General features: G+C 48.7%; 4 protein-coding genes across 6 annotated transcripts; 2 read left to right on the top strand and 2 right to left on the bottom strand.

The window, feature by feature from the left end:
• Positions 1 to 7598: 7598 nt before the first annotated feature.
• Positions 7599 to 24392, bottom strand: GMEB2 (glucocorticoid modulatory element binding protein 2). Of its 3 annotated transcripts, none has more exons than XM_084296490.1 (10): positions 24270 to 24392; positions 21578 to 21758; positions 17282 to 17379; positions 16431 to 16561; positions 15381 to 15484; positions 12993 to 13150; positions 11322 to 11393; positions 10446 to 10583; positions 9649 to 9771; positions 7599 to 9499 (listed from the first exon to the last, which is right to left on the bottom strand). In XM_084296490.1, exons 2-10 carry the CDS (start codon positions 21706 to 21708, stop codon positions 8865 to 8867), a joined length of 1590 nt encoding a protein of 529 aa, XP_084152616.1. In that variant the 5' UTR covers positions 21709 to 21758; positions 24270 to 24392; the 3' UTR covers positions 7599 to 8864. The 3 variants fall into 3 exon arrangements, with proteins under 3 accessions (XP_084152616.1, XP_084152617.1, XP_084152618.1); XM_084296491.1 differs by having other exon boundaries at positions 16431 to 16558; XM_084296492.1 differs by lacking the exon at positions 24270 to 24392 and having other exon boundaries at positions 16431 to 16553; positions 21578 to 21607.
• Positions 24393 to 33365: 8973 nt separating this feature from the next.
• On the bottom strand, positions 33366 to 35581 carry STMN3 (stathmin 3; the record flags this gene model as incomplete). The annotated part of the gene is made up of 4 exons (XM_084296452.1): positions 35473 to 35581; positions 34920 to 35095; positions 33786 to 33977; positions 33366 to 33425 (listed from the first exon to the last, which is right to left on the bottom strand). Exons 1-4 carry the CDS (start codon positions 35552 to 35554, stop codon positions 33366 to 33368), a joined length of 510 nt encoding a protein of 169 aa, XP_084152578.1. The 5' UTR covers positions 35555 to 35581.
• Positions 35582 to 48059: 12478 nt separating this feature from the next.
• On the top strand, positions 48060 to 92842 carry RTEL1 (regulator of telomere elongation helicase 1; the record flags this gene model as incomplete). The annotated part of the gene is made up of 35 exons (XM_084296489.1): positions 48060 to 48161; positions 49072 to 49270; positions 49649 to 49742; positions 50627 to 50708; positions 51377 to 51437; positions 51847 to 51922; positions 52642 to 52726; positions 53080 to 53145; positions 53931 to 54084; positions 54400 to 54438; positions 55150 to 55228; positions 55726 to 55823; positions 56275 to 56330; positions 60202 to 60276; positions 61263 to 61341; positions 64797 to 64929; positions 65089 to 65202; positions 67494 to 67534; positions 67974 to 68059; positions 68815 to 68892; positions 70224 to 70301; positions 72052 to 72195; positions 72919 to 73034; positions 73796 to 73919; positions 75046 to 75199; positions 76164 to 76318; positions 79153 to 79248; positions 80889 to 81099; positions 83369 to 83506; positions 83983 to 84099; positions 86000 to 86242; positions 87185 to 87361; positions 87889 to 88077; positions 88612 to 88715; positions 92456 to 92842. 35 exons carry the CDS (start codon positions 48060 to 48062, stop codon positions 92525 to 92527), a joined length of 3915 nt encoding a protein of 1304 aa, XP_084152615.1. The 3' UTR covers positions 92528 to 92842.
• Positions 92843 to 99470: 6628 nt separating this feature from the next.
• On the top strand, positions 99471 to 105309 carry TNFRSF6B (TNF receptor superfamily member 6b). Its single transcript, XM_084296859.1, has 4 exons — positions 99471 to 99609; positions 100089 to 100467; positions 102550 to 102747; positions 104564 to 105309. The coding sequence occupies exons 1-4, from the start codon at positions 99568 to 99570 to the stop codon at positions 104842 to 104844; spliced, it is 900 nt and encodes a 299-aa protein (XP_084152985.1). The 5' UTR covers positions 99471 to 99567; the 3' UTR covers positions 104845 to 105309.
• The last annotated feature ends 3829 nt before the right edge of the window (positions 105310 to 109138 follow it).

Raw genomic sequence — 109138 nt, 5'->3', positions numbered from 1 at the left:
AAATCCAAAAGCTGGTGGAGGAGAGATGTGTGGCACAAGGAAGTTCAAGGAAGCTGCCCCACAAACCAGCCTTCCTGCTGACAATAAAACTCTGATGTCAACAGGGCAAAATCCACGTGGCCTCGAGGATGGTGGCAGCTGATCAGGGGGAACAGATACCTGCGAGCCACAGACCGCAATTTGCAAGTCGGATTTTGTACATTTTCCAAACACCCCTTCCTTGCACGAGCCCCGAAAAGCACAAACTGGGGTTTAAAGCCACTTGCGACCCGCTGATGGGCGAAACGAGTCGCTCGAATGGCATGGACTGGTACACACCTGCTCTGGAGCCCAGTTCCACCAGGACCATCTGCCTCTCTCCCAGTTCCTCGCACCCTCAGCTCCACGAGCACCCTCTGCCCAGCACCGCTCTGACCTCTGAAAACCAAAGCGAAGCACGCCACCGCCTCGCCAAAAACATTTCCTCCATGCTCAGGAAGACAAACACTTTGGGTCAGGGCTAGGGCTCGCTGCATCCGAGCATCATCTCCTGCCCTCGGCGGCCGCCTCTCAGGGCTGTGCTGACGCGCGGGGTAATCACATTTCCCTGGGCATGGCGAGCAGAAGCGCGGCCGCCTGCCTGGCTGCAGCAGAGGAACGCTCAGCGTGCCCGCGCCGCTGGTCCTGCTCGCAGCCGGAGCAGAGCTGGGGGAGGAGGGCGGCTTTTTTGTCAGATCTCGCCTCAATTAATTATTGACAGGAAATTAGGCAACCCATCACACTGGCGTGAGCCAAGTGCCCCTCGGTCGCAGCAAGCAGGGTGGCTCAGAGTGCCAGGACTGCCCCCTGCATCTCCCCACTGCCAGTGGACATGCGCGCCTCGGGGGACTCAGGTCCTGCACCCCGGTCATCTGTCCCAGCCAAGGTTTGGGCACCCCAGGACTTTGTCTTCTCACAGCTGAGGATGCTCCAAGGAGCAGGGCAAGATCCGTGCAGCATCCCTGAGCACCCCACAAGTGGGTGGCACAGCCAGGCTGCCAGGAAGGGTTTGCACCGGTGCTGCCCCACGGGTGCTGCTCCGTGCTGCTCGCTTCCCCATCCACCTGCGCTTATCCTCGCAGCGACAGCGGGCTGCCCCCTCCCCTGCATTTCCCTCCTGAGCAAATCCAACTTTTGGAGCTGCAAATCTCCTTTTCCCGGCCGCTTTCACCACGCCAATTCCCTCCGCGTCCCAAAGAGCCGGCGGGGATGGAGGGCCGGCACGCTTCTCCCAGGGGGGAGCCCCCGGGGTGCGCACAGCCCCTCGCACGCCGGGGCACGGTTGCACGGAGCCCTCGGGCACCTGCAGCTGCAGCCACCGCGTTTGCCTTACCCAAACAGGAAAAGTTCACCACGAGCTGCAGATCACATCCCCGAAGCTCAGAAGCTCCAGCGGAGAGGAACCGGGGGGCTGCTGCCGGGGGTGGGGGCACGCAGCGCGCCCCTGCCAGCCCGGCTGCTCCCTGCCACCCGGCCAAGACTTTGCACTCCAAAAACCCCACCTTGACCACCATCCCCTCCTCTCCCCCGGGGCTCCGGCACGGGCAGGGAGATGCTGCGAGCTCGGGGAGCCGGAGTGGGGGGGCTGCGCACCCTGCATCGCCCCCACGAGCACCCCCGGAGCACCCCAGGGCCCCCCTGCACCCGGCATCTCCCCAGCGCGCACCCAGCCCCGCGCTGCGTGCCAAAGGGATCCCGCAGCACCAAGCGCACCCCGTGCCCCCCCCCGGCACCCCCAGCACCTCGGGGTGCCCCCCAGCACCCCGGGGCACCCCGCAGAGCCCCCGCTCCCCCCAACCCAGCGTCGCTCTCACCGCTGCCGCGGCCGGGGATGGTGGGGGGGAGCCCGGGGCGGCCGCCCTGCGCTCGGGGCTCCCCGCCGCCGGCGGTGGTTTCGTTTCTGGGGCCTCCCCGCATTCAAAGAGGGGCCGGACTTCGCGGAAATTGCATCACGGCCGCCCCGCCCCGCCCCTCCCGCCGGCACCGGGGGGGAGCCGGCACCGGCACCGGAGCGGGGGGAGCCGGCGGCGCCCGGAGGCAGCGGGGCGCGGGGAGCCGGCGGCACCCGGGGGGGATGCGCCGGCACCGGGGAAGGATGTATCGGCACCGGGGGTGCATGCACAAGCACCGGGGGGGGATGCACCGGCACCGGGGAGCATGCACAAGTACCGGGGGTTACGCACAAGCACCGGGGGGGCATGCACCGGCACCGGGGTTCATGCACAAGCACCAGGGGGGGATGCACAAGCACCGGGGGGGGATGCACCGGCACCGGGGGTTACGCACAAGCACCGGGGGGGCATGCACAGGCACCGGGGTTCATGCACAAGCACTGGAGGGGGATGCACAGGCACGAGGGGTCATGCACAAGCACCGGGGGTCATGCACAGGCACCGGGGGGGGATGCACAGGCACCGGGGGGGGTACCGCAGGGCGCTGCCTGCACGGGACACCGAACAGGAGGGGAGCGCCCGGCCCGGCCCCGCTCCCTCTGCACCCCCGGGAACCGGGCTGCTGTGTCTGTCTGTCTGTGTGTCTGTCCGTCTGTCTGTCTGTGTGTCCCGCTCCCGGTCCCCGTCCCCTTGTCAAAGCCCCCCGTCCCTCCTCCTGCACCCCGGGGGCTGCTCCCGGCCGCCAGCCCCCCCCCCCCCCCTCGGTTGCCCCGGCCGCTGCTCACCGGGTCCAGCAGCCGCTCCGCGCCCCGCAAACAGCGAGGGACAGGCGGGGGTCGTGCAGGGGTGGCCCCGGTCCCCAGCCCGGCGAAGGTTTGCCAGGAGGGAACCCGACGGCCTCTGTTTTTAAAGGGCTTCCGGGAGGGGCAGGGCTCGTTGGTTTCCTTTCTGTTCATCATCCCGGCAGTTTCATTTTCCATTCCTTTCCCTGCCTGGAGAGGTGCACCCAGCTACAGGAAGTTCAGCCTCGAGCCAAAAAAAAGAATCCAGCCCCAGAAGTGAGCGCGCTCGGAGCTGAGGATGGGATCGTTGGCTCTGTGCAACGCGGTGGCTGCGCCAGCACCCGGGGCAGCAAGAGCCCAGGGCACCATCACCTGGACCTCAGCACCCGCAGTGCAAGGGCTGCTTGGCTTCTCAGCCTTCCCCATCCCAGTTTTGCCCCTTCCCAATTCCCTCGCAGCTCTCCCAGCTGAGCCAAAGCAGTTCAGGACGTCCCCAACCCAGCTGGGGTTTCATCCTCCCGTTGCACCATTGGGTGCTGCCAAAAGTCATCAGCAGCCTGCACGGGTAACCGGCGAGTACAGCCTGCCCTGCTGACCCTGCTGACCCCCCAAAACCACACAGACCCCATGGAAAGGCCAAGGGGGGTCCCCAGGAGGCTGCCCCAGAGACAGCCCCCCTCCAGCCTCACCAGCCTGGGCAAGGGGCTTCAGGGAGCACCGGCACGCACAGCGGCTGTTGCGTGCAGGACAACGTGGCCGAGCCCCAGCCCCAGCTTCCCCAGCTAATGAAATGAGCTCTGTGCCAACACCCAGCACGTTCTGGAAAGCAGCTGGGCAGAACGAGCACGCCCCAGATGTGAGGGGCTGTAAAAGATTGCAGGCACGGGAGGGCGAGGCTTAGAGGTGGCAGTGGTGGTGTTAAAACCGGCCGTCACGGGCTGTGCATCGTGCCCGGTGCCTGCACTGCAGCTGGTGCCACGCAGGTGCCCAGATGCAAGCTCTCATGGTGAGGGGAAGAGGGGAGATTCCTCAAACGAGCAGGAGCTGGAAATGCAAAGGAGCCCACAGCCAGCCCGCTGCACTGGCGGCAGAGCAGATGGAGAAGGAGGGGCAGAGGCTGTTTTGTGGAGTGTTTGTCAACACGGGAAGGAGAAGGAGGAGGTGGAGGAGGAGGAGGAGCTGTGCTTTCTGCTTTCTGCTTTCTGGCCTTGTGTGGTCGCACCCTGGGTGCCTTGGAGGGAACCCCAGCCTGGCCAGGAGTCCCAAACCCACAGCACTGGAGGGAAAGAGGCTCTCACACTGGGGATGGGGGCAGTGGAGAGATCCTTACCCAAGCAGCGGGTCCTGGGGTCAGCTGGCCACCCGTGGGCAGCGGAGATGCCTCGTCCGTGTGCCAAAACCCAGTCACCACCAGACCCACGGCGCGACTGCTGCTGGCAGTGGGGCCACAGCTACGGGGCCAGGCTCTGCTCTGCGCATCCCCAGCAAAGAGCAGGGCTCAGGTGGCAGCAGGAGAGAGCCCTGGGAGCCGAGAAAGGCATCAGTCCCCATCCCAGGGGGGCTGCACTGCCTGTGGGCACAACTCCTCTGCCTCCCCGCAGCACTTGGCTCTCACTGCCCGGCACGTGGCGAGCTCCGGGCACTCCCCCAGGCGTTATCGCCAGCGAGGAAACAGCAAAACCCCAACAACTCCCCTGCAAGATGCCACAGCCTGGGCAGACCGTGGCAGGCTCAGCCAGGCAGGGCTGGCTGCGCTCTGAGCTCTCTTTCTGTTCCAGGTGGGCTCTTTGGAGGTTTGGCTTGAGCTGATTTTACAGGTGAGATCCACAGAGCCGCAGCCCCGGGAGCCACGGCAAGGAGAAAGTGGCTTTCACTGCCTTACAAAGCTTCTGGTCCTGCTTGGCGTGCATAAAGAGGGGACGGAAAAGCAGCAGAACCCCAGAGGAGCAGCCGGCGTTTGGCTGTTACCTAACATCAGCCCGGTGGAGGGGAGGGAGCGCGAAGCTGCGTCACCGCATCAGCAGGGAGAGGGCGGGGGGAGAGCGAAACCAAGCGTTTGCTGATTTTAGACAAACAAACCCAGCCGTAAGACCCGACTTTCGCTTTCCGTTCCTCTCAGCAGCTCCGCAGCACTTCCAGGGGAAGCTGCTTGGGGGGGGGAATTGGCTCATCCACAGCCCCCACCACAGCCAGGAGCCTCCCTCCTGCCCCGGGCTCGCTGCTTTTGTGCTCATTGCAGCTGCTGGGGGCCAAGCTCCAGCCTTGGGGGGCCTCAGAGGGGCTGGAGCATCTCCTGAGCCGGCAGCTCCTGCGGCAGCACGGAGGTGCCCGGGGACTGCGGAGGGGCTCGGGGGTCCCCCAGGAGCTGGACAGGAGGGGACTCAGCTCTGCGTGCTCACACCAGGAGGAGAAAAAGACCCAGGGATCGTGCGTGGGTCACCCGCAGCCCTTGGGGAGGTCGGCCCCGGAGGCGAACCCTGAGCTCCTGCAGCAGCGCAGCCCCCAGGGTGGCTCCCCCCAAAACACCCAGGCAGGGAAGGGGACGTGACCGAGCACCCAGCGGGGACGGGGAGCGCAGCACCGGCAGTGTGGAGCTGGCAGAACGGGTGGCTCTGCCCAGCTGGTGGGGGGGGCTGCCCCCATGGATTCACCCCCATGCTGTGCTTTTGGGGCACAGGAACCCTGGAGCAGCCCCAGAAACCCCCCCCCAGCCGTGATGAAGAGCCCAAAGGCGAGGGCAGGAGGCAGGGACTGCAGCGGAGGAGGTGACCTCGGTGCCACCCGTGGTGCAGCGGCAGGAGCTTGCCCCCAAGACACGCTCCCACGGGGGACAGTTTGCTCCTGCTGCTGCAAACGGGGCTGAAGAACCAGGAGAGGAACAAGCCCCCCGTGTGTTCCCCACTGCCAGGGTGCATTGCTCCAGTCCCAGCGGCTGCATCCTCACTGCAGCCAGCCCACGGCCGGCGACCCGCACGCCGTAACCACTTGTTTTAACGCCTTTATGTGCATTGCTATAGACAGCTCGCCCTTGCTTCTACTTCTCAAGTCCCAAAGCCAGCCCTATCGCAGCTCACCAGGGCCCTGCCCAGGCCATGTTCCAAGCCTCAGCTGCGCAAAGCTCCTGGATGCCTGCGACCACTCTTGGCAGGGAGGGGAGACACCAAGGGGCTCCCGGCAGCGAGAGCTTTTGGGGATGGGGCTCTGCTGCTGCGAGAAAGGCATCAGTCCCCATCCCAGGGGGGCTGTGCTGCCTGTGGGCACGACTCCTCTGCCTCCCTGCAGCACTTGGCCGTCACTGCCCGGCACGTGGCGAGCTCCAGGCACTCCCCCAGGCGTTATCGCCAGCGAGGAAACAGCAAAACCCCAACAACTCCCCTGCAAGATGCTACAGCCCGGATGGACCATGGAAGGCTCAGCCAGGCAGGGCTGGCTGCGCTCTGAGCTCTCTTTCTGTTCCAGGTGGGCTCTTTGGAGGTTTGGCTTGAGCTGATTTTACAGGTGAGATCCACAGAGCCGCAGCTCTGGGAGCCACGGCAAGGAGAAAGCGGCTTTCACGGCCTTACAAAGCTTCTGGTCCCGCTCGGCGTGCATAAAGAGGGGACGGAAAAGCAGCAGAACCCCAGAGGAGCAGCCAGCCCCTTTCGGGGATGGGGCTCTGCTGCTGCAGGATGGGCACACACCTCGCTGAGAACAGGGTCGTGGACTGTTCTCCTGGGGATGATGTCCAAGGCTTGCTGCCTCCCCAGGTTCTCCCTTTCCAACACCCCGAGCTGACCCCTTCAAACCACGTCCCCAAGCCCATGGGATCACACGAGGCAGCGGCGGCTGCAGGACCCTCATCCTGCTGCACCCTGGCCCCGTGCCACAGGGGCAGGAGGAGCCGAGGGTTATTGCACCTCTCCGTTCCTCTCTGGTGTGACACGCTGAGGCTGTCCCAAGTACAAAGATAGCCAGAAAGCAATTAGTGCCCTACCTTAATGACAGGCAGCCCTGGAAGAGAAAAGCCTCTGATTAGGAGGGACGTGGCAGCTCCTGGAGCTGCGGCCCCGGGTTCAGGCTCAGCTGAAAGTGAACAGAAGCTGATGCCATGGAGGGATGAGCAACTCCTCCTCACGGTCGCCTGCCCTAACTCCTGCAAACAGCTCAGTGAGCTCGCTGCTATCAGGCAGAGCACACGGGGCGCCGAGCAGAGCTGGAGCCGTGCCACACACAGGGCGGCACGTGGCCTGTCCCAGCGTAACGCCCCAAGAGCAACAAAAGCAGAAAGGGCTCGGCACAACTAACCAGCTGCCCGCTGTGTTATCACCTGAAAATTAAGGCTGGTGCTTCAGGTGGGACACCGCTGGTGCAGGAGCATGGCCTGTGTCAGGGCAGCAGGCACCCGGGGTCAGATTTGCTGCTGGAATCAGAGGTGGCAGCAGGAAATGTCGGATTGGGGACTCAGGAGGTGCAAACAAAGCCCAGGAAAACACCCGGCAGCAACTGCTTGGGTGCCTGCACCAGTGGCTTCTCCCCCCAGCACCAGGAGCCCCTCTCCCACTCCACACCGCTGTTCATGCCTTCCTTTAACGAACCTGTGAGGTTTTTCCTCGAGCTTCACACCTCTCGGTGTTTTACCACACCAAGACACCCCGATAGAGCCAGACCCACAGCGCACAGCCCTTATCTGTCCCAGGATCACAGCCCCCAGCCTCTCAGAGGAAAACCACTGCACAACCCCAATCAGCTCCTTCAACACCCAGACATCACCCTGTGCCCACACTGCTCAAAGGATCCGGAGCAGCTCTTTGCCCCGGCGAGCACACAGCAAACACACGTGGCTATTTGGTTTCACTTCATTCAGCGTGTGCCTGCCCTGGTTTGCAACCCTCGCCGTGACAGCCAGACGCAATAAACCAAGCGAGACTCTTTCAAAAAAATATTTATTAGCTCCTTGAAGTGACCTGTCATTGCTGCTGCCAGATCGAGTTCATAGAAAACCCACACTTCAAGCCCCCAGCTCCTCCCAGCCGGAGACGGTGTAAACACGGCCGCGCGCAGCCGGCGCGCGCCTGCACACGGGAACAGCGGGGAGACTCGCAGCAAGTTGAACCCTCAAAAGGCAGAGCTGAGCTGAACACCCCCTTCCCGCAGCCCCCAGAGCATCTTCTCCCAGCAGGGGGGGGGAAAACGACAGCAGGGCCTGCAGCAGAGACACCCGGTGGCATAATGCTGGGCTCTGGGCACCGGGCTGCAGGCTGCTCAGCGCCGTCGCTGAACTCCTCTGCTGCACCCAACCCCTCCTCCTGCCTGAACGTGGTGCCGTGGTCACAGCCAGGAGGGCTGTGCTTAAAAAAAAAAAATCCCCTTTTGAGTAAAAAAAAAAATAATAATAATCCCAAACAATGTTTTTTTTCTCTTTTCTTGAAGAAAAATAGAAAGAGACCCCTAAGTCCTCAGAAGCTACAGCTCTTCCCAGCCCTCTGCGTTCCTCGGTTCCTTGGGGGATCACAACCTGGGACAGGTCCCTCCCCTCTCCTTCCCTGCTCAGGCCCTTGCTGTGGCCGCAGGGTTGTTCGCAGCGCCCGCACCCTGTGCAGAAACCAGGCTCTGGCTTGGGCTCACGGCCACACACTGATGGTGGCCCCAAATTCACGGCTGCAGGTGGCCCACGGACAAAGCCACCCCTGCTCCCCGCCCACAGAGGAGGGAGAGGGAAAGCAGCCGGCTCCCTGCTCATCCCATCACTTCCCGCCGGGCCCTCAGCAGCCAGGTTTGTGCCTGCTCAGCACTTTTGTGTTTCCTTAATCTCCCTCCTGCCGCCTTCGCCTCCTTGCCCTGAGCCCCTGCTCCTCCGACACAGCTGCTCCAGCCGCGGCCGGGCTGAGAGGCGTGGAATAACTCTTCCAAGAGAGCAGGGAGGAAAGCTTTATAAAAACTTCAGCCTTTTTTTTTCCTTTTCTCCTTCCTCCAAACGGGGCAGAGCGTTTTGCCTCCCTTCTCCGGGCATCCTTCCTCCCCCCCCTGCCTGACCTGCACCTCCTCGTTCCCAGCTCCAGCCGCTCTGAGTCTCGTTAACCCGTGCCGCTCGTTACACCGCTCCTCTCCCTGCAGCGCAGACAGAGAAAAAAAAAAGGCAGTTCCACCCAGAGCGCCGCCACGAACGTCCCTCCAGGCAGGTCCCCCCCCTTTTTCACTTCTGCTCCGCCTCGTCGGCCAGCGCCGTCACCTCGATGGTGGCAGCGGCGTGCTCGGCCACGGGGCCCTCGGGGGGCACGGTCAGCACCGCGCTGCCGCCGGCGGCGGCCACGTGCGTCACGTTCTGGATGGCGGTGCCGAGCCCCGGCAGCGTGAGCAGCTGGAAAGGGCTGACCACCTTCACCACCGTGCTGCCGTCCTGAGCCGCCGCCGTGCTCAGCACCGTCAGGTTGGGAGCGTCCGGGTGGATTTCCACCGCGCCGGGGAAGGAGGTGCCGGAGGAGGCCAGCACCGTGTAGCCACCCAGCAAGGGGGACGCCGGGGAGCTGGCGGCGGGAGGCTGGGACGGGCTTTTCCCCAGCACCGAGGGCGTGAGGGTGGAGACCACTTTGCCGAGAGGGAGGCTGGCGAGCTGGGACACGGCTGGGGCGACGGCGATCTGCGCCGGCTGGGAGAGGACCTGAGAGGTGATGGCAGCTGGTCCGGAGGTGGCCCTGGTGAGCCGGGGGCGTTTTAAAGGCGCGGGGACGGAGACGGGAGTGAGAGTCATCAGCACGTTGTTGAGGTGCTGCGATTTGTGCTTCAGCTCCTTCGCCCGCTTGCGGTGCTCATCGCACTGCTGCTCCAAAGCTGCAAGGAGATGAGGATCAGTGGCACGCCCTCGGCGAGCTGCCCCAGGGCTCTGCCACCAGCCTCAGCTTTAACACAAAGCCCACTTCCTTAGACAAAAAGGAAACACCAACAAGTGCAGGAGCACCAGCACATCCCCTGGGCTGTACCTGCCAAATCCCGCGTGTACTGCTCCCTCGAGCGATCCATCTGGCACTTGTGGCTGGCCAGGACCTTCTTGACCAGATCCAGCATGCCGAAGTTCTGCACGACGTTGTTGAGTAGGACGGCGTCTTGAAAAGAACACACAGGTCTTTGAGGAACGCAAGATTCCCACTGCCAAGTATTTATGGTTTTGTAAGAAGCCAAATGAAAGCAAACACATTCAGCCGAGACAGCCAAAGTCTGCACGAGGGTAATGCAAGAGGCTGGGCAGGAGATGACAGAAGGCATAAGAAAGGTCGCTAGCAGATAAGCAGCCCTCTCCTACTTAGCAGGGATTGATAAGAAATCTGGCACGGTAGCTGCCTGCTGCGTTATTATTCCAATGGCCTCAATTCCCACTTCAGTTCCTCAGCCAAAGATTTGTCTGGAGACCTGAAGCCAGCGGATAGGAAACCCCAGAGCGCCGGGGGAATTCTGACCACGAGGCTCGGAGCCTGCCCGCAGCCACCAGAAGCGAGCAGCTGTGGCAGGAGCCATGCAGCTGGCAGCCTCGCTCTCCCCTCCCACACCTGCAGTGAGCTGAGGGGGTCATTCCAGCGTGCATTTATGAGAGTGATGGGCTAGAATGAAATGAAATGCATTCCCTTTTTATTTCACTTTTGATTTCTCTGCAATCTGATTAAATTATGACAAACTGCCTCCCTCTAGTGTCATCCACGTGTCTCTAAGGAGAAAACCCACCAGCCCCTCTGCTCAGATGTCTCTTCCCAGCACAGCCAAGAGCCCAAGACCTGCTCCTTACCACCGAGCTGCAGCGGGGGATCCTGCGCTCGCTGCTGCAAGCCCTTCATGGTCTCCACTAGCTCCTGGTGGAACTCATGGATGATGTCGTCCAGAAGACCCACGTCCTTCAGGCCTTGCCAGAAAGCAAACGTGTCATCTGCAGAAAGACAAAGCAAGGGAGACCCACAAAACCCTCAGAGATGGGAACGGGGGTTTTATGGCTCTCTCAGAAAAAGGGGCTGCACGTCACAAGCCCCCAAGTGATAGCGATTTTCTCTCTGGCTTCTGCCCCCTACAAGGGTGAAGTCTTCCTGCTCTGCAGGTACAGTGCTGGGACAAAGCCCAGCTGGAGCATGTACCCGAAGGGCAGCTGGAAGGAGAAAAGCCTGTGGCATGTCTAAAGGACATTTCCCATCCTCTGCAGCACACAGAGCCAACTCTGCCAAGCAGGACAGGGGTGCTGTGAAGCCCAGCTCCTTCTCCAGCTCAGGATTCAAGCTGGGTGTAGGGGCAAGCGAGAGACGAAGGCAGCCCTCCTTCAGGAGCCCTGCCTCAATGCAGCAGGAGCCCCTCCTGCCTGGGTGCCACATCTGCTTCCTCAGCTCAGATTACACCAGAGGAGCACAAGAAGCATTTTACAGCCACTCTGACTCTTCCTTCCCTAGGGCCACACCACGGCTGGACATTTTAGTGCTCAGAAACAATTTCATCTCAAGCCGACGCCGCGGTCAGACCGCTGGGCACTGGTGAGCAGCAAACAAATAACCCCAGGGGAGGTTCGAGCAGGGCTGCTCCTGCCAGAGGCTTCCTGCTCCTGGTCCCTGCTGTTCCCCTCTTCTCCCAGCATCACCTCCAACCTCTGCCCCGGATGCGTTGCGCCGAGCCGAGCCGTTACCTCCGATGCTGGTGGTCCAATCGCTGGCATCCTCGCACGTTTCTATGGTAATCGTGGCTGGGGACCCGTTGACTGCAACCAATAGCAAGAAAAGAGAAGAAGAAAAAAAAAAAAAGTCCTGATTTTTCTCTGCGTTTCTCAGGGGCTGGTTGAGGGATGCGCTCCCTCGCTGCGCTGCTGCGACTGCTCTGTTGTTATTGCAGCAGGGACGCTTTCATCTGATCCTTGCTCTCCAAGCCGAGCAGAGAGGGACGCCCAAGGGGCTTGCTGTGCCTGCAGGACTTATTTTTCCACCCTGAGCGTAATGCCACAGAGATTACTTCTGCAATCCTTGTGCAAGACGCTCTCCTCCCAGTCCCCTCTGCACACACGCTATTATTGCTAAGAGTGAAAGTCAGATTTTGAGCCCGATTTCCTTGCATCCCTTCTGGGCAGCTCACTGCTTGCCAGACCCGCGTGCCCGTGGGGTTTCCAGAGCCTTGCAGGGACCGACTCCCCCCTCGCTGCCCACCAGACCTCGGGGATTTGTGTCCCCAGAGCCTGGCAGCCGGCATCGGTCCATGCACAGGAGCAGGAGATGGGGAATCTGGGCCAGAGACGTGGCCGTGAGCGCCCTGGCAGCGCTCAGCTGCTGACACCAAATCCAATTACTCTCCCTTTCCTCCGCAGCCTGCAGGGCTCTGTTTATTCCAGCACACCCAAGCACAGGAAGCACCCCCTCGTTAGCCAGCTGTTAATCATGGTGCTGGATTTTAGGAGGGCTCGGAGCAAGCTGCAGCTCTGGAGCCCAGGCAGGCTGTGCCGTGCACTGAAATCAGCATCAGCTTCCCCAGCTGCCGCCACCAAAGCGCCAGGCTCGGCTGCCAGCACTCTGCCCCACGGGCACCATCAGGAGCCCTTGGGGGGCATTTCTTAACTCTCAGTAGCCAAAAGAGCTAAGGAAAAAAAAGAAAAAAACCTACATTGAAATTAAAAAACTTTCCAATGTAACAGTTACCTGTAACTATAGGTCAAATTAAATTTAGGGCTAAAGCTACGCAGCAGCAAAACCGTTTACGTCCAGTTTTATGAACTACATGCACGAGGGCAGATGAAAATCTGTTGTATTCCCCGATTCTCTTTAATCTTTCAGCAGACAAAACCAATAAATAATTCAGGCAGGGAGCGTTAAATGAAAGCCCATGAATTATTCAGGCCAAAGTCAGTTTACAGCTGGGAGAGGCGCAGGAGGACTCCTGCCCCAGCAACACTGCGCAGCCGGGGGCCGCGCAGACCCCAGCTCCTGCGAGGAGCAGGACACAGCTCCGACCAGCAGCTGGGACGGGGGTGACTTCATCAAGCAACGACTATTGTGCTCTTACAGATTAATTGCAGTCTTCTGCTTCAGCTACACAGTTTGGGGCAAGCCAGGATGGCAGAAGGGCGGCTCTTCAGGTCATGCAGTGTTACAGAGCAACTAGGTGAGTTATTACATCTCTGCCAGGGTGCACTAACAACGACTCTGCCTAGCTCTGCTATGGGGAATCCTGCAACAGAGCAGGGAGAAAAAAAAAAAAAAGCAGAGAATAAAAACAACCCACAAAGCATAAACTGGCGGTCGGTACGCGGCATTAGTTACGCTTTAATTCTTCAAAGCCCCTGCTGCAAGGGTGCTCGGATCGCTGCACCTACCATCTGCAGAAGCGGGAGTGAGAGGAATGTACTCTGTTGAGGTCTGGCTGGTCAAAGACACCCTGGCTCCAGTCAGGTCGATTTTGGTGCTCCGGCAGGTGTTGGAGCAGACCTTAGTGTGCTGGTAGAAATCCAGCTCCCCCGAGTCCATGATCTTCCTGCAAGAGAGGAGCAAGAAGGGGAACACACTCACGTCAGGAGCTGGAGGAGCAGCTCCTGACGGGGACAACCCGTGGAGCATCCCCCCAGACATCTCAGCACCCCGGGGCAGAGCAGCTGCCAGGCTCTAACGCTCAGCTTCTGCCTTCCTTTAACACGATGCCTGCCAGCAGGACGGAGAAGGAGGGAGGAGCATTACCCTGGGGACAGCCAGCTCGATGAATGAGCTCCGGGGCTTTGCTCAGCACACCAGCACGAGCTGGAGAAGGCAGAGGCAACGGGCTGGGGCCCCTTGCCAAGTTCCCCTGTCCTTACAGGCAGCGTTAACAGTCCCTTACAACAGCATCCACAGCCTGTGCCATACTGGCCACATGCACAAATCCAACCGCTTCTCGGTGCTCCAGGGGTGGGGAAGCCTTCAGGAGGCCAGGGTGGTGAGGAGAAGCCCCACCGAACACATCGTGCTGCAGCTGAGGTGCAGAGATAACACCAATTTGATTTCCAACCCCTCCTCTGCCACATCTCAGAGCCTCCTGCCCAACTGAACTGCCATCAGAGCTTCTTTGACACAAACAGATCCGAGGAGTGACGAGCACATGGCTGCTCCTCCCAAAGACCGCAGCAACAGCAAGACCAGGGCATGGGCAAAAAGGTCATTAACCACTTCAGCAAAACACTGCCTCATGAAAGCGAAGGGAACTTGCTTGCTGGCAGGCTGACGGCTTTCAAAGAAAATTTTACTCAACAGCTAGAGTGAGGAAAGAGGAAGAAGGACCAAAAAAGTAATCACTCCTCCCAGAACACCACTTGACCTTCCTCTTTTTCATAGCTGCACACAGAGATTCATGTGCAGAAGGGGAAGACAGAGCCGGGTGAATTTCTGGTGACCTCCAAGGAAACATCTTCTTCACCAATAAAGCACTCAGCTTGGGCTGGGAGCCTGAAGATGCACACGAGCTCTTTCCTAAGGATATATTCCTGTCCCACTGCTCCTCCACGTGCCAGGAGCAGGGCAGCACTTGGCCTCCAGACAAGCTTGCCTGGGAGCTGGTCCCACCTCCTGAGCAGATTTTTCAGCACGGGGTTTGTGGTTTTAGCCAGGGACCCTCACTGGTCTGATAGACGCCTGGTTCACGCAGGGAGGACAGAGAAGAGAGGTCCCAGCCTGGTCCCGTGAGCACCCAGCCCATGCACGCCCGCAGACTGCAGCAGAAAGGAAGTCTCAGCTCGGAGCAGAGATAGCAGGAAGCCTGCTCCTTCCCCTTTTTCACTCGAGAGCACATAAAAAGAGATGGGACGTAAACTGAGGCTTCTAATTTTAGTTTATAAGTAGGGTTAAGCAAAGGATGTGGCGCCACTGGTGTACATCATCTCCCCTTAGACTGCCCTGAGTCGAAGCAAGCTGCTGGCCAAGCACAACCTGAGCTTCCTAAGACTTGTCTCCATGGGCTGCCTGGCTTGCCTTCAGACATTCCTCGTGAAGATTGTTTTTTGTCCCTTGAAAGACCTGCCTTGCTGAGGCATAAGCCTATTATGCAAAAACCTACGTGGAGCAAAAGCTGCTTAGAAGGAGTGTGAGGGATGCCTGCACTGAAGCAGAAGAAACCAGGCAAATGCAGCGTCACCCCGTGACAAGGCCAGGAAAACACTGACAATTCCTAGGGAAAGAGGTGATGCCTACAGGCAGAGAGATGGATTTTAATTGAACCAACATCAGGCTGGTGTTAAAGACAACCACAGAAGAATTCAGTAGCTGTAGAACTGCAGAGAAGATAAATGCATAAATAAGCTTTAAATAAGCCCTTGGGGGGAAAAAAATTGATATAAAGCAGACATAATGCAGTAGGAGTGTTGGTTCATGACCAGAGTGACAGTGAGCAGCTCACACCGAGAATCTGTACGCAGCACAGCTGGACCACCAGGGGCCCCTAAAATTTTCACTGACCTTATGGCAGCTGGGAACCCAGCTTGGTTTGACTTCTAAGAACCCAAGAAACACGTGCTGCCCCAAATTATTCCCTATGCACAAGGATACTCAAATTCTTTGGATGGGTAACACCAGGGCCAGGCTGTTACTGAGACAAGTGTTCAGGAGCACACTTGTGCTCTCCACAGCAAAACAAAAAAAAAAAGCAAAAAAAAAAAAGTGTTGAAGGCTCTGTCCCACCCCACCGTTCTCCCCCAGAAAACAGAAATTGCTGCTGTTGCTGCATACAAACAGAGACTGACCGGAGCATGATCCCATTCATCCGGATTGCCCGCTTCCAGTCCTTCAGGGTCGACTTGCCCGCCAAGTGGACAAACTCCTTGGGACTAATGAGGCGATCGTTGAACTGCAGGAGGGAGAAACTCAGCGTCAGTGGGAATTGGCCCCCTTTTTTTTTTTTTTTTTTATTGCCCTACACACCCAGCTCAAACTGAACCCGTGAGCTAAACTAAAAGCAACCCTCCAGAATGAGGAAGCTCTCTAAAGAATTGTTTTATGACCAGTCTTAGAAAGCGTTTCCCAAGTTCAGGTCTCTTCTCCATGCCCACGTTAATCGATATTATCGTGAGCACTCTCATTCACAATTACTGCACAAGAAACTGCTTCTCTTTAGCAAGCACATGGGTTTCAGCACAAAGGTTGGTTTCAGGTAGCAGCAGAAGCAATCACCTGCACCAGCAGCCGTTCTCCTCTTCGGAGATAGAAGAGACCATCTCTCCTATGAAGGAGGAGGAACATCTTGTGGAAATCCCTCGTGCAGCCCAGCCCAGCACAGATGCTACCCCAGCAGGGTGCTGTGTAGTCAGCGTGTAAATGCCACGGATGCCTTACTACAGCATCACACACAGCACGTTCCTGGAAATGAAAGTTTGGCCCTCCTCCCCAGATCCATGCAGGTTTTAACCATGAATCCTCCAAGAGAGAGGAGCGACCATTCAATGTTTTATTAATTTCTCAACAAATCCTCGGTTTCTCTCAAACTGAACGGACAGGGAAGTTCCCAAACTCTCCAGTAATGCAGTTAAATTGGGACAGCATCTCTCCAGCCAGGTCTGCTTAGTTTGGTCAAGCCAACACGTACGAGATATTAACGTCCCAGTAATTTCTCCCTCTCCCACCATGACATGGTTGTGATGCAAAAAAAACTTGCCAAAGCTTACTGAGAGGGACCAAACCGAGAAAAAGGCATGCAAGGCTGCGATGCTGTCACGGGAGGGCTCAAGTCCTTCATTTGGGAGCACATCAGGGACGCTCCCCGCTCGTGTCACAGTGTCACAGCCCATCACCCTCACCTGCACACACTTCACATTGATCCCAGGGCAGACAAATTTCCTCCAGATGAGGTTGGCTTTGCTGTCTCCGCAGGTGATGGGGTACACAATCTCTGCCTCCAAAGTGTCCTCATCTTCAGCCATCTTCACTTCTCACAGGGAACAGAGGAAGGGACAGATCAAAAAGAAACGTGAGCCACAGCCCCCAGCTGGCAGCACACGCAGTGCTAAAGCTCAGCATCAAAAAACATTGATAATGCACATGGGGCAGGGGTGGGAATGGGGTTGTGTGGCCACAACTCACTTGCAAGCTTCTACTAAAGCATCCAGCTACCCTGGGAATTAGTGCAGAAAAATTTACAGCAATCCAGCCCCAGCCGAATGCACAGAAATCAGTGGCCAGGGCTGAAAATCCAGTTCTTGGTAACAATGAAAGGAATGGTGTTGGTAGGGCAATTACACATTCACCCGTGTTTTCAGAACGTAGCTGATTTTAAGGCACCTCCAGCCCCACCTTGCTCACTGAATTCATTTTTGCTTGTAGCCAAAGCAGGTGGAAAAAACAAAATCCCTGCTTGTGCTGGGTGGGAAAGCAAGAGCTGGAGGGCAGACACCAGGCACACGGGTCTCAGCCTGCACCAGGAGAGGGCAGCAACGCTCCAGCAAGCATCACCCAGCCCCAGGCTCCTTCCCAAGCCCAGCACAGAATCCCTGCTGGGGGGCAAGCCCAGAGAACACCCCTGGCACAGGGCAGCGATGCAGGTGTGCCCACAGGATCCCCCTGCTCTCAGCAGTCCCCTCCCCGAGCCCCACGCTGCAGCGAGCAGGGCTGGCTCCTGCTGCCAGGGGGCTGCAGCTCGGGCTGAACCTACCTAAGACCGCTTCCTTCAGGTGTGTAGATGCTGTGAAGGCAGCGGCGGCCGCAGCAGCCGCGTTTTCCGTCTCCAGAGTGTCTTCATTTATGTCACCGCTGGTAAGAAAGAGAGAAATACGCAAAATTAAGCGACGTGGAACTGCGACCTCCATTCTGATGTTTCGAGGAGATGCGGCTCCAGAAGTCATCCCTGCTATGTCATCCCTGCTATGTTCTCCCACAAAACTTGGTGCTGGTTTTGAGAGGCTCGGCTGTTTTCCTTTACAAGGACAAGAAGCTGCCACCAGTCCGGGAGCAGCACCGCCAGGACCCAGCTGCCTGTCTCAGCTCTGTGATCCCAGCCCCACAGCCCTGACACCGACACAGCCCACAGCACAAGGTCCTGTGGGTGCAAAGGAAGGAGACACAGAGAGCTGCTACCACAACCGGGGTTCAGGTCAGGCCCTCCCTTACCAGTCTCTGCCAGTTTTGCCTAAGAAAACTCCCCAGAAAAACCTGTGTGAGGTGCTCGGGCTGCCTCCCTGGAGCAGGACCTCAGGGAGCGACACAAGCACCGTGCCAGAGCTCATCAAGCCTCAACAGCAGATCCATGAACAGAGATAACCCAACGCAAGCTACAGACCCACCGCTGCACTCTCTTCTCCTCTTACAACCCCATATAGGTATAATATTAATTAAACCAGATCTGCTTCCAGCAGTGAAGACCGCTTTCATCTTCCCTACACCAGAGCCCTCAAATTCACTCAGAGCTCTGCTGATGGACTCAGAGCCGGTTCCTCACCACACCATATCCTTCCTATGTGCCTGACTCAGCTGCAGAGCACAGCCAAAAGCCCTGGACCCGCCACGGGACACGCTCCTCGCCACCAAGGCTTCCCAAGTGGTCACATCTGCAGGCACGGTGCGCGTTGGAGCTTTCCTGGAGGGGTTTAATGGGGACATTTGTTAGTGGAGATGTCTGATGGCTGCAGGAAGCTTGCTGGGCCTCTGGGGTCCTGCAGGAGGGAGAAGGGTGGAAAAAAAATCTCTTGCCACATGCTTCCATGTGTTAACTTCCCAAGAAAAGCTGTCTGGAGAACCTAAGACTGAAATCTGTCCTCTTTGGGGTGAATTAAAACAATAGCCCCAGTGACTCACCGGCAGCTGCGCTTCCCACCCGCGGTGCCACAGGGACCAGTTCAAGAGCAACTGGTTTTTCAGTCCTGGCCTCCCAGTGCAGGGCTTCGGGGCGGGACTGGGGCTTCAAAGCATCGCTCCCTGCTCCAGCCTGGGGGCGAGCAGGGCACAGGAGATAAGGAGCCCACGTGGGCGGCATCTCCAGCACCCGGTGAGTAAGCTGGGAGATCCAAAGATCGGACTGCAGCGGGGTGAGAGCACAAGGAGTGGGAGATGGAGCTGGTTTGGGGAAGGGAGGCACCACGGGGATGGTCCTGCTGCCTCTGCGGCACACGAGGACCTGTTCTGAGTGCTGGGAAGTGATGGATAATGCAAAAGGGCGCTGAAGGGTAAATCCTGAGCTAATGTGCCTGCACACAGGTTAGTATTACAGAAGCAGCAGTTTGGCACGGGAAAGAGAAGAGTTTTAACCTGTTTTTTTCATCGTTTTGCTACTTGGTTTTTGCGTTTCTCCGGGTTCCTTCAGGGAAAAGCCAGAAACGCCACTTCTACAGCACCCTGGGGCAGCAAGAAGGGCAGCAGCCACTCCAGACACACAAAAACCAGCGCTGCCCAGTCCTGATCCTGACCTTCCTCTGCCTGCAATCAGGTAAAAAACTGCCTTATCCACCGACTGATCTACCAGAGTCAGCCTGGCAGAAAGTCAGCTTCTGAAACACAGAGCCTCCCGCAGGGCTTCGCTGCACTCACACCACTCCTAAAATGACCAAAAATTGTTATTTGGTTGGGAGAAATAACCCAGCCCACATTCGCAGTCCCATCCTTCAGAGACAAAACAACCAACTTCAGCAGCTTAGAAGAAAAAAAACAAGCAACTACGAAAGTCTGTCAGCTCAGGAGACATAACCAGAGGAAAAAAAGGAGAAAAGCAACACAAAACAGGGCAGTTTCTCCCCCCTGCCTCCCCCCATCCTGTTCTGGAGAGCCTCAGGCAGATGCAGGAGGAGCAGGAGACCCGAGGCACCCCCACGGTGCATCCCACCACTCCGGTCACCATGACAAAGCCGTGGGATGCAGAGCCCTGCTCACGTGCCATGGGGAGGCTCCGCTCCTCAGCTCCCGGGGAGAATCCACAAACCAGAGGGGAGAAGGCAGAAAAAGTGCAGGGAAAGCCATGGCCTTGACTCCCCTTTCTCCTCCGCTCCTGCCTCCCCTGGAAACTTGGGAAAAAAAAAAAAAAAAAAAAAAAAAAAAAAAGAGAGGTCTCCACCAAAACACTGCAGCAGGAGCGCTCACCAGAAACACAAGCAACACATCGGGGCACGGGAGCCCAGCCCTTTTCCAAGCAGCTCTGAAAGCAAAGCTTCCCGCTGATTATTAGTTTCTCCATTTCCCCCCTCTGCCTTTTCCAGTCAATACTAAAACGCTGGAGCTAATTAAGCTCCCAAACCTTGCCCGTGTTACTTTTCCAAGCAGCGAAAGCAGACCCAGAAGAGCACTGGAGAAGTGCACCAAGCCCAAGCTCTGTCGGGCTGGGCTCGGCCTCTCCTGCAGCCTCGGGGCTTCCCAGCACCACATAAGAGGAGCGAGGAGCTCAAAGCCCAGCTCAAAGCTTCCCTCGTGCTCCAGCCACGACCGAGAGGCGCAGAGGAACCCCAGCTGCTCTCCCTGTACCAGCTGGAGAGGGAAAATAAGAGGGTGAGGAAGCCAAAGCCAGCTGCAGAGACACCCCAGGAGGAGCAGCAGCCCAGCAAAGGCAATCCTCTGACTTGAGGAGCCCAGGGGTGGCTCTTTCTGCAACACAGCCTGGTCACCAGCATGGTGGGAGCCTCATGGGTCAGGCTGTGTGAGCCTGAGGTCCAAGCCTGTCCCACAGCCCTGCAGCGATGCCCCAGTACGCCAGAGCCAGGGTTTGGGATGCTTCAAAAAGCCCCCGAGGAATCTCCCGGTGCCTGCAGAGATTTGCTGTGCTCGTAGGCACAGCTACAGGAGACATCACCTCCTGCTGTACAGCGCTGCTCCAGCCACACGGGGAACACTGCGGGGTGAGGAGAGGTTTCCAAAGAAAAATAGGAGGAAAAAAAAAAAAAAGAATTAAAAAAAAAAAAAACACACACAAAAAAAAACAAACCAACCAAGCCAGTCCCTGCCACGGCTCGCGTTGCAGACAGCGTGGTGCTGCGAAGACTCATAGCCACATGACAAACAGCAGCCGTGCTGCCTCCGAAGAGAGCCACAGCCCCAATTTCATGTCTGGCTGCTGCTCTGCCAGGGAAGCTGAGAGTCGCTGCTGGCAGAAGTGTCCGGGAAGCAGGAGGGGCTGAGCTGCCCTTCCCCAGGGCCCCAGCGGGGAGGGAAGGGGCTCTTGGAGGGCAGCAGAGCAGGGATGTGGCGGAGAGGGGCCGCGCGTGGCATCGGCCCCGCTGCCAGCAGAGCTGAGCCTGCTCAAGTTTGACAGGCGCCGCAGCACAGCGGCCGTTTTGTGTTCTAAAAGCTGAAACATGATGCCCCTCCCCAGCGCCGTGACACAGAAATAGCAGGGCATATTTGAGCAAAGGACACAAACGTGCTTTGTGGAGAGAGCAAAACAGAGCCGCTCGCTGCCCGCTGATTTCAAGCCTGGCAACACCTGAACAAGGCAAACCTGCCCAGAGCCAGCTCCGAGGGTGAGCGAGGGTTTTGTACCTGCTCAAAGAGCTCTCGGAGCACTGAGGAGTGCCTGGGTACAGACCAGAGAAGGACAGGAGACAAAGTAAACAGCTCACTGCTACGTGGGCATTCCTGGGACCCCAAACGTGACCAAGCTGCTCTGAACGGAGCAAGATGAAACAAGGGGCAGGCCCCAAACACCAGCAAGCAGGGTAGGAACTGGGCACGGGCACACTTTTAAAAATCACAGAGGCTCGCTGCTTTTGGAGAGGTGTCACCCATCCAACACCACGGCGTTCGAGGGGAATCTCTGCCGTTTATGTACACACGAGCCCGACCCCAAAGCCCAAACCTCACTGCACTGAGAGCGCTCGGAGCTCAGCGAATCGGCCGTGAAAGAAATAATAGAAAAAAAAAAAAAAAAAACACAAAAACCATTGGTTTAGTTCCTGGTGTCCTACTGGGACCCCAGTCGGGGCTGTTCCAACAGGTTGGCTCCTCCACACGCGTGCTGGAAGCTGTCTCTTACCCGTGCTGGGACAGGTTGGTGGTCACCAGCACCGTCTTCACCTCTTCCACCCCGCTGCCATCCACGGCGTTGTCCGGCGTCGTCACCACCACCACCTCCTCCATGTGCACGCTGACGTCCGGCGTTGCCATCGCTGGGACGGGGCCGGCCGGAGGCGCGGGGACCCTCGGGGACCGGTGGTCTGCGGAGGAAGGGCAGGGAAGGAGAGGTGAGGAACAATTCCCACTAGGAGCAGAGGGGCTGCAGGAAATCCTGCTCCAAGGGGAGGAGGAGCACCCCCCGAGAACCCCAAATGAACTTTGCAAAGCCACCGAGGGCGCAGGAGGAGGTGGGGTGGGATGGGGGTACGGGCAGCGAGAGCAGCGTGTCCAGATGGGAAGAAAATAATTAAAAAAAAAAAAGAAAATTGGCCCACTGTTCACCAAAAAGCTACGTGAAGAGACACAACACGAAGCTGTGCTTCCCAACGCATTTCACATCATCTGCTAGAAGGCCACGAGCTCCTGAAGCTCCCCCAAGCTTCACCCACATCGTTTTAGGGCCGTCCCTGCAGGAACAGGGGCAGCGGGACGAGGGCTGCTCCCCCAGAGCCACGCACAAGCACGACACCGACCCAAACCCAGACTTCGAGCCGGCAAAAACACAGCAACACCTGAAAGCTATCTGAGGAGCACGTTTCTGAGAAGTCAGCAGTAGATTTAAGACCGTGTTTACAACTGGCTTCAGCGCTGGCACCTCTCCACGGAGCTGCTGTCCCCATCGGGACACGGGCAGGGACCTCCCGAGGAGTTCCTATCACCCAGCCTTGCTCGAGGCATCACTGGGAACATCCCCAACCCCAATGCAGTGCTGCACGTTGCAAGAAGCGGCCTGGAGACAACCCCCAGATGACCAGAAAAGCCGTGGAGGTGCCGGTCACAGCACCGAGCCACTGGTGTGAGAGGAGAGGAGAGGTAAGAAACAGAATTAAAGGCGGCCTTCAGCAACGCCCAAGCACCCTCCGTTGGCGTTATCACCAGCGACAGCACGCCGCAGTTGGCACACGGAGCCCCTGAGCACACCTCCAGCCCCACGCAGCACCCAGGTCACCGCTCTGATGTGACCACCAGCACCGGGAGCAGCTTTGGGCACCGCGTTCCTCCACCAAGATCCCTTCGTCCAAGCCCAGGCTGGAGCCGAGCCCCGGCCAAAGCTCCCGCCGCGCTCCCAAATTTTTTGCTTTCGGCGCAAGTCCGGGAGCAGAAACCCCGCTGCTCCCCCGCAGGACTCTTCCTTACCCCACTCCACGCCAAGAACCGCCTCGTACAACGCCTTTTGTCGCACGGGGAGAAGAAAGGAAATTAATTTTGGCAGCAGCGAGGTACGAGGCGCGCGGGGCCGAGCGGGCAGGAGGAGAGGAAGAGGAGCAAAACCCACGGCGCAGATTCCCGGGGCTCTCCCTTACCTGCCACAGCTTTTTTTTTTCGGGTGACCCCTCTCCCTACGCCCCCATCCTTTTGGGGCGACCCCCCCAGCACCCCAGGGAGCAGCACCAACCTCACAGCTTCCCGCTGCCCACAGTCTTTTTTTTTTTTTTGGGGGGGGGGTTCAGGGGGTGAGGTGGGCTGGGGGGGAGCCGGGCACAACACGCCAGCAGCCATCGCAGCACCTTTGCTGCTTTATTTTTATATTTTTATATATTTTTTTTAATTTTTTGGGGGTGTTTTCTCCCCCCAGACCGCCAGCACGACCTCAGCCACCCTCCTGCTACCTGTGGCACTGCAGACCCTCAGTTCCCCCCCCCCCCCACCCCAAAAAGCAGCCCTGGGGGGGGACACTGCACCACCCTGAGAGGAGGGAGAGGGTTTTTTTTTTTTGGGGGGGGGGGGGCCCTTCTGCACAGGATAGGGGGGGAGAAAGCAAAGGGGAGGGTACAGAGGGGTCATGGCAGCAGGGGGGGGGCACAGACAGGGGGCTGGGGGGGTTGCAAGGATGGGGGGCAGGGCAAAGGGGGGGTTGCAGAGGTGGGGGGGGTGAGGAGAGAGAAAATGGGGGGGGGTGAGGAGGGGGGGGGCACCACATTGATGTGAGGGGGGTGCTGAGGTGAGGGTGGGAGGGGGGTGAGGATGAGGAAGGGGGGTCCGGGGGGGGTGAGGATGAGGAGAAATTGCCCCGGGGGGGGGACGACGACGAAGAAGGGGGGGGCTCGGCTGTGACAGGACCCATGCTAGGGGTGGGGGGGGCACCGCAGTGACGGGGGGGGGGCCCTGAGGTAAAGGGGGGGGGATCCTGAGGTGAAGGGGGGGCTCTAAGATAAAGGTGGGGCCCTGAGGTGAAGGGGGGGGCCCTGAGGTGAGGGGGGGGGTCCTGAAGTGAAGGGGGGGTTGGGGGGGGGCGCGTGGGCAGCGCCTCCAGCGCCGGCCAGGAAGGAGCGAGGGCCGAAGGGGGAGGAAGAGGAGGAGGAGGAGGAGGAAGAGGAAGGCCGTGAAGGGTGTGTAGGGCGGGGGGGGGGGAGAGGGGGGGGCAGCCGGGTGCCGTCCCCGTTCCCCCACCCCCCCCCACACCCCCCTCAACCTCCCCCCCCCGCCGTAACGTCCTGACGCTCCGCGGGGAGGGAGGGGAAGGAGGAGGAGGAGGAGGAGGAGGAGGAGGAAGGGGAAGAAGAGGAGGGGAGGGGGGGGGGAGGCCCCGCGGCGCCGGGCTCGCCGCTTACCTCAAGAAGCCGGGAACGGGATGGGGTGAGGAGGAAGAGGAGGAGGAGGAGGAGGAGGGGGGGGGGGAAGGCGCCCCCCCCCCCCCCGGGCGGCTGCGGCTGAGGGCGCCGGGTGGGTGCGGGAGGGGGGTGGGGAGGGGGGAGGGGGGGCAGAGCGGGGCTGCGCCGCGCGCGCGGCTCTCGGCCCCCCCCCCCTCCTCCCCTCCCTCCTCTTCTTCCTCCCCCCCCCCCGCCCCGCTGCCACCACCGACGCTTCCGCGCAAGCGCGTTGAGGGTGGTTTTTTTCTTTCTTTTTTTTTTTTTTTTTTTTTTTTTTTTGGGGGTGGGGGGGGCACGGGATTTATTTCGCGAAGCCGCCCGTGCAAAGAAGTGCCCCGGCCGCGGCACTGCGCATGCGCGGAGGGCGGGGGATAGGAAGGGAGGGGGGGCAGAGAGGAGGGTGGGGGGGGGCAGAGGGAGAGGGCCCTGCGTGGTTGTGGGGGACCCCACGGGCTTTGTATGGCCCCCCTGTGCCTCCCCCCGGACTTTTATGCCTCCTCTATGTCCTCAGTGCCCACCCCCGTGTCTCTCAGTGTCCCCCATGTCCCTCAGCGCCCCCCCGTGTTCCTCAGTGTCCCCAATGTCTCTCAGTGCCCCCCCGTGTTCCTCAGTGCTCCCCCGTGTTCCTCAGTGTCCCCCCATGTCCCTCAGTGCCCCACCATGTCCCTCAGTGCCCTCCCATGTTTCTCAGTGCCCCCCCGTGTCCCTCAGTGTCCCCCTATGTCCCTCAGTGCCCCTCATGTGTCCCCCCCCACATGCACACCCCCAAAAGGCAGGGCTTTTTGCACCTGCCTTTGCCTTTGGGACACCACATCATTCCCCTCCACATTTCTGGGGGGCTTTCTGCACCTGCCTTGGTCACGGGGACACATCTCGTCAGTCCCCACCACGTTTTGGGGGGGCTTTCTGCACCTGCTTGGCCATGGGGCCACACCACGTCAGTCCCCACTGCATTTCAGGGGGGCTTTCTCTACCTGCCTTTGCCATTGGGACACACATCAGTCCCCACCACATTTTTGGGGGGCTTTCTGTGCCTGTCTTTGCCATGGGGACACACCATGTCAGTCCCCACCGCATTTTTGGGGGGCTTTCTGCACCTTCCTTGGCCTTTGGGACCCCACCTCATTCCCCTCCACATTTCGGGGTGTCCCACGCCATGCACAGCCTGAGGTGTTTGTGCCCCCCCTTGCCAGGCCGTGTGTGCTGCCCACACTGCTGTGGGGCCGCAAGCTGTCCCCGAGGTGCCATCAGTGACCTCCCAAGGTCCTAGTGCTGGGGCTGGCCCTGCTACACGCATCTGGTTCCCAAAATTTGCTTCACCGATGTTCGCAGTGCACGCAGCAGCCCTGCAAGAGCCCTGCAGTGCTGCTGTGCCACCGATTCAAAGGCCCAATAAACACTAAAAGAGATAAAGCAGCTCTCTGAGGATGCTTTTACTGTCCTTATCAGCTACGAATTATAAAAGGGGAGATAGAAAAGTGTGTTTTGCAGCTGGAGGAGAAAGGGGTCGTGTCAGTGGCCATGCTAAGACTTGATGGCTGTTTTCATACTGCCCAAGAGCACTGTGCACAGCTGGGCCTTTCCTTGGCCATGGGGGACACCTCCCTCGAAAATGTCTGTGCTGGGGGGTTCCCTGGGGGCCTGGGGGCTTGCATGGTGCTTGGGGGGGCTCGATCCATGGCAGTGTTTTGCTGTTTGCATTGCTGGAGGCAGCCCGTGGTGCCAGGAGCTGTGTGGTGGCTGGGCCCGATGGCACCACACGTCGCGTCCCACCCAAGCTCGGGGCACAGGCAGAGCCCAGGAGCCGTCCCTGAGCCGCTCACAGGTTTTGGTGCAAATTCTGCTATTTCTGGGCCTCCCTGGCATGTGACAGCCGGGGTCTGCAGAAGCACTCAGGGATTTTCCGGGGAGGGCTCTTGAGCAGTCTCGCTCCATCTCGGTTTTTCTGCTAGTGGGTGGGTGACACGTTCTGAAAAAGCCATGCCAGGGGCTGTGAAAGTCACAACCCGCTTCTTGAAGCAGTCTTGGTGACTTTTTGTTGTCGGCTCTTCCCAGCTGCTTGGCAAATGGCATTTTCTGCCTCCCGGTCCCTGCCGCGTTCAGGTGGCGTGGCTGTCTGGCTGTTCGCATTTGGCCTGGTGAGCTGTGTTTTTCACACGAATTTCTGATGAACCCCTCTGATGGCTTTGTGGTGGTTTATTTAGCGCTTATTTTGTCCAACGCTCTTCCTTTTTCCGTCCTCCCCATCCAGACCAGTGCTGCCAGATAACTGGCTGCCAAAATGCTGCTTCCCTCGCATCCCTGCTCGCTTTCCAGTTTCCTTAAGCTAATTCTCATTAACGTGATGTTGCACGAGGAGATATATTTCTTTTGCTTCTCCTCCTGGATAACCAAATGTAACCAACCAGCAATGTTAATTCACTCACTAGATATCACGAAGCCCTTTTTCGTGGGATCCTGCCTGTATTTCTACCAACCCACGGGCAGCAGCAGCCCAGGTTGCTGTTCCACCAGCTGCACCACCAGACCTGGCTGGCTGGGGCAGATAAAAATTCCCTCTGCCACCCTATCAGTCCCTGATGGTGGCCAACAGCAGAGGTGTAACAAAGATGGTAAAAGAGGGCAAACCCACAGCAGTGCTTCTCTGCATGAGTGCTCCTGGCACTCTGTGCCCTATCGGGAAGCAAAATCTTCCTTTTTCTGCCAGAGCTGGACACCAGGAACCCCCCAGCTCCTCCCAGGGGACCACAAGGGCTCGCTCGGTGCCTCTTTCTGCCTCCTTCCCCCGCCGCCGGGCTTGCATGAGTGCCCACAAGGCTACTGCTGCAGCACCTACAGCTGCTTTACAACCAAAGCAAATTACTTTGCAAAATCTTTTCTTGCCTGCCCAGGGAGTGTTTTACATTCATCTGCCAGAGCTGCTGTTCTCTTCTCTTCCCCCTGCTCAGACACGACTTGAGCATTTTGTAGGGATTCTCCAGGTTGCTCGCATTTTATTTATTCGCCAGGTTTTGACCTTTACAGAAGAGTTTGGACAAGTGATGTGGCTGGTCCAATACCTCAGGATCGTGCCTTTGGGCAGCCCTGGTGCTGCCAGCAGCTTGGTGCTGTGTGTGGGTGCACTGGGAGCACAACACCAGCCCTGCACCAACGCATCCCACCCCTCTGCTGTTTGCTCCTTCAGATCACACTGGGATGAAGGATCTGGCCTGGAGAGGATGGCCACGCTTGGTCTTTCTGATATAATTTTTATTATTTTATTTTATTTTATTTTATTTTATTTTATTTTATTTTATTTTATTTTATTTTATTTTATTTTATTTTATTTTATTTTATTTTTGTGGCAAAGAGGCAAATGCAGAGGCTCAGGTTACTGGGATCACTTTGTTAAGAGTTCCCAAGCCTGGGTTAGCAGATGGTGAACCTCTGAAGAAAACCAAGCAATGTTGTGTTCCCAGTAAGGATCTTATCTTACAAACCACGAAGGTCACGCTGCAAAAATAGAATTCCTGTTTGTGCAGGCAGCGGCATCCTGCGCACACGTGGGAAGAGCATCGGTGCCGGGCGGTGCCTGCGCAGCATCGCTCCCCCTGATCCTACAAAAACCTGCCCGGGATGAGGGCCCTGCTGGGTAAAACCCCATTTGCCCTCCCTTCGGGTCAGCTTCTCCTACACCGCCTTGTAGGGTCACAAAATGCATCTCAGTCCATAAGGATGCTGCTTTTTAAATGTTCCTACAAGGACGGTGGGGCTGGGGACACAGGCAGGTAGGGTCAACTGCTGCAGCTGCTATGGAAATGGCCACACGCCTTCCCTTCGGGTGTCTTTGGGGGTTACAGACCCTCCTGTTGCAGCTTTTGGGGTGTTTTTGTGCATCGTGGCCCAGGGAAATGTTGGCCAAGGCTGAGGCAGTGTCCTTCTGGGGCCGTTCTGGGGAACCCAACCCCGCTCACCCCCACCCGGCCCCGGGAGGGGAAGGCTGTGCAGCTGCTGGGAAATCAGGAACACAGGCACAGGGTTTCTATTAAAAGAAAAAGAAGAAGCTCACAAGTTTTCCAGAACTGGATTTATTGTATTTGCAATTGTCTTATATCTTTTTTGATCCTCCTCTGTAAAGACGTTGCATGCCCTTGCCTTTTGAACCACAAGGCTTGGTAGTGGTGCCTCCATTCAAGCGTTTTATCATTTTTTTTTTTTTCCTCTGAGAATAGTGATAAACGATGGGTTTCTGCATCTTTTATACTGGGTGCAAAGTACTTACTTAACATACAGAGGCTTAAATTCTGCTTTGTTAAATCTTTAGGTCAATTCAATGCATTTTATTGGTATTCTCACAATACAAACAGGAGCCTTAGAACTCAAACAATCTATTTATGGAGAGATGGACACACATGGTTTCATACCAAGTTTTTTTCTTTTTTTTTTTTTTTTTTTTAAACTCATTTTTCATCATCACTTCTTTTTGCACAACGACAACCTCAAGCTGACAATGAAATGCACGCGGGAGAGCCACGGGAACCAGACCGGGCTCTGCTAGGGATGGGGAGCCCTTCGCCACCCCGCCGCCCCGTCCCACCAGAGCCACGGCGGGCGGCGATGCTCAGCCCCGAGCAGCTTTTGGGGACAAGAGCATGGCTGGGAGGTGACAGCTCACCCAAGGGTGCCGTGCCACCTCGACCGTCCCCAGGGTGAGACACGGCCCCGTGCTTTGGTGCTTCCCATTCTCATGGCACTTGATACCTCTGCCCTACAGCTGACTGCGGCGGTGGAGGTTACCGGCCTTACTGCGTCGTCTCGTCCCTAGCATGGGTGGTGAGAAGTCTCTAGCACCATGAACAGCCGTTCCCTGACTCGTTTCAAGTGGTAGGAGGAGTGGATGTGCATAAATGGTCTCCACCTCTGCGTTTTGGTGTGGGGTGCCCAGCTCTACGGGGTGAGACGAGCCGTGCCAGCCAGGCGCAGGGCCAGGGAGCCAGCTGGGCTAAGCTAAAGCGAGCTGAAGTTTGCCTGGCAAGAGGGGCAGCAACGCCGGCTGCCCCCAGTGCAGGATGCCTGCGTGAACGGCCGCTGTCCCCAAAAGTTAACTCAAAGGTAACCCCACATTCGCTTACAGCATGTTCATGGCTCACGATTGATAAGACAAGGGAAAGGCACAGCCCAGAAGCAGTCTGAGCATCCTTGAAAGCCCCCATGTGCAGACAGAGCTGAGCCACTTTGCCACAAAGGATAACTGTGCAGAGCTGGAATTGGGGCTCTCAGGCCCCTTGTTGCAGCTCTCGCAAAGACCCACTGATCACCCAGCAGCTAATTTAGCTTCAGCTCTCCTGCCTTGCTTGAATCAGAGGCTCTTCAGGAGAACTCTGTGCAAGGTGCATGCACACCAAGAAATTGCCACCACCTCATTTTCCTCCCTCGCACAGCCACGGGTCCTCTGTCAGCTCGAGGAGCCTCGAGGAAAGGCTCCTACCGAGCACAAAGTCCCGTGTCTGCCTCTGCAGAGCTCGGCTACGGAGCAGCCACGGGAAGCAGGGAGGAACCCGGCCCTGCCACCAGCACCATCGCCCTGGGGACTGCGACCACGGGGTGTGGGAATGGTGGGGAAGTCACAACCAGACAGACAGGGGATGGGGCTGTGAGGCTGTTAATGAGGACACTTAATTAGTCGCAGCTGAGGCAGGAAGGATGCTGCAGCACACAACCGGCAGCCCCAGGAGCAGGAAGATCCCGTGCTCACTGCGGGCGTTCCCCCGATAGTACCCATGGCACGGGGTGAGGATCGGGGTCCCCTTGTGTCCCTCATGCATTCACCTCCGTGTCACCAAGCACACAAGGCCCCGTGTGACATTGCACGGCAGTGACAGTGCCAGACCCCAATGTCACCAGCACAGAGCTCAGCCCAACACATCCCTGCTTCTCCGGTGCTTGAATTTTCCCCCACAGCAACACATTTTCCAGCCACATCCACCGAACCTCACGGCACCAACCCAACAGAGGTGAGAAAAATGGGTTTCCCAGGGCCCACATGCCGGGCTCCCCTCTTGCCAGGTCATTCTCTGCACTCCCTGCGGGACCGACTGCCAGGAAAACCTGCAAGAATAAGCCTCCACCCGAGGCCAAGGCTGGCCTTACGTGGAGGAGGACAGGCACGAAGGACTGAGCTGCAAGACCAGGCAGGGACCGAGCCAGGGGCTCAGGCACCGTGGGGAGGGTGGCTCTGACCCAGCACCGGGCTCTGCTTTTGCACCCCAAGCCTCACCCTCGTGCAGGACCTCACGCTACGTTAACCGTACCTAAACACAGCACACATCCCAAGCATCACCTTCATCCCATCCCTCTCTCCTCCTCCTCCTCCTGGTACCCGCAGCACCCAGCCCGGGGCTGGATGCGGGCGGCTGCCCCCACCCCTGCTCCCCACCTCCAGCCGCTCGTGCGCCCCGCTGACAGAGGGACAGTGGTCGTTTCTCTCCTTCCAGACTCCTGCTCATGAGTACATTTCTGAGAATAATAATAATCATAGTAATCATAGTACTAAAAACAGTATTTACAACAAGCTCCAGGTCAGAATTACACACCAAGCAAACACTCAGCACCACAGAGAGCAGGACGGGGTTAATATCTTGCAGATACCTTCTCAGATCCCGCCAACGCGGGACACAGACATTAGACAGTTTCAACCATTTCTTACACACAAACATTTCGTTTAAATTACTTTGTAAATTCTTTTTTTTTTTTAAACTTTTTAAAATTTCTTGTCACTATATGAATGAGGTGATGCTGGCGGTGACGCCGCGCTCTACACAGATGCTTATCTAAGACAGCTGCTACTATAAACTGATCGTTAGCTACTGATTAAGAAATTCAACCCTCAGTTTCCTCTCCTTTTCCCTCTCTGCCCAAAATCACGTTTTGTCACTGGCCGGGGCCGGGGCTCGCTGATAACCCCGGGCAGAGGGGCTGGGCAGGAGGCAGCCCTTCCTTCCAGGAGCAGAGCCTTCCCCGGACATCGAAACGTGCTGCGGCCACGGAGGGGTCGCTCCCGAATCTGGCCAGGACTTCTGGGGGATCAGCAAAGAGCCCAGGGATCTGATTTCCAGCAGCTGCTCTTTGGCTTTCTGTAGGGTTTCTGTGGCCGCCCCACGCTTACTTCAGGCCCTGACAAATTCTTTGCACGAGTAAAGCACAGGGTAGGCTGAAAACGTCAGCTTCTGAGCAGACTCAGCCGCGGTTTTCAAGAGGGGGGGAGAGGCAGGTGAGGCAGCTCCTGGTGTGCCATCCTCACCCGCTGCCATCCCTCGCCCCAGCCCCTGTGCCTGCTCCCCGCAGCATCTTCTCCAAGGACTCAAAACCCAGCGCAGGCATCTCCGATGTTCCCCCCAGCACAACACGTTGGCCACACGCCGTGCAGAAGGCACCACGGCCCTGAATTAGATGTCTCCAGCCCTCGCACGCCCCTTTCCTCGTGCTGAGACAGCAGCCAGGAAGGAGGGGAGGGATGCCACCGGTGCCGTGCCCCAAAACCACCTCTCTGCTCTATCCAAAGCGCACCACCACAGCGATTTGTAAGCTCTGCTCAGAGGGGAGTTCTCACTGCCCTCTGCCCCAAACAAACGCAGCCTCCACCATCCGTCTCCTCCACCAAATCCTGCCCCGAGACCGTGCTCACACGAGGACCGACCGCTCGCATGAGGCCCCACAGCGACCGGGTGGCGATTCCCGCGGGGCGTCAGATGCAACGTTGCCTCTTTTTCAGTTTTTCAAGCCAAAAGCAGAGCGGGCACAGGGTGGGCAGCGCTGCGGGTGGCAGCCCCCGCAGTGTGCTTGGTAAGCGGTGACATTGCAGCTCAGGACGGCTGTGACAGCCACCTAGCCAGGTGACGTTACCGTCAGCTGCTAACGCCACGCTTGCATGTTCCCTGCTCATCTCTACCTCCACGGAGAGACGGAGTTGGCGTAAAAATAGGCCTTGAAAAGCTAAAGATAGACAAGAAACGAGCATGGGAACATCTCTTCCCCCTTCCTGCAGAGCTGCTCCTGCTCAGCTCTGCCTCATCCGAGGCAGCCGGGCGGAGAGGACCACGCAGGAGGGTGGCGTGTCCCTGCCCTGCCATGCTCTGGGGCTGTGCCCGGTGCTCCCTGGCCTCAGCATCCATCCCGCAACGGCACCGAGGAGCCACGTCCATCACTGGGAAGAGGGAAGGGTGGTTATCATGTCTGCCATCTCACCACCCTGCCCTGTCCCTGCTGGAGCTGTGTTCCTACGGAGAGAGGTCTCGGGAGCACCGGGCAGCTGCAGACCCCGCGTCCCCTTCACCCCCGTGCTGCCTGTCCAAGGCTTCTGCCGGGGCATCAGCCAGCACCCATGGGGACAGGGACAGTGGGGACGTGGTTCTGAGCTCTGGGAGAGCCCCTCAGCTGTTTCCATACAGGCTACCAAAGAAAAACCCAAAGACGAGGATTTTTGGGTTGTTGCCTGTCTGGGCCAGCCTTGGGTAATGGCCAAGAGCTGGGGGCTGCACGCCCCCACTGCCACAGCCAGTCCCTGCCTCTCCCACACCTCTCCTACCGCTGGCAAACACGGCTCTACTCATTGCTCCACTACACACACAGAAATCATCACTTCCTTCCCATTATCCTGAAACTGAGATTTGGCTCAGAGCAAACACCGAGAGTACTAAAAGCCCCGGATAAGAAATCCGTATCTCCGTGACACTGCTGGTTGAATTTATTAACATCTTCGTTTTTACATTAGTTTAAGAAATATTTTTTTAAAAAAAGGACAAACCCTCCGAAGAAGCTGATTGACCGACTGATCCACTGATTCTCTATTTCATGTGAGCTAGTTGCTATTCTGCTTAGAGGTCCCTATCATCTGTGAACCCCCACAAGTACCGAACGATTTAGGATGCAGAGATAGAGAAGCGTGTAGCTGGGGGACGAACACCAGGGGATGGGGGGATGGAGAACCAAACGCTGCATCTAGACAAACAAAATAAAATGTGTTGGTTGGTTGGTTGGTTTGTTAACAGGAATCAGGTGCTAGGTGTGTAGAAAAGCCCTTTATCCAGAGATCTCCTCCCGCTGTTCCTTGTTCCTGCGCACTTCGGCTGCGTGCAGTTCCTGCAAAGACAGGAGAGGGGACACCAAGCAGGTAAATCTTTAGGGCAAGCCAAGAGCTGGGGATGTCTCTCAATAGTTACAGGCTGACATTTTCTGCTCTTGCAAGCTCTGTTTTCCTCCTGTCCTGCACGCAGCGTTGGCACCAGCCAGAAGAAAAGCTCCCAGAGCAGTTTCATGCCCATTGCAGCCCAGGGGTCTGCAACCTGCAGCACCCACGGGTGCTGGAGCCACAGGCATTACCCTGGAGCCCTGTGCATTTCCCTGGAGCCCTGTGCATTTCCCTGGAGCCCCACACATTTACCCAGAGCCCCACACATTTCCCTGGAGCCCCACACATTTCCCCGAGCCCCGTGCATTTACCTTCTCGCGGAGCCGCTCCCTCAAGGCGGCGAGGTGCGCCTCGCGGATCTCCCTGCTCAGCTCCATCTTGTAGTTGAGCTTCTCCTCGGCCAGGCGGCTGAAGTTGTTGTTCTCCTCCAGTGCCTTGTGCAGCACCTCCCGCTCGTGCTCCCGCTTCTCCGCCAGCTGCTTCAGCACCTGCGCCTCCTGGGTCTGGCGAGGCGCCGGGAAAGGCGCGTGAGCCGACGGGAGAGCCTCTTCCAGCCTCCCCTCAGCCCCCCCCGAGATGTTTGGTTTCCAGCCCTTTTCACCTCCCTCCAGCCCATAATATTCTGCCAGGAAGGCGCTCGGAGCAGTCGCCTCCTCCCTGTGATGGGGCAGTGTTGGCTCAGCCGGGTGCCGGGGGCCCTCCTGCGCTCAGCAGCACTATGGGGGTAGGCATGGGGGGCACAGAAGCCCCCTGCCAGGTTCCCCTCGGTCTTTGGACAATTTCAGCTTTCCTCCTGCCCACCACCCTTTAGAATTATGAGGGTGAAAAAGACATCAAAGACCACCAGGTCCAACCCAGCACCGAGCCCCTCACTGAGCCACGTCCCCGAGCACCCCACCTGAGTACCTCCAGGGACGGTGACTTCCCTGGGCAGCCTCTTCCAATGCCTCCCAACCCTTCTGGGGAAGAAATTTTTCTTAATATCCAACCTAAACCTCCCCTGGCACAGCTTGAGGCCCTTTCCTCTTGCCCTAACAATTATCCTGTGCCTTACTCTGCAGTTTTTCTCCTTTTCCGTATTTTTCACTGGAAGATATTTCATGATAAAAGGTGGGAAGTAGCATAGGCAGCTGTTAGAAAAGTGAGGTTTGAAGTTTAACTCAGGTGAGCAAGAGCTCTGCCATAGCCTGGTCATGCCCACGAGGTCAGACAGGGCTCCAAACAGCTCTGCAGTTGTAGGAACAGGACAACCGTGGACACCGAGCCCAATTTCCTGCCCAAAACAGGCTTCAAACCTTCATCACCCCCATGTCTTATCTGACTATTTACAGCTGAGTAATGCTAAGGGTAAGAACACTAATGCTGGCTGGCTTAGATTGCTCCTGAGAAGCCTGCTTTAGGGTTTGGTGCCATCAGTACCCTCCTGAAAGGCCCCATCTCGTTACCTTCCTCCTCTCCTCTGCAGCCTCCAGCCTCCTCTGCAGCTCCTCCAGGGACAGGTCCTTCTTCTTGGGGGGGGAGGAAAGGATGGGGCTCTCGGGAGATAGATCTGAAGGCGACTTCAGGATCACCTCGAAGCTCTGACCTGATGCTCTCTTGTCCAGCTGCTTCACCTCCATATCTTGGGGAAAAAAAAAAACAAGAGCTCTGTGACTGTGACACCCAGGAGAGCGTTGGCCTGAGGGCACTGGGCTCTTCGTGTGGGAATAAGGTATTAATTCCCCTGTCCTGACCTGGGTGGTTTTGGTTTATCCCCAGAATTTCCTGATTAATTGGCTTCATCCCCCCCCCAGCTCAATTCAATTATTTTAAATTCCCAGCATGTCTTAATAAAATTAACCGGGAAGGAGGCTAAACTGAAGGGCCCGGGCCGAGATGTGGATTGCTGCCCTAGGAGGGGATGGGGGGGGTACTGGTGAGCTCCCACATCAACCAAACTGCCATCAGGGGCATTTGGGAACAATTCTGCAGCCTAATACACACGAGCAGGTTACGTACCTCCATACTGGTAGATGGTGTTAGGGTGCGGCTGGGTGTGGAAGCAGGAGCAGATGAGGGAGAGCAGAGACAGCTCCTTCATTTTCTCCTTGTAGGCTGAAAAATAAGGAATAGCAATGAGGAGGGAGTCGAATGGCAATGGGAGCTCTTTTTTTTTTCATGGAGAAAAGAAGCAAGTGGGCACCAGGAGGTCTGTTTGTAGCTACCAGACTCTGTGGAGGCTTTGCCAGGCTGCCACAGGTTGCCAAAATGTCCCCGAGGGGTATCTGCTCTAGAGTGGACTAAATTAGAGACCAGTGTAGCAGCATCATGGGAAGATATTAGGATTTTACCACGTCTGGAGGTGTAAGTTCCCCTGGAAGATTTTCCCTCCAACGGAGCTGACACACTTCAGCCCTCAAAATTAGCCCCGTAGCCACAGCTGCCCAGACACTTTCTGCATCCCACCTCCAGGCTCGGAGGTAGAGGATGCCCACGGACACCCAGAATCACTTCTCAGCCCTCAGCAAGTTCCCCATATTTCACAATTCATCGCCGAAGCAGGCAAGGGAGGACGTGGTGGGATCGTGCAGGCTCTGCGGTCACTGTGCTGTCCCCACCAGCTCCTGCAAAGGGCAGGGAGATGCAGCACCCCCTCGAGCTCTGCTGCTGCGAGCCCTCAGGTTTGCTCAGCATCCCTGTGACCCGAGGATGCTCTGCAGCACCCTCAGCGATCACACCACCCCAACAGCAAGACCCTCCAGCAGGCCGGGAAAAGGAACCCCAAAAAAACCCTTTGTGATGTGAAGAAGCACCAGAGGCAGAGCAATTTTGAAGCTGTACAATTCTGTGTAGCACAGCTTCTGAGAAACACCTTTCAGATCTCCTCCTCTGCCTTCCCTTGGCTGCTCTGGCAGAAGAACAGTGCTTCCATACGCCTGCTTCATCCTCACACTTATTTTTCCTCCTAGGCACAGAACTGCATCCCAATTTACACCCCCCTTGGGCCAACCAGCAGCCCCTGCAGCTCAGATTTTTACTGAGCTGATTTTTTTACTGATTTTTACATTTCTGTTTGCTCCACATTCTGGTTTCAGTGCCCTTCCCAGTTCTGTGGCTGTGTGTATACCCGACAGGGGCAGTTTAATCAGCGATGCAAGCCACAGGGCAGGACATTTCGATTCTGTTCCTGGTGACAGGGACTTTGGAAAGCCTCTGGGAGCGCCGCGTTGTGCTGGGCTGGCGGCGTGCAGCAAGAAGCTGGTGCCTGGTGCTGTGCTGCCAGAGCCCAGAGGGGGGATCCCTGGCCAAAATGGGAGATGTGAACACTTAGCAGAAAGCACTGAGGTCCTTTCTTTACCATTTCGGCTGGTTCTGGCTGGAACCAAGACGTTAAGCAGATGTGCCACATCCCCGACCCACCAGGCTGTCTCCTAGCACTTGCTACAAACCCCAGCGCTTTGGGTTTCAGTCCTTGAACTTCGGCAGCTGTCCCCAGTGCTGGTTTCATGGTTCCCTGCGTAGATGGGTGCAGCCCTGCCTTCCTGGAGGTCTGCTGTAGGGATTTCATTTGGTAGCAGCTGCCTTAATCCCACCAGGATCTTCCAGGATCTGGCAGGATCCGGCCCCATCCCGGCGGTGCAAAGCTGTCCCTTCAGCACTGCTGCCCCCAGCCCTGCCAGGTGCCATGGTGAAGACTTGGGGACGAAGGGGGGAAAGGGCCCAGCCCTGGGAAACAGCTGAGCCCTGGGAAAAAATGATCCCGACCCCTGGGAAAAAAAAAAAAAAAATGACCCCAACCCCTGTGGAAAAAATGACCCCAGCCCCTGGGAAAACAACTGCGCCCTGGAAAATAATCGACCCTGGAAAAACATCCGACCCCTGGGAAACAACTGACCCATGGGAAAAAATCGACCCCGATTCCCACCCCAAAAAATAAATCACCCACGAGGGGCAGCCCAGAACGACCCCCAGCACTGAGAGCATCAGCAGCCACCCTGATGCCCCCATCCTCGTGCACTTTTTGATCTGACCAGTTCAGTGACAAAAGAGAGGTGGTCAACACACCATGAGCAGGCTAAATAAGCACAGGCATCCTGCGAGGAGAGGAGGGTCCTGGCTTTGTACATTTGGGTCTGTCTGGGGCTGTACAGGCTGGGAGCAGGACAAGGAGCAGTGGCTGGGGGTGGGAGCGGTGCTGAGCAAAGGGAACCACCTCCCATGGGGTGGTGAGACCACAGGGCTCACCATCTCCAGCCCATCACCACCCAAAAAGTTTGGTTCTCTGCTTCCTAACCAGATAAATCAAGCTGAGCAGATGTCTTTTTGGTAGGTGTTTAAGGATGTCCAGCAAAACATGGGCTGGTAAGGCACCACGCCGATGCAGGGTGCTTCGGAAGGAACCAGAGGCACAGTGAGGCTCATTTGTGTGAAACCAGACAATTAAAGGGATGGGACCGAGCGTGCTACATCTGGTAGCAAGGTCAAAGGAAGGTTGTTACGAGAAAATCGCTGGTTTTGCAAAGATAACTTTGGAAAAGTAAAAATTGCTTCCATAAAGCATTAAAATGTATTTTCATTTATACCATGAAAAGACGAGAAGAGTCCAATTATAAATGTAGCTAAAGCACAAACCGAAGGTAAAGGAACTAGAGAGATGGGGACTGGGGCCCTGCAGCACAAATTCTGCCATGCCACATACACAAGAAATGCAACCCCAGTCCCCGAGGAGCCTTCAGAGCACAGCAGAGTGCAGATGTTCTCACCTGGTAAGAATGCTGCCATGAAGATGACAGAATCACAGAATCACAGAATCACAGAATCACAGAATCACAGAATCAATCACAGAATCACAGAATCATAGAATCCAGACCTTTGTCTCAGAATAACTCATTTCCATCTTCCTGCCCCTCAACATCCACCACCAGGACAGCACAAGAGCTCACAGAACCACAAGAGGAAGAGGAACCAGTGAAACCAGTGGGATCCAAAAAATAGGAGCAATACAGCTCCATTGGTGTTGAAAAGGGACGACAAAGCCCAGCAATTCACTGGAGGGATCGTGCAGATCAGAGGTTGCACCCCACGCTGATGCCAGGCAGCATCTCGGAGATGTGAGGCTCAGAAGTGAACGTGGACCCGTTTGTAGCCATCCATGAGGACAGGCAAATGTGAGGCTCACTTTGCGTTCTGTGGGACTTCTGCTGAACCACCCCCCAACAGGGGTTTCCAATCACCTGGCTCATTCCCTCCTAGGTTTCATTTGCAGCTCGTGTCCACCCCATCAAGCCACATTACAGGCGGCCAAACGATTGGCAAATCACTCAGGCTCCGAGGCTGGAACATGTGGGGTGCCTGCAGGAAAATAACCCAGGCAATCACCCCTCTCCTGTCTCAGCAGGAGAGCAGGGGCCAAGCTGGGCAGCAGAGACCCAGAGACTTGTCCGTTATGCTGAGATTTTATTATTTATTTATTTATTTATTTATTTTTATAAATACACGCAGAGAATGCAAAATTCTCCATGATGGCACTAAACATGTAGAGGTACTTCAAACGAATCAAAGGGCTGTTTGAAAATATGCCGAGCAGCTCTTCACCATTTGAGGCGTGCCAACGTGCCACAGCACATACCCATGGTCTTTCATCTAGCTCTTTTGTATTTCTAAATCATATATATATATTCTTAATTATTATTATTTTTTTTTATCATAGGTTTATGCCTAGAAGAGTAAGGCGCATGTCGCTAGGGCATCAGGGAGGAAAAGGCTCGGAGAGAAGGGGTGAGGCAGGAATGTTGCTGCCAATTAATTAGCAGAGGATGGTATGGAAGTTTGAGTGAGCTTCAGGTCCCTCTGCATATTGCCATACACAGCCACCAGCCCTGTTCACCCCAATACAGCAAGAAGTTGCAGTCCACACTGCTGCCAACGCTGCTGTCCCAAAGGCCTCATCTGCAAGCCTTCGACCTGCCACATCAGAGCACTAAATCTCCGTTTCTCCTTTGCAGAAGGAGAACACAACACACTCATCTGGCAAACAACACGTCCACCAGCTCTGAACCAACACCGGCGTACTCCAAGGAAGGGCTCTTCTGAGATATCTGAGGGATCATCACAGTGTCTACACGCTGCCATTAAGGAAGATATGGTTCATATTTTAGAAAAAAAAATTAATCAAGGATTTAGATGCCTTGTTTGGATACATTGGTAGGAATATAAAAAGACTAAAACAGGTTCTCTTGGCTTGTACAACTGAAGTCCCAATAAAGGCACCATAAACATCTAAGTCAGGCCATATGCACTCTATCAACAACTGAAGAGAAGGAATATTAATAGTGATTTCTTGAGAACAAGGTGATGGAGAGGCTGGGTGGAAAGGGGTCTGACTGTGTCCAGCACCAGCCATAGAAATGGTGTGGGACAGTGCTGAGCGGTGTCCACCAGCCCCAGAAAAGGGAGGCAGAGGTGACCCCAACCCACAAAAAGCCATCCTGCCCCTGCAGCCCAGTGCAGGAGGGGAAAACCCCAGGATCCATCCAGACACCTCTACCATCCCCTGCTGCGAGGCTGGGAATGACAAACCCGAGTTCCCTCCCGGCTCCACCTTCCCAGCCACACCAGCAGGAAAAAACCCCACGAGGCTTCCCCCGTACCGCATCATTTCATAACCTCCATGAGCAGCTGCTGCCGCTCGTATCTCTTCCTACATTCAGCCCCAGCACCCATGGGTGGTGGGGAAAACCCCCTTGGGGCTGCAGCCCCCGGGATGCCTCCCCTTTTGGGATGCCCGACGGCACAGGGCTTTGTCCAGCCATGCGGGGAGGAGGCGCGAGGGCTCTGCCCTGCAAGCTGTGCCCGTGCAGCACGGCCAGCACTGCAGCTGAGCCTGCACTGAGCATGTGCTGCTGCTTCCTCCGCTGCACACACAACGGCTGTGGCCGGGGAGAAACGCCTGCGGAGGCAGGTGGGAGCCGGTGATGGCTGCGGGGATGAGGAAAGCAAGCCCCCCGGCTCTTTTTTTTTCATCCCCGGGGGATTTGGGGGGTTGAACAAACCCAGGGAAATCTTCCCAAGGTGGGGATCATCAGCCCCCGGGCAGCAGCTGCAGGCAATTAGAGCCGCTCTCCCCTCAGCACGGATTTGCTTTTGCTGGGGATGGAGGAGAAAATATGGAACACGAGGCTTTTTCCTTAATTCAAGGATCTGCTTGCCTTTTTCCTCCGTGCCCGTGGCTGAAGGCAGTGGCTGAGGGGCGGCTGCTCCCTGCAGAGCTGGGCGAGGCTCAGCATCGCTCCTGCCCTGCTCTGCCTCCCCCTGCCTCAGCCCTCATTCCCCTTCACATCCTCCCCCTTCACATCGCTCTCTCAGCATGGAGGGAGCCACAGGGAAGCGTGGTTCCCCTGAAGTGAACGCTTTGTGATCCCTTTTGACATGAAAGCAGCATCTTCCTGCAGGTGGAACATCCCAGCTGGGCTGGGAGGGCGAGGATGCACCAAAAGGAGCCACGTTTTGTGCCCCCACACCCCTCATCCACCACCTCGCCCCCGTCACATCCGATGCAGCCTCCGTTTCGGCAGCTGGGAGCCCTGCTCTGTCCCCAAAATAGGGACGGGGGGCAGCAGGGTGGGCCCTGCCCCACGCGTGCACCCACCCACACGGGGACACTCGTACAATCGCTGCGGGTTGCCTGTCTCCAAGACGCATTTTCACGGCGCTGCTTCACCATTTTTTCTTAATGCAAAGCCCCCTCGGGATCTGCTGCACCCTTACCCACCCCGCGGCACCTCCCATCTTTCTGTCCCTTTCTCTGCTGCCTTTTAAAAAGGAGAAAGGGATGGAAAATGCATGGAGGAGACACGGGCACAGGCCAGTGAAAGGAGCAAGGGATGCTGCCTGGTCTCCTTCTGGCTGGTTCTGTGGCTGGGAGGGGGCACAAAGCACTCCCCACTTCTTTTTGTCTTTTCTTTATATCCAGACCTACATCCCGACCCTTTAGGATTCAGCTTCACACCCCCAAGCCCCTCTTTATGCACTGAGAAATGAAGAGCAGTTTCAGGATAAAACTCCTTTTATTTTGAAGGAAAAGAAGCAGACCCTCCAGCCCCACCCCCTTCTCATTGTATCATTCCTGGATTTTCCCCTTCACCCGGGTTCCCAGTCCCAGCCCTTTGAATTCCCACTCTTCACCTAAAAGGGGCAAAACTCGTCTTTAGGAAGCAGTTTGGATGAGGAGCATCCTCACTGCAGCCCGGGATGCTGCAGCCAAAGCAGCAGGCTCCCCGGGCTACGCTATTATTCCCATTATTACTGCAGGGGGGAGGAAGGGCTTCCCTTGCAGCATTTGGTTTCACTCAACGCCATCAGAGGACCGCTCCCCTGAAGCATCTCCTGATGGAGAAAAGCGAGCTGTGAAAGAAATGCAGGGCTGGGGAGCTCTGAGAATGCACAGAAACCCACCCAGGTTTTTCTGGTTGGGCGTGGGGGGGGATATTTTAGGGCATTACCATCAGCATCTTGTCCGCATCTTTTTTTTTTTTTTTTTTTTTTCCCCCAATATCCATTTAGGAAATCTATCATCTTCACACAATAAAATGCATTTTCTAATTTCTCTGCATCCAGCTACACAACAAGCACGTTTTTCTTAGAGAAAAAAAAAAAAAAAGCTGCATCACGCTACAAAAATAATTATTAATTGGCATGCAGCAGCATCTTCCGATGGTGCACCGTAATGACAGCAATATTTTAAACCGGCAAGTTTATCGCCTGTGCATTCGTATTAAAATAAAAAAGCCCACCTGCTATCTTGCATCAGAGGGGTGTGTGCCTGGGGGAGGAAAGGGAACAATGCTGCCATAGCAGCTGCCGCCTCATCGAACTCCCCCGAAACGCAAGAAAAAAAAAAAAAAGGAAAAGAAAAATAATAAAAATATATATATATAAATGAGAATAAGGATAAAAAGGAGCCGGGCAGCGTGGGGCTGACCAGGTCTTGCCCTACCTGAGACGGTGCTGGCCATGCTGCCGTGGGGCGCGGGGCTGCGGTGGTGGTGATGGGGAGCGGGCTCGGCACCCGCGGCGGGGAGGTCGGAGCGCCCGCAGCACGGAGCAGGTGGAAGGAGAAGGAAGGGTCAGGGGCTGGGAATGGCACTGAGCGGCTCAGGCCTCCTTTCCTGGGTGGCTTTGACGCCGGGTCCCTCCCAGTCGGACTGCCTGCCAGAAATGCAGCCCCACCGGGGAGGGGGGAGGCGAGCAGACACACCCAGCCAGCACGCCAGCAGAAGATGGCTTTTCCTCCTCTTCCTCCCTTTCTTGTCTGCTCCACGCAACTCGGCTGCTTCTCCTTCCTTGGCCCTTGAAAGCAGAAAGGAGACGATTCTCTGGGTTTTATTGTTGTTTTCCGCAAGGCTTCCCCAGGCGGAGACAGCCGGGGGGCTGCAGCTGGGCTGTGGCTCAGTGAGGCAGGGCTGCAGCCCCCAGACCCAAATCTTGCCGCATTTTCAGCCCCGTGCTGTAGGGAGGAGGGGGCCCAGCAGCTTTTGGGCTCCGTCTTTTGGGGCACGACAGGGGCTACAGGCAGGGGGTGACGGTGCTGAGACAGACAGGGAAAAGCAGAACACAGCCTGCTGGATTCAGTGGCACTTTTCTGTATTTATTCATGGTTTTTTTTCCAGGACATCTTTTCTTTTTCTTTGATTTCCCATTTTCTGTCATTTCGCCATTTGTGGCTGCTGCTAGAGGCTGGTACCTCTGTGCTTTTGAAGTACGTATCGCAGCACCTTCAGGACCAGGGAAGCCCCCCCATTTCGTGCTGACAGCAGCAGGAGCACCCCGGTGTCACCCCGCTGACCACAGCTGCACAAACCCACCTCGTTTCTCATCAGACACGCTTTGCACGAGGCTCCCATGCAATCCCCCAGCCATCAGCTGCCAAACCCCGAGTTTCCCAGCGCGCTGCAATGCAGACACTGCCAAACCCTTCCAGCAGCTGCAGGGAGCCATGGGCTCAGACAGGGATGGAAGCAGCATGCTGTGCCTACCACATTCACTTAAGAAGTCAGAGATTTCCCTTTTTTCCTATTTTTTTCCCCTAATCTCTTAAGTGTCCTGTTCCCTCAGCACTGTGTGTAAAATGGAAAGCCTTATCACAGAAAAAAAATATATATAGAGAGAAAATAAGTCTAATCAGAATAATACGAGCAGTATCAGAATAATACTAGCAGTATCCACACCTTTTCATCATGTATTTGGAACAGGAGGTTGTTTTGTTTGTTTGTTTTTAAGCCTGACTGGACAGTTCACAGCTTCCTGCTCTATACGAGGCTCATTTTGTTTTTGCAAATCCCTCTGCTTTCTCTTTGGGGTGAATTTCTAGGACTTTATGGGCTATCCTGAAGCCAGCAGGCTGAAGTTTTCTGTTTCACTAAACACACCTCACCATCAGTAGGTGAAGACAGCTCTCCCAGGCATGTGAATGCTGGAATAATTCTCTCACTATTCAATATGAGCTTTGGTTTTTATTTACCTAGATCTGATAGGGTCTGTCTACCCTTTGTGATGTTCTGGAGCTTCCAGGCATCGATCACAGGTGTTTTCTTCCTTTTATTTAGAAAAAGGAACACTTTCAAGGTACCAGGGCATGTGTCCCAGTGGAGTACGCTATACAAGAACTGGTGAGCAAACTAGATTTATGTGTGCAACACATCACACACTTCAGCTCTGGCGTTGTTCATACTTCCTAGATAACCTGTCGTATAAATAATTTCAATATAATTAATTCTGGATCCATCTATAACACCAGGAGATAGTTCTTCCTTGTTTTAAACTTAACTGTCCTTTTGAGTTCCCTCTGTTTTTTACCAGGGAGCTTCTGAAGGCATTGGTTGTTCTTCTCCAAGATGGGGATTAGGGAAAATTAGTGACTATTTGGCTAAATTGTCCTCTGCCTGACATCTAACCAGGCAGGCTCTCAGGAAACAACAGATTTTCAAGGAGAATCAGCAAGGAAGTTAATTTTATAGCATGCACTTCTTTCACTACTCCTTTGTGAATGTTTTCAACATTTTAAGCAATCAAACATTTGTAGATGTCTTTTAACATAGGAAGGGCTTCTGCCAATAACTCTCGCTGTCAAAAATGCTGAAAAAATGCAAGTCTACAACAGTATGGCTTTGCAAACCACTAAAGGCAGCTCTTCTGTTAGCTCTGGAGCACAGGAATGTCCTCTGAAGAAAAAAAAATAAATAAAAATTCCAACCTGACAGAAAAAAATCTCTCTTCAATAGACTCCCAAAAGAGGGACCCATAGCAACCCTCCCATTTCATTACAGGACACTGTCATCTAGAGCAGCTCAGAGGAAGATTTACAAGTTGTGGTTGTTACCGAGAGGGTCACAGGCCTGGCACACTTCACATTGCTCTTTGTGGCTGCCAGCCTGGCAGAAGTGTGGCTTGCAATGAGAAATATTTGGAGAGTAATTTTACCTAGTGACTAATGAAGCCATTTGGAAAGTTACTGGTCTAAAAGGAAGAGCATGAACTGCAGTACAGGAGACGAATACCTTACCAGGCAATACTGTAGTCATGAGACCTTCCAGCACCATTGGCAGCCTGCAGTTGGGAGAAGCTGCCTTAGTTGGCAAGAAATAATAAAAATTCCAGATAGGGCAGCAGTAAACCCCCTGAAATTGTTAAATAATACAAGGAGAAAAAGAATTGAGAGAGAGAAACCTGTGACAACACCAGCACTAAATCAGGAAAGCGTTTCCCTGAAGGCAAGGGAAACAACAGGGTTAGTCTGAAGTTTCCTCTTTAGTATCTATCATGTGCACTTGAGAAATGAGGTCGAGTCGTACAAAGGGTCTGGATGGGGAAGAGGAGTTGTGCTAATTCAGTCGCATAAAGGTGTAAGGCAAGCCATGAATTCAGGTCACCCCGGGGCGCTCAGCTCCAACTGGCAGCGCCTGTACAAAAGTTAGCAGCGCAAAGGCAGATGGCTGAGCAACTACAAATGGTGAAGAAGAAATTTTGAAAACATGAAGCTGTGAGCAATGGTCTACTGGTTGCCATACAGCTTCCACCAGGTCACTAATCCCATCTGCTTCAGCTTGCGAAATGGGCATTTACTTACTTTCCTAATGACGGGATGATTGTGTGAAAATTGGAGCGTCAAAGAGGAAAGCAGTTTTGTTGTTTTCCAACAGTGGAGAGACAGCAAGGCTCTGGATTATCTGGACTCAAAAGAACCCAATAATTATGTGGCCAAACAAAAGTTTTAGATGGTTTCTATGGGAACCATCACATATCCCCAGAAGGACAAGGCATGGCAACTCAATCCTCTCCTATCTGAAAGGAGAAAAACATCCTTCCCACCAAGAGCAGCAGTTTTATGGTAAGTTGCTGCTGCTCTTCAAACTCTCTTGCCCCGTTCCTCAAGATTCTTGCTTGTCTGGGAAGGGAAATCCTGCATGGGTGGCCTCTGAACAGAACTGAGGATTATCCCCTTTGTACTCCTGCTCTGTCCAAGCCTTCTGCCTGCAGGACTCTCTGCAGTTCAGTCACTCACACACCCACTCTCCTACAGAGTTTCAGGATCACCTTTTCCAAGGTTTTTCTTTTGTACATTTCTTTCCTTGACAGCACAACTTCAAATGAAAAATGTTCATCCAAGATCACCATCCCCTAATTTGAGCAAGCAGGGAGGAACCCCAGTAAGCCTGTATTTCCTTGTCTTAGCATGTAGAGACTGCTAGAGGTGTCGGGACTGGCCTGCCGTATAATCACCGTTCTGACCTTTCTTTTCACTTTAAAACCTTCCTTTTCTTTCTCTTCCTCCTTCTCCAAACTCTTGCTTTGGATTTTGTCCTAGGGAGCCAGACACCAGCGTGACAGTCTAGGTATAAAACCAACGCCTTTACTTGCCCTGTCTGTGTCACAAAGTAAAGAGTTTCAGTAAACCTTCACAATTCTTCAGCAAACTTAACTGAGAAAAAAAATGTATCTCTCTAAACTCACAAAATCTTTTCTCTCTAAACTTACAAGATTTTTTTTTCTCTTAGTTTTCTGAATGGTCGGGTGCAGCGCCGACAGACAGGCTTGCTGGTGCCGGCACTGCAGACTTGGTCAAGTAAGGTAAGTGGTGCAGAGAAACCACCCTCCAGAAGGATAAGGAGCACTCAGCCAGTGCTGACTCATTTGCCCCTGGACACCGGCACATCTGCTGACTCACGCTCCTTTTTGGGCTTGGTCGCCTTCCAGCTCCTCTCTCTAAAGGTAATATTGCTTAAATCAACATTACTTAAATAGCAGTTAAAATAATCGGATTTGATGCAGTACCGATATTATGCTTCAGCGTAGTAAAGCTGTGTTTAAAGGAAATAATGACAATATTCCATATATCTGTGATCAGTTTTACACCTTTATTCTCCATGATAAATCTCATTCACTCTCATGGCATTTTACAGTTTTTACAAAGTCATTTCATTTGCTGCTTAATCTGGCACGATGGGTATCGAGTTAAAGAGTTCACACGGTCAGAAACACGAACAAAATCAGTTGTTACATTAGCACGGAGCGCTGTGAAGCACTGAAAGAATAGCTCAAAACTCTGTAGCCCATTAGCTATGATTAAAGACAATTTTCAAGCCAGGCGAGTTCAGCTCAAGCAATTTAAAGGCTGCCAACCAAAACACACCAGCAAACCTGTACCTGAACAGAGGGAAAACACAGAATATACCAGAAACTTGAGAAAGAGATCAGATTATGTAACGCTTGCATTTAAGGTCTGCTCCTTTTGATGGACAATTTTAAATATTTGAACACTTCTGCATACGAACGCTACCCTTAGCAGGGGGTAGTGTTTTTTTTGTTTTGTTTTGTTTAGTAGGGAAAATCACAGTAAAAACAAGCCGCCTCCTGTTCTTCATCTCTTCGTGTTCTTCGTGTGGGGAGCTGCGGTGACACAGCCGGGCAGGAGACATTGGCTTCCCACCTCCCCCCCCCCTCACAAAACCCTGCTTTTGTAAAACCCGGGGACACAGACACCCCGCTCCTAAGCATTTATTCCCACACTGCGCACTTTGCTGGACCCCTACACGCACAAAAACCCTTCGACGGCCTCTCTGAGGCCGAGGGGCTCGGAGCAGAGCCCGGCGGGACGAGAAGACCCCGGGACGGGCAGGCCCCGAGCCTCCAAAGCCCCCCCCCCACAAGGCCCCGTTGCCTTGGCAACGGTGCAGGCCGGGCGGTGGCGCCCCGCCGGAAGTGGCGCAAGGACGCACGGGGCGGAAGTGGGGCCGTGAGGCAGGCGCGGGGATTCCGAACGGCGGAACGGGGGGTGAGCGGCGGGCGCGGCGCTTCCGGGTGCGTTGCCATGGCAACCGCGATGGGATCGGGACCGGGGACCGGGAATGGGAACGGGAATGGGAATGGGAACGGGAATGGGGGCTGGGGGGCGGCAGAGGAGGTCCCGGGGCTCTTGGCTGCACCGGCCCGGTCCGGTCCCGGGTGTCCGCGCTCCCCCAGGGCAGGCCCGGGGCTCAGGGCCGGGCCCGAGGCGGGGCGCGGGGCGGGTGATGAGGCTGCTCTCCGCTGCAGGCCCCCCTTCGGCGAGGATGCCCAGGATCACGCTGAACGGCGTCCCGGTGGATTTCCCCTTCCAGCCGTACAAGTGCCAGGAGGTGTACATGGCCAAGGTGCTGGAGTGCCTGCAGAAGGTGAGTTCTGCCCCCAGGAATCACAGAGTATCCCGAGCTGGAAGGGATCCACAGGGATCATCGAGACCAGCTCCTGGCACCACACAGAGCAACCCAAAAATTCAGACCATGTGACAAGCCTCGGTGCCTGCCCGGGTCGCAGGGCAGCTCCGCAGCATTTTGCTTCCTTCATTGGTTCATCTGCTAAAAAACCTTGCTATTTAGGTTTCCTTTCTGTTGTCTGTATGATGCCTTTTTAAAACCTTCTCTGACTATTTTACTTCTCCTGCATACCACCTTTTTAAAATCGATTTCACTCCTACTTTTATTTTAGCATACAGTTATTAAATACTCAGCAATGTGCAGGTGATGGTCACTATAATCGTAGCTAGGATATTTCATCCTAACCTGGAACGGTAAGGGAATACTAAGTGAGTAGTTTTGTAAACTGTAACATTGCTTTGCACTTTAAAATTGTAATGTTCAGTAAGATCAGGTGTTTAAAAATGGACCTGCTTGCAAAATGTTCTGCCTAAGCTGTGACATGAGGCGTAGTCTTCATTCTAATGGAAATAAGCAGTCTGCAATCTGAGCTGTTTCTGTTTTTTGCAATAGCATCAAATACCTTCATGTCTTTTTAGCTGAAATATAATTCATTCTAGTGGCTCCAGGAGTGGAGAGTGCTTCTGCTAAATAGAGGTTAATAGGTTGGGCTTTACAAAGTTGATTGGAGTGCCCTGCAGGTTGGGCATTTATCAAAGCTCTGTGTGAAGTACGTATGTTTCTTTTGTGTGGTATAGTTTACCAGGTAGTGATTGCTCTTTTACTGAGGGAAACGTAGTCTAGCACAACGACATGTTCTGGTTGAATCTCGTGGCTAGTTATTCATTACTTTTTCTTTTTTTATTTCTTTTATTTCTCTTCAATACAGAAGGTAAATGGCATTCTGGAGAGCCCTACGGGCACAGGAAAGACCCTCTGCCTGCTGTGTTCCACCCTGGCCTGGCGGGAGCACTTTAAAGATACTATCTCAGCCCGCAAAATTGCACAGCGTATGAATGGAGTCGAGCTCTTTCCTGACAGGCCCATGTCATCCTGGGGTAATGCTACCACGGATGCTGATGTCCCAGGTACGTACTTTGGTTTTTATCCTCAGCGAGAATCACACCATGATGCAGGAATGTTAGTGAACGCTTGCTTTTATCTATCACTCCTAGAAAGTATGGAATTATAAAAGCCATGGGGGCATTGTTCAGCAGCTGCAGTGCTGTTTCACACTGTTTTACAGATTTCAAAGGTGTTCTGTGTATTTTTAATTTTCTTAGAGCACTCAAAATCCATTTAGCTCATTTTGTGTGTGTGAATAGTTGTATGACAGAAGTTCTTGCTGTCTCTACAAGGCAAATTGTTACCAATAGCACCAGCTGGGAAGGGAGACTAATAGAATCTTGTGTTCTTCTTGGTGTGTTAATAATGTTTTTCTGATTTGTTTCCCCTCTGTTTGGCAGCTTATTACACGGACATTCCTAAAATTATTTATGCATCCAGAACGCACTCACAACTTACACAGGTCATTAATGAATTAAAGAACACAGTCTACAGGTAATTACAATTTAGGATAATACTGCTTTTCAAAGAGAAAGTGGAGAAAATCCCTGTTTTAATTGTTGTCTGAATGTATGCACATATAAATTTATGAATGTATAAAAAAAACAATACTCACTGAAATGTAGTTTTCTTAACATGCATGTGTACAACCTGGAGTTCTTTGATTTTTTTTTATTTTTTTTTTTCTCATTCAATCCTAGAATTTCCTGAATTCATTCTGGTTTTGGTTCTTTATTTCACACATTTGCTTCTAATATTCCTTTTTTTCCCCCTTTTAAGATAGTGGGAAGCTATTACAAAGTTGAACTCCTTAAGAATGAAGTAAATTCAGGAAGAACTTTGTTTTGTTGTACCAATGTCTGTCACAGCGTTCAGCTGTTGGCGTGAATGACAGAGTGCAACTGAGCTTTTTGGATCTGCAGAAATAATTGGTTTATGTGCTCCTTGTGAAGATACAACCTTGTAATAAGCAGGGAAAAAAAGTGTTATGAATGATTATAGAGCATTAATTCCTGCAATAATCTTTTTATAACAGTGACTGCTGCCTCTTGAATGGCTTGTAATAGGTGACAGCCCCAGCTTATTTGGCTGAACTGTCATAACAGAACCCAGATTCTACAGTGGATGATGTAAGCTGCTACTCATTACCTCCCACTGTTACCAGAAGAAATATAGTACCATAAAATCAAATAAATAAATGTATGTAGCTGTTACAAACATGCTCTTATTGATTCTGATTCTGACCCTTGTTTTATTGCTCGTCTATTTCTCGTGAACTTTTCACATTTGAGCTATTAGACTCAGTCTAGACATGTACAACTGTGTTCTTCTTTCTTGCTTTACTTTTAATATCAATTTTGTGTATTCTGTTTGAACAGGCCAAAGGTATGTGTTTTGGGTTCCAGAGAGCAGCTTTGCATCAATAGTGAAGTGAAACGACAAGAGAGCAACCACGTGCAGGTGAAAATAAGCACAATAAGAACATGTGATTCTGTTTGTTTTTGTTTTTATTATTATTATTATTATTATTATTATTATTATTATTATTATTATTAATTGACATAAAGCGTGTAATTCTAACTTTAACATTCTTTTATTACACTGTTTTTATTATTAGGCTGTAGTGAATTGTTTTTTGTGCATTTGGAGGAACTTGCCGTATCTATTTTTATTTGTGCAAAATTTAATTCTGCATTTTTGGTAGCATTTTCCATCCAGAGGACGATGTGATTGTATAGAACATGAGAGATGATTAATGGTTTGCAGTTTACTGTCTGGTCTACCACTGAAGTGTTTTTCAATGGCAGTAACGATTTCAAAGTAATGCTTCGGTGATTGCTTTGCTTGTTATTTTTACAAGTAATATCAAAGACTACTCTTGTGAAAAATATTTGTGGCAAAATATAACCAAATTCCTTCCAAGCTTGTGAGTGTTCTGTGCCACAGAAAAAAAGAATGTAACTTTTAATGTGAACAGAGGGATTCATATTTTTAAGACTAAAGAATTGTGACTACCATATATTTATTAGCTGGCATTACAGAAAACCAATAACTCTTTACCCCTTAACTTGCTTTTCAACACTTGGCAAGCTGTGCTACTCTTGGATAAAATATGTGATATTTTACAGATCTATATGTGCCGAATGAAAGTGATGACTCGTTCTTGTCATTTTTATAACAACGTAGAAGGTGAGTTTGGGTGTGGAAATAAAGCCCTATTTGTGTGATATGCATGCGTGTGTGAGTTTTGCTCTGCATTAATGTCTTTCAAGAACCAAATAGTAAGAAGTGGATGAATGTGGTAACAGGTAACAACAAATCTTTGTGTGATATTGTCTTGTAAAGGAAAAGGTTCTTCACTGGGAGGGTTGTTGGGCACTGGAACAGGCTCCCCAGGGAAGTGGTCATGGTAGCAAGACTACTGGAGTTCAAGAAGTGTTTGGACACTCAAACATGATTTTTTTTTTGTTGTTTTTAATTGGGTGGGCCTGTGTGAAGCCAGTAGTCAGACTTGATGATCCTTTTGGATCCCTTCCAACTCGGGATATTCTATGACTTTTACTTAAGTTTGTGGTTGTAATGTTATAACTTTTCACAGAAAAGAGTACAGAGAAAGAACTGGTCAACTCGATCATGGATATTGAAGACTTGATTAAAAATGGAAGCAAGCATAGGTAAATGTTCCCTCTGATTTTCCTCCTCCTCATTGGTGAAAACTGTTCATCAGATTAATTTTATTAATGCCTTGGTATGAACTGGACATACACTAAAGTAGCAGAGCAGCAATAAGAGCAAAGTGAAGCGGATAAATAAAAGCACAATAAATAAATAAAAAAGCGCAGAGACAGCTTTCAACAAAATCTTATCTACATTAGAGCTGTTTTCATCACACAGCAGTTTATTTCAATTCTTACTTCTGTAAAGACTGAGTCAGATCAGCGTCAGGCTCACCAGTATTTTAATTCTCGTTTGAGTAGAGGCTGCCAATATTATCTGATATGACAAATATTGCAATTGCCTTTCAGATTTAAGAGGATGAGATGACTGACTTGTTGAGATAAAATAATCTAGCCCAGCATTTACTTTTAGCTTTCACGGTTGAAAGGATAATGGAGTAATGAATGCCACTCTTTCTTCTTTAATTTCTTTTTATTCTCTTTGTTTTTCTGAGCTGTATGCACAACTAGGCATTATTTTCTGTGCTTCTTTTTAGATGAGTTGTATGAGTAGAGCTAATCATTTGCCCTAAAATCAAGCATGTCATTTTCAGTTCCTGTAGAAGCTGATCAGAAATCACTGAGAGCATGAAACATAAAACAGGAGTGTTGGATGCATTCTAATATTTCTGGAAGTATTACCTAATAACTTGTGCTACTTTTTTTTTCTTAAACAGAGCTTGTCCTTATTATCTCTCTCGAAGCCTGAAGCAGCAGGCGGATATTATTTTTATGCCTTACAACTATTTACTAGACTCAAAGGTAATGTATTAAAATGTGTTTTTTTTTCATATATTTATTTCATATTGGCTTTTAGTGGATAAGCTGTGAAGAATGGATGCATAGCAAGCAAGTGTATTGCACAAATGTTTTCTTCTTTATTACAATTTCAGTTTTAACCTCTACGAACTTTGATGTGATGCATTTTATCACCTTCATTTCTGGATTAAGTGGTTCTGCGGTTTATATTTTAGGTAGCCACAGCAATTTACTGTTTTCTCAAACAAAACAAAACAAAAAACAAACCTATACCCTGAGCTACTTTCTTAGTTAATCAAATCTGTATTTCTCTGTGGCCTTTATTTCCATTCCTTCATTCTCTTTCTTATCTTCAGAGCCGGAGAGCACACAACTTAGACCTGAAGGGGACTGTGGTAATACTTGATGAAGCTCACAATGTGGTAAGTTGTTTCTTCTCTGTTAACCATTTTTCAAGCTTCATCCAAAAAGAAAAACAGACCACTGCTGTATTACAAATAGTCTGTAAAATCTGTACCCAGCTATTTCTGTTGTTAATGTTAAATATCTTGAATATTTCTTGTTTCAATTACAGTTAAAGCTTTGTAATTTAATTAACAGTCCTTTTGATACTACTGTGAGTTTTCTACAAAGTGGTAGTTTTTTCCTGAAGGGTAGATCTCCAGATTTATATGGGTGCTCATTTTCTTGTTTAAAGAGTTCTTGAGGGTGTAAGAAGACATAGAAGCTCCTTCTTAAAGCTCAACCACATCAGTTGTACAAGTGCAGTAGATGACAAGCACGACTCTTGTCATATTTCCAAGTCTTCATTCCTGGAGACAAAAAAAGAAGTGCTGCCTTCGGAGATCTTCCTCTTTGTTGGCTCAAAACTTTACATCAAGGGATGTCAAGAAAAATCTATGAGCAGCAACATTAAGGACACAAAGGATGTGAGGCCTATTAAAACCAAAAGTGATTTTGATGGTGCTGATTTGCTGCTATGTGGAAGATGTACAACTATCAGTAATGCAGGAAAGGGAAAAGTGTTTGGCAAAAAGGATGCCTAGTAGTAATCAGTCTTCAGGTATTTGAAAATGTCCTCTGGCCTGAGCTGGAGATCAGAAAGGAAGTCAAGCCTGGTCATTTATGATCTATTTATCTTTGTAATTGCCTGAGCAAACGGCACATTGTGCAGTCCAAGTAATGCCTCTATTCCTTGATATTTTAGGAAAAGTTGTGTGAAGAGTCATCTTCTTTTGACTTGACAGCCTACGATTTGGCTTCAGCAATTGATACTTTAAATATACTACTGGAAGAACAAGCCAAAGCAGTTCAGCAGAAAGAAGTAAATGCTGAGTTCAATACGGAAATGGACAATTCAGGTGTGTTGACAACCACAAACCACTGCTTCTCTGGGAAGCAGAACTAGCAAATAGCTAGAAGGTTCTGGAAAACTGACTCTCAGTAGTAGATAAATTATTGTTCATTACTAATGTCAGACAAACATGTAAAGCTTTGGCCAAACCAATGTGATGTAAGGGATCTTTCATGAGAAAGAGAGCAGAGAGTGGAATACAGATCTCTTTCTGTGTGCACAGACCTCGACTTCGTATCCATAATTTTTGAAAAGGCTAAAAGAAACTAGGAATAAAACAGGCATGAAACATCCTTTTTGAAATCTTTCATTTCTTCACCAGGGCTGAACATGGAACTTGAAGATCTAGCAAAGATAAAGAGTAAGTTTCCTTTTTGTGTGTGTGTTGCTAAAAATTGTTGAAACAATTTCGAAAGGCGATTGACCAACAACTATAAATCAGGTTCATGTAGCATTTCTGTTGACATCTGCACATAACTGAGAAATTCATGTAAGTTTTAAGTTGTCTCTTTTTTCTGAGCATTTGGTGGAATGTTTAGTTGCAGTTACTTCCCCTGAAGGTGAGAGCATTGCCAGATGAAGACATCACTCCTTTCTTTGCCAGAAGTTCCCTTATTTTCTAATCTTGTCAGTGTGCTGGCAATATATTAGTTGCACTCTTCTGCTGTAAGAATGTGATGCTAAGTAGCAATCATAGCGAGGGCTTGAGATGTCTCATGTTTGCAAAGCATTTCCACAAACAACTTTTCCCATCTATGGAGAAGAATTTAAAATATAGCTGACAACTGTATTTTATGAGTATCACAGGCAATTCAAGAGTTGAGGTCATAAGAACTTGTTAAAGTTCTATAAAATATTTAGACCTGATATCTAGGAAATTGCTCTTAATCATCTTGATTTGTTTTCAGCATCAAGAAAACAGCTAGGTTGCTGTCTCTAAGGCAGTTCTCACTTGTTTCGGTAGAGGGAGCCAGTAACTTTCGTAATAAAGTCTGATTGAAAAAGGGGTTCAGATGAATCCCTAAAGTGAGTTTATGAACCCTAATTTTTTTCTCTTTTCGTTCCCTCAAAGAAATTCTTCTTCAGCTGGAAAGTGCTATTGATGAAGTGGAGTTGCCACCAAATAAAAATGGAGTCACCAAAAATGGAAGGTAATAAGTAATATGTTTGCATCTTAAAAGAACAATAAATTCTAAACAAAGATTAAGCTTCAGTCTAGTGTGAGCTTCTTGCCTATGAAAGTAGTTCTTTGTGTTTACACAAAGAAATAATTTAAACTGAGGTACTAATGCTGCAGTGATTTGGTTTGAGGTATACCAGAGCTCTGTAAGTCCACTTCTTTACAGCGTACTACATGCATTAGTTTAGAAATTGTAGAAATTGCATGTAAAACTTATTCTAATTGATAAATCTGAAAAATGTAAAGGATGTGGTCAGTATGCCTTCTGTCATGTCCATGTTATTTGCTATCTTTATAACCAAATACTTATTTACATTCCCATAATTTTTTCATTTTTACAGAGAGACAAGAACATGTTTTGCTACTACATGGTGAAATTGTTCTAGCTGTAAAAGAATAATAGTAATTGTGTCCATGTGATTATTTACAATGTTTACTGATTTGAGCTTTTTTCTTTCTAAATTGCAGCTACATCTTTGATCTGTTTGCAAAGGCCCAAATAACATTCCAGACCAAATCCTCACTCCTGGAGTCACTAGAGCAGATTTTACAGTTTCTTTCAAGCCGTGAGTATAAATTTGTTTGTCATTTCACTTGGACTTTACTCTCTAACTTGAGTAATTGGAAGCTTGTATAGTTTGAGGTGAAGACGATAAAGTTATCGTTGTATTTAAATTATAAAACTCTTAAAAACTAAAATCCGACCCTGAGGACCTCTATAATTTTATTAAGTTTGGCTGCTAGGTCCCTTTTTTTGGGAAACGTAGGTCCATTCACTCTAAGAAACTGAGTTTAGCTTCCTAACGTGGAAGAAACATGAAACTTAATTTGGAATGCCAGTTTTACATTTCTTTTTGCATCTGGAATAATGATGAAAAACTTGAAATAATTTATTTGCTTCAGATAATATTTTCAAGTTGCGTTCACAGGGAGCTGTGCTGTTTAGATACATGCATTTGTATATATCCATATGTTACATTTCTGTTTTAAAAGTGATCATGGTGTTCTTCTCTGTAGGTACTGGGGTATTTGTCAATACATCTGGACTGCATAAGCTTTCAGATATTATCCAGGTAAATAACTGATGTTGCAGCTATATATGCCTGAAAGATGGAAGAGTTGGTTTAAAAAATGTGCAATATCATTAAAGGGATCAATTTTATTCTTGATTATACGTATAGTTGAGCACTGATGGAAATGTACAGTTTTTTAGTTGCTGCCTAATGAGATGATCTACTTTGATTTTTACCCAGGTTATTCTTTTTGTAGTTCTGAGGTCCCTTTTTGGAGTTGTTAAATTTATCTGGTTTTAGCAACCACCAGGTGGAGCTGTACTATTGAGCAGTGCACATATGAGCAGCAGTGTTTGGGAATGTGAGATCTCATAAAAGATCAAGACAGGCTAAGGTAACAAAGCAAACAAAAATTGTTGTTTTTTTCTCCCACTTAATTATTAAATTAAAGGATCAGTAAAATAAAGCTCCTTTCAGTGCCATGGGAACTGAACCTTCAAAGTGTGTGGGTACATGTATGGTGCTGTCAATACTCTCACTATTGTGCAATTAAAAAATATCAATTATGGGGCCCAGTTTTTCACATAAAACGAGAAAGTGCAATGGACCAGTGGCCTGAAGTTCAGTTTCTGGTTTTCCTCTGAAGTTGATCAAAGCTCTGATGTTTTTGAGTCATTCTTGAGCAATAAAGTTTGGAGAACTTAACGTTCAAATAGCATTTTAGCTATACCGTTGCATATTAGAAAATCTGCTGACATTTGGGATACAGTTGACTGTATTCCCGCAACCTGGTAATTTTGGAGCCTGAAATCTGTCACTGCCTGAGTCACTGGCGGTATTAGGTTGAATTAGACATTTCCTAATAAGTGAAATAAGACCTTTTCTTCCCAGATACTTGTGTTTCTTTTGGATTAAAAAGGTCTTTCTTCCCTTAACTTGAATAGGTAGGTGACAGTAATAATAATGAGATTTTAATGTGTTTTTTCATTGCTTTTCTGTCTTGGTTTAATGTGTGTTTTTTTCTTGTTTGGTTCAGTTTTCCTTATTAAAAATTATAATTGATACAAGAAATCCCAGTCTTCAGAGACTGTTGTGGCTGTCAATATTCAGTCTCTTTTTTTTTGTAGTTCCCTGGTTTTGTTCTGTTTGTTGGTAGCCTGCCTAATAGGTTAGCTGACAGACTTTCAGAAATACCTCATCTTGTAGATCTTTCTGCTGGAAAATATGCTGCTTAGAAGTGTAATCTGTGTTTCCTGTAAACACAGAAGTGACAAAAATGGTAATAAAATAATGTAAATACAGGCAAAAGAAGAGTGAAATCTGTGACAGCAAAATGAGGAAAACCACAGCAATTTATTAAATCTGAAAACTGAATTACTTCTGTGTCCAGCCCTGCATTCAGCAGCATGCAAATGAACTCTTGCTTAATGTCCTTATTTTCAGAACACCTAAAAAACTTGCTATGTAATTGTTTTCTCTCTCGGTGCACTAGCAACTATGTACTTCAATTTTCCTTTTTTTTTTTTTTTGCTGAAGGATTTATAACATTCCCACATTCCCTTTATACTTTCAGATTTGAATTTAGCCACATTCTCTAAAAGTTCTAGCACGATACTGGATTTGTACTTATTTATTTTGAATGACACAGCTCAGGTTTGTCATTTGTGCCAAAATGTACTGATAGCATTCATGTTGTCTTCCTGGTGATTGCTAGGAAATCTTACAAAGAGTAAGTGTGAGTTACACAGCATTTAATTTGTTGCTTTTCACCTAAGATTTTACTTGCTTAGCTGAAATCTGAATCCTTGTTTTCACGAATTGAAGGTTAGTAGAAAAGAGTAATCTTTAACCTTTAAAATTTTTCCAAAAAACATTATTAGACACTTGCAGGAGAACAGTCAGACAATGAACTTGTTAGCAAAGTAATCCAATAGATGATTCACTTTTTTTACTTAATAAGATTTGCTGAGCTCTTTCTCTCCTGATAGTATATGGAGTCATGCTCCAGCCAGCTGTGCAGTTGGAGACAACACTTGTCCAAAAGGAGTTGCCTTTTACCAGATTCCAAAAAGGAATCCGCAGAATTACACCCATGAAAAACTACGAAGTAGTTGAAGAAGTGCAGTCAAACTTTGCTGCTTTCTGAAACCATCACTATCAAAGCAATCCCTGCTAGCTTAACCGGTGTGGCTGGCAAATGCCTTGTTTTCCTGGCTTTCCCCAAGTCACTTGGGGGTCTCAGAATCCTCCTTATCTGTGAGCAACATGTGTATGTGGTCTACCCTGGCAAGTTCAGTGCTACTACAGGATGTGTATTTTTTAGCTTCAGTGCCATAGGAATGGGTCTTCTCCTAAGGAATTTTGGAATGTTCTAAAAGAATTCCGGTCAAAAGAGGTTGTAGAAGAGAAATCACAGTTCCATTTTTTGTTCTTTTTTTTTTATCACAGTCCTTGTGTTGTGGGTTGATCAGATTCATTACTGTCACCTGAAATATCTCTTGGAATTCCTTGGCACTGTGCTTTATCATATTCTAGAAGCTAACAAGAGTTACTTCTGCTTTTGTATATATTCTGCTGCTCCAGATATGTTTGTCTCCATGGTTATCACTGTATTTTGTTCACCCAAACTTCTTACGTTTTAGAACTTGACACTCTGAAATCAGTGAATCGGAAAACGTTTGGTTCTTTCATGGGGAACGGGAGGTACCCTTAAATTTAAATTAGTTTTTTGGTGTTTCAAAGCTGCAAGGTGATGAGACTCAGCAGTAGAAGCCAAATGCTAGTGACTGGAGCCTACAGATTACAGGGCGCTACGGGGCCAAAGGTAACTGTCTGTGTGTGCTCTTCTAGCTTGTGATAGATGAAAGATTATTTGAATTGGATGGTACATCTTTCAGTGAAAGCTGAGATCTCTTCATCTACTGCTGAGAGTGTGCACATGGACAGTTAATGCCAAATCATTTGGCACATACAAATATCTCAAGATAACAAATTGATAACAAATTAACACTACGATTAGGTTACAGTCAACGTCTTGCTTGGTAAAACAGCACTTTCTTCTTACAGAGCTCTGACTTCAACAGTTAACTTCGTACCAGCTTTTTTTATTATTATTATTTTTCTTTTATTTTAGAAGAACACTTAATAAAATCATTCTTGTACATAATGTCTTTGGCTATATTTTAGAAGTTTGTTTTTCCAGGAATTCTGTTTTTTTTTTCTGACTAGTGGAGAACATCATTCTGATTGTAACTAGCTAATATTTTTGTGAGCTTAGATAATTCCTTTTAGAAGTCTGAAGAAATTTTGTTTAGAAAAATTAACAGAAGTTATAAATATTTGAGAAACACAGCTGTTTTCATGAAATGCCATATGTTTGAAAGATCATCATCCTTAGTCATAAGACATCATGTACAGGAAAAGATAAGCATAATTCTGTTCGGGACAGTTGTTAGATTTCTTTTTCATTTAAAATATGGACGACTAAATATGCTTACAACTTGATTTTTCTCTAAGAAGAATGTTGTTAATGTAGGGTATTGTGACTGAAATTTTTAACTGAGGGAATTCTAAAAGTTCTTTTACACATGGTTGTGACTCTGATCTCTTGAGCATGCAACGTGGTTATGTTCATCAACAGCCAGAAGTCAAGTACAATGTGAATAATAACACTGTCATTTGTATGGTTTCAATATATATTTAGATACTGGCTTGTATTGTTTGGAGTAATGAGAAAGTCAAGTGGTTAGCAGAAATTGCCTGTAAAAATGTATTCAACATTTTCCACTTTAATTAGTTTACAGAAGCAAGGAGATATATTTAGTTATCCCTACAGTGATTTTTCTGGAGATACTTCTCATTACAAAGATATGTTAGGGATTTTGTTGGCAACAGTTGTTAAAACTTGTGTTTCTTTATGTCTGTTTTCCAGATAGTATTCAACATCGATCCTCCAGAAGGCACAACAAGTTTTGTGCCACCTCAGTCGATATCCAGATACTATAAGGTATGGAAAGCTTTGTGAGTCCTGCATTTTTCCATGGTGGCGTTTCACGCTTGTGCTTAGTGTATTCAAGACTGAGAAGGACGCGGATAGTATTGCAAATTATGGTGTTGGCTACAAGGAGGGTATGTAAGTTCTTCCAGGAAAAAAAAAAAAAAAAGGAAATGTGGTTAGTTTAGGTTCTATGGGAAAAGGGGATCTAAACAGCAAATTTTAAATAACATTTTTTAGTTTTATCTAAAATGAAATAAGCGCAGAAAATGTGAATTATTAAAATGTTGATACTGAAAATTATGCAAGAATCAGTGTATTCTGCCAGCAAACTGATTTCTTGGCTGACTCATATTTTGCAGTACCATTTGTGAAGGAGTTCTGCATAAGGCTTGAGTGAAATTTCCTCCTTTTTTCTCAATAAAAATAATCAGAGTTTGAAAAATTATTTGACTTTAACCTAATACCAACCAAGTACAGTACAGTCATTCAAAAAAAAACAAACCCAAAGTCCTTATTTAGATAGAGTTTGGGACTCAACAACTGTGGTGCTATAATGAGTTTTAGGAACAGATCTTGTTTTAAGTCAAAAATAAATTTCATCTTAAGTTGGAGACTTGAGGCTGTTTTTGTTGTCAGATAAAGGAAGTCTTTCTAGTGCCATAGTACTTGTTCTAGCTTACAAGTTATAACCTGGTAGACAGTACCCAAGTAATTGTGGTGTTCGGTTTTGTTCAGGGCAGCCCATGACATACTGCTTCCATAAACTGACTGAAAATGGCTGTTTGTCGTGATATGCTTCTGTGCTCCTTGTCAGGTGCATTATGACAGACTAGAAACAAAACGTGAGAGACAGATAAGAAGTTATATGACCTTATTACCATAAAATGGCATTAATTACATTAACTACCCTTAACATAACCTAGCTTTTTCGAGGGATGAAGTGCAAGTTTGTTTCTGCAGCAGTCTCTAGGAGCGTCACTGTTATTTTCCTTCAGGTACACATTCATCTGGAAAACGGTAATCAGAAGAAGCAAAAGACGAATGTCTGGGATTCATCAGCTGCAAAAAAACAAGGTATAGGACTCGTACTCTGGCAGGCTTATGCTAAAGCTACATTGAAAACTACTCAACTGCTCCTTTGGATTCAAATAAGGGAACGCAATTGATGACATCCTGATCTGCGTTTTAGTCATTTACTGCAATACAAGGAGACCTGGGGCATTCGTGTTGTCCTGGAGCTCTCTCTCTCTAGAGCAGGGTAGATTTTTAAGGCTTTGCGACTTTGATAAGTTTGAAGAGTTTTAAGATTGCTTCAGCATGTTACTTTCCAGTTTTCTAAGTACAGCTCTGCTGTGGATATGATGACTCTAGGAGGCACTTTTCACTTGTGTGGTTCATTCTGAAGGCAAGGTGGCGTAAGCAATCTCAATATAAAATACACTTTTACCAGTGCTGCTGTGTGCACTTTGCGTTGGAATTTTTCTACTTCGGTTATTCCAATGAAAGAAAATAATCTTCATTATGGAACAGCTGATTGAATGAGTGTAAAGAAGGTCTTCAGACCTGTGTAAGAATAGGAAATCCTTGAGGATTAACATTGAAGTTTAGGAAATGTTCTGAGACCCTCATACGAGCTATATTTCTCTCTATTACTGTGTTGTGTTAAATGCAAAACTAGTGTTGCTAAGGCTGTAACTACCATTTTACAAGAAGAGCCATGCATAAATATGGTACTGAAAATGTGTGCCAAAGGTTTTATATGAGTAAATTCACTGAAAGTTCTTAATTATTGAAAGTTCTCTGTTGAAATTGATCAGATACAGTGGAGGAGCTATAGTTGGTTGGCTTATTCTGAAGCTCTGTAACAAAGAGCTTTGTGGTTTTCGTAGTAGTAGTATGTATTTTTAAATTCTGTTAATAAATAGTTGTCTGGAAAACATTCATAAACCATTTCCTAAGGATTTTCTGATTAAAGAAGAGAGATGCAGATCCTTTTGCCTAAGCCTTCTTTAACAGAATACTCTCCAAGGACCTTTGTAAATACTTTGCCTCATTATCTACTTAATTATTCAATGAAATGCTGTTGAGAATGTATTTATTCATTTCACAGAAGTCCTTTCATAAGGGCAAAAGTGACTTTTTTCAAAGAATGCTTTTCAGGATTTTTTTTTTTCCATGTAATGTCCCCATAAGTTTTTCCACAACGTAAGTGCTCCCTTCACTGTTCTGAACAGAAAAAGTGCTGTTTGGTAATCTGCAGATACCATTTTCCTGAGGTATTGCTCAATCAGAGTTTCAAGTTACAGGAATAATTTTAAGTAGATTTTTCAAAGTATGTGTGCAGGGAAGGGCTAACAGAAACACTAGACTTAATGCATAATTGGGAGGATTTTCAATCAAAAATGATACAAAGCAGTGACACAGTTCTTCTGTAATCTAGCAAGCACATATGGATATCTCTGCTTTTCAAATCCAAACAGTATTCACAATAGCAATGTGTTGAGACTTGCATTGTATACAGAGGCCATCCAGGACTGATCAGATCCCATTTCCCTGTAGTGGTGTAGGAGACTCTATAAGAATGCTGCAAACCTCTTCAGAGTAGCTCTTTTTTAAGGGATTTTATAGAAATGATGCCCTTGGGCCTAATTCTCTATAAATTGTGACTGATGGGGGGAAATGACATAGCTTGGGATAGTTAGAAACATCCAGAATCCTAGCTACCTGTCCTGGCTACTGATGCCACTTAAAAACGTGATACTGAACTGCATTTGTACATTAAAATAAAATGCTTTTGCTTCTGGTTTGCTCTAAATCACCATGTCATAAACTACTCTCAAACCATTTATCCCTGGATTAACTGTCCTTGTACTAGGAATGGAACAAGCTGCTGCAGAGATCTACCTTGTGTAGCATCCAAGCTTCCTGGTAGTGATTGGGACTTCGAAAAACAGTTTAACATTGTTAACCTTAAAGACATAATAGGAGAGCACCAGGCTGAAAAATGTACTGCAGTTCCAGCTTCCCCAGGAACTGGGGAATTGATGCCTGGCAGTCCTCTTGCAGGGTTGCAGAGAAGTATATTTCAAATCGAGTGCTGGTGAGGCAAATGTGAGTGGTTAGTGTTCTCTTTTAGGCCATACCATACCAGTTGCTTTTATGCTGGAATTTCTTATGCTTCTGACACTTCTTATGCTTTCTGTCCTGGAGCGTGTCCAGAGAAGGGCTATGAATCTGGTGAAGGGTCTGGACCACAAGTCCTATAAGGATCAGCTGAGGGAATTGGGGTTGCTTGGTCTGGAGAAGAGGACGCTCAGTGGAGACCTTATTGCTCTCTACAACTACCTGAAAGAAAGATAATCAGTGATAGGACTAGAGGGAATGACCTCAAGTTGCACCAGGGGAGGTTCAGGTTGGAAATGAAGAGACATCTTCTGTCTGGCTTTGCCCAAATGAGATGGGAGGATAAAGCTTTAGCTTAAAATAAATGTTCTCCCTTGTAAATCTAAGCAGTAAGTGACTCACTGGGGACATATTACTGGGGATTTCCTGAAACTGTCAGCTCCTTGTTGGAAATGGAGTCTTTGGAAGAAGCATGTATATATTTAAATGACACACACATGATATGTGGATACTGGATTTCTTACCGAATTTAGCTTTTGGATTCTGTTTTGCATGATTAATGTTTCATTTGTGTGCTCTTGTTCTTGACGTAGGTGATCATTTCCTTTTCTGGTTCTTTTGGATGTCTCTGAAAAGCTGATGCTAAGTTTTCAGCAGGGCCACCGATTGTACAGCTATAAGATGAGCAATGAGAAAAATCAGTAGTGGGGTTAACTTGCTTTTCTTTATATCCTTTGTGTTGATAATTTATAGTATGCCAGATTTTCAGTGTGGCACATATTTCTATATCCGTATCCCACAAAAGATTTGAGCAAAAGTTGAAGGGTTTGGTAGTTGGGTGTGAGAAAAGGGAAAGACTATGTGAAAACTTCTTAGCCTTTGGAAATTCCTGATGGTGAAAGATTTCTTTTCAACCAAGTGCAAGGGTGGAAGTATTTTTTGAGTAACTTCAGTCATTTGTCCTTTATCCCAGTATTCTGCAGTTCTCCCACCATGCTTCCACTTCCAGTTGTCAGTGACAGCAGAAGATGGATCAGTGGATGGAGGATGAAGTAGTTTTATCTACTCAATCTGCCTATTACTTGCTGACAGAATGCTCTGATGCTCTGTCTTTTCTATAACAATCTTCTGACTAAAATGTAATCTACTTAAGGTGTGAATGAGCAATGATCTTTTAAACTATTTTGTGAATTGCCATAATAATTAAATTTGAAAAGAGCAAAGCAAAGCACACATACATCTGGAGTTTTAGCTTCATATGCTGGTCTTCCTAGTTTTAGAAGTTCAGATGCTGCTGTGTGCTATATCCATAGAATTAGTCATGAATTATAATATGACTAATTCATATTCATGATTTTTCCTCCATACAGGCTTGCTTCTTAGTGTTTTCTCTTTATTTGATACAGGAAAGACCTTAAGCTATTGGTGCTTCAGTCCTGGATATAGCATGCATGATCTTGTTCGACAAGGAGTCAGGACAATTATCCTTACTAGTGGGACTCTCTCTCCACTCTCATCCTTTACAATGGAAATGCAGATGTAAGTACCTAGGTGTGTGAACAGTTACAGTACTGAAAAAGCATCATTTGAACTCGTGATTTTTTGTTTTATCTCAGGATTTCTGAGTGTTCTGGACTGGTAGCTAGTAGGGAATCATAGAGTGAGTATGACTTGGGTCTCGTTTTCCTCTTTCTTCAGCCCTTTTCCTGTTAGCTTGGAGAATCCTCATGTTATTGATAAACACCAGCTCTGGGTTGGAATCATTCCCAAAGGACCTGATGGAGCCATGCTCACTTCTACCTATGAAAGGAGGTAAAGCAGGATTCCACGTAGTTCACTGGGGTCATGGGTTCTTACAGTTTTGGTTCTTGAAGGAAGACTCTAGTGAAATAAGTGATCTCTGCAGTTGTTTTCTTGGGTGAGCACTGTGCTGAATAACAACACCATTTAACCACTACTGTAGCAAGTTTAGAAGTGGAAGGCTGGAAGGGGTTGAGCATCAGGGCACTGAGTGCACTAAGAGTCCTTAATGGCCCTGATCAGCCTTGAGGGGCCTCCACCCACAGATCAGGAGTGGAGCGTGGGCTCAGGAGTTCCACTTAAGTTCAGGCCAAGGCCTTCGGTCCATGCCCACGCTGCTGTAGAAGTACATCTCCAGCTCTGTCATAACCACACCTGGCTGTCAGCCCTACTGATCTGACCCTGACTTGCTGATTGACTTCCTGACCTTGTCCTCCTTGTCACTGTGGACCTTTCTCACCATCACAGGACTGTGACACTTAATGTCATTGGACCTGATCCTGGTTTACTGACTTCCATTCCTGGCTTGACCTTGGACCTTCCCCATCACCATGACTTTGCCTGATGATCTGGATTTGAGCCTAACTACTCCCCCCTCTGAGTCTTTCCTGCTTGCCTTGCTCTGTTAGTGTGGCAGGGCCCCTGCCCTGCATGCCTTCATATTGTGCTCAGGTGCCACCTTCATTCCTGTTACGGAGCAGCCCACACTCACTGACATGAATCCCTATTCTAAATTTATTTGCTGAAAGCTTAATTGACTTGAAAAATGGCTGGCCTTTGCAACAACTATTTCTGTATTTAAAGTTTGTTGTCATGATTAGTCTCCACCTCTGCAGTGCCTTCTGAAGAAAAACATATCCAAATTGTTGTCAAGCTTTTCATCATTTTTTCTTTCTTTTCTCTGGTCTTTCATCATTTTGCCCATGTCTTTCTTTTCTTCATAATAAACTGCTTCTTCTTCTGCAGCTTTTGCTTTTTCCATAGAAGAAATAAAAATGATGCCAGCGAGAAATGCCAGAGTATATAAGTTCATTGTATATTGACTTCTTTTCCATAATGTAATGATCTCATTGGCATCTCAGCATATCATTTTAAGATGTAGCTTCATGCTTTGCTGCACATATTAGATGGTTCTGCGCTCTGACATTACTAAAGAGTGACATGGCCTTTGAACCAGTACTGTATTTAGGGTTGTCATCCTTCTATAGTACTTTGAAATGAGAATAGTTGATATACGTGTGATATACGTGTTCTTCCATTTAATTTTCTTCCTATTTTTTTAAAATATCACATTCATAAATCTCTTCCAGTTTCGACATTATACCTAAAACTCTGCCTGAGAATTCTGTAATTTTGCCTGCTGCAGGCCTGGCTTGCTCTTTTTCAGCAGTATGGAGAAATCCAAAAATGCATCTAAAGTTTTTACTGCAAAAAAGGGAAAAAATCCCAAATGTTCCACAGAAGTGGAAAGGGACTCAACAATTATAACTGATTTTTCACAGAGAAGCAGCAGCAGTCTGGAAAACCCTTAGACTGTCTGTTTCATTTTCAGAATCTTATCATGATGTTTCATTTAATTTGTTGAAGATACTGTCTCTTGAGTGGGAATGGCTGGGGAATGCACAGTGTTAGGTGTGTCTTGACAGCAGCTGTTTGGTGATATTGGTATTTACAGCTCTTGCAAACATAAATCTGTGGGTTTTTTTCCTTGCATATTTAAGTTTCCTGGGAAAACAAACAAAAAAAAAAAGTATGCAGATTTACATGGAACTAAAAAGAAAAAAATGTAGAGGCATGAGGGAACAGGTGACATTTTAGTCAGGACTGGAAGAAACAGATGAATCCTACTCGTTGTAGAGCAGTACATTAAGTGATTCACTCTGCTTATACCCCCAGTAAACAATAACCATAGCAACCAAATTCACTTTTTGCCCCCCCAAGCCTCACCACACCTAGTTTGCCAATAATTATTTTTAATAGCTGTAATGGTAGTCAGGCTTCAGAGCATCTACAGACTTTTCTGGCAGAACTTTCACTCCTAACGTTAGTATTAATCATAAAACTTGTATGGCTGCACGTTTCAACTTGTTAGATGTTGAATATTGAAGCTTAGATCATCTTCAGTGCGAAGGATAAAATTTATAGTAATAGCATCGTGTAGCCAGTATTACTAATACCGTGTGTTTGGCATGGGTGATTGGGAGTATGGATGTGCTATTTTAGATGAATATCAGGAAGTAAATTTGCATAAAAAATGGAGAGGAGGAAATACAATGATGGTACTTGACTGTTCTTGTTTGTAGGTTTTCGGAGGACTATTTATCTTCTCTGGGCAAAACAATTGGTAAGTGAGGTGTGTGGATTTCAGAAACAGACTGTTGTACAGCATTTCTAGAAAATTATTGGAAGGTGTCTGAAATGTTAAAGATCTGAAAATAGGTCCTGCTGTTGCATTTGAAAATACAGCAGGTAATGTTGTATCTCTTTGTCTAGGCTTTTGTTGTACTTGTAACATCTTTTATCCTGTTAACGCTACACTTTAGAAAACCTGTAACACTGACTTTTGCAACAACAAAATCTGAAGTTTATACCTTGACAACAATGTTATTGAAATGATTTATTTATTTTTTAATTTAACTTCTAATACACCAACTTTAATGTCAAGGAAGCAGAAAAGATTATGGAGAGAAGCCATGTTGTTGATCTACTTTTCTTGCACAGTCTGTGCTCTCTGTTCCAGGAGAAAACTGCTTTGAACTCTACGTTTCCCTATCTTGTTGCAGGTAATCTTGTGCGAGTTGTACCTCATGGACTGTTGGTGTTCTTCCCATCATATCCTGTCATGGATAAGAGCTTGGAATATTGGAGAGTATGTTAATTGTTGTCTGTCTATAGGTGACTTAGTTGCACACTTCAGACCATTTGTATTTATGCTATCTAACAATGCTCATTCAAAATTCTTTGTTAATAAGTAATTATTAAATTCAGAAAGTAAAAAGTCCGAGTAAGGAGTAATAATACATTAGTACGTTGTCTGATCTGGTCTTAGAGTTCACTTAATTTCACCACGCTACTTTTTACTAAACCTCCAAATTGTAGTTTGTTCAAGTGTTTCAGCTTTTGAGAGGAATAAAAATCCCAGGATGAATCTTTGTTTTTAATTTGTAGCCATTGGAACTGTAATTTTTTTTAAAACTGCTTTGTTCATGACTTGAGCGTCTCTAGTGAGATTTGACAGAACAGTTCTGCTTTATACTCTCCTCCTCCTTAAAAGTGAATGCTGGGACAAAGATATCATAATAATTTTTTTTAAAAGTGAATTGACCCCAGAATGGGTGGGTCTCTGAGAGGTCAGTGTTGGGAACTTGCAAGTTGGAAGGAAAATAAACGGACCTCTGTTCAGTGTAATGTTTGAGTTGCACCACCTGTGAAAAACCACTGCTTTCCCGGTGTCATTAGAATTGTGTGTTTCTGCACCCATCTCCTCATGTTTGGCAAACGCAGAACAGATGGTGAGAGGCATCTGTGATGACCGCCCCTGACCATTTCCTTTCCCATGGTCATTTCTGGTATAAGTCTCCTTTCACATGGGCGTTTCTCATATGTTCATTATCTGTTTAACAGGAGCATGATTTTGCTAAAAGAATAGAAGAAGTGAAGCCAATATTTGTGGAACCCAAGTATAAAGGAAGCTTTGCAGAGGTTGGTAATTTGCATTACATACCTGTAATGTTTCCACAAGCTATTATGATATTTAAATACCTTCTTTATCGTGTGCTTAGGTGCTAACCGCATGTTCCTAGAATAAAATCAAAATGCTCCAAGAGCTTCTTTGAACTATATCTTTTTCTATTCATCTTTCCTTTACTCTTTCACCTAATTGTGCAAGGAAGAGTCTTCCTTTGAAATCCAGTGATGTGTAACAGCAGCAAACATGCACATTTATTGAGTAATTGACATAGTAGAAAGCTGTCACTTCAGTAGCTGGTATCTTTGGTTTGTGGACCATTTCTTCCCACCTTGTCATGCTTTGGGTGTTTATTAATTTGTGCAGTACCTGTGTGATTAAAGATGTTTTTAAGTAGCAGATTGGTACTAATGTTTATGCAAGAGCTCTCTCCCCAGAGAAAGAGAGAAAGAGACCAAACAGATATTTATTACCCTTGAGACAAATTTCTGAGAATTTTCCTTGCTCCATAAAATAAAAACAGTTTCTAAAGGAAAGAATTCAAAGTTAAATAAAAGAGGTTTAGTTTGGAAACACTGGAATACAGAACATTCTGGACAACTTCCTTTGCTAAAAAGATGGACACACATAACATAATGCAAAAATAGGAGTAGCACCAGAAGATGCTAGGTAGGATTTGTTCTGATTTTTCTCTGAACCAGTATTGAGGGTACCTCAAGTATTTTGTCCTGTTAGTGAACTGTTAAAGGAGATTCTTGACCTAGATTGCTGTAGTTTATGGATTTTCTCTCTCTAACCTCAGGGTCAACATTAGTTTTATAGGCTGACTTTTATTAAATTGCAGTTTCTTCATAGGGAAAAAAATATTTATCTGCTTTCGTGGTCTCTGCTTGCTAGTGAATCATGTTCTGTTGAATATTATTTGAGATCCTGTCCTAACTTTCTAAATTATTGAAAATTCCACACTTTCCCTGCTTTATTCTTGTTTATTGATAGCTGCTCTATTTGGTTCTAAGAGTAATACCCTTGAATTGCTTTGTCTGCTGATTTTATTCAAGGATTTGTAGGAGCACAGGGCAGTCATAGTCTACCTTCTTATAAGAAGTATCTGATACCCGTCTTCTGTGTATCCCCATATGCATTTTAGATTTGACTGTAACATAAAGGTTTTGATGACCAAATGGCTTCTCATATCTGCAATTAGTAAAAGTAAACAAAATGGTACTAAGTCAAATTAATTGTATTTCACATCTTGGTGGACAAGTCAAGTTTACCTAGTACAGGTTTCTATTTAGACAGATGCAAATGTTAATACCATTTTTACTTAAACTAGTTTATCTTTTAGGTAATGGATGCATACTATGATAAAATTGTCTGTCCTAAGTCCAATGGAGCTGCTTTTTTTGCAGTATGTCGGGGAAAGGTAATGTAAATGAGAATTTATTTTATCTGAGATCAGATTATGTAGTGGACATGATGTCATTTGGGATTTAAGAAGAACATTTGCATTGTGTGACTGTAGTTATATGTGGGAAAAAAAAAAACAACAAGAAGAAAAATGGGATGCCCTGAGGCCTTTTCAAATTTATGTCATTATACGTATGTTTTATTTCCTGTTCTTATCAAAGGGATACACCTCTGAGTTCTTTAAGGGGAATGAGCATCGCGATACATTTCCTGTTGGCTGCTCACAGCAAACTTGACTCATCAGATGAGAACAAGAGCTTAGGAAGAGGATTAAAAGAAAAAACAGCAGTCAATCATGTTATAACAACATTGCTGAAAACTAAAAAGTATTGCTCAGTTTTCAAGATGGAATTTTTAGTATGTTCAGGTCCCCAGGGAATATTCAGTGACCTTTCATTTATGATTAACAGTGTTGATACGTTGATCTATGATACCAGTGGAAATATTTGCCAAGTCACAAATTACTCCTAGAGTCTTTTTGCTGCTGCCTGCTGTCTACCAAAAGAAACTTGACTCAACATCTTTTGAACCTTCAGTCCTTTTCATCAAAGTGGTTGTTGGATCAATTCAGAAAAGCTATTGTTCTTTTTGCTGGGACTCTAGTAAATGGTCTCTACTGTCCTTCCAACAATACAGTGTCACCCTCAGAGGAATGGAGTCTTTGAAGAGATCGTGCTTTTCAGTAGTGCACTGTTTTGTTTATTGTAAACAGAGAGTTAATAGTATAACTTCAAAATTGGAAATATCTGAGAAGATAAACCAAAAGAGCTGTGTTGTCAAAAGCTACCGAAAACTAGCTCCCTTCTCAGCCATTACTTCAAGGTTCCCTTTGATGTTGTTGCTCAACTTCTATGTTGACAGTCGATTTTAGCTAACTTTTTCTGTTCTCGCTTTCCTGAAAGAAACCTAGAAAACCAGTCCTTTTCATAAAGAGGAGATTCTAGGACAGTTGCTCTAGTCGCCTTACTAGTTTAGGGAATGTGATAAAATTGATAGCTCCAGGTGGATGGCAGTGCATGCTGTGCTTTCTTTTTTTGTTGATTGTGCTGGTTTAAGCAGACTAGAGTTGGTCGTTCTACCCCATCCATCTGTGATATTACACTCCACCACAGCTGTTTGTGCAGCGTGGTAAATGAGATGGGAAAATGATTCAGCTGAAGAACAAACCAACTTTTTTTCCCCAGAATTATTTTTGTCTGTTCAACTCTGATTTTGTTCACTGGTTTGGCAGCATAGCATGGGACATAAGCATGCACAAGGCCATGAGTGACGACAACTCCTTGTACAGATGTAAGCAGCACATCTGGTGAATATGAAATTAGAATCTGGTAACAGATTTCTGGTAACTTTCCATTACTGCTTTGAAATGATTCTGTTCATTTTTAATGTCAAAGAAGATTAACCATGTTCTTATTCCATCTTGGTAACAATTCAGGGTATGGAATGTTTAAACAGAATCTTCTGAATAGGGCTGTTCTACTTATCCAGGAATAAGACATTCCTTAATGGTATTGGCAGAAGTATAATTCAGGGCTTCCTAGAGGATAAAGCCAAGTTTAAAGTCCTGGTAATAAAAGCAAAAAATCTGGTTGATGTATTGCACTTGGCTAGGAATTTAATATAATGGGAATAAAGGGCCCATAACTGCTGAACATCTCTGAAATGTCAATTCAAATCCTGTTGGTAATTAAAAACACTCTTTTCAGGCCAGTGAAGGCTTGGACTTCGCAGACGTAAATGGACGAGGAGTCATCATTACTGGGCTTCCATTTCCTCCCTGTATGGAGCCCAGAGTTGTTTTAAAGATGCAGTTCCTGGATGAAATGAAAAGAACCTGTGTGGGTGCACAGGTAATGATGAGCAGTTCTTAACTGTTGGCTACTTGTAGGTTTGCTGTGTCTTTCTTTCTCCCTCTGTGGAACTTGGCTTTTCTTATCCTCCCAGCCTTGTGGGACCATGAATATGAAAACAGTCAGACAACGCTGGGAGTCTGTCACAACCATATTCACATTTTTCTGATAATGTTAAGGGTTCCAAATTCTGTCTCCACTGACATGGTTGCAATCAAATACAGGCTCCAAAAAATGTTGTAATTAAAATTTCAGTTGAAGTCTTTGCGTGTATGTCATCCGTGCAGCTTTCTGAGGGAATTGTTTCAACCAAAAAGAGGGTGGGCAAGAAAAAATGCTTGTGCTGTCTGGTTTGTTTGTGGGTTATTTTTTTTGGTATTGCTTCAGGCATAAGAATGAATGGCATTATAAATTTAGGATATTATCCTGCAAGATAGCTTTTAGGTATTAAATAATACGGTCAGTCTATTGGAGTACAAAAGCTCTCAGTGCATCACATTCTAAATATATCCTGGAGCTGTATATTACTAGTTGGGTCTTCTGTGTCCCGTAAGCCAGGTGTGATGTTTGAGGCAAAGTATTTGGCTTTCCCAGGCTTTTAGAGATTGCTCGGAAGATCTTACTGATATATTTTTTAGTGATGTAGAAGGAAATAATAACTGTACATCATGGAGAATGTTTCACCTGGTAAATAATGTTAATTCTTTTTCCCACCTATTGCAGTATTTATCTGGGCGTGAGTGGTACAATCAGCAAGCTTCCCGGGCTGTTAATCAGGCTATCGGCAGGGTCATCAGACATCGCCAGGACTATGGTGCTATTTTCCTGTGTGACCACAGGTGAAACCTTGGTTCTGGAATATAAATGTATCAATATCTTTGTAACCCGAAGTGTGTTTGTATATTGTATGTAAATGTGCTGAGGTTACTGTTAGGAGAAGGCTACAGTTCATAAGTAGTTGAATGACTTCATTTAATGGGTAAGATGATTATTTTCTTAAAGCAGTTCAATTATTTGTTATCTTCTGCTCCCAAAATATACTATCTTGGAGCTGCAGAAAGAGCTTAATGGTATTACTGCAAAACAAGCTAACTTGCTGAATTTGTTTGTAAGTCTTTTAAAAGAAACAAAATTTGCATGGCAAGAGTTAGATTTTCACCCCATGCTACTGGAAATCGTGTGATTGCCACTTCAGTTTTACATTTTCTCCATCTCTCATTTGAGAAGGCAGATACCAGAACTGCAGTTTTGGAGAGGAGGAAAATATGGAAAGATTATATTGCTGAAACAACAATTCTTCAATTGATAGCCTTCAGTGTTGAGGCCTGACGGGGAATACTGAGCATGTTGCAGTTCAGTAATCCTGTTGCACGCTTAAAGACTTTATGGCAAAAGATACGAACTGGGTCATTGCATAATACCTGCTATCAACAAAGCCCTTTTCTCCTGAGTGCAGACATCATTCCATTATATTTACTTCGCTGTTGCAATCCCTTTTGTCTTGCTGCTCCTCTCTTGTCTTTTTGGACCATGATCTTGAATTTGTTTAATTCATTTAGGCCATCTGGCAAATAATTCTCTTCTTTTCTAATCCTACCAGGTTCACAACCAGCGATGTAAGAGGCAAGCTGCCTTCATGGGTCCGCCCTTATGTGAATGTTTATGACAACTTCGGGCATGCAGTCAGAAGTGTCTCCACGTTCTTCCGTGTTGCTCAAGAAATTGCAAGTATCTTTAAACAAAAATAATAATAATAATAATGGATTTATTGGTAATGTTGGAAACTGGGAATTCTAAGACAAGAGATATGTGAAGGAGTCACTTGTTACTGCTAAACAACCTTTCTTTGGGGCATCGTCTTGCATTGGAAGCTTTACGGGAAGGGAGGTATGCATTATCTTCCTCCAAGAATGAGCTGTGACAGGATATGTGGTCATGCTGTGCAACTCCTCAGGTTAGATCACAAAAAAAACTTCCTTTTCCAGTCCCTCCTGAATAAACAGTGCCTTCACTGGATGACATACAAATACCAAACTGATTTTAGCATCAAAAAAAAATTCCTTCTTCTGGGAGAAGGCATATATGTGAAAGAGTTAAGGGTTTGACAACCCTTAAATTTAGATCTAAGCTGACTGGTGTAAAGAGTGAGACAAACTCAGCAGTTATTACACTTCATCACTGGCTCATCTTAACTATTATGATTTCTCCATTAGCATTAAGAAGCTCTCCTTCTCAGTAGTAGTTCCTTGATATAAATAGCAATCCTTGTAAAAGACTTTCTAATGCACTGGAGAAAGGCATAGCCAGAAATGGGCTGGAAGCCAGAACAGGGAATTCTTTGTTCTCCAAATGGAGACTAAGACTAAAATAAACATTTAAATTTTCACAACAGACTTGGATTATTTCCTGGAAGATGCTTTAGCCAAATGAAATGTTATTCAAAATAATAAATTACAGATTAAGGATTTTGGATGAGTTGATCTTCTCTGATCATAAACAGGAGTTTTGTGGTACATAAAAACGACAACCCAATATGCGTTGCCAGAAGGGGCCGTGTTGCAGGAGTAGTGTTAAGAAGCAATTGTTCTTCAACGGTGGCACAACCCCTTTTCTGTTACAAGTCACTTAGCACTAAGCCTGCTTGCTATTCTTCGCCTGTGTGTGTCACCTTATAGTTATTTGAGCCTGTCATCAAAAACATGTCAACCAGAATGCTTAAAAAATCTTGACAGCAAGATTGTTGGGAAAAAAGAGATGCCTTCAGGTTGTTGCTGAGATTTTGGGTTGCAAAGGAAGTGGTGTGGAAGAGTAGCTTTTGCCCATTGTAACATTTTTGTAAACTGCTTGCAGATGCCCCCGCCCCAGCCACAATGCCTTCCTGGCTCTGCTGATTTTCTCAATGAAAATGATCTGGCACCATCTACTTCATCAGAGCAGATCCTCTCCCTGGCAAAAGCCAAAAATTTGGATGACCATGTTCCCAGTTTGAAGAGGAAAAGATTAGGTAGGTTTGGGTCCTCACAAATGCACTTTGTTGTTGTTGCCTTAAGACAAACAGAAGAAAAAAGAAAAGGAGGAGCAAGGGACTAAAAACTGGAATGGAAGACAAAGCAAGGAAGGCTCAAAGACCAATGTATGAGTCTGATCAGAAGGGATATAGCATGGCATTAGGAAACAGGGGAACCTTTTGCAACTACAGAGCAGGGAGGCTGATGTGCCCTGAGTAGGCGTCCTGCAGAAGAGGAATTTATTGGAGTATCGTAGATACTTTTAAAAATAAAAACTGGAAAACTGTTCTGACTAACACTAACTTTCACACGACCTTCCAACCTGTTGTTTAAATGATTCTTACACAGCTAAGAAAATAGAAAGAGGGTGTTGGCCTTGAAGGAAAACAGTGTTTCAAAATTTGTGGTAAGCTAATGCAAAATAATAGTCATTCTTGTATCAGGTATTTGTTCAGAATGTTCCGCTCTGTTTTGTTCCCTGTTTCTGAACAGAACAATGAAGTTGTTTTTAAACCCGTGGTTCCAAAACAGTTATTGACTGTGAGATTGAGTGTGAGATTTCTCATTACGTCCAAGCCAAATATGAGTGCAGACTGTCGTTGAAAAGGAGTTACCTTGGCCACCACCTTTTTCTCCCTCAATTTCCAACAGTGCACCTATGCTTCTTCCCATAAGTTGAATCCATGTATTGTGCAGTTGCAGAGCGAGTCAGATGAACTTGCTGAACAATTTACCTTTCACACAACTGGTAGACCCATCTCCAAATATAAGCTGGAATATGTTATAGAGGGGAAAAAAGCTGCTTTCCTTCTTTCAGTATGGGTTTTCAGTTGCACTGATTAGCTGTAACACCAAACTGTGGATTGCTACATAAGATTTTGAGGCATTGTTACATCAAAGAAAATGTCAGAGATAACGTGAAAAAGTTTATTTGTCATCTGTGTTATGCAGTAATGCCAGTAAGTGGAGATGGAGCATCTAGCCTGTGCATGGAATATGAAGAAAAACTGTTCTCACCTAGAAAACAACGTCTTGGGCTCTTGGATGCCTTGGAGCGCAATGAGAAGAGCAGTGGAGCTGCAGAGGAGGAAAGTGGCTTGCCAGGAGAGGAAGAGGTAATGACCATGCTGTAACAAAATACTTAATTATAAGTAAAAATCGTAGGCTCTAAAGCAAAATGGATTTGGTATTAACGTAAGTACCAGTTCAACCCTCTTTTAAGAAAAACTCAATATAATCAGCACTAGAAACTGCAAGTTCTTATAATTAAGCTTAATCAGTTTCTTGCTGCATTAAGCTGGAGGGCCAACAAGTGCACACTTGCACTGTGCTCCATAACTGCTGACCGTTTAGATTCCTGTTTACCATGCTCTCGGAAGAGTAAAGAGCCTTCAAAGATGTTGGTAAATATGCAGGTCCACCTGGGTGGAATCTGTGTCAGTACTTGGTGTCTGACCAGATACTGAACTGAAAAAAAATAAGAGTGTGTATTTATGTATTTACTTGTACTTTCAGATGACAATCTTTTATTTGTCTCAGAAAATTAATATTTCAGACTTGTGGAGTTTCTTTTCAAAATGAGAAATTTATTACTGCGTCAAGACCAAGAAAACATCTGCATTGTTTGATTTCTTTCCTCTTGGATTGGGGTTTCTGATACATCACCATCTGAGCTGTGTTCTTGCTTTCTCAGAAGTCCTTGTTTGCAGTTGTTGTGGTAGCTCTGTATTGCCTGACTACTATCAGCGTAGTTAACTGCTGCCTTGTACACTTGGTTTGGCTGATGACTGGGTTTAGACTCCAGAAATGTCTAGATCAGCATACCTAAGCAGTTTGCTTCAGGGAAAGTGTAGGGTCTAAGGAATATCTAAAAAGCCCTAAGGGATGTGTTCAAAACAGAGGGGGGATGTACAAGCTTTGAGAAACAGGAACAGAAAACATTTACTTGTGTGCAGCTGATGAGAAATCAGATTCATCACCCGTGGGCAGCCTAGGCGTGACATGGTATGGACACCTGAACTTATTCTTTGGAAAGCTTGACACATCTCTAGGGTCACTCAGATCCAGTGTCCTATTAACACAGCTGTACTGTTTATGGTCTAGTTCAGGATTTCCTCAAGTCAGATAAATTGATGGTCCTAACGGCCTGACAGTGAGTCAGCTTGTGTCTGCCTTCTGATACTACATTACTACTCAGCTGTGACTTGCAGAAGACTGGGGTGTCATCCTGTGCTGCACCTAAATGGATGACCACCGGCACCAGAGATCTGGGGTGTGTGGTGCTGATTTGATGCCTCTGAGGGAGCCAGATTTCATTCTACAAGTCTTGTGTTGAGCTGATTTTACTAACCACTGGATTTGGACTGATAACATGGCTGGTGTTCTTTCGTATCTTTATTCGCCACCCATCGTAGAGTCTGTATTACCATTTTTTTTCCTTTATCAAGGTTGTGCTGTATCCGTAAGTATGGAAATCAAGCTGCTATCATTCTGAAACAATTTCCTGGAGGGGGAAAATGCCCTCTAAGAAAACAAGCCTTTGTCATCTCAAATCAAAATACAAGAAATAGTCTCTGATTCCATTCAAAGAACAATTCGACAGTTTCCCGTGACCAGTTTCCCTTCTGATATATGCCTCGTGGAAGCAGTATTTCTTCTGCATCGTACTACTAACGATGCAGCCTGTGTGTAGTCTGGGATTAAAAAGATGTCTCTGGGCCTTTTTGTGACTTACTGCATGTATCATGCATGGCTGACTTGCAGCTTGCATTCCAGTTCTTCATTTCATTACGTGACACTTAAAATATATTTAAATGTGAGCGTCCCCTGGTCAGCTTTGTCTGGAGTTCATTATCCTTGCAGTGTTATGAGTGCACTGAAGGCTGTATTCCTGAGTATCAGCAACTTGCTCTACAAACTGTAAAATCTGAGGTTGCTGGCTGACTTAGGGCTTTGTTTTTGTTGTTTTAGGTGTGTTTAATTTAGTTTGTCTCCAAAGCTTTATGATCTGAATAGACATTTAGAAGCCACAATAGAGCACAGGAATACTATTGTCTAGGAATACTGTTGTGTTTCACTGGTTTCTCTTACAAATGAACAACGAACTCTATTCTGTAAATGCACTGATAGTCACGTACTCACTAAGAAATTGTTTTACTGGGCAAGAGCAAAGAAATAAATCACTTGATAATACTACCTGCTTTCTCAACAGGTATGGAGAAATCAACTGGCAGTATGGGGCTATCCCACAGCTTTATCTGTTGCTCAGATGAATGCTTTTAATGTGGTTGATACCGGCTTGTGCTAGTACTGGGGAGACTGCCGTTAAGCAATTCCACTCCTCTTGCTTATGCCCACTCATCTTTTAGAGCCTCATATATACCAATATTCCTTGTCACTGCAGTACAAGAGCAATTATTTGTTGCTGGGAACGGGGAGCACTAAGAATTGGTCAAACCACAAGTGTTTTTAATACTACCTTATCCCATCTGCCCTGCTATTTTTTTCCAAGACTGCTTAAGCTTCTTTTCTTAGTATCCCAGGAACCCTGACGCAGGGTTTCTTCAGAAGAGAAGTACTTCCAGGCAGGAAAATGAAGGAGCATGTGAGGCATCAGGAACACACTGTGTACACTGCCAGGCCCACGCTGAAACAGCTAGCCTTAAGTCCAGTTTTGCTTCATTAGGAATCTGCACCCTCAAGACCAACTTTTTTTTTTTTTTGTAATTTGCTCTCTTTTGGTCCCTCTTGCTGAAGCATCCAGTGTATGATTGCTTTCCAGAGAGAGGTGAGTGTCCCAGGCTCTGTTGCAATGATTTAGGTTGATTTGTTTCACTTTTAAATGGTGTTACAGGCTGGGTTAACAAGCTTTAGTGCTAGAAATGGCTAAATTAAGTGGGTAATAACTTTAAAAAGCAATTTTGTGAATTTTCTTTTTTAATCTCTGCAGGCCCAGCGTCTGTCAACACTCTCCCTACAGTATGAGAAGAGGTTAACAGATGAGCAAAAAGGAGGAAGGAAGAAAATAAAGCTAGTCAGCAATCCAGTATGTATTTTCATGTGTCTGTGCCATCCTTTTGATCTGCAGAATGCTGTAATTTGAACTGCAAATTTCCAGGCAGACAGATGACTGATGTAGACTGACACTGATTCCAAAACAATTATGTTTTTTCTCCAAATTGTAAATATTCATCAGTGCACATCTGAAATCTGTTTGTCATGCTCTTTCTCAAGTCTGGACATCACAGGTCCAATTAAGCACAGGTTCAGGTAGGATTAGTAGGATAAAAGAATTGCTCTGACTGTGACTACCTTGCAAACATCACCTCCCATTGACCCGGTGTGGTGGCTAGTTCATTCTTTTTTATAGATGTTGGAACCTCAAAGAGTATAACTGTCCCGTTTTGTCTGGGTAAGTGATTACGCAATAACACGACCTGTGGTGGGTCATTGTTGTGCGTTATGCTTGCAGCTGTGCATTATTGTGCATTGTCTCCAAAGAGGATTGAGACACCACAGTAAACTCATGATGCATCGTGTTGTCTGAAAGCCATGATAAATTTGTGAGGATTCCCTGGGTGATTGTGGATGCCGGTAGTTGTCCAAGGTACTGTCCTAACTGGGTGCGCTCTCTCTGTCAAAGAGGCTATCAGTCACTTGGCATCCAACACTCATAAAAGTATTCACAGATCCCGAGGCGGATGGTATCCAAGGTGTGAGAAAGGAAACACCTTCGCAGAAGATTGTGTTTGCAGTTTGTTGCTATCTGATGTCATGATGAATCAGCCCAGCCCTCAAGGTTGCAGTACATCTCGTTTCTCTTAATAAGGCTTCTCCTAAGAATAGAATTGTGAAATGAGTCTTGGCTGCCTTCTCTAGGAAACATTCCTCCGAAGCAGTCAATTTTGTCAGTGGAGTAGGTGTATAACAGCATTCCTTTTAATTCCCTCATGGAAGAACGTTCACAGTTGTTAGAGGGACTAATGTTTTACAAATAGGTAGGGTAATCATCTGGGGAAAATAATACACTCTTGCCTCAGAGGATTGCCCCAGTGAGATTTCTTTTGGGCTGATGCATGTCAAGGGTCATGGGTGTATATGTTCAAACCGTGTAAGCGCATTATGATGCAGTCTCTTTCATAAAGAAGGGTTTGTTTTGAATCTCTTTCAAGTCCCTGCAGCTTGTTATTATGGAACAAAAATGTTTCCCAATACTAGACAGCAATATACCTTGCATGTGTTTATAGTGTCTTAAAGAAATTTTTAGAGGAACAGAAATGAGTAAACACCTTCCATTCTTTGAATCTCGTGCTTTGTATAGCCAGAGATTTACGTTTTTTGGTTAATTTTATTCTTAGAGGAGGCAGGCCCTGTTAGATTTATGTTTCTTTTGTGGCACTGAAGCTATTTTTTTTTTCAGGGAATGCCACATGGATAGATGCTTTTTTGGATGACTACAAATATTTCATGAGACACAGTAGTATGTTAGTTGAAAGCATTGCATTGTTCTATGTGTAGTCCAAGGCACACAGTTATTACTTCATGTTTAAGATGTCTTCTGCCTCCCTAAATTATCAAATGTTTAAAGAATCTTGTGGAATGTAAATTTGTTGCTTCTGTCTGAATTCATGTGAGAGTAGTTTCTCTTGTCATCATGTCTACTGAAAAATCTTCCCATCTTTGCAGGAAGCTGGTAAGATAGCAGACCCAACTGAGCCAAAGAAAGCCAGAGCTACATCGTACATTGCAACAGTGAAGCAGACCCTAAGCCAACAAAGCTATGATCTCTTCTCTAAGGCTCTTCAGCACTACAAGAAGACAGATGACTTCAATGCTATGTTGTCTCAAATGACTTCCCTTTTTATTGAGGATGAAAAAAAACACATCTTGTTACGAGGTATGACAAGTTCCCTAGTAAGTTTATATGACATGACCTTTGTCTTCCAAATAGACTTGTGCATTTCATGAGTAACCATTTTACTTTTGAAGTACACGTCAATTAGGGCAATAACCATTAGCATTCATCACTTTATATTCTCAGAACAAACACAAAATACACTCTCAATCTAATTATTATGACTCTAGTTTGCATACTGAGAGGCTTGAAATAAAAAATATATATTCAATGGAAGCTTATGCTATTTTTGAACTTTGCCTAAAAGAAGAATAGTTTAATCCCTGTGATTTGGAAGGGAAGGAGGTAAGATGAAGTTTTGTCTTGAAGGTTGTCAGGAGTTGGCTGTACACATTCAGAAGGGTTCAGTGTTAAAGCTGTAATTAAGTAGTCAGGATATCTAGAGAAGTCTTCTATTAAATAATGATGAGTATAAGTGATCTGGACAAGCACGGATAGTTTACAGGTTTACCTAGTATTTTCCTGGCTTCTAATGTCTGGCCTTCCAATACCTAATTTATCACCCTCTTTATCAGGGACTGTAGTTATAGGACAAGGAGTAATGGCTTTAAACTAAGAGGTGGTAGGTTTAGATTAGATATACGGATGAAATTCTTTACTCCAAGGGCATTGAGGTACTGGAACAAGTTGCCCAGATGTGGATGCCCCTTCTCTGGAAGTGTTCAAGGCTAGGTTAGGTGGGGCTTTGAGCTACCAGATCAAGTGGGAGGTGTCCTTGTCCTTGGCAGGGGGTTGGAATTAGGTGATATTTAAGGTCCCTTCCAACCCAAGCTATTCCATGATGACTGAATTGACAGGAACTAGACTTCCACCAACATTTATTCTAGTTTAACAGAGTGTTTCCTCTGTGAATTTTCCTTTCCCTCTCAATTTTATCAAATTGAGAATGATCAGCTTTTGAATAGAGGAGAGTACTGGAGCATGGCTGTTCAGGTTTTGAGAAAACGAGATGGAAAGTTGTTATGGAGTGAAGCTGGAAACTCAATGCTTTTATTGACTGAAAGTCAATTACCCCATTAATGCTTCTTTTTCAGTAGATGATGCTTCATGAGAATAGTGCATATATTGCAATAGGAAAGTGAAACTCTGAAGAAGACTTTACTCTAGTGACCTGCAATGTCTTAGCAACCCATACAAGATTAGCGTATTTACTGAGGACCACCTTTGAGTGTTGTTTATGTCCTAAAATAAGTGATGAAATCTGTCATTCTGCTATGTTCAGGATAATTTAGCTATCTGGCTTATTTGAATTCTTCTGCTAGTACATTAGAAATAATTTCGATCTGTGGAAATGCAGAAAGAAATGGAGGCAGCTCTGTGAAAGTCAAAAGGAATAATGGGTTTTCTGTACATCCTCTTGCTTAATGAGTCTGACAAAACTTTCCTAAATTTTCCCTCATTCATTTGTTTCTGTGGTTTTGTTTTGAATGGTAGGGACTTTTTTTTGTTTTGTTTTTAAAAAATATTTTAAAATAAAACATCTGATTCCGGCTCTCTTGCTTCTACTTTACAGAAAATTTCCTTATAACAGCACAGTAAGATTTGAGTGTAAATTATTTACTCATCTTGTAATTAGCAAGGAAACAGGAGAGGACAGTGAGAAGAGATCTGAAAGTACCATTGGTTGTTTGCTGTGCATAGAAGCAAATGGACAGGTTTTTCTGTGACTTTGTTCATCTTTAAAAAAATAAAATAGTTACTCATCTTGTAAATTATTTAAGGCTAACTTTTAAGGTTAAGAAATGAAAAGCTAAATACAAGCTCTTAGTACTAACAGTGGCCACGGTCTGTTTCCCAATTTGCCTGTCTTACTAGTCAAGCTTTCAAAAGCTTTAGGCACGTGAAATCTAAAGTTCATTTGACTTGCAGTGAGGTTTAGGCTTTTGGCTAGTAAGTGTTTTACAGTGGAGCAAGGTGACGTATGTCAGCTGTTTTTTGCTACCTGCCTAGCAGACACTTTGACCCCACAGCTTATGAGGTAATTTACGACATTTTCCAGCAATTACCGGTTTCACTGAAAAGTAACCTACTTCCGTTTTACATTGGAAAAATTAATTACCTACTGCTTCTTTGGATGATTGCACTATAATTGACCTCTACGTGCTTTTTAACTGTGCTGATTTGTTATTTGGCTACACTTTATTTTCTTGGTACCTAACCCAGGAGTCCTACTGTCATAAATTTTTGTAGCATTTGTTACCTGTTGTAGATTTATTTCCTTTTTTTTTCCTCTTCCTCTCTCTAATGGAAGAATTTTACCAGTTTGTTCGACCTCAACATAAAAAACAGTTTGATGAAGCATGTTGCAGTCTGACTGGAGTGGGCTGTGGCTACAAACCTGAACACAGCCTCCTGCAGGAAGAGAGAGAGAGACTGGCAAAGAAAATAGGTGAGGAGCTTGATTCAGTGTTGTGCAGTTGTATCCTTTGATGGGACATGTCCAACCACAGAGCAAGATGCATCTACTACATAGATATGCAAGGATGGAAAGCAATTTTGATGAATCAAAATTTGAGCTCAGTCTGCTCTGCATGATCCTCTCACCCACCTTCCCGTGAGCATATACAGATGCCTGAGCTTTAGTTACTGCATAGTTAGTAACAATGCCATCTTATTTCAAAAGGGCTTTTGACAGATCTGTTTAGATCTTGAATCTAGTCTGCGGGTTTCAAAACTTTGTGAAATTTTTGAAATCCTGAAACATTAAGGTGCTAAAAAAGCAGGGTGTTGGCTCGTCCCCTCTTAGCAAAGAAATGTGTCAACATCCCCTAGTGTTTTCAGCACAAAGCAATGTACTTTGAAATACATTGTTCTATTTTCATTCTTCCCTAAATTCACTGTTAACGGACTGGCTTGATTTAACAGAAGGAAAAAAGAGTCAGCAGAAAACAACATTCTCAAAGGACTCATACACGCAGCTGAACCCTGGACTCCACTTGAACCAGGGAGGATTTCACTTGGCAACAGGACTGACTAGTGCAGGTACACTTCATGTTAAATAACATGCACTACCTTGGTATCGTGTTTTTGTGTTTTATATTGTAAATTCTGTTGGGAACCAGTGTTTCCTGTGTTCACAAAGCATAGTGGCTCTTAGTCTGCAGATAGAAATTATGGTAATTGAGAGCTTTCAGCAAGGATTGTGCAAAACAAACACAAAAGCTCATAAGGTGAACATGAAAGAAACCAACTAAAACCAGAAACTTGCATGAGAGACTGACCTGGCATATCTCAGTGAGGGAAAGGGCGCTTTGAGCATGAGGCTGCTGGGGGTTTCCTGTTTGTCCAGAGTTTGTGAATGAGAGTCATTTAAGGAATGTAATTTTAGCTGAGGTCAATGTGAATCCAGGTATGAAGAAAGAAACAGTTCCTGCTTTGTTATCAGTAATGTGTACACTCCTCATATGGACAATCTTTTTTCTACAGAAGTGGAGATTAGCAAATATATTCTCACAGTTGCACATAATCTCTGCATGTATCCCTCTAATCTTGTACTGTCCAGTATTTACCTTTGAAGTCAAAGGCTCAGTTCTCATTTGATTATAGATCTTCCTAAGAACAGCTGGGAATTTTTTGTATTTCTCATAAGGAAATGAGTAGGATAGCTGGACAGCTTAGATGTCTTTCTTTAAAGAATGAAGAATAATCAAAGCCTAATCCTTTCTTTTTAGAATAAATAAGTAAATAAAAAAAAACAACAGTGTTTCCTGGCAGGCTTTAAAAGCTTTTCATGTATGAAGCCATGTTGTTTCTTCTGATTTATTTCCTTGTTTTGCTTTTGAATTTTAAGAACACTTGCATGAAATAGGGCCTTTGTGCTTTTTTTTCCCTGAGGTCTGTGAGATTGATTTTTCCCAGAAATTTGTGTAATTGAAAAAATAACAGTAATAAATGTATGTCCTATTTCTATGATTCACTCCTTAAGTGGGTTATGCTACTATGAGAAGCTACAGACTATAAAATTCACGCCCGTGATTTTCCCCTTTCCAGAAACGTAACTAAGTCCATCTTTAAAAAGTTCATGATCTGTTGAGAAGAACAAATATTTAAATACCAGACGATGTGATTGGTTAATTTAAATCAGTTTCTTATAATACATTTTATCCATATGTACATGCCTTTGTATGTAAGGCATGTACGTGCCTTTACATATATGCATATATGTGAAACAGAACTTTTTCAAAACTAAGACATATCAGAATCCAAGGACCGACACTTGGAACAGAAGTCAACTTGGAGTTTAGCAGGGTGTTCTTAGCTGCACATGTCTTCTCTTGTACTCCTACATTGCTCGTGTGCTATCTCTTTTACTATAATTTTGGATTGGTTATTCTATTTTGACATTATGCTTTCCTGCTGGGGGGGAGGGAGGAAAGGACATCTTTTCTCCTTTTAGTAATAGGAGGTGAGAAATCTATTCCTTAAGGCTGCTGTCAAATTTACTTGCCCTTGTGCCAGGCCATCTGTTGAAAATGCTTCTACTCCTTTGAAGTGTAGCACAAAACATGGTTTGTTGCTGACCTCCAAGAACAGCATCCTCTGTGTTTTTTTTCTCATCCAAAGTGACTATCTGGCATATTTCTCCATCTCAAAGATCCAGAAACTCCCAGATACACCAAAAGGGTTCCCAAGAATTAATTTGCCCAGTTGCTGTTGCCAGGAGCAGGTCTTGGCTCTGCCTAAGTTCAGGTTGGAAGGGGGGGCATTTGACTATGCAAGCAGTGTTGACTTCACTACATTGGAGTAATTCAGGAAACCCCTCTAGAACTCCCCTCTGGAGTAATTCAGGAAAAGAGAAATTGATACGAGAGAAATAAAGGCTCACCTGTTTGCCTCTGTTCCTCCCCCAAGCCCTACTCATCTTGTCTTCTTTGTTTCTCAGGGGATAATGCTGGTCAAGCTCCAAGTAAAGATCCTGAGAAAGCTTCAGGCTCTACGAAAGATCAACTCCAGGTCCTTAGGACTACCTATCTCAATGATGTGAAAAAGAGTTTGGACAAAAGCACTTTCAGCCATTTCTATGAAGCGCTGTTAACTTACAAGAAGACAGACGACTATGATGCTATGATACCAGTGATAGCAGCCCTCACCACTGAGAGGCCAGAAGACTTTCATCTCCTACGAAGTAAGGGTTATTTTAAAGCCATAATTATTTAGTTGAAAATAACACATAGGTGCTATGAGCTCCTGTGAGCAATAATCTTTCACTGTTCATAGCTAGTTTGCAAATAATAGGCTATATGCTGGCCTTGATTGCTTTGATTGGGGCCTCTCTTACTGTGCTATGTAACACCTCAGTTTCACCTTCTCCCCTGCCTCTGCTGTGAACTGCTCTGTGGGAAATAATGCACACAGCATATTCTGGGAAACACTGATAGAGCTTTATTTATTTGTGCGAAGTATCTCTTCAGGGTCAGTGGGATATTGTTGTCTTAATCTCTCAAAATTTTTAGAAAACCACGTTTTTCTGTTGTGTCAACTAATCAGATCACTCCTGACATAGTGAAGAGAAAGAGGGAAATGAACTGTGTGGCACTGTGAGTCATAATCTCCCCCTGAGTATTCTTACAAACAGAGAGTCAGAGTCCTTACTGAACAGATGTTTTGACTAGAGAGGGCTTTATGGTGGAACTGTGTGCTTAGCAGTAAATTGTAATTGGGATTTTTTTAGAATTTTTATACGTGGGTTGTGAATCCTTGTCAACCAAAGAGTAATGAAAAGTTTCCTTTTTGAGAAAGGTTTTTCGGATATTACGTATGCTTGATTTTTGCTAGATCAGTTGTCAGCTGAAGGACTTATCAGTTGTTTATGGTTAGCTGTAGAGAATGGAAAAATTTCTGGGTCAGTTGAAATTGTTTTCAATACCAAATGCCCACCTGTCTACTGGCAAGGAAAATCCTGTAATTATTAAAAAAAATAAATAAATCAAAAAGATGAAGTTTTTCACAAACCTGAAGATACTCTGAGGAGCAAAGGTGATATTGTTCAGCTTCCAAAGAATTGCCTCCAAAACAACAAGTCTTCCATGGTCAGGCATTTATGTTAACTGTATTTTCTTTTGGACAGGGTTTTACATGTTTGTGCGCCCTCATCACAAAGAGCAGTTCAAACAGATGTGTAAAGATTTGACTGGAATGGTCTGTGGTGGGAAAGAGAAGCAATTGCAACACACAGTGCAAGGTGAAAGCAGCCCTCCGAGTTTGGAAAAGTGGTGCACTAAGGCAGAAAACAGCCATGTACAAGGTAGGGCATGAACATTTCTCTGAAGTTTAGATTCTTATTTAGTTACTTTGATGGGTAGAGTCCAAAAGCCTTAGCCGTGGGCTAGGGCCTTCTCACAGTAGGTATCTAAAGGAAGATCAAAGCAATAGGCCATGTCCAAATTACGTTTAAAAAAAACCTATAAGATAGAAGGCAATAAGAGATGGGGGGGCACGAGGAAAGAAGAAAATCAATTATTGTGCCATCTTCTTTAAGCTGTGAAATGGCTAATGACAGAAGGTAGAACTTCTGCACCTAAAGTGGGAAGAGTGGATCAGGATCTACTGTGTCTAGGAATAATTTACCACAGAACTATTTCAGCGTAAAGAGACTTATTCAGTAATGTTGTGTAATACCAGAAACTTCTGTTGCTGATCAGTTTAGCCAAGAAAAAAACAGTTGTTTTTCTACAATGAGAACTTACTGAACTTACTGCTAATTGCGTTTTGTAGAGTCTGTATGTTGTGTTCTGCGTTACCCTGTATTGTATGCCATTGTTTTATGATCAGATGCAGCTGTTCCGAAGAGTGAGGTGCCAGAGAAAACTCAGAGAGAGATTGCCTCCTTCTGCTTTAACCAGGAAGATAAACTTGAATTGCCAAAGACTGAAGAAGGTTCAAAAGAAACCAGTAATGTGAGAGCACCCACGTGCTCTGGAGTTGTACCTCTCTTTCCCCTAGAGATGGAACCAGAGTGTGGTAAGTATAGATGAGATTACCTAGATACAGCTCCCTAATTCTCAGGAATTAGGGTAAGTTATAGGACTGAGAATTATGCTGATGTTCCGTTAAATGAGGACTGTTTCATGCCTATATTTGCACAGGTGCAATAATGTTTTGTATGGTTTACCTAGAAGAACTTGTACTTTCTGCTACTTGCATCTCCTATATCAAAGTACTTCGCTGTCTTTATCACAATGATGTAATAGTTTCCCGAGAACTTGGAGATTTTTCTCAACAACTTCCTTGTAAAGCAAGGATGTAACCTCAGTTTCTAAATGGGGTTCTGAAGCACTGAGAGATTGAATGAGGTCATATGAAAGAAATAATGCAACAGGGCCATGTATTGCGTTATTAACATACAGGAACCTCTTCATAAAACTCATGGTCGTTGGCTTCTGGACCACACTGGAAGCACACGTGCATGAGAATTTCACAGGTGCTAACTGAAATTTAGTCATTTCTCCCCTCTCTTTTTCTCTCTCTCTTTCTCTCTCTTTCTCTGTGCTCTAGGAAGATACCAGTGCTCTGCCTGCAAATCTGAGGATGACGTGCCTTTTAAATGTCCATTCTGTGCCTTCACTCGCTGCAAAACATGTTGGGAGCAGTTCTTAAAGGTTATCTTGTTTATTGGTTTCACTTTTTTCCCGAAACTGCTAGGGAATCTTGTGCTTTTCAAGAGAACTGTGTGGACAGCTGTGGAAACAGAAGTCCTCTGTTTACAGAGAGGACACCCAAATCCTGATGGAAGTCTTAGCACTTGAGCATTTCCTCTGTCATCTTCCTTTTCCATGTTCTGCAGTGTGAGTGGAGGCAAACCTTGTCCTTATGCTGTGGTTTTGACAGCTCCTGTGGTTTTGGTAGCTCCTCCTGAGCTACGTTCAAATGTTTTCCCCTCCAGAGTTATGCAGGCAACAGGCTGGGGAGTCAACTTTTTTTTTTGACATTATTGTATTATATTGCTTAGTTTCATAAATTTTTGCAATCTAAAAACCTCCTATAAGACGCTACCATGAGATGATGCAAATTCGTGCTTAAGTATCTCCTGTGTTATCCTTTAGTTTAATTGTTCCTTTTCTGCCAAATATAATAGGGCTGCCACGCTGTCTTGGGTCTCAGAAGCATTCGCATATTCTTTCTTGATTCGAGTAGAAGGTCTTTGTTTGTTGTCTCAGTTCTGCATCCTGAGGGCATTTAATCTTTGAAATGAGTTTACTTTAATTCCTAAATTCTGTCTGCCATTCTCACAATTAATGGCACTTCTACAGCTCACAGTACTTCTAGTATTGGCCCCTCTTTCTTTCTCTAGGTTTTGCTAACTGTATATTGATGTTCTAATGGCAGTTTTCTGAGAAAGACTATCAGCAGCTGCTGCTTCATGAACAACATACTGTGCTTCAGAAAAGATTCCAATTGTAGCAAGAGTCGTGCCAAGGATTTTACTAGCATGCATTTATAATCTCTGCTGCTCAAGACTTAAGCTGGCAGAGAAGCTGAATGAGATCCCTGGGGAGTTTGTAGGTTAGGTAAGCATTTATAATCCCATTCTTAGACATTCTTAGAAATAAGAAGAGAGGTTGCTGTGCTGTCTCAGCCCATAAAAATCTATCTTGTAAACACCTGGGGAAGAACTCACTCCTTTTGCCAGTAAGATGTAACTTGTGATTGTGATTTTGTCAGCTTAAGAAATCACAGAACTAGAGCTGTTTTATATTAAGCAATTGTACTGCTGTACTATGGTTTTCGTCTTGAGAAAGTTGGTGATTCTGAGGTTTGGCTTTCTCCTTAATCCCCAAAGTAATGCTCATCTTAGCTCATAGATAAATCACAGGACTTGCTCAGCCTCATTTTTTTTAATTGCCCCTTTTGTGATTACCTCTTAGGCTGGGGATTAAAACGGTCTGACCTGCTGGATTAGACTGTATTTCAGGTACTCAGTACAAAACTGTTTGGGGAAATGAGTCATTCCCCATGGGTCATTCATTACAACTACCACATTTGCAATTTACCTGAACAGTCTCACTATTTAATGTGAAACTTCTTCCCACATTTGTACCAGATAGTGGCGGGACAAGAATATGTGTCTTGCTTAGCAAGATGAATCAGAGTTTTGCCTTGTGGTAGCTTACCACAGCCCTTTGGAGTGACAGAGTCTTGGGATTTGTAAAGATGAGAAGGAAGAGACAGTTTAGAGCAAATCATAAGGGTATAACAACAGACATACTGAGTCAGATTAAAGGTACATCCAGCCCACCATCCTGTCTGTGATGGCAGCCAAAAAAAGGATGGCTAGGAGAGGACATAAGAACCATGGCGTGGCTGATGATTCTTGCGATTAATCTCTCAGCCCTGAAACTATTTGCAGCACAAGAGTTCCCTGAACCAAAGGTAGCTTCTGTATATTAAGAAGCTTCTGATGGATTTCCATTGCTGTGTCCAATAACTTTTTAAGACAAATGAACATCTATCATCCATATCCTATGGCAGACACTTCCACAGCTTAGTGAGATGTTACGTGAAGAACCTTTCTTCACTGTCATTTTGAACCTCTTCTTGTTCAATTTAATGCTCCGCTTGTTTAAAAGGGACAAACACAGTGTTCTTCCAGTTCTCAAGAAAACTCACCGTGGATATCCCATCCTTCGTGAGTGCACCTTGGGAACTTTTGTGTCTCTAAATACACCAATAGTTGGATCCACCTGCCTCCTCTGTAGACGACATAAATCAAAATCTGCATTTCTGATAAGGTTTTTCTTGCTCTGAACAACAACCTGTTCTGTGGGGGGGGGTGTAAGAAGCATCTTTTCACCAACTGAGGCCTTTTGTTCTAAAGTTCAAGCACCGCTCACGGCTCAGCATGAGTGACATTCTAGCGTCTTTGTTGTATAAATCATTAAACTATATGGTCTTGTCACTTTTTCTCATCTTACTCATGAAATATAATTCTAGTGATAATTTAGTGGTATATACCAGTATACAGTAGCTTGTTTCTGAAGTGCACTTGAGTCAAGTGCAGTTTGGTTACTGAAAAGCCAAATATCCTTGGGTATTACCTTAGGACCAATGCAGATAAACATTTCTCCTCGCAATCAGGCAAAAGTGTATTCTCTACCAGTTGTGTAGAAGAAAGGGAAAAATGGCTCAGTGGAGAACACAGGGTTGCAAACGGGAAAATTGGTCCATGTTTACCTGAAACCAAACACAGAGAAACCTTCTCGTAATACTTCCATCATCATTTCTTTCCACACATTGGTTCATTGTACAGACAATTAACTTCATTCATGGCAGTGGCGGGGTTCTGTGACAGGTTGTGTCTGTAGTCTGAGCTCTCATCCGATGGTGTCAGAGGCTTGTCGACACTGACTGGGCTGGATTTACAAACTCATCTTAGACAAGTTACTCACTATATTTCTTCAGTTCAAATTCACTTCAGTGCCTTAGCGAGGAAGTGACTAACAGACTGTCATTCAAAATGCAGTGACTTGGGTTTTGCAAATTGTTTTTCTAATTTATGGTATTGAAACAGCTTAGTGCAGTGAATAAGTTTTGGAATATATCCAAAACTTTTGGAGGAGCAGACAGAAGTCACTGCAGCTGGAGAGGCATTAGAGGTTAGTGCTGGTGCGAGGTAGGTAATTGTCAATGTGTTAGGGAAAGCATCACGTGGAGTGTGCTAGTACACGCTTCATTTGGTTTTAGATTTCTGTGCAGAGGCCTACTGCTGTGTTTCGATGTTTAAACACGTTGTTTATTCATGGGCCAAATGGCTAAAGGCCAGGCATTTTCAATTTTAAGATTAGTATAGAAAGAAACTGAAACCTGGGTGAAGAAATGGTTGGCCACATACCCAGTCTCTTGCTGTTCAATGAGAAAGATGTGTGGTGGGATGAAGAAATAAATGTATTTCTTACGTCTGCAAAAATCTTGAACCCATGTGTCACTGATATCCTAGTATGCCCATTTCCTTCTCATCTGTGCCAGAGGAAGCAGGAGTTCAAGGAACTCGTGCACGATCTTACAGGGTTTACTGGTAACAAGTACTTCACAACAGCTCTTGCAGGTTCTGTGTTTCCTTATTCCTGTATCTTAGTTTTCCAGGTATGTTGCAGCTGTAATTAATCTGGGACAACTGCTCTAAAATTTGTTGCTACTTCACTGAGCAGCTTTTTTGTTTTCCTCCATTTATGACTAGCAATCAAATAAGTGGCTGAGTGGTAATACTGCATCTAAAAATAGCAGATACAGTATCTTAAGGACTATCAAATGACTATCATAGCTTGTATCTCATATTGGGCAATTGCAAACTTGACAGAAAGTTAATATATAATCTAGGCATTTTGTTCATTTACTTTCATAGATTAAGAGGTGCCCGCAATGCCTGAGTGATGTGAAGAAGAAGCGATTAACCCAAGCTTTCTTCTGGTTATAATCTCACCAGCAGAAACGGCAAGTACTGCTCAGCAGGAATAAATGACCGGGCTCTGAGTCTGAAGCCGAAAGCAAGCTGGATGAAGGTTCTTTTAAATATGTTTGATCCTGGAGTCTGGATTACAGGCTGCGCACCAAGATGTGTAATATTTCCTACAATCTGATCAAGTCTGAAAGTTCTCCATCTCTCTTACCACTGGCAGAAGACAAAAGCAGTATCGTCCTCTGCTGGAACTAAGATGGTAAATAATGTATTTTAGCCTGTAAATTCTATTGTGTCTTCTCTTAGACTAAATTTAATGTCTTGGAGGAGGCTGTCATCAGTTGGCCCCTTCAGGTAATACCAATTCCTGGAAAAAGCCTACAAGAGTACTACAGTGGAATTGAGCTGGCTACATTACCAGGCCAGAGGCCAGACTACCCAGACTTACCACAGTGGCATTCCTAGAAGAAGTGAATCACATTCTGTTGGTGTTCATCAGCAGCTGCTGTCTCCCAATAGCAGAAAATACAGAAAGGAAGATTTTGTTTTAAAACAAATTCCAGTGGTTGGATAGTCAACAGAGATGCTCCCCTGTGCCCGCGGTGCATCCCAAAGCCCGACTTCCTTCCATAGTGCTGGAATTTTTTGGAAATATGCTTCTACGGAGGTTTTGTTTTATGCTTAGTACTGATACTCGTGTCAGGCCTGTGTTATTTGACCTTTACCTTCCAAGAAGAAAAATTAACTACCTGGTTTTAATCAAAATAAATTAAGTTGGATGAGAAAAAAAATCCTTGATACTTCCACTCTCTGTGAGTAGTGGGAATAAGTAGTTAACTTTTTTTAAATAATGTATCAGTAGCTTCTTTTAATTAAACTATAAATAAAACCATTTTCATGTCTTGGTTGTTTTTGTTTCTTTTTTTTTTAAAATTTGTTTTACCACATAGAAGAACAATGGCAGCAGAGTCTCAGTGCCCCTGTAAGTAAGTTTTCCTCAGCCTGTAGGCAGATTTCATACCAATGGAATTTTGGAAAATTAACATAAATAGTTGATATCTTAAAACTGAAAGGTGAGCCATATTTTAACAAAAACTTCAAAGATTCCAAATGCAAGTGGGAAAAATTACAGCAAATATCAACCTGCAGGATTTCTGTGCTTATATATAATTTGGTAAAAATGAACCGAAAAAGATTTGGAGATACGGTGTCAAGAAGGCAGTAATGCTAATCTCTTGTCCTTTAAAAGGACTCAGTTTTTAAACAAGTATAGCAATAACTATTGTATTACAGGAGTGTGGTTTTTTTTTTTGGTTTTTTTTTTTGTTGTTGTTGGTTTTTTTTTTTTTTTTTTTTTTTTTGTTTTTAAACAAACGACTCAGGAAAAGCAGACTGGGTCAATGCTAATGTTTTGCTCTCAGCAGCTTTGCAACCCCCTTAGCTGCTTCTGAGCAGGTCCCAGCAACTTCTTTTTGTATTCCTGTCTCAGTGCATGTATGTGCTCTAGGCCTGGGCAAGCAGTGGACTAGGAGGTGAGTGAAGGCTGGGAGCTGCAACCAGTACAAAATTATTAAATAAGAAAGCTCAGTGCTTTGTCTACTCTCCAAAAACCACCTCTGGGAGAACTGCAACTTACTGCTTATGCCACTGGAGGGAAACCACAGCACAGGAGAGGCATGCAAGTGTTCAGTGGCGACCAGAGCTATGAATCTCAGCTGCTTTCTTGTGTCGTGGGAATTGCATTGCACCAGCTTCTCAAGTCTGGTTTTGTGCTGCTGCCTTCTTGCAGGCAGGACAGAGGAATGTAACGCGTGTAACAATGACGTGAGAGCAGCCCTCCCTCATGGGCTTATCCTCATCTGCAGTTTATCTGCTCGCTATTTAATGTTTTAACAGCAGAACTTAACAGTTGTGTCTGTTTGAATCTTCCATGACCCCAGCGTGGTCCTCCTACACGTGCTTAGTGCTGCTTCCTCCCCCGAGATCCCTGCTTCCCCTGGCCCCTTGTAGAGCAGGGTCTCCAGGAACCAGCTGTCAGGATGTGCTGCAAGGGTCAGGGAGCAGTCCCTTGTCATCTTGAAACAAGTTGAATTTACGAGAAGAGACAGAGCTAGTACCTTATTTGATAATGTCCAGAAAGTGAAAACAGGACTGGTTACTAAAATATCCGCATTAATATATGGTGAGAGGAACTGATGCAAAACACTGACTGTTCGTGGAAAGGAAAACCTATGCTGGGCACTCCTTTTGGGTTTTGGGAAGCAAGTGACATAAGAGTTACACATCATGAAGGAAGTAGATATTTATCTCTTTATTGCCCCTGCCTTGCAGTGCTATGACTATATAGCTGTCCTCAATTTTAGTGGTGTGTCACTGAAACCCCCCGCCTCACACACACTTTTTCCTAAATCAAGCTGAAAGAATTCAGAACAGAAACAAAACAACCAGCTCATTAGGAAAGAGATTAACTGTATTCTTGCTTTGGTAAGTGGCTACTTATAGAGAGTGAGGCATTTCCTTGCTTTCCAGGCTTTTCTCTGAATATTAGCAAGAAACCCAATTTTGCAAGAGCAGTTACAAAAACCAATGCTTCTGCACGTCCTGCAGCTCTCAAACGTGTGAAACGACACACGGATGAAGCCAAGCCCATGAGAGCATGATGCTGTATTTTATAAAATATTTCCTCGGGTCAGGAAGGCAGGGCTGAGCAGAGCTGAGCTTTCCGCTGCTTGGGCAGCGATCCCACAGAGCCCTTCTCAGAGGTTCCTTGGTCAAGCAAAAGAAGGGACAGAGAACGAGCAGCTGGAGGTCCTTGTTTCACCAAACTCTTGTCCCCCTGGCAAGAAGAGATTGCCTGGAGAAGCCATTTCTGCCCCCTGGCCATGGTATTCCCCTCTCTAAGAAAATCCATCTGGCACATTTTTGCCATTATTAAATTCCAAACAGAAAGAAATGGTGGTGCTGCCTCGTGGTATGGCGAGAAGCAGATTATTTTCTGTTTGCAGGCGTGCTGCATCCAGCACATGGCACACGGGGACTCCCATAGCGTGCCACCCCAGACCTGCCACCTCCAGCGACTCGCTCACGTCCCAGTAACAGCTGGGAGCAGCTTATCACTCTGCTTCATCACCAGCAGCGTGGCACAGGGTGTTAACGTGGCCTTTTTCTAATCTGGGCAGCATGCCGAGGGAGGCAGCACAAGAAACAAAGCCATTCAAACTATTTTGAGTAATCCCTCTACAAGCGCTGCGGTGTGACTCTTCATCATTTCAACCAGCTCATAAGTTTGCAAAAGCCCAAGTGATCCGTTTTCTGTTGCAGCTTCTTGGAAAAGTCCAGATGTGTCAGCAAGAGGGCAGATGGCAAGCCAAGGAACCAGACGAAATCCATGGCAGGAAAATTGAGCTCAGCTTTCTGGCCACCAGAAAAGGAAACGCGAGGGAAGTGCTGCTGCACTTTGAAATACCAGGCTGTGCTCAGATGGAGGTCTCGCTTCTCCTGCTGGCTAACCTGTACTGTGGGACCCCGTGCTTGAGCCAAACTAGTGAAATCTGAAATTAATTGACACACGGAACTGCTGAGATGCTACACACTAATGAAGCAGAGCCCCCATAGCCCGTAGCTCGGAGACTATTTCAAACGGCGTTAGAAATCGCTGGGATTCCTTTGGGGCACTACACGTGCCTGAGATAAACCCGCAGTAAAATTAAACCCAGCTGTAGCATGTTCCCTGACAGGCACATCACTGTTCTGGGCAGACTGCACACGAGCACAGCCCACGGCACGTGGTGCTCTCACCGAACGGCGCTTCCTGCCCTAAATGTTGAGCCCTCTGACTCTCGCTGGAGTTAGGCTGGAAGCTCGGCCGCGGCTTTTTCTGCAGCCGGGCTGGGTAGAAGCTGATCCTGCTGGAAGGAGCTTTAGATTCCTTCTGAATGTTGGAGTTTGCTTCTCTTCCCAGGTAATCATAAACTAGTTTGTTTTGGTTTGTTTCGTAGATTGTGGGTTAGCCCTTGTAGGTTTGATCTTTTGCTGCATTAGGAGCAAAACCCGAGCGGCTTCAGCACCCAGGAGAGGAGTGCAGGAGCTGAGAGCTAGGTCGGGGACAGCTCTTGCCTCTATCCCAAAACATCAGTTTTGGGGTTACAGAAGGTGAATGCTCAAATGTGGTGAAATCTCTGTAATGAGTTGAAAACACATTGGGCTGCTGGCTCCTGAGGAGCAAAACCCCAACGTCCTCCGACTTCCACACCGTGACCCCTTAACGCCCCGGTGTGCTTTAGTAACTCCACGTTTGCTTTTTGGGGGCAGCGTACGTGATGCAGTTTTGGCTCTTGCCAAACACCTGCTTGGAGAGTCTCTGAGGGTCAAATTCTGCCTCCTTCTTTGGGCTACTGGTGGGGGAAGAGGGCGTTATGGGGCTTATATGATATTAGCTAGATTAGCTCCCCTCAAACCACGTACACCTGGGTTAGATGCAGCACAAGCGACTCCTTAGTGCACCTCCTGGACGTGTCTGTGTGTAAACGTGTCCAGGCAGGGACAGAAGGAGCCCAGCACTTGCAGAAGTAGCAGATGCTCCTCTGTAGGATTGCATTTCAGACCTGTAGGTGTCATTTGGGTAACGCGGCTCTAAAGCTGTAACCCTTGGCAGTGGCGTTGGCCCTCCTGGCACAAGGCGGAGTACAAAACTTTCTGAGCTATTTTTTTTTTTTTTCTGCGATTCTGTGGAATATCTGGGCTTTGATGCTCAGAAATGCTGAGTGGCTCTGGCTATGTGACACCGCAGAGGATATCTATGGAAACGGGAGGTGCTTGAGAAAAATACAGATTGTGACAGATGTTGGAGAAGCCTATTTTGAGAGCGTTGGGCTGCTTCTGTAAACAAGCCCTATTCCTGAGTGGAATTCCTCACAGCAGCTGAGACAATGGTGGGAAATGGGTTCAGAGCCCCAGCGTGGGGCAGGCGTGGTACCGAGCGCTGCAGAGAAGGCTCCAGGCCTCTCCACAGACATCAGCCCTGACCTGGGAGCAGCGAGTCTATAAACAGGAATTCCACAGAAAACGGCCGCCGGGAGGATGTTTTAGCCCCTTCGTTGTCTCCCCATGGAGATGGTTGGGCGTTAAGCAACCGTGCTCGCAGACTGCTCGGTGTTTTAGGACACTGCGTGCACGCTTTTGAGCGAGGCAGCTGGTGGCTCGCTGCCCTCCCCGTACCACCTCTGTGTCACTGTCACAGAGGTGGTACGGGTGGTGTTGGGCCCCTCTCGGAGACACCCAGGGATTGTTAAAGCTGCTGAGCCCACAGTGGGCTGAAGGACAGGGGGGCTGCATGATGAGGGTCCTGGGGGGGTCCCGCAGCATCCGCGGGGAGGCCACGGGGGTCCCAACTGAGAGCTGGAGTCCTGAGGGGTGGGCAGGGGAGGAGGTTAGGGGGCAACTGTGCCACTACAAGGGGCACAACACGGAAATGTCAGACTTCCCCAGTGAGTCTCTGTGCCTTAGGATGTGCTTTGTGTGTTTGAATTGGGTGGAAAGTTTAAAAACGAGGGGAAAAGCTCACCTTTTTCTGAAGTAGCTGTCTGCCATCACTGGCAGCTTTGCCCTTCCCCTTCGCAGCCTTTCCTGGTAGGAGAGAAGGTGTCTGAGGGGAAAGGGGAAGGCAGGCTTCCAGGACAGAGCTCGCTGTGCTTTGTGGGGGCACAACGAGGGGCACCCTTGGTGCACAGCACCGAGAAGGCCAAGGCCACGCTTTGCTTCCCCCTGTGCTTGTCAATTTGAGGGGATTCAAGCAGTGGAGGGACCGGGAGCTTCTGCTCCATGGTGTCAGCACCCGGAGCACTTGTGGTGGTGCTCTCTCGCCTCCCAGGCAGGGCAGGAGGATAAAGTCCACCGCTTCTGATGTTTTTCAGCAGCAGCAGCGCCCAGCAGGCAACACCAAAAGCACTCCAGTGTAGCTCTGCTAAGCTGTGCACTGCTAAGGCTGCGCTCAGCCGCCACCAAATCCTTGGGGTCGGGGAATTGAGGGCGATGTGCCATCCCTGAGACACCGGGATGCTGACCTGCTCCCCTGCTAGGGGCTGCAATCCTGCAAGAGCTCGGCTTTTAGCATCGCAGCGGGAGCTGGGTTGTCATCCGCAGAGCTCCGAGAGGGGAAAGCCCGAGCCGTGAGCCCGCTGCAGGCAAGTGAGGGCTCGGAGAGGGGCTGGCAGCGGGCTCAGCCCGGAGGGGACCCAGAGACCGGTGGGGACCCGGAGCCCGGTGGGGACCCTGAGCCCGGTGGGGACCCGGAGCCCGGTGGGGACGGCAACCGCGGAGCTGGAAGGGGTGGGGGGGGGGGGGAATTCGTTCCCACATTTACATCTCGGGAACACAGCGTCCCCGGGGGAATTCCCTGCCGTTCCCCCGGCAAACCCAGAACAAAGCCTTGCGCTTATCGCCGAGAGCTTTGCAGCTGAGCAAACCCCACCTGCTTCCTCGCTCGGGCAGGTAAATAGGGCTGGGGGCTCCTGGGGGGGGGAAGGGGGACGCTGCTGGGACCCGCAGAGCCGTCGGACGGACCGGGACCGGGGGCAGGCAGGTGCCGGTGCCGGTGCCGGTACCGGGATCCCAGCAGGGTGGGGGGGGGGGGGGGCCGTGCAGCCGTTCCCGTTGAGCAAGAGGGGTCTTCCCCGTTGGGGCGGCGATAAGGGGCTGCCCGCAGCCGGAGCGGAGCCGGGCGGGGCGGTAAGGATGGGGCCGGCACCGGCACCGGGGGCGGTGGAGATGGGACCGGGGCGGTGCCGGGTCCCCCCCCCCCACCCCCCCCCCCGCAGCCGGGGGAGGACCGGGAGGAGGGGGACCGGGAGGGGGGGTGGGGGGGCGTCCCGGCAGCCCGCAGCCCGCAGCCGAGCCTCTTCTCTCTTTAAAGGCGGGCGGCGGGGCCGGTGCCGCAGAGCCGAGGAGCCCCCGGGCAGCCGCTTGTCCCCCGTGCCCACCGCTGGAGATTTCCCCATCCCCCCCCCCCCCCTTTCTGACGGCCCCGTTTCTCGTCGCGGTGCTCGGAAGCCCCCGGTGCTATGCTGGCCCCCCACCCGCCGAGGCTGATGCGGCCGCTCCGGGTAAGGTGCCCCCGGGGGGGATTTGGGAAGGGACGGGGGGGAGAACGGGGCTCCGGGTCCCCCCCCCTTCCCTCAAAGCTGGGTTTGGGGGAAGGCTCCGGGCACGCGGGGGTTTGAGGAGCTCCCTGCTGCTTCCCGACTTGCCGAGGAAAGCCTGGACCTTGCCCCGTGCAGCTGGGAGCCTCCTGGAGGGAAGAGGAGGAGGAGAGAGGGCTGCGGGTGCTGGTGGTACTGGGAGGCAGCAAGGGGCTGGTGAGGGCTGGGAGGTGTCTGGGGAGGATGCTCAGCTCCCTGGCTGCATGGTGGGGGGGCTCCGGGTCCCTCTGCTGCTTTCCTTGGGGGCTGGGGAGAGAAGCAGGTGGGAGAGCAAGCCCCTGCTAAGGTGGTGCTCACAGCGGTGGGGACGCAGCGGGCGCCTTCGTGGCTTCTGCCTCTGCCAGAGGAAGGGCAGAGGCCAAGAGCTCCTCGCTGTGTTGCAGTGGGTGTTTGCCCCTCTCCTCCTTCTCCTGGCTGAGCTGAGCTCCGGCTTGCAACCCACCTACCAGTGGAAGGACGCCGAGACGAACGAGAGGCTCACCTGCCAGCAGTGCCCGCCGGGGACCTTCGTGGCACGGCACTGCACCAGGGACAGGCAGACGGAGTGCGAGCCCTGCCCGGAGCTGCACTACACCCAGTACTGGAACTACCTGGAGAAGTGCCGCTACTGCAACGTCATCTGCGAGGAGAAGCAGGTGGAGGTGCAGCAGTGCAATGCCACCCACAACAGAGTGTGCCAGTGCCAGGAGGGCTACTATTCGGAGATGGAGTTCTGCATCAGGCACTCCGAGTGCCCTCCGGGCTCCGGCGTCGTGAAGCCAGGTATGTATCCTCGCATGACTGCAGCCGTGTGCGTGCTTGCAGGGCTCCTATTGCATACCCAGATCACTGCTGGAGATAAAAAACAAGGAGAAAACCAGCAGCCAGTGATTCCATGAAGTTTGCTTCACTCCCTTTTTGCTTAGCAGCGCAGCGCTGTCCTTGCAGGTGCAGGAAACTGCTCGTGGCCAGCTCTGGGGAGAGATTTGCTTGGCTTTATTCTGCTTTCCCTTGCTTCCTCTGCACACCCCAGCAGCATATTTAGGAGGGACGTGGTGATCCCAAGCTGTTGGCTTCACCTGCTGCCGCAGGCAGACCCAGACAGCTCTGGGAAGTGATTCATGGTTCCTCTCGCAGCAGCTTGCCCGGGCGCATGGGCTCCGAGCAGGTGGAAAGCTTTCGGTGGCTGCTGCTGGTTTGTCATTGTTTGGCCCGTGCTGGCGGGCAGCGGAGGAGTTGGAAATGCTAATTACCTGGACTAAAAAGGGCTGTTTATGATATAATGGCAGGGCTGGTGGACATATGCAGTTCTGGAGCTGGGCTTTGTGGTTTTAATTGAGTAATTTGGATGGGCTCCATTTAAAACACAAAATAGATCAATGGGAAAGGTTCCAGGACACTTACATGAGTCTTACTGCAATCCTTTCTAGGGGAGATTTGCAAATCTCCAATTCTATCCCCTGACAAGGTGTGAGTCATGGTGTTTTAGGGGAGTTATTTTTCCATTGTTTGTCTGGTCCCTTGGTTGCCTTCATCTGCTTGTGTATATGCCTTCTAAAAATACAATTTACGTGCAGGCATATGTTTTCCTCTCACTCTCCCCTGAGTCACCAGTGTCTGGTCTCTGGAAACCACAAACGAGCATAATAAGATCAGCAAAAGCAGGAGCCTTACTTCATGCTTTGAAGCTGAGGCTTTTGGAGTCCTTCCATGTGTGACACAGGAGGGCTGCGGGCTCGGCTGCTAGATGAGGAATACCTGTTGTCTTCTGACAGTGATTAAGGTTGAGTTCTGTGGTTCAGTTTTCTCTGTAGGACGTCAGCATTACAAAATGTGGTGACTCAGCAGAGATGACCTAGGTCTCCAAACAACACTGGAAAATCCTTTGCCTCATGCATCGGATTAGGCTGGAGGGCTGGTTGTGGGTCTGAGGACTCGTGTGAGCAGGCTGGGACATTTGAGGAGAAGCAATATGTTTAATGATTTACTATTAATTTGTTTGCAAATGGCCTCCTCTGGGGGGAATTATGGCTCTGCAGGAAGGGCAGAGCATCTAGTGTAGGGAGGCCGAGTGCTGGGGCTGTGAGTGCTCCTGTCTGCCCGGGGACACCAGGGCAGGGGGACATCAGCGTGGACCCTGCAACTTCAGAGCAGTGGCTCCAGAACTGTGGGCAGACTTTGCTGGCCTTCGGGCTGGATGATTTCTGTGGTCCAGGCAGGGTTCTTCTGGGGACATTGCTTCTCTTGGATTTCCCATTTGCAAATCGTGCTGGGATCACCTCAGCTGCCTGGGACATCTCTCCCAGCCAGAGCAGTGGTTGGGACATGGTAGAAGCCTTGCTCTTAACTAGCTGTATGGTTGGAGGTGCAAACGGGGACTGATGTTGCCCCCATTCGGGCCGTTCCCTCCAGCAGCACGAGGGCAGCCTGGGCGCAATCCCACGAGCACGCTGCTGCCCTTGGGATGCGGCGCTGGCTCTGGCCCCGAGCCCTTGCTGGGAAACTGCAGCACTGCAAAACCAAGCAGAGCCTTCGAGCTCTCAGCAACTTTTACTTTCACTTGGCCAGCGGCCTCCCAGCCCGCAGTGAATCAAAGGGCTGCTTTGGCAGCCAGCTCCCGGCTGCCCCAGCTGGCGGCGGTGGCCCACGAGGCCAGCAGCCCCTTCCAGCAGCGGACAGGACATCGTCTCCTCCCGGCACCTGCCAAACCCTTTGGCATCGCCGCCAGGGGATGGTTGGGACAAGCATTAATTGCTCTTTGCCCCACAGCTGGCTGCACGCCTTTAGGTGCTTCTTTCTTGCTCCACCTCGTGCCGCAATGCATGGTCTGGGGGCGCCTCCTGATGTCCCCGTGTCCCCCCGCAGGTACCCCCTTTGAGGACACCCAGTGCCGCAGGTGCCCCCGCGGCTTCTTCTCCTCCAGCTCCAGCACCGAGCCGTGCCAGCCGCACCAGGACTGCGCTCAGCAGGGGAAGGTGATCAACGTGCAGGGAAACGAGTACCACGACACCCTCTGCACCTCCTGCAGGGCGCACGGGAGGAGCAACAGCACCCAGGGGCCAGGTGAGCGCCAGGGGCCGGCCGAGCTGGCAGCGGTTCTCCGTGGGTGGAGGGGGAGATGCCAGGAACAGGGTGGGAGCGAAATTCCTGGCTTCTTTTACCACATAGATGCAAAGTGAGGCCAAGTACCTTCTGTAAAAGTACAGAGTGATCTGTGATTCAAGTACAGGGCGCGAAACACAACCCGTCCTCCCTCCCGGCCGGGGTGAGCCGCGGGTCAGGTTCAGGTGAGGACGGAGCGTGGGGCTTAGGCAACAGCCACGGCTCAGCCGGCGCACGTGCAGGCTCCTCTTCCTCGGGAACAAAGGGTTGGCAGCGAAACCCTCTGGGCTCTGACAGTGACTTCACTACCCAGGGATGGCAGCGCGTGGGCAGCGGCGGCGGTCATTTGCCTGGCGGCGGCTGCTGGCAGCTGTGTTAGCAGGCACGGGACACAGGGTGCGCCAGTGGAGCTGCTGTCACCTCCCTGCCCTCCTGCCAGTTTTTCGGGCTGTTTCCAGGAAGCTGTAACTGCAGCCTGACCCTTGTCACGTGTGTGTCGAATGGAGCAAGAGTACAAGGCTCCGCAGAGCCGCAGCGTGGCTTGGATTTTGGCCTGTTGCATGAAAGAGGAGAGGCACGTGCGGGCTGGGTCACGGTGATCCCACGATGTGGTGCTGAGCCTCAGAGGAGGCTGCTGATGGGGCAGGAGCCTTCAGTTATAGCAGAGGAGGGGGAGAGAGCGATGGGCTGGCTCCCGGGGGCTGCTCCATAACACACACCCCATGGGTACAGGGAGCGAGCACCCTCATCTAAGTGATTTTTCACATGCAAGCTATCTCGGGGGTCTGGAACTGTGGGTGGGGGTGGCAGGATGCCATTCCCACCCACCCATCCCAAACACCCAGCTGATGTACAGGGAGAAGAGGTTGAGGCGGGTGCCGGCGAGCCTTTCCCATGGTACAAGAGCTGCTCCTGCTGTGCCAAGGCGGCGTGGGAGAGGAGCTCCCCTCTTCCAGCTCTCTCCCTCCCCGCAGCTGGCACAGTTTTCGCCTGGCCACCCTCGCAAGCACCTGGGCTTGCACTGGAGCAAGCCGGGGGAAATCTCCACCGTCGGCGCGAGCACTGAGCGAGGGAATGAGGGAGGGGGGCAGCCAGGTGGAGAGCTGCTTGAGCAGCATGTGCACTGCCTTGCCTTGAGCAACAGCACCCACGTCTGGAGCAGGCTTGGAGCTATTTATAGGGTGAGGAGAGCCCTGAGCAATGGGAGCAGGGTGGTGCCTCCAGGTCCCATTCCCCGGGTGAGTTCACCCGGCGGGGAAGGCGTGCGAGCACTTGTGTGTGTCTGCTGCAAGGCAGTTGCTGGAATAATGAAATGCAACCAGTGACGCCATGCCCAGTTTGCACTGGTGCAGAACTGGGTCTTCTCCCTGTGCAGTGGCTCTGGGTGTCTGCATTTTCTGGAGCAGCCTCCTGGGGTTGGGAAGGGGGCCAGGAGCAGGTCCCTTGGCCGGGCTCTGGGCTGCAGAGCTGTGCCCAGGTCAGGACAGCCACCCGTGGAGAGGCTTGGAGGCACTGCCGGCTTGTCCCTTGCTTCGACCTGGTGACAGAGCCCCCACACAGGCTGCCCAGAGAAGTTGTGGAGTCTCCCTCCTTGGAGATCTTCAACCTGGATGTGATGCTGGGTGCCCTGCTCTGGGTGGCCTCACTTGGGCAGGGGTGGGACCAGAAGCACCCAGGGATCCCTTCCCACCCCAGCCATGCTGGGACTCTGCTGCCAGCTCTCCTGGTGCCCCACAGCCACCTTCCCCCTAACCTCCAGGTGTTTTTCACCCCCCAGCTCCAGGAGACGAGGACTGCGAGCAAGCCATGATCGACTTCGTGGCGTACCAGAACATTTCCCCGAAGAAGCTGAAGCGCCTGCAGCACATCCTGGACGGCTCGCTTAAGAAGGAGGTGTCAGAGAAAAAGGCGCTCATCCAGGAGAAATTCAGGGCCTTCCTCACCCACCTCAAGGAGGGGAACCCCGCGGTCACCAAGGAGCTGCTCGAGGCGCTGCGGGCCACCAAGCTGCACGCAATAGAGAGGGAGGTGCGGAAGCGCTTCCTCTCCTCTAATTAGAACACAGACTGAACTCTGAGGGTGGTTTTTGTTTTTGTTTTGTTTTTAATTTCTCCCTTTTTGTTGTTGTTGTTTTACTGTGGCTTCGTTAATTTATTACTCTTTCCAAAAACTAACTTGAAATGCAGCACAGAGCTGAGCAAGGGGCGAGCTGAGCTGGGGGGTCCCAGCTCATCCGAAGACAAACGCCACCAGAGTCATTTTTCTGGAGGAGGAGCCTGGTCCTCTGTTTCAGGCTACTCTCTGGCTTAGCTTTAAAGTGTGTGGTTTTGGTTTTGTGATGTAATTATTTAACAGTATTTCCCACAGAGGACTCACTTGCTTTCGTCACGCTCTGAGAAAGCAGTCGGCTGCTTGAGGCGCAGGGGGTGGAAGAGACACCTCAAGTCTGTGGTACAGCTGGCTTTGAATTTATTTCTGAACTACCTGGTTTTATACTGTATGTGAGATGTTTTCTAAAGAAACAAACCAAAGAAGTTATTTTATTACATGATTCTCTGTCACTGGAGTCCTTTCCTGGCCTTGGTTGGAGGGGAGAGGTGGTGCCTTTCCCCTGCCCAGGCTCTGCCCGTGCCTCACCCCCTGGTCACACACCACCAGCCTCTCACAAAAAGTGACCGTGTACACAAAAAGCCACTGCACGCAGCGTGGTGTTGCCCTAAGAGCAGCTGTGTGCATAAAACACCCATGGGTGCAAAGCAGCAGTGCAAACGCAGTGACCCTGCACACAGAACGGGGCCATCCACAATAGGATTTGCACCTCCAGCGGGGTCCGGACCCAGCACACCTCTCAGGTCACCATGGCCGTGTCACCACACAGCCAGGTCTGTCCCCACGATGGCCCATGCGTGCCTGCTGACCGCGGGGCTCTTCCTTCAGCCTTGCGGTGTCGCTTAGGGAAGTCAGCAAGGGTGACCCTGTCAGGGTGACCCACCCTGTGACAGCGATGACACAGAGCCTTCATCTTCCGCCTCCGAGAAGTTTGGCTTTTTTTATGGCTCTTTTGCAGCTGAGCGCTTGCCAGGAATAGTTTGTGGTTCAAAAGCAGAAAATTCGCCCCCGGCCCATAGCTGTTCAAAGCGCCCTGAAACACGTGCTGGGTGGGACTGCCCCCACGCTTCCCACACGAGGGGAAGGTTGCCCGAAGGGATAGGGAGGGGATTTTGGCCTCCCTGCTGCTGCCCACAGCTGCAGCTCTTCTGTGCAGACACCAAGTGTGACTCCTGCCAAGCCCATGGCAGCAGGCATGTGGTCGAGGCACTGGGCAGAGGCAAGGAGGCCATGGTGGCACCCAGGGCTCCCTGTGTGGGGACATGGAGGTTTTGCGGCATGTCAGTGCACCCAGAGGTGGCAGGGAATGGCCTCCCTGCGCTGGCCTCACCACCCCGGCCTCCTGAAAGGTGTGTTTGACGTCTGAGGGATAACGAGCTGGTAATGGTTATCAGCTGCACGGCCACACAGAGGGCAGCCAGCTCAGGCCCCGGGCTCCTGCTTCTCGCAGCCGTGACGTGGCTCCGTGCGAGGCCAGTTCGGAGCAGGCGCCAGCAGCTTGAAGGCCGAGCTGCTTGGCCCCGGCCATGTCCAGCCCCAGGCCTTCTGCTGGCACAGAGTTGGGCTTTTTTTTTTCTGAGTTGTCTGGTTTTTGTTGTTTTTTTTCTTTTGGACACCAGGACTATTCTGTCTGCACAAACCCTTTGTCCTTTCCAATAGAGCAAATGCAGAAGCTGCTTTCGTAGCCGTGCTGTCACCCAGGGGGCTGCAAGACCTCAGGAATCTTGCAAAAATCCCGTGTGTAGGTGCACGAGGAGAGCCGTCCCGCTCATCCCCATGGCCCCTGAGGCCCCAAACCACGTTCCCTGCTGCTCCACGGCTGCAGCCTGAGGACGGTGAGCTGCTGCCATTCCCACTGCCCCACTCCAGGGGCTGGAAGAGGCAGGGGATGCCCTGCAGCACTCGGCAGCTCAGGAGCGTGGTGCCTGGTTCTGGCTCTTCCCAGCCACTTTCCCAACACCCCGATGTTGTTGATCTTGCCCCATTGGGGTGCCCTGACCTGGCTGGTGCTGTGCCAGCCCAGCATGGGGAGGCCGCAGCATCCCTTTGCACATTTTCCAGGCAGGCAGCGTGTGTGGGGGCACCGGGACAGCTTCCAGGCTGTTTATGGGAAGCGCGAGCCCTCCCCGCTGAGCCCCATGCTGATTTAGTCAGAACTGCTGCGTGATGAAGTGTCCCCTCGTGTGGGCTCGCAGATAACGTGATGGCGTGGGATTTTTCTGGTAAATCCTGACCTTTACTACAGTGCCCAAACACACCAGCACGTGTATGTGGGCCGGTTTCCAGGAAATCTGCTTTGTTGCAAAATCTTGCACGAGTTTTGTGGTGCCACAGCGGGTGGCACTCCCCGCACGCCCGGGTAACACCAGTTTCCTGCTGCCCACCACCAGGCACGGACCCCGTGAGGACCTAACCATACATGTAATTACTCACAAAGGTGAAATAACGCAGAGGATAAAACCCCCCTCCGGTTTTCACTGAAGTTTCCAAAGCCCAGAGAGAGAAGAGGAACCGTCGGCAGCGGGCGCGCTCTTCTTCCTGGTAATTTAAATGACTGTTTTCCTCATAAGCTGTGGCCAAGGATGAGTACATGGTAACATTTAAGTGTGGCCATAGCTCTCCCCCAGGGATGACTCAGATATTTAGCACACAGAAGACAATTTCCCCAAACACCGTGAGCACTCCATAAAAGCCCCGAGGCTGTGCCGTTCTCCGAGCAGGGCTTCCCTATCACCCGATACTGTTCAAACAGGAAAAAAAAAAAAAAAAAAACAATCAAAAAACACAAAACACGTCCCGTGGGATGGTGCTGAGGCTCGTGGTCCCGCCGCAGGCAGGTGAGGCGCTGACTCACGGGCCCAGAGCCCGCAGCCCCGCTGCAGGAACCTACTTGCTCGCCGCAGGAGCGGCTCAAACACGTCTCGGCTCCAACGCAAGAGGAGCACCCTGCGTGTGCTGGCCTGGCGCTCAGGGGGGTTGGAACGGGGCTGGGTGAATGATTAATGTTAGCTGAAGGAGTCGGTGGAAGTTTTTCTAGTGAGGTCACACGCTGCTGGCCTCCATCCTGACATCGTTGGGGAGGGAGGCCGGGAGTGCTAGCGGAAACCCGGGGGGAATTCTGGAGGTGTGCAGCTGGAATGCGAGTGGGGCAGGCTCGTAATCCTGCTTGTCAAAACAGACACCAACCGGCCCCGGCCCTGAGGTTGCAACCACATCACAGGTTGGTTAAAGTCACTCTCCTGCCTGCCAATTTCCCCACATTCTGCTTCTGATGGAGGTGGCTTCTTGCTCCCTGCATCCTCTCCTGCTGGATGTGCTCAGCCCTTGGAGCTGCTGTGTGGTGCGCTGAGCTCCCCAGATCCCGTGGGAGGGGATGTGAGGCATGTGGACACACACCACGCTCCTCTGAATCTGCCCACTGTGATTCCCAAGAGGCACTGATTTTATCTCTTTTAAAAGTATGCATCTTTTTTTTTTTTTTTTCTTTTGATCGTAGGGTTTTTTCTCCTGATGGTTATCACCCACTGCATGCCCACGCTCTCCCTGCTGAGCCCCATCCCTCGCTGTGCCTGGCGGTTCTGCAGAGCTGTGCCCTGATGGTGGGACCGAGCTCTGCAGGACAGGGTTGGTGTGTTGGGGGTAGGAATCGGCTGTGTCAGAGCAGGAGCAGAGAGAGCAGAGGGTGCAGCACCAACCAGCCCAAGCTCCTCAAGGGTACCTGGACCAAGGTGCCAAAGAACAAGACCCCAAGGACCATGGCGTGGGTGCAGATCTTCCTGCACTTGTTTCTGTCTGAGCCTCCCATGGCTTTCATCTTGTGGTCTCAAAACAAGCAGGAGAGGCAGAAGAATCATCCCTGCTTGTACCAACCCCCCCGTGTCACCGGTGAGCGCCTTGGTCACGGTGCCACCAGCCTCGGGCACACATGGTCACCCTTCATCCCTCTGCCCCAGTTTCATTCCCTTTTCAGTTTATAACTTCTGTTCCCCTTTGTGTTCAAAGAGCTTCCTGAAACTGGGATAGCTCAAAGATTGAATGAGAGGTGGCACAGCAACTGTGAGCTGTTCCCAGCCTGGGCTGGTCGGACAGACGGAGCCGAGGCCTCCAGGCAGCCCTGCAGCAGGCTCCACGGGCCCCCCAGGAAAGGGCAGGAGCCAGCCCCATACCTGTAAACCCCAGCCAGCCAGAGCCAGGTCAAACCCCACCACCTATTCGCTTTTCCTCATATTTTATTTAATGAAAC

The sequence above is a fragment of the Netta rufina genome (assembly GCF_964035555.1).
Source record: "Netta rufina genome assembly, chromosome: 16".
NCBI classification, from domain to species: domain Eukaryota; kingdom Metazoa; phylum Chordata; class Aves; order Anseriformes; family Anatidae; genus Netta; species Netta rufina.
Note: the sequence above shows the minus strand (reverse complement) of the source record. Positions and strands in the feature narration are given on the sequence as shown.

Bases quoted from the DNA above. Each gene is read 5' to 3' on its own strand.
- TNFRSF6B (XM_084296859.1), top strand. From the start codon at position 99,568: ATGCTGGCCCCCCACCCGCCGAGGCTGATGCGGCCGCTCCGG. The intron at 99,610-100,088 runs GTAAGGTGCCCC...GCTGTGTTGCAG, and splicing joins GGCTGATGCGGCCGCTCCGG to TGGGTGTTTGCCCCTCTCCT. The intron at 100,468-102,549 runs GTATGTATCCTC...GTCCCCCCGCAG, and splicing joins CTCCGGCGTCGTGAAGCCAG to GTACCCCCTTTGAGGACACC.
- GMEB2 (XM_084296490.1), bottom strand. From the start codon at position 21,708: ATGGCAACGCCGGACGTCAGCGTGCACATGGAGGAGGTGGTGGTGGTG. The intron at 15,485-16,430 runs GTGAGGGTGATG...TCCCTCCTGCAG, and splicing joins TCAATGTGAAGTGTGTGCAG to TTCAACGATCGCCTCATTAG. The intron at 9,500-9,648 runs GTACAGCCCAGG...ATCTCCTTGCAG, and splicing joins GTACACGCGGGATTTGGCAG to CTTTGGAGCAGCAGTGCGAT.